Consider the following 144179-nt stretch of genomic DNA (forward strand, 5'->3'; position numbering starts at 1 on the left):
GTAAACGTCTTATTTTGGGGAATAACTGTGGACCAATATACCAGAGCCCCACTCTTCTGTCTTGAAGCTGGAAGATTTATCTTCCAAGATGGCGGCGACCATGTTTTAAGTGTGCGAGTGATGAGTTTTACTAGAGAACGATTTATGACACATACATGCACGTGTTTGTGTCATAGTGTTTGAGAAGACTTAAAAACTTGTTTATTTTGGGCTATATTCTTTTGATTTACTCAATTTACATATAACGGAATGCGATCTTCTTAGAAGGCTTCTCTTCCGAGAAGAGTGCAAATCGAGTGGGGCTCAGGTAAGGAAAATAACTCCAAAACTGGGGCTCAGGTAAGGAAAATAACTCCAAAACATTTAAGATATGTATATATATATTTATTAATTTTCTTATTTTAAATACCAAACATGTTATTTTGTTGCATTATTAATGAAGTGTTAGTAGATAAAGATGGCAGATTTCCAAAATGAAATTGGAAAGCATGAATTGAATGTGTACATAGAAATGGATGTATCGGAGATACCAATTGATCAAAATTAGCCTCTCAGTATTCCTCATGATAGAATCATACATCCAGATACGAATCGTCCTTCTATAAGTGCTCAGTAATGTTTCTAAATCAAATTTAGAAAAACAAACAATCCCAACAAAATTATCACATATCTGTAAGTTGAATCTGAAAAGGACACATTCAATTATCACTTCTCTTATATAATCTCATCTCCAAAACTAAAATGAGAAATTCATCAAAAATAAAATCAAGGTTAATGAACAAAATCTTCATAAACATATACGGTACCAGGAACAAACAAGCTGCATATACATATACCAGGTATATATACATATAATGTATATATAATATTGAAGACAACTTTGTATCACTAATGACCAAAAGAGAAATAAGAGGTCCAATGGGCCTGAATCACTCTACTACTACTCGCTTCATTATGTTGGCTACCATCGAGACCCAATGTAAAATTGATTTTAAATACATCAAACATCAGCGGTGTTTTCTTCACAGTACAGTACGGGACTTTTGATAATCTGGACATTGATAGTCCGGAAAACTCACAATCCGGATGGAAATGTCCGGGAATGGATATCCGTAACAATTTTTGAGTAAAATTCACGCAGTAATCTGGACGTTTTTCTCACCAGGTGGAGAAATAAAGTCTGGGTAAATCATCCGTGTCAACAGGTATACGTCTGCTGGAACAATTTGTAAACACTCTACTTATCGTGAATCCTCATTGAAAGATTATAACATAATTATCTCTCTGAACCTTTAAAAATAGTCATTGGATACCCATGCTTATACCATATTATATTATTCAGAAATTGTTTGATTCTGAATATATTTAATCCAATGACCAAAAAAATAAAACAGATGACATTTATTCCTTTAAACAACCTTGTTATCCCTTCATGCCAGCATGCTATTGCCTAAGGATCGTGTGCCACTTGGATCATTCCAACTTCGCTAGCCAAGGATTTCAATACTATACTCTACTTCTCAAAAGAGGAGAATATCATATTGAATACCCTTGGCTTGTGAAGTTGTGATAATTCTGAATGAGATTTTTTAATTTTCGCTGTTTTCTTTCACATGTTGCTTTTTTCTCAAGCGACACAAGAAATACAAAAAGGGTAAAATGACCTTTTTATCCACCATATCAAATATGTAGGCTCTATATTTGTTAAAAGTTGTCGTTTACAAAGATTCTATTTCCAAGAAAAGAATATGAACATGTATTAAGTATTATCAATTAAAATATGGATCCAACCTAATCTTACAGGATTATTATTACATTCAACATCTTGTCATTGTATTCGTTTAACGCCTGTTTCAACAATGCTCCAGTCAATTTCACCGCCAACTTCCTCCGCTTTAACAAAAGCCTCCAAAATGGCCAATAATGTCGCAGCTCTACCCGTCTTGTTTCTCCACTTGATCAACATGGACTGATTGTGGTTAAGTGTACCACCGTATTGATTAGATAACTGAATTTGTTGTACCTCCATCTGACTGATATTTAATCCAGCTGCGACAGACATAATCGCTGTCGAAAACGATTTGGAAAAGAAGAGGAGATCCAGCTCTGTCAGTCGATGTGCCTTCTGATGGTCTGTGAGCTCATCTTTCAATATTTCTGCAGAAGAAAGAAGAATAAATTTCATTTCATTAAATTATAATTGTACAAGAAGAGTCATGTGTAATACATAATAGATCTAGCAGCAACTGTAGGCTTGTTTGCTTGGCTTATTGCCCCGTGAACAACCAGGTTCAATTTGAGGCAGGGTTTTCTTGTAGTAGTTGGTGACTACCTCACTGAACAATAAAAGGGAGGCCAGTCGTATGCCATCCAGATCAATTAGGGTAGTGTCTTGCCCAAGGACAGAACTGTGACAACACAGGCCATCTGAGCTGTCATGGTTGTACAGATAAAGGCAGTTGATTGATTCTAGGTACCTATTCCAAACATTTCATTACTTCTCTGTACTTTTCTACTCTTTCCTTTTAATAATCTGTTATATGGACATTTGGTATTCACAAAATATAATTACTTTTTTTTTTGACCATCCCTTTGGTTTGGTTTATTTTGTTTAATTAACGTCAAATTAGTTTTAACAGCCAGGGTCTTTTAAAGACATGCCTGGTTTTGGAGGTGGAGGAAAGCCGGAGTACTCCGAGTAAAGCCACCAGCTTACGGTCATTACCAGGTAAGTGCCCCATGTGGGTTTCAAACTCGCAACCCAGAGGTGGAGCAATTACATAAATTCATATTTGACACAAAGTTATTTTCCTACATCATGGTAATTCAGTTGCAGAACTTCCTTAATGAGACCTTTTGATGGCAGTGTGAAATTAATGAATACTCACGTCCTTGACTTCTATTATCTTTAGTAACAAGTTCAGTATCATCAAGTTTTTGTACAATAAAAGCACTGTCTTTCTTTAATATATCCCTGAACACACCATATGCTGCTGGTCCAGAATTGTACAGAATATCCAACAGTGTCCTGTTTCTGTCATTAGTTGTTGGCTTACTTCTGATAATTTCACTGTCCGTTATATCGAAAATTCCACGATCAATTAAAAGGTCCATCATATATGTTGCATCCAGATTGCCTAACAGAAATGAGTAATTTTGGTCCAGTCTTGACTGGTCACACTTATCTAGCTTGCCTTTGGTTACTGGCATTTTTTCTGCTCCAATGACTGCAAAAATAGAACAAGATTTATACAACATTATTGCAATTTATTTAGATAATCATTTTACATATACATTTTTTGAATGTAGACTAGGGTTGCCATTTGGTCAATTTTTTCACATGACAAAAACTTAGACTTTGGAGTTCCTCAGGGTTCCGTACTGGGACCAAGAAAATACTATCTTTATTCTAAACTAATCGGGGAGACTTAATTGTCATCGCCATAGTCTTCAGTACCATTGTTATGCCAACCACACACAAATCTACATGGTTATCGGGCCAGGCCACAGAACAATTGGGACAACAACAAAGAAAAGTCCAGAAGCCTATCTAAATGGCATCAGCACCTGGATGAACTCAAATATGCTCAAGCTTAATCAGGAAAATACAGAACTACAGGACCTTTCCCATAGGTATTGGCACATAATAGATCTCCAGCTAAAGACCTGTTTCTCCATGTTTAAAGACCTATCAAAGTGTACTCCAAGGTTTCTCACAGCCTGGACTGCCTGAATAGTTGGTGCCCAAACTACCAAGGCAGTCCAAGCTGTGAGAAACCTTGGAGTACACTTTGATAGGTCTTTGAACATGGAGAAACAGGTCAACATTATCACAAATTCTATTATCACCAGATCAAAAACAATAGGTATATCGGATAGTTCACCACCACAGATGCATGCAAGACGTTGGTACATTTGTTCGTAAATTCTTGATTAGACTATGATAATGCTTAGCTCTTTGGTGAATCTGATACACTGATTAGCCACCTACAGAGGGTCCAGAACACTACATACCTGGTTACCTGTATTTGAATATTCATTGCATTGGATACCTGTATGTTGCAGGTCACAGTACAATTTTGTTGTACACACACAAAAGGCAATAAATAAAATAGCTCTGGAGTATTTACAGGGACTTGCCATCACTCTCTACCAGTTGTAACGATACACTACGACCAGAGAAAGAATCCTTGTTATGCATTCCAGTTTCTCGCTTTGTAACTTGTGTTTGGAAAAGTAGCAGCCACTTTGTGGAACAATTTACCATGTGCTACCAGGTACAAATGTAGTTGAAAAATCCTTGGTCAGATTCAAGATGGAGGTTAAAACACACCTGTTTATGTATATTATCTAGAGTATCTTGCAGACATCCTGTACACATTTTCAACTTTAATTATTGCTTAATATCAAATCTTCAACTCTAAGACAAGTCCTTGCAAAGGGAGTATCATTGTTAATATTAATCTATTTAATCAATAGGCATTTCACCTCTTATTGTGACTTATAAACCGATATACTGTGATCAATATCAAAGTTCAACTATATTGATCAATACATGTATATCTGGAGAAGTTTTTCAGATATCGATGAGTGGTAAATGATACTGCCATCTGCAAAGACAAAGACTAGCCTGTGGCCAGTGTGGGACTGCTGATATATTACTGGGTCTGTATTGGAAGATACAATGTACTAGATCTGTAACAGGAGAAAGAGAAAATGTATAGCAGTCAGATGAGGGTTCGAACCCATCAGATGAGGGTTCGAACTCATGACCTTTCAGACACTCTATCAACTGAGCTACCTGGTCGTCAATGATCCAGTCCAGGTCCGCTACATATCAATGGCTAGTGTCAAGTGATTGGGAGTGGTTTTGTAGGAAGCGGAAATGCAGTAAACAGAGTGATCAATATACTTTAGTCTTGGCAAAGAGGGTATCAGACCATTAGTTTCTGCTGTAGCTAAATTTGCACTACACTACTGACGTAATTTTAACCATCAATGACAGATGGAGACACGCCATCATAGAAAGTCAGCAGGAACGTGTTGGGAAGGGGAAGGGGGTTGGTGGGGGCTATGACTAGGACCTTACACAAAGTGAAAGTAGAACATTGTTCCTTTATATTTTTTATGATACTTACGATGTGTGCTGTAAGCCGCGGAACAACTGCAAGTCCCTTAAGCTGTTTCCTTATTCCTCTCTAGCACAGTTTTCAGGATTTAGACATCGGACTAAATATCTAAAACTAAGTATGGAACATCAACAGTGCCACACTTTTGACTCTTTAGCCTAACACGAACGAATTATTCAGGTTACTTTTTCCGGTTCTTTTTCGTAAACTAAATATACGCGCACAAGAAATATGTTCTTGCGCGAATTGTATAACTTGCGATTTTATGTCAGTTAAGAACTGTGTAAAGAATATTTCTTCTGTTCCTTACGAAAAACTGCACCCGCATCTCTAGGCCTAGAGTATTGGATGGTCAGGGTCTTTTAAGTGCTTTAAATTGAGGTAGCACTGTCTGAAACTCTCCAAACATGTAATTTACGCTGATCAGTCAACCGGCACGACGGACTTTGCCCTGATAGGAACCAAACATGTTTTCTAAAATCAGTGTACAGTTGGCAAGAGCATCGCCGAAATGCCATTCTCTTAAAACATATCGACCTTACGTTGCACTACAACGATGTGCGTCCTCAGTTACTTCTCAAACAGAATCTTCCGTATCCGGCTCGGAGACCGACAGCCGACCTGTCACTAACATCCCGTTTGCTAAAAATCTGTTCTCGGGAAAGTTGGATAAGGTCAGAAAAAAATAATTGCAACAATCTTTTTTTTTTGTGGAAAAATGTTCAAATATTTTTCTTCAAATAATTGATAATACTCGCTACATGTATTTAGAAAACGTATTGGAGATGCCCTGCTTATGACAAAAGGGAGAAAGTTTCTAACGATAAACAATTTCAACAAATTAAAGGTTATGTAATTATAATTTGGAAGTCGTTGAGGCTGGCTATGTTGCTCTTATTGGGCTAGACCAAAGGCAAGTTAATTTTTATTCGGGAGAAAAAAATGTTGAAGGTATGAAATAAGAATATTTCATTTTATAATTCTTGTGATTCTTGTATTATACAGACATTCCTGGCCTACCCCACTATCAGTGAAGATGAACTGAATGATTTAAACCAAATGGTTCAACCGATAGAAAAATACTTCGAGGAAGGATGTAAGTTTCTGAATTGAGCATTTTTCTGTCAGTTGTGTAAAATCAGCAACGAGAAAACCAGTCTTATATATTCATCTTAGCTGACAATCATATATTGATATGTTATTGGTTTAGATGTATTCACTTATTGAGTTTGTTGTTCAAAGTTGTTTTCAGAGTTTAGAAAAATCTGTCAAAGTTGTTGATTGAATTATGGTTTTTCTGATGCATATTTTGGCATATTCTTATAACATAAAGAGGCTGCTGGTCGGCCATTTATTATCTGATGTTAATGTGCCAACTGCACCTGTCATGAATTTCTCGCAGTGTCAAACTGTTACGTTGTTGGAGTAAATTTCGCAAAGGACATAGACCGAAGTCTCATTTCCAAAATTTCTTTTCAAACTCCTATTCATATATAACAAAAAGATTTAAACTTATTTTGGACAATGTCTCTTGAAGAATATCCAAATTATTTCATTCTTTCAGATAGATCACATCCACAATATTTGCCATTGAAGAATGATATATATTTCAACTGATGTATTCTGAAAATTGATATACATTTTTCAAGTACATAATATGTTCAGGTTTGAATCCTATTTTTATTTCATAATTGTATTCTATTGTAATACTCATGCTCAACACAATCTTTTTACATACGGCAGTGGATTCCAAATCGATTGATGTAAACGCAAAAATATCGGAGGAAACACTCCAAGAAATTAAGGACCTGGGTTTATTTGGCCAGCAGATCCCAGAGGAACATGGTAAGTGTAGATTTCATTCAATAGCAATGTCACATGGTATATTTGAATAAATAATTATTCTACAGCCTGTGATGCAGTTAGACTACCCACTTTTCATGTCATTTGAATAGAAATAATATACATTTTTCTATGTTGGTAATTATGTCGATTGTTGTAAGGTACAAATATGGTATCCCAAAACTGAATTAATTCTACTTGCAGGTGGTCTTGGTTTAAATGCGACTAAGTTCGCTCGTCTGGCAGAGATAACGGCATTGGATGGATCTGTGGCTGTCACATTGGCAGCCCATCAATCAATTGGACTCAAGGTACTTACCCGTGCTCCTAAATTTATTGGGCTGTAGGTTTGTGCTACAACTATAAAAGATATACATAATACGTACTTTCTGATGTTTTTAGACAATAGAAAATTTCTAAAACTTACTTTCCGATTTTGTGAAAGTTATATTGTAATTCTCAATAACACTTTGTCATATGGGAGATTATCTTTCCTGTTGCAGTTATGACTGTACGGCGTACCAACAGTTTTATATTCTAATGGGGAACAAAACAGAATTAATACCTGGTAAACTTAGTTTTTCTAGAATGACCCATTGATAAATCCTTAAAAAAAACGTACTCAATTGTGCATGTCTTTGTACAATTAGATTTATACTGAAAAAAAGATTGCTGGTAATATATTTTCCTATGATTGAAGGCAAAAAAATTATAGATCTTTTTAAAATCTTTCAGAATACAATGTGTAGCAGGCCGGGTTTTAATTGTAAATAGTTGTATGGTCGCCTTCTAGCTTCCGGCTAGGGGGAATTTCCCTTAAGCTCAGTCGGTAGAGCGGCGGACCAGTAAGCCGAGGGTCGCGGGTTCGATCCTGGCTGGCTGCACATTACTACTCCTTGAACTTTTACATTGGTGCGCAGACTACTCCAAGTGAAAGCAAGATGCTTCCTTGGAGATAGAACCTGGGTTGGTGTGTTCGGAGGCGAACATGTTTGAAGGAGGGAGTAGTGTAGCAGGCCGGGTTTTAATTGTAAATAATTGTATGGTCGCCTTCTAGCTTCCGGCTAGGAGGAATTTCCCTTAAGCTCAGTCAGTAGAGCGGCGGACCAGTAAGCCGAGGGTCGCGGGTTTGATCCCAGCTAGCTGCACACTACTACTCCCTGAACTTGTACACAATGTACTAGCAAAAATATGTGGTTATCTCCCTTACATACATGGAGATGCATTATAATCTGAATATATGATTTTATCAAGATTTCTGATTATGTCTGTTCCACCAGCCCTAAAGTTTGCTTATCATAATCACCCAGATTTAGCAATATAGTACAGAATGTATACCGGTATTTACATACTTATACATCAGAATATATTTCAATGATTGTATATGAATGTTAGAATGATGATATTGAAATTTAAAGAGTGTTATTTTTTTCTTTCTTTATCAGGGAATATTGATCGCTGGAAATGACCAACAGAAAGAAAAATATCTTCCTAAGCTTGCAACAGGAGAACACGTAGCAGCCTTCTGTCTCACAGAACCATCTAGGTAACTAGAGCAAAATCTCTGATTATCAAGTACCTGTATAAAATATTTTAAAACTTGAGAATTTTCAAGAGAAGTCATATTGTAGCATTTAAAGAATCTGTTCAAAACAGGTTTTTATTATATTTTTTATAAAAGCAGACATTAAAACAGTGTTTATTATATTTTTTGTATAATTTTAAGTGCTATAGGGTCAGGAGTAATATTTGATAGGTAACTTTCTGATTTAAAGTGCTATCATAATGCCTTCAAATTTTAAAATTCTACAAAGCGAAATTGACTGTATGCTATTTAATTTTAATGCCAATCAAATGTGTTTTTGCTTTAGTGGAAGTGATGCTGCCTCCATACAAACGAAAGCTACCCTTTCAGAGGATGGTAAAACGTTTCACCTAAATGGTGGCAAGATTTGGATCTCCAATGGAGGCATAGCCGAGATCTTCACTGTATTTGCCAAAACAGAAGTGGAAAAGGAGGTGAGAATAGACTTATTGTATTGTCTTTAATGACAGCCCAAAATTAGTGTTGTCACTTTTTAATAAGTTATAAATAGATGCTTTATTGCTGTCATTGTAGAGTAATGAAAATATGATTTGTGAAACAAGACATCAGGTACCCTACATGCCTACTCCTATACGTATATGAGGTCTTTTTCCACCTGATTACATTGGTGGATATTGCGACCTCATATCCCATCAGTGTTTTTTTCTTGTAGCTGCCAGCGCCCTGATTCTGGGGCGCGACAAAAAAAGTGTTATAAACCATCTAAAACAATAATTCATGTCAACAACTATCTGTACGCTTACTTGTTGATAAAGTATTAATCCATTTATGTACAAACTGTTGATGGATACCTCTTAAATATAATTAAATCCACAATGATTCACTTGCAACCTACTGTGTTCAAATACTGGGTCACTAAAAAGCGTTTCGTTTGTTTCGTCTATTTCAACTCCAAATTTTGATAAACCGGAAATAACCCTGAGAGGTCACAGTCAAAACAAGTATGGCAGTATATACAAATGGGACCTATGCTTAAATGACAGGAGAGGCTAATAATCACTGATTTTGGATATAGATATGGACACAATATTTTAACTGTGTTTATTTATCATAGCTTAATAGAATTATGTAAGTCACATTGTATAAAATGTGAGTTATTATAACTTTTAAGCGATTTTAATGAGAGGTGTCACTGCAACAGGTTCTGCGTGCGATGGAGATTAGAGGTTACATGAAAGCCTGTCAAAAGTTTCTTGTCGTGTAAACCTCTAATATTATTGGAGTACCTACATGCCATGCTTTCCAGTATTAAGAAGTTTTGAGGGAAAATTTAGTTGTTAAAGTATGTTATAGAATTCCTCATAAAAGTTTTTGTTTGAATTCAATTATAAACAGTTAATTTCTCACAAAATCTATTGAGTATATATATCAATTTTGTATAAGTTGAATCAAACATGCTGTAACGTCATGATTTTGGACAAGGGTTGCTATTTTGGACAAAGGTTGAATTTATCACCAGTTTTTAGCTCACCTGGCCCGAAGGGCCGGTGAGCTTATGCCATGGTGCAGCGTCCGTCGTCCGTCAACTTTTTCTTTAAATCGCTACTAGTCATAAAGTATTGAATGGATTTTCACCAAATTTGGTCAGGAACATCCTTGGGGGAAGGGGAACAGAGTTTGTATACAGTTTTACTCTGAACCCCCAGGGGCCTGAGGGGCGGGGCCAAATAGGGGAAATAGGGTTAATCCTTTAAATCGCTACTTGTCATGAAGTTATGAATGAATTTGAACCAAATTTGGTCAGGAACATCCTTGGCAGAAGGTGAACAGAGTTGTATAAATTTTTACTCTGAACCCCCAGGGGCCTGAGGGGCGGGGCCAAATAGGGAAATAGGGTTACTCCTTTAAATCGCTACTAGTCATAAAGTTATGAATGAATTTGAACCAAATTTGGTCAGGAACATCCTTGGCAGAAGGGGAACAGAGTTTGTATAAATTTTTACTCTGAACCCCCAGGGGCCTGAGGGGCGGGGCCAAATAGGGGAAATAGGGTTACTCCTTTAAATCGCTACTAATCATAAAGTTATGAATGAATTTGAACCAAATTTGGCCAGGAACATCCTTGGCAGAAGGGGAACAGAGTTTGTATAAATTTTTACTCTGAACCCCTAGGGACCTGAGGGGCGGGGCCAAATAGGGGAAATAGGGTTACTCCTTTAAATCGCTACTAGTCATGAAGTTATGAATGAATTTGAACCAAATTTGGTCAGTGACATCCTTGGCAGAAGGGGAACAGAGTTTGTATAAATTTTTACTCTGAACCCCCAGGGGCCTGAGGGGCGGGGCCAAATAGGGGAAATAGGGTTACTCCTTTAAATCGCTACTAGTCATAAAGTTATTAATGAATTTGAACCAAATTTGGTCAGGAACATTCTTGGCAGAAGGTGAACAGAGTTTGTATAAAATTTTACTCTGAACCCCAATTGGCCTGAGGGGCGGGGCCAAATAGGGAAATAGGGGTTTATCCTTTAAATCGCTATTATTCATAAAGTTATTAATGGATTTGAACCAAATTTGGTCTGGAATATTCTTAGGGGAAGGGGGAAAGAGAGTTTATATAAATATTGACTCTGACCACCAAGGGGCCTGAAGGGAGGGGCCAAATAGGGGAAATAGAGATTTGAGTTTTAAATGGATTTGAACCCAATTTGGTCAGAAACATCCGTGGTGATGGGGGAACAGATTTTGCATAAATGGTTACTGTGACCCTCAATCCCATAACTATGTATAGTAACGCTGGGCATTAAGGGATAAACACAATTCTTATGTAAACATAGGCCAAAGGGTTTTCCCCACCCTAAGGGACTTAGTTTCTTTAAACACCATTATGTTGTAAAAAATAATCCATATGGTCTTTCAGAGAGTACATTTTTGTATAATGTATTAACAAATTGAACATGAACATTATTTTGACATTTGGTCAAATCCAACCAGGTGAGCGATACAGGCCCCATGGGCCTCTTGTTTTCTCAAGAAATAAAAACTGACCACCTGGGCAAGTCTCCTTATTAACGATTGTAAAACTGTCATTAGGAGTGATATATTGATTTTAATCTCGTTAAATGTTCACTGAATTGTCCCTTTGAAATTGACTTTAAAGAACTGTGAATGAAGAGTTCCGTAAATCATTACTGGTGTATGTTTTTGTATGATATACGAGGGCTGATTGATAAGTTGTGAGCCTGATATTGAAGGATTTGAATTTTGCCGGACATATTGTATTATTTTTCAACATAATCCCCTTCAGTATCTATACACTTTTGCCAGCGGTGTTTAGGGGCCTCAATGCCACTTTTATAGAACTCCTTTCTTGGCTGTTCAGAAAGTCATCTACTGTATGTTAGGGTTAGGGTTAGGGTGCCTGATATAGCTGTTTTGAGTTTTAGAAATACATTGTAGATGAAAGTCTGATGGAGCGAGATCAGGTGAATAAGGTGGATGCTCAATCAATTTAAAGCCACAATCATGAATGGTAGCCATGGCAATGACAGACTCTTTCACCCTAACCCTAACTCTATCCGATTTTGTCCATTTTGCAAAAGCCACCTGTCTTGTTTAGTTTAGAGTGCTACCTCGTCGATATAAACTATCCAAATGAGACTAGTCCTTGGGTACACAGCCCTATATAGTCAGAGAATAGTAGGACTCAAAAAGAACATCCTTGAGTACCTCCTTTAATACGAGACTCACAACATATCAATAAACCCTTGGCTCGTATATTGATAAAGAGTGAGAAAGGTACCCATTTATGACATTAATGGCAGCAACTGTTCATGATATAATGATAATTATCCTTACTACTGTTGTAAAGGTTTTAACTGGTTGAATTTATTGTTGTTTTTACAAAAGTTTGATAAGAAAACATGTGTTTTTCGAGGAAATTTTGAAATGAACCGTAAGTTTCTTGATTTATTTTATTTTCAAGATATCAGTAATTTTTTTTAACAAATTCGTTCTTTATTCGAAATAGATATTAATACACTGTATTCTATTTGAAAATAACTTTTTATGGTATATGTTCTTATTTGATAGATCAGTATTATAAAGCATTGCAGCACAGGATTTACAATGCAGTTGTTCGGAGCTACAACGAAGCATGAAATACCTGTGGTTTAATTAGTCGTTACACTATTGGAATATATCTTGTTGGTTTTTCTCAGGGAAAGAAGGTTGATAAAGTAACGGCTTTTATTGTGGAGAGAAGTTTTGGTGGCATTACCAGTGGCAAGCCAGAAGACAAGCTAGGCATCCGCGGCTCCAACAGTGAGTATTACAATATATATATCCCGTAATAAGCCCAGTCTGGGTCAAGAGTTTAACTTCAAATCAAAGTAGGGGTGGGCTTATTGCAGGACAATGAAATAACATGTGTAACAGGAGAGGGAAAAGGAAACGACCAGACTGGGACTCGAACCCAGGACCTTCAAACTCTAGATGGACGTTCTGACCATTTGAGCTACATGGCCACCGGTGTTCAGCCCAGTCCAGTTCTGCTACACATGTATTAGCATTTTCACTGAACTGCAATTAACTTAGGTGGGCTTATTACCAGACATAGGCTTATGCCTGGATAATTACGTACTTCAAGCCTCTTGTTGGATAAATATGTAAGAATTATAACATACAACATGACATAAATACAGAGAAATGAAGATGCATTTTACAAGAATGATATGTGATATTACCCTGTTTGATCCAAGTTGGTTCAAATGTCATATTAACTCATTGCTATGTTTAATAAAATCTATTACCTGTAAGTGATCGAGATCAGGTTATCTCGGTCGAGGGCTAAGATTCTGTAACATAATCCCAACCGAGGTGTTAGCCGAGGTTGGGATGTTACAGAATCTTAGCCCGAGACTGAGATAACCCGATCTCGATCACTTACAGGTAATAGATTTTTTTTCTCGCACCTCTTACATATATCTAGTTGTATAATAACAACCCATCTATATATGCGTTTAGAGTGTAAGAGTATCCCGTCTGGGGCCTCCCGGTTCATAGCCGATTAACCACTTCATCTGCGCTTCGAATTCAGTCCTTTCGCGTGAAAATATAGTTCGGTTATATCAAAGAAGAAAAACAATGATCAATCGGTACATATTATTTTAATAATAAACAACAACCAACCAAACAATGCATAGTAATTAAATACATGACAAAAACAGTTTGAATGCACATATTTCTAATAATATTGGTTAACTTGCGCGGATGAATACATGAATGGGTTAAAATTCCGCCAAAACTCACGTAAAGGTACCAGACAGATCGGACGAGATAGAAAAATCTAGCACTGGGTATCACGTGAGATTTCCCTGTCCGAAGTGCGAGAAAAGATCATCACAAAAGGCAAGAGAGGCTCAAAATTGGTCTGTTGTCATCCACCAACTCAACTTCAGTTGAATATCTGAGGTGTGTGGTTCAATACATACTAGCTAATTGGGCAGATTGGGTTTCTGATGGGGCTGCAGTGGCCAAGGTTAAGGTGTCACAAATGTTGCGAGTTCGAATGGGGCAGTTGCCTGGTACTGCTCATTGGTCAATGGTTTTTCTCCGGGTACTCCAGCTTTCCTCCACCTCCAAAACCTGGTAATCCTTAAATGACCCTGGCTGTTAATAGGACGTTAAACAAAATAAACCAAATAGATTTCTGAGAAAGCTGAGATCACGGACCATTCTGTGCTTACGTGGTTGTGTCGTTTATTAAGACATATTATCCATATTCCTCTGAATAGAATGCACTAAGCCCCCTGTATGATGTTCAATGAGGTAGCCACCAGCTACTATAAGGAGGCCCTGCCTCAAAAGTCCCTTGGCTGTTGACAGGGTGATATTTCCATTAAACAAGCAAAAAAGGCAAGGTTTCATGGACACCAGTGTGAATTAATTCAAATATCTGAATAGATTTAATAACTCATTCTAGATTTGCAATTTAAGCAACTCTCTTGAAAATACTATTACATTGTTTAATTTCTGTTTGTAGCATGCGAGGTTCACTTTGACAACACTCCAGTCCCTGTTGAAAATGTCCTAGGAGAGGTCGGCGGGGGATTCAAGGTATTTAATATGACTATTGCAAAAGAAATTGTCTTTTCATAAGTAAAAATCCTATTTGGCAATAACCTCTCAAGCATATTCAAAACCATTGTTTTTTCTAAGTGAAGAATATTAATTATAAGAGAGGGGGGACTTAAAGTTCTCCCTGTCCATTTGTCCACTCAGTATTCCACATTTTTCTCAGCCATACTTCAAGGTATATTGATGAATGTTGGTATGTAACTTCAGTATGAGTAGCTACAGATCAAGGTCGAGTTGCGTTTTTGGTCAAGGTCAAGGTCACTTACTGCTTTTAGCAGGTGCTGGTAGGGGACATGTATTGCTGTAGCAATACCCAGCATGTTTGTTTATCTGGTGTTGCTACGGTTATATGAAGGTAAGTATTGTTTGCAGGGTATATGCTCTCCAGGCAGATTTCTTTTGGGCTTGATATTGTTTCCAAGGAGATATAAGATATCTAGTGAAAATTTCATTACGTAATCATATTTATCTATATCATTCTATTTTCATTCCTTTTGTCTCAGGTTGCCATGAACATATTGAACAGTGGACGATTCAGTATGGGGAGCTCAGGAGCTGGTATTCTTAAAAAGTTGATTGGTGAGCACATGAAATTTCGTCAAATTTCTATTATGAATTTTAAAGATCCTTAATACAAAGAAAGATTAATTACAGGCAGTTATCTAAAAAGAAATTGCTTTATGTGCAAAGGTTTAAAATCAGTGAAACTCGAAGTTACAAGCTATAATTTCAGAAATGGAGAACGGAGAATTTTCTCTAGTTTGTTTTATGTATTGTTTAGATCCCTCCAAACTCGTTAGATTTGTTTTGTGTTGTAGCCATGACAGCAGAACATGCGATAAGCAGGAAGCAGTTTGGGAAGCACCTTTCAGAATTCCGACTGATAAAGGTGAAATTCAAAATTATGCTATATTTCTCATGATACACCAAATTTTAACCCATCAACACATTCTTGTGTAGTGAAAATATGAAATTGTACCTAGTGAAAGCTGGTCATTTAAAACCTTATTCTTAAAAAGTATGTGTGCATGCTCTTACAATGGTGTTTGAAAGAAGCAGACAGTTTAATTGTATATTCATAGTTGATTTTTAATATTTTTTTATGATATACATATTAAAGTTGTATATTTGTAAAATGTTGAAATATGGCTGAAACTTATTTTGTTTTTTATAAGACTGCTTTTTGTGCAAAACTGCAGTTTAATTTAATGAGCAAAATAAATGTGAAATGACTTCATGTTTTCATTATACAGGCAAAAAAGAGCTATGAAACAAACAAGCATGAGTTTTTAAATAGAGGATGCATAGGAACATATAACTATAAATGTTGTTGCACCCTTTCAACAGTATGCAATATTAAGCTGAAAATTGTGCAAAAAATTGTATTGTCCATTAACTCTGGTGTAGGGAACCAAACATGAAGGTCTTTTTTATAAATGTCTTCAGGAAAAATTTGCAAAGATGGCCGTCACAACATATGCTATGGAAAGTATGGCCTACTGGACAGCAGGTATCATTGACCAGTATCAACAACCTGACTGCTCGTTAGAGGCAGCAATGGTCAAGGTAAGGCTAATGCCATATGGCCTGATGATGAGAGTTATGTCCCTTTCAAAGCTGCAATTTCATGTGATTTATGTCCCTTTTAAGGCTGTGATTTCATGTGATTTATGTCCCTTTTAAGGCTGTGATTTCATAAGATTTATGTCCCTTTTAAGACTGTGATTTCTTGTGATTTATGTTCCTTTTAAGGCTGCGATTTCATGTGAGATATGTCCCTTTAAGGCTGCAATTTCATGTGATTTATGTCCCTTTTAAGGCTGTGATTTCGTGTGAGTTATGTCCCTTTTAAGGCTGCGATTTCATGTGATTTATGTCCCTTTTAAGGCTGTGATTTCAAGTAAGCTATGTCCCTTTTAAGGCTGCAATTTCATGTAGCCTGGTTGAAATGGCCCAGGTAGCACCTAACTATTTTTTGCAATATATGAACATTTACCTGATATGGGGAGTGTAACAGGTTGCATACAAAATTGCAGAGTTTTGGAGTTTTCTGTTGTAAACAATTATGTAAACATGTTTATATTTCATGAATATCATATACTGAACATTTCTTGGAAGACAGATCAACTTGTTTTGTGTAGAACTTCAGATAACTACTGACAGTCAGCCATTTAGTTTTGGACTTGTGAAGCTTGACTCATATATCTACATTATTGTCCAAGGACCAGCATTCGTCCAGATCTGTGTACCTTAACCTTTCTGGTATGACTGCTTCAACTGGCAGAGCAAAATCAACTTGAATTTTAATCCTTAGCACTCATACTTTCATTCTGGATTAAAACTTTCTACACATAATCTGTCCTCAGGATAATATTGCAATTTGATAGGAGTTTTGCCCCAGCTTTGCTGTATTTGTGTTAAATAGTTCCTTATTTTGTAGATTTTCAGCTCAGAAGGATGCTGGGTTTGTGTAAACGAGTGCCTACAGATCTTAGGAGGCCTTGGTTACATGAAGGATTATCCATATGAGAGATATCTTCGAGATGGACGAATTTTGATGATATTTGAGGTAAGTTATCAAGAATTTGATAGCAATGAAGTCATTCAACAAATATACATTTGGTGTTACATTGATGGCTTTGTGAATTTAGGAGGCATTTTTCACTGACACATTGAATCTTTTTGAGACATAATACACCCTACTGGACTCCGACAATTAATTTGGAATTTCTTAGATTATTTTCAAACAGTGTAGCGAACTATTTTGGGGATGTCATTAACACAATTTTGTGTATATTACAATATTTATCTACAAATAAGCATAATGCTCACAAATAAGCCCCTTCTTCATGTTTGCAAAACCATCAATTTTAAAATAATAAGCTACAGTTCACAACTAAGCCCTTGCCTAAGTTTAAAGGGGCATTCCTTCGTTTTAAGTAAAATGTAGGTCACCAAAATGAAACTAAATGAGAAAAGTATATTTTATCCCAAGTAGTAAAATTCTCAATTTGACCCAGAGTATCACTAATTACCTCAAAGGCAGACATTTTTTGTGTACGAAACATCATTTTTCTGTACATTTCGACATTACTTTCATTATTAGCAGGCATAAACTCATATAATCCTCATTCGGGCATAGATTTTATCAATAGAAATTTTGCAAGTTTCTGATGTCCAAATGAAGGAATGTCCCTTTAATACTATGGAATGTTCTATAGAAAGGAGCTTATTTGAGGATAAATTTATGAAAAGATTGTTGTGTTTTAAGTGCCAGAATGTCTTTATTTCACAGGGAACAAATGAGATTTTGAGAATGTTTGTTGCTCTGAATGGACTACAAAGTGCTGGCAAGGACCTCAAAGAACAAATGTAAGTAAACAACAGTTTCTTTTTAACTTTCTTACAATGTGGCATCATTCTTAAAACGTCCAATAATCTTACAAGTTCCTATTTTTAGGGTGCTATGACCTTGGTGAAGGGTAACAATAGAAAATCTTAAGAGGTATGAGTAAACTTAGATGAGGTAATGGCAGTCAACAGTCAAATTTATTGTCTTCTTTGAATTGCAGAAAACTCTCAAACATTCTCACCAATCCTTCAGCCTTGGTGGGAATGTACTTCCAGACCGAGCCAAAATTGACAATGAGGTTGCATGAGGGTATCCACCCGACCCTGAAGGTAAGATGTTACAAAGTGCTCTGTTTATCATATACATGTATCATTGTATTGAATAAAAAATACAAGTTACGAAAAAAAAAAGAAAAAAAAATCACGCCTACACTTCTGTTAAACTGATAAACTTCTTGGTGGTCGGGGGATGCAGTGGTAACACTGAAGCCTGTCACCTAGGCAACCCTAGTTCAAATCTCCATTCCAACGCAAAAAGTTATAAGATCACTCGCCCGACCATGTGAGATCTCTCAATGAACTCGGGTTATCTCTTACTGTAAGATCCCTCACACCCTTCCATCAGGGCCAACAACAGTGATTGATATAAGTTGATAAAGCTTGTTATGCAATAATTGTAAAATAAATGAAGTTTAAATTTTTCAATTGAAACAAGTATTATTGAAATTTAGACACAGACCAAATTTTAAACATATGTCTTTGTGTCTCATCCACAACTGTCTGAAAGTACAAATGTCTACAGAATCCAATGTCTATTTGACAGATCCCTTCATTTACACTATGCAAAGTTTATTCAGCTTCGCAACAAATTTGATACAATAAACTTAATTGTTCACTTAATTAATCATGTATTTAATACAATTTTTTTAGCGTGTTGTGCAATATACACTGTATATGTATCTGATTTACGAGGTAATTATCAAGTTTTTTTCAAAAAATGTGGAATACTGTAATTTAGATTTATTTGTGTTTCAGCCTCAAGCGGACATGTTGGAAAAATATACTCTACATTTACAGAGGGTGGTGGTGAAGATACTGTCCAAATACAAAAAGGTTTGTCAGAAAAATCCATAGTTACAAATCAGTATTGGTTGTCTTGTACTGTTGGGTGTTGTGGTGATATTGCTCCGATATTTGTGAGGGTAAAAAGAACAATGATTGATAGTATTGCAACAGCAATACAAAGTCCCCTGCCTGACCTAGGAGTGCACCTGTTCATTTCCCATTTTTAGCTCACCTGGCCCGAAGGGCCAGTGAGCTTATGGCATGGCGCAGCGTCCGTCGTCCGTCGGTCGTCCGTCGTCCGTCCGTCAACTTTTCCTTTAAATCGCTACTAGTCCTAAACTACTCAGTGGATTTCGACCAAATTTGGTCTGAAGCATCCTTGGGTGAAGGGGAACCAATTTTGTATAAACGGTGGGTCTGGCCCCCCAGGGGCCTTAGGGGCGGGGCCCAATAGGGGAAATATAGCAAATTCTTTAAAATCCTTCTTCTTCTGTAGAAATGAAGGGATTTGATTCATATTTGGTCTGAAGCATCCTTGGGTGAAGGGGAACCAATTTTGTATAAACGGTGGGTCTGGCCCCCCAGGGGCCTTAGGGGCGGGGCCCGATAGGAGAAATATAGCAAATTCTTTAAAATCCTTCTTCTTCTGTAGAAATGAAGGGATTTGATTCATATTTGGTTTTAAGCATCCTTGGGTGAAGGGGAACCAATTTTGTATAAACGGTGGGTCTGGCCCCCCAGGGGCCTTAGGGGCGGGGCCCAATAGGGGAAATATAGCAAATTCTTTAAAATCCTTCTTCTTCTGTAGAAATGAAGGGATTTGATTCATATTTGGTCTGAAGCATCCTTGGGTGAAGGGGAACCAATTTTGTATAAACGGTGGGTCTGGCCCCCCAGGGGCCTTAGGGGCGGGGCCCGATAGGAGAAATATAGCAAATTCTTTAAAATCCTTCTTCTTCTGTAGAAATGAAGGGATTTGATTCATATTTGGTTTGAAGCATCCTTGGGTGAAGGGGAACCAATTTTGTATAAACGGTGGGTCTGGCCCCCCAGGGGCCTTAGGGGCGGGGCCCGATAGGAGAAATATAGCAAATTCTTTAAAATCCTTCTTCTTCTGTAGAAATGAAGGGATTTGATTCATATTTGGTTTGAAGCATCCTTGGGTGAAGGGGAACCAATTTTGTATAAACGGTGGGTCTGGCCCCCCAGGGGTCTTAGGGGCGGGACCCAATAGGGGAAATATAGCAAATTCTTTAAAATCCTTCATCTTCTGTAGAAATGAAGGGATTTGATTCATATTTGGTCTGAAGCATCCTTGGGTGAAGGGGAACCAATTTTGTATAAACGGTGGGTCTGGCCCCCCAGGGGCCTTAGGGGCGGGGCCCAATAGGGGAAATATAGCAAATTCTTTAAAATCCTTCTTCTTCTGTAGAAATGAAGGGATTTGATTCATATTTGGTCTGAAGCATCTTGGGTGAAGGGGAACCAATTTTGTATAAACGGTGGGTCTGGCCCCCCAGGGGCCTTAGGGGCGGGGCCCGATAGGAGAAATATAGCAAATTCTTTAAAATCCTTCTTCTTCTGTAGAAATGAAGGGATTTGATTCATATTTGGTTTGAAGCATCCTTGGGTGAAGGGGAACTAATTTTGTATAAACGGTGGGTCTGGCCCCCCAGGGGCCTTAGGGGCGGGGCCCAATAGGGGAAATATAGCAAATTCTTTAAAATCCTTCTTCTTCTGTAGAAATGAAGGGATTTGATTCATATTTGGTCTGAAGCATCCTTGGGTGAAGGGGAACCAATTTTGTATAAACGGTGGGTCTGGCCCCCCAGGGGTCTTAGAGGCGGGACCCAATAGGGGAAATATAGCAAATTCTTTAAAATCCTTCATCTTCTGTAGAAATGAAGGGATTTGATTCATATTTGGTCTGAAGCATCCTTGGGTGAAGAGGAACCAATTTTGTATAAACGGTGGGTCTGGCCCCCCAGGGGCCTTAGGGGCGGGGCCCGATAGGAGAAATATAGCAAATTCTTTAAAATCCTTCTTCTTCTGTAGAAATGAAGGGATTTGATTCATATTTGGTTTGAAGCATCCTTGGGTGAAGGGGAACCAATTTTGTATAAACGGTGGGTCTGGCCCCCCAGGGGTCTTAGGGGCGGGACCCAATAGGGGAAATATAGCAAATTCTTTAAAATCCTTCATCTTCTGTAGAAATGAAGGGATTTGATTCATATTTGGTCTGAAGCATCCTTGGGTGAAGGGGAACCAATTTTGTATAAACGGTGGGTCTGGCCCCCCAGGGGCCTTAGGGGCGGGGCCCAATAGGGGAAATATAGCAAATTCTTTAAAATCCTTCTTCTTCTGTAGAAATGAAGGGATTTGATTCATATTTGGTCTGAAGCATCCTTGGGTGAAGGGGAACCAATTTTGTATAAACGGTGGGTCTGGCCCCCCAGGGGCCTTAGGGGCGGGGCCCAATAGGGGAAATATAGCAAATTCTTTAAAATCCTTCTTCTTCTGTAGAAATGAAGGGATTTGATTCTTATTTGGTCTGAAGCATCCTTGGGTGAAGGGGAACCAATTTTGTATAAACGGTGGGTCTGGCCCCCCAGGGGCCTTAGGGGCGGGGCCCAATAGGAGAAATATAGCAAATTCTTTAAAATCCTTCTTCTTCTGTAGAAATGAAGGGATTTGATTCATATTTGGTTTTAAGCATCCTTGGGTGAAGGGGAACCAATTTTGTATAAACGGTGGGTCTGGCCCCCCAGGGGCCTTAGGGGCGGGGCCCAATAGGGGAAATATAGCAAATTCTTTAAAATCCTTCTTCTTCTGTAGAAATGAAGGGATTTGATTCATATTTGGTCTGAAGCATCCTTGGGTGAAGGGGAACCAATTTTGTATAAACGGTGGGTCTGGCCCCCCAGGGGCCTTAGGGGCGGGGCCCGATAGGAGAAATATAGCAAATTCTTTAAAATCCTTCTTCTTCTGTAGAAATGAAGGGATTTGATTCATATTTGGTTTGAAGCATCCTTGGGTGAAGGGGAACCAATTTTGTATAAACGGTGGGTCTGGCCCCCCAGGGGCCTTAGGGGCGGGGCCCGATAGGAGAAATATAGCAAATTCTTTAAAATCCTTCTTCTGTAGAAATGAAGGGATTTGATTCATATTTGGTTTGAAGCATCCTTGGGTGAAGGGGAACCAATTTTGTATAAACGGTGGGTCTGGCCCCCCAGGGGTCTTAGGGGCGGGACCCAATAGGGGAAATATAGCAAATTCTTTAAAATCCTTCATCTTCTGTAGAAATGAAGGGATTTGATTCATATTTGGTCTGAAGCATCCTTGGGTGAAGGGGAACCAATTTTGTATAAACGGTGGGTCTGGCCCCCCAGGGGCCTTAGGGGCGGGGCCCAATAGGGGAAATATAGCAAATTCTTTAAAATCCTTCTTCTTCTGTAGAAATGAAGGGATTTGATTCATATTTGGTCTGAAGCATCCTTGGGTGAAGGGGAACCAATTTTGTATAAACGGTGGGTCTGGCCCCTCAGGGGCCTTAGGGGCGGGGCCCGATAGGAGAAATATAGCAAATTCTTTAAAATCCTTCTTCTTCTGTAGAAATGAAGGGATTTGATTCATATTTGGTTTGAAGCATCCTTGGGTGAAGGGGAACCAATTTTGTATAAACGGTGGGTCTGGCCCCCCAGGGGCCTGGGGGGTGGGGCCCAATTGGGGAATATTGCATATTCTTTAAAATCCTTCTTCTTCTGCAGGAATAAAGGGATTTGATCCATGTTTGGTCTGAAGCATCTTGGGTGAAGAGGAACCAATTTTGTATAAACGGTGGGTCTGGCCCCCCAGGGGCCTTAGGGGCGGGGCCCGATAGGAGAAATATAGCAAATTCTTTAAAATCCTTCTTCTTCTGTAGAAATGAAGGGATTTGATTCATATTTGGTCTGAAGCATCCTTGGGTGAAGGGGAACCAATTTTGTATAAACGGTGGGTCTGGCCCCCCAGGGGCCTTAGGGGCGGGGCCCAATAGGGGAAATATAGCAAATTCTTTAAAATCCTTCATCTTCTGTAGAAATGAAGGGATTTGATTCATATTTGGTCTGAAGCATCCTTGGGTGAAGGGGAACCAATTTTGTATAAACGGTGGGTCTGGCCCCCCAGGGGCCTTAGGGGCGGGGCCCAATAGGGGAAATATAGCAAATTCTTTAAAATCCTTCTTCTTCTGTAGAAATGAAGGGATTTGATTCATATTTGGTCTGAAGCATCCTTGGGTGAAGGGGAACCAATTTTGTATAAACGGTGGGTCTGGCCCCCCAGGGGCCTTAGGGGCGGGGCCCAATAGGAGAAATATAGCAAATTCTTTAAAATCCTTCTTCTTCTGTAGAAATGAAGGGATTTGATTCATATTTGGTTTTAAGCATCCTTGGGTGAAGGGGAACCAATTTTGTATAAACGGTGGGTCTGGCCCCCCAGGGGCCTTAGGGGCGGGGCCCAATAGGGGAAATATAGCAAATTCTTTAAAATCCTTCTTCTTCTGTAGAAATGAAGGGATTTGATTCATATTTGGTCTGAAGCATCCTTGGGTGAAGGGGAACCAATTTTGTATAAACGGTGGGTCTGGCCCCCCAGGGGCCTTAGGGGCGGGGCCCGATAGGAGAAATATAGCAAATTCTTTAAAATCCTTCTTCTTCTGTAGAAATGAAGGGATTTGATTCATATTTGGTTTGAAGCATCCTTGGGTGAAGGGGAACCAATTTTGTATAAACGGTGGGTCTGGCCCCCCAGGGGCCTTAGGGGCGGGGCCCGATAGGAGAAATATAGCAAATTCTTTAAAATCCTTCTTCTTCTGTAGAAATGAAGGGATTTGATTCATATTTGGTTTGAAGCATCCTTGGGTGAAGGGGAACCAATTTTGTATAAACGGTGGGTCTGGCCCCCCAGGGGTCTTAGGGGCGGGACCCAATAGGGGAAATATAGCAAATTCTTTAAAATCCTTCTTCTTCTGTAGGAATAAAGGGATTTGATCCATATTTGGTCTGAAACATCCTTGGGTGAAGGGGAACCAATTTTGTATAAACGGTGGGTCTGGCCCCCCAGGGGCCTGGGGGGTGGGGCCCAATAGGGGAATATTGCATATTCTTTAAAATCCTTCTTCTTCTGCAGGAATAAAAGGATTTGATCCATGTTTAGTCTGAAACATCCTTGGGTGAAGGGGAACCAATTTTGTATAAACGGTGGGTCCGGCCTCCCAGGGGCCTGGGTGGTGGGGCCCAATAGGGGAATATAGCATATTCTTTAAAATCCTTCTTCTTCTGCAGGAATAAAGGGATTTGATCCATGTTTGGTCTGAAGCATCCTTGGGTGAAGGGGAACCAATTTTGTATAAACGGTGGGTCGGCCTCCCAGGGGCCTTAGGGGCGGGGCCTAATAGGGGAAATAGGGTTAATCCTTTAAATCGATACTAGTCATAAAGTTATAAATGAATTTGAACCAAATTTGGTCAGTAACATTCTTGGGAGAAGGGGAACAGAGTTTGTATACATTTTTACTCTGAACCCCCAGGGGCCTGAGGGGCGGAGCCAAATAGGGGAAATAGATATTAGTCTTTAAATCGCTACTAGTCATAAAGTTTTTAATGGATTTTAACTAGATTTGGTCAGGAACATCCTTGGGGGAAGGTGAACAGAGTTTGTATTAATTTTTACTCTGAACTCCCAGGGGCCTGAGAGGCCGGGCCAAATAGAGGAAATAGGGTTAATCTTTTAAATCACTGCTAGTCATAAAGTTATGAATGAATTAGAACCAAATTTGGTCAGGAACATCCTTGGGAGAAGGGGAACAGAGTTTGTATACATTTTTACTCTGAACCCCCAGGGGCCTGAGGGGTGGAGCCAAATATGGGAAATAGAGATTAGTCTTTAAATCGCTACTGGTCATAAAATTTTTCATGGATTTTAATTAGATTTGGTCAGGAACATCCTTGGGGGAAGGGGAACCAAGTTTGTATAAATTTTTACTCTGAACCCTCAGGGGCCTGAGGGGCGGGGCCAAAGAGGGGAAATAGGGTTAATCCTTTAAATCGCTACTAGTCATAAAGTTATGAATGAATTTGAACCAAATTTGGTCAGGAACATCATTGGGAGAAGGGGAACAGAGTTTGTATAAATTTTTACTCTGAATCCCCAGGGGCCTGAGGGGCGGGGCCAAATAGAGGAAATAGGGTTAATCATTTAAATCGCTACTAGTCATAAAGTTATGGATGAATTTGAACAGGAACATCCTTGGGAGAAGGGGGAACAGAGTTTGTATAAATTTTTACTCTGAACCCCCAGGGGCCTGAGGGGCGGGGCCAAATAGGGGAATAGAGATTAGTCTTTAAATTGCTACAAGTCATAAAGTTATGAATGAATTAGAACCATATTTGGTCAGGAACATCCTTGGGGGGAGGGGAACAGAGTTTGTATAAATTTTACTCTGAACACCCAGGGGCCTGAGGGGCGGAGTCTAAGAGGCCCAAGGGTCTTTCCCCAGCCTAAGGGACTTAGTTTCTTCAAACACAATTAGGTTGTAAAAATAATCCATAGGGTCTTTCAGTCCCTTAGAGAGTATGTGTATGAATAAATTGAACATGAACATTATTTTGACATTTGGTCAAATCCAACCAGGTGAGCGATACAGGCCCCATGGGCCTCTTGTTTAAACTGTTATACTGATCATGTATACCAAGTTTCGTTAAAATCGGAGTAGTACTTTAGGAGGAGTTGCCCGGACAAGCCTCAACCAATGAGAAGCCGGCGGCCATTTTGAAAAATATTTTTTTCAAAAACAAAATAAAGAATGCACAACTACATGTTATACTGATAATGTATACCAAGTTTCGTTAAAATCGGAGTAGTACTTTAGGAGGAGTTGTCCGGACATGCCTCAACCAATGAGAAGCCGGCCATTTTGAAAAATGTTTTTTCGAAAAATAAAATGTGGGATGCACAACTACATGTTATACTGATAAGGCATACCAAGTTTCATTAAAATCGGAGTAGTACTTTAAGAGGAGTTGTCCGGACAAGCCTCAACCAATGAGAAGCCGGTGGCCATTTTGAAAAATGGTTTTTCGGGGGGAAAATGTGGGATGCACAACTACATGTTATACTGATCATGTATACCAAGTTTCGTTAAAATCAGAGTAGTACTTTAGAAGGAGTTGTCCGGACAACTGTTGCGTGACAGACAGACAGACAGACGGACGGAGGGTAAACCTGAAGTCCCCCCGTTTTTCAAACGGCAGGGGACTAAAAACAACACATTATGACATAATTTGCCTGTTAGTCACTTGATTTTGCAATTTTGCATATGGTATGTTACCATGTAATTAGTTAATATACCGGTACCCTGAAGCATTTTTCAATGGCTGCACCTGTCAGAATTAGGTTATGATATCTTATTTATATGGACAATGATGTTACATAATATAATGTCATGAATTGAAAGTGGTACAATAAAATGACTGCATTTGTTTGATTTTGCCCTCCACATCTGACATTCAACACTGCCAAATGTAAGTTTTCTTAGCTATACGATAAAAAGAATCTTAAATTTGCTGTCATTATATATAAGGGATTTTATGAAACTTTTCCAGAAGTTTTGATATTTACTTGCCAAGACCCAGAAAAATAAAACCTTGTACGAGACATCGCTGAAAATTTTAGAGGAACTTGATATGATTGTGCTCTCAAACTCTATCTTAACGAAGGTTTTGGTGGTTAAATCATCTCTGTGAAAGTCGAAGTTTGCTACATGTACTTCCATTACTTCTGTTTTTTGTAGGAGGTTGTAGACCAACAGATCCACCTCAAACGTCTAGCTGACATAGCTATTGACCTCTTTGGAATGACAGCCTGCATAGCACGTACCTCAAGATCTTACAGTATTGGACTGAAAAACGCGGACCATGAGGTAAGCTACCACCATCACTGTGGCCACAGACACCGAGACATTGTGGCCTCCTACAATATACACATTTGATTTTAATCGCAGGAGTTGTATTAAGGATGCACTTGTTGATAGAGATCCAAGTTGTCTAGGTGTACTGTTCCAACATGCTCTCTGATTTTCAGATTAAAAAGAGTTAAATGTCAGGATTTTTTTTTTCTGACTTGGGAGTTGCTTCCCCTTCTACCAGAGCAAAGAGTGAAATATATTCATTAAAAAAAGTATTCAAGTGGTCAATGTAACAACCATGCTACCAATCATAATACTTGTTGCATTTAATTTATTGGGAATCATTTTAAAATGTTTCAACTCCTTTCAAAATGTCTATATCCTAGAATGTCTTCACATGAATACAAGGGGGGATCAGTCCAACAGAAATAGAAATATAATTGAAAGTTTTTACAGGAAAGTGGCGAGTACAACCTCTCAACCTTGTGATTCATAATAGTTTGATTTCGTGAAAATATGTCAGTGAGATTCACCCAGACTTTAACCACAAACCTGCCTATTCTTACTTGAGATTTATTACAACTGTGATATGTTTTAGGTGATGCTGACTAAAGCATTCTGCCATGAAGCTAGTGAAAGGATCGAGAAAAACATGAAAGACCTAAGATCAGGTAAGAGATATGTAAAAGTAGCTTCAGCATGAAATCCATAGGCTAAAGCTCTTTTTTTCCATTTTTAGATCTGATGTTGTAAAAATTAATGTAAACAGTGTTTACAGATGTGTCATCTGTCTACATATCTTATACAATTATTGCCGAGAGGTTGATATTTCGCAAGTGAAAACAAAATATTATCAGTCTGAAATTCTGTTTCTTTTCATCAATAATTTACATGTAGTATCATTGTGATCAAAAGTGGGAAAATGTAACATTTCTTAAATTCTTTCTGCTAGAAACATTCGAGAACAACGATGACACCCTAGATAATATAGCAGACACGATATTCAAGAACCATGGCTATGCCGCGGCCCACCCACTGGAGAAGAATTGGTGATATCCACACACTGGCTGTGTTACAATGACAGGTTGTTATATTGACAATGCAACGTGATGGTATAAAAGCTGAACAAACCAGTAGGGTCGACTTTGATGTCTGTGAACTTATGGAAGCCGAACTTGACTGTTTGAAAGGATTCCACGAGGCTTGAACAACAGAACAACAGATAGGCTGTTTAATGTACTACAACAGATAGGCTGAATAATATACTACAGTACAACAGTTAGGCTGAATAATGTACTACAACAGATAGGCTGTTTAATGTACTACAACAGTTAGGCTGAATCTGTATAGGTTTATATTTTGTAGGGATCGACACGATATCAAAATAAAAAAAAATAATAATAAGGATTTTGTTCTTGCACATTGTATGTGATTATTGGAAATGGTGTTTACCATGAACCTCTCAAATTTGGCATGATGAAGTTATTTATACATTGTTTAATGTTTTTGATTTCATGGTAACTCGGCTAAACCATATATATTTGTGTGTAATCTATATACAATGCATCTTGTTGCTCATTTTCACATATCACTTTCTGTATTGGTTTCACCACCATATGGACATCATCCAGTTGTTGTGCTGACCCAGTAAATGGTCCGTCATAATCTGATTGGAAACAATTTTTGGTTGAATGAAATTTTGATAAAACTTTCAAAATTAATTTCAGAAATTACAATTATTTTCTCTATTTTTACACTGAAACTATACTCCATTTATATCAAAGGAGCTTTTCTTACATTTATTGAAAAATTCATTTAAAAATTTGTACAATTTGTATCAAAATAAGATAATTATACTCGTACTGCTGTTTTGGTGAAGAAACTGACTTGAGCAGTTGTAATCATTTTGAGAGTGGATGTTTGAATTTGTATAATGATGATTTCAAATGTTTGAAAATGTGACGTGCCTCCTAGAGGTAAATTTTGGACCTTATATTGGAGTGACAATGAATCTTCAAACTACGTTTGTGATAATTTTGATTTTGTTTTCAGTAAAATTATTTATTGAAAAATGTGTTGAGTTGAAGTATGTAATGTGCTGTATATATTAGGACAAAACAAGTCCTAGTACTTATCCAGAACTTTTATAATTATGACTTACAACTTAACATCCTCACAAACAACCTTTATCAGCACTTGATATTTAATATTTCAGTTTACAGCTTTACTAAAACAGTCTCTAATGCGCCATAGTGCTGTCTGAATTTATTTGGCCATTGTCAGTAAAATGTGACCAGGTGGGGTGCCTTGCTTGGTGTCTTCGGCAATCTGCTTCAGTGAGGTAGCACTATAAAGTCAGCATCATTCCCCACTATCACAAGGAGACAAACACGAATATTCTGTAGCCTCCGAAAATACTTGCATCTTGCATTCAGGGTAGGCAGCTCATAAATAACCATAGCTGTTCTAGGACTTATCAATGCAAACCAAATCCACAGGTCTGTTTTTTTATGCGGACAAACCAGTTTGTCAGTTTTTAAAAGTAATATTTCAAACATATATCTTGACCTGCAAATGTTAATACAGGCCTTGGAAGTCTTTGTCAAGGCTTGTCTGAAAACAAGATAAAATCACCAGGTCCATCTTTATTAATTTTCATAAACGAACAACACCGGTCCGGCCGTTTGGACCGTAAAAACGGAAACGGCCATAGTCACAAAAGAACTCTCCAAAAACAGTCTTTATTTAATGCTTAATGTATAAAAACTTCTTCAAAACTGTCTTTATTTACTAATTTATAATGTTCCATAGTACAAATTCCAAACAGTGCTGTGTAGTAAGTCTATGTAACAATTATAATTCCATGGCATATTTCTAAGTGTGCTAACTTTTCTAAACATATAAATGAAAACAAATACAGGATATTTTTTCTTTGTAACTTTATTTTTACAATGTAAACAGACATGACAAATGAGTACAAATAGTCATCGAGGATAGAGACCGATGTTAAAAGATACGAGTGGCAGTTGTTTATGGAATCGCTGAAACACAAATTACCTCGGAATTATAGGCTTTGTCGGATATATGCTTGACGAAGGAAGTTGAACCTCTCATCAGAACTCATTAAGGTGCCAACACATATATATATATACATACAAGTTACAACCAAGGTGTAAGCTGAAAGTCGCATGATCTTCGATTTATTAATGAGCTCCAAAGTCACATGACATTTTTTTTTTGACAGTTCCTCGTCACATTACCTGCCTAGTACGGGCCAGGGCAGTCTCTAATGAATCAAGTGACTTTCCTTGTTTTAAGTGTCTAAATTTGGTAGATCATTATATACACATTTATCATAATTCAAAACCAGAATTCGGAACCTAATTTTACTTGTATCAACTTATTGTAGCAACATTGGCTTGATAATTAAATTTCTATAACAGATTTTATTTATACCAGGTAATTATATTTTTCATCTTGAGAAGAGATTTAAATCTACACAGGTCCACTGAGTTTACTTAAAGGGTAATACCAAGGTGTACTTGAATAAGTCTTATACCCCAACACTGGTCAGTTGGGAAACTGACCACCTGCACTGGAATACAGCGGTCAGTGGAAATAGTAGTATTGGAATACACTGGACAGAGTACAACTGACCACCAGAGTAGTGACCTGCACTGATTATATTGGTCATCTGGTCCGAAGGAGAAAGTTTGATGCACTTTTCTAAGAGCTACATCAACATTTGCTTAATATCATAAAACCTACGGAGTGGGTAGACCATTATTGTTGTCATAGTGATATGTGTTGTTTACATCGCAGTAAAATTAAAACGCTGATAGAAATATGTGGGAGATTCAAAATCACTAATATCATCTGGAACTTCTTTACAAGATTGACAGGTGTCAATCAATGTACAAAAGACTGCCACCATTGTGAAAAAAAACTTTGTGTACAACTACAGTATATTGGATTTCCTTTTCTTAATATCAAGTATTAAAACACTTCATACTGAGACCTAGAAGATGAACTTTTTCCTAAACTACACTGAATGGACGTTGGTTCTTGTGGGATTTCCCCACTTTAATTTAAACAAAAAATTATGTTAATTTCACACAGAGTCGGTTCCTAGACTTGCTAAAGTGGAAGTTTCTTGAAAATCTACCGCTTTCTAATGGAACCGGACGATACAAATAAATATGCTAAGGTTGGTTCATTGACGAGAGGTAAAGTGAGGGTAATTAGCAGTACCAGTCTGGTAGCTTAATGAGCTTGAATCTGTGACTCTGATCACAGTAAACATGAGTTCTGTAGCGGTAAGATTAAATACTAATGGAATTTTAAAAAAGGTGGATTTTTTTTTTCACAATGATATACATGACACGGAATACTATCAGCGCTGCTAATACACGTACGATGAAAGCGAATCCCAGGACGTATACATCCCAGTGTATAGTAAACTCGCTAACAGGACTCCTCAGTTTTTACCGAGACATACTTTCTTTCATTCAAATACATTATGAGAGTACACACATTAAATTGTTTTCTTCCTTCTCGATAAAAATAAATATTGCACAAAATAAACAAGGTGACGATACATTTGTAGGTTTCTAGTGTCGCTAGTGATGCATTGTACATAAAATGGAGGTTGTGGTACTCGGTAGGTATTTAGTATTACTGCGAATAGTTTTGGCCGTTTTATCGAGCATTAAAAAGGCATTTTCCAAATCTAATGGTCTTGACCTTCTTTCAAGACAGAACGTGGAACATTTAATAATTTATTGAAATCAATGTACAGGTAAGTTACGTGTTATAGAAATTTCGTCAATCATCAATGTTAGGTCGTCATGTAATTTTGGTCTTTTACCGTTATAAATTTCATAAAAACTGATGTGTAAGTTTACCTTTTGTTTCCTTGATGCATCCTCAAAAAAAAACAAAAAAAACCCTGATGACGCCGATCTTTAACCTTATTAAAGTTGTTTTGAACGTATTTTTACTTTTACGGATAATAAACAAAACCACACCCAAGCTTCCTAGTCACTCAGATCACATATATAAAAATATCAGAGCACACATCATATCTCGCATATTTACACCCATAACGTCATATGACACAAGATTTACATATATTTATTTACGTCAAATTTTGTACAGCAGAGTCTTCATAATAAAAAGAATATCATAACACATGTTCGAGTTGTAAATAGTGGTTACCGCACAAACGTTTTACATTAAAAAAAAACGTACACATATACGACAATTTTATCCCGATGTTGAGGGATTTCTCCGTTTTTCCTTTGTACTAAATAAAAAATGCAAAACATTGAATACTGTAGCTATCAAATGACTAGAATGGAAAAGCTAACTTGGATGGTATACAATATAGTATATATATTGAACATCAATTGGTGTGATCTCTATTATTCTTCACTTCTCGACAGACTACAATGCAACAGGCGTATTTCCCTTTTATTAAAACCGTCGGGTCCTCTTTCCTTGTTTTCAAGAATAGAATAAAAACATGAAAAAATAGATATAATGAACATGAAAATTATATATAAACTATATAAATTATATATTATAAATTATATTACAATTATATATAATTGATAGGTAGCTTTATGAAATCATTATAAATGCAAGTTTTAAACCTACAATTGTTTTGAATTATATTATTATTAAGATGATGAATGACTGGCCTCAATCTTTGGGTTTTTCTGAAGTAAAAATATTTTCTGAATGTATCAAATGAATTCTAGCTATAGGGCCATGCAAAACAGTTCAATCAAAACAGTTGAAATATGAGTTTAAAATTTACCGCAAAAATCTGGATTTTTATTCATGCAAAAACAACGTCTATATATTCTATACAGATAAATGGACACAGAAGAACTATAGCTATATTCTTTTCTGCCAAATGACACAAGATTTTAATAAAGTCTGACAAAAATGGATAATAGACGAGTCAAATGAGTGTTAATCCATTCAATATACTCCATACAGTATACTGTGTGTGCTTAACAACATAGAGAAGTTAATGGTTTGTGTACATGTGTTGAAGTTACGATTTTAAGTTTTACACTTGTTTTATAATTTTTTGTTTTTGTTAAATTTCCTACAATAACTACTGATTTTTTTATATATGTAACTTAATGGTTTTTGATATAGTAATTGAGTTTTTTTTTTGTTTTTTCTTTACAGTAACTGATTGTTTTTAAACAGTAACTTAATTGTTTTTTATACAGTAGTAAATTTGTTTTTGTACAGTTAGTGATTGTGTTTTTAAACAGTAACTTAATTTAACAAAGTCGAAACCCTGTATTACTATATGTTAAACACTAATGTTAAATCTATACTGTGTCCTAAGCTAGTGTGTAACAACAACACTTTTTCACCATGACGAGTGTATTATATACAGTACATAATTTTTGCTTGATCTGTCTTGGTCCCTGGTTGAAATGCTGCATCAGTCTATGCTAAGATATGGAAATGGAATGAGATTTTGGTGAGTATAAAATATCACAAACGCAGATCTTTTTTTCTTTTTGTTCATCAAAATCTAATTCTCCAATGTGAATGTATATATGTGAGCCTTTTGATTGGATAGTCAGTTGAATGTGGACTCATGTTCCCATAATGCATTAGTGGAACTTCTCGGATTGAGGGGAGGCGGGGAGGGGGTCTACAAGCATTACCAACTGGACTAGATATACACACTGTATTGCTTGCTTGAGATTTCACCACCAAATGAATTTACTATTTTGTATTGCCACATAATTCTTCATATCTCAGTAACAAAGAGTTTTCAAACTTAATATTTCACAAAAGAACTTTTGTTCCTCAAAGAAAAAAAAGAAGACTTTCCATTACTCATGGCGTTGGCCATGTTCTCACACAAACATGTACAATTCATCTTTGGCCTAAATGACTCAAACTGTCAATGGGCCGTTCAACAATACAATACAATAACATTCATCTCATTGCCACATTTTTGCTCTTGCATTTCTTTCTCAAACATTTTCAGGTTTTGACTAATCTGAATTTGCTTCCCGATGATTCATCTGTATATTTGTTTACTAACATAGCAGTGCAGAATTTCTGAAGTTTCGAATGTCAACAGAATCGGCTTGGACATGTAAGGCAGCTATGAAATCTCCGACATTACTAGGTGACATTTTAAGCTACCATGGTAACACGTTACCACGGTGACATGGCTTGTGGTTTTTGGTAACAAACATGTCTGGCTTTCAACCTATCACTAAACATTGTAATATACATGTTATAACATCCAAATAATTATTTCATAGGAAATACATGAAGGAATGGAAACTGTATCATCTGCAGCAGTAAATTCTATATTGGTAACAATTCAATAATTCTGACTCACACTCACACCCTCTCATTCTACAATATAAGCACTGTAAATGATCATGGCTTTATAAATACATGGACATACAATTTATGGACAAACTTCATCAAATAATTGATATTATTCAATCTGTGATCAACTACTTGCAGATTAACTCATAAGAATCCACTTCTTGTGGATTACAAGAACCCTCTGCTGGTGGATTACAAGAACCCTCTACTTGTGGATCACTAGTATCCACTTCCTGTGGATTACAAGAACCCTCTACTTGTGGATCACGAGTATCCACTTCCTGTGGATTACAAGAACCCTCTACTTGTGGATCACGAGTATCCGCTTCCTGTGGATTACAAGAACCCTCTACTTGTGGATCACGAGTATCCGATTCCTGTGGATTACAAGAACCCTCTACTTGTGGATCACGAGTATCCACTTCCTGTGGATTACAGGAACCCTCTACTTGTGGATCACGAGTATCCACTTCCTGTGGATTACAGGAGCCCTCTACTTGTGGATCACTAGAATCCACTTCTTGTGGATTACAAGAACCCTCTACTTGTGAATCACCAGAATCCACTTCCTGTGGATCACTAGAATCCACAACATGTGGATCACTGAAATACACTTCTCCTGGAGATTACTTGAATCCACTACTTGTGGATCACCACCAATCCATGTGGAATTCGGATATTATGTATATTGCACTAGAAAAAAAAGGACAGTGTTGCAGGCATTCTCAATGCATGTAAAGCAGTGTTGCAATATCACCAGCCTTTGGTGGTCACACTCACCCATAGAGAAACTATCATCATACTTCGGTCATTAATAAATAAATAAGAAAATTAAATAAAATTCACAGTCAAAGAAATTCTATTGTTCCTATATATATATATATATATAGATCATCATATTGTAGATTCAATGGTACACAAACACGCTGCTGCAGATTGACTCAATCACGTATGTTACTTAACAAATCAACATTTATGCATAAATATTTTTGTAAGCGAAAACATCAATACTGGGACTTTTGTCAGAGAACTTTCCCACAAGACAACACCGATTTGAAGTTCACTCCAGGATTCTGTGACTTTCATTTGTTTAGTAACTTTACGTTATATATATATATAGTACGAGACTTGTCACAAAATCTCTGAGCACTGTATTCAGGACTCCGTGCCAACAGTGACACTAAAGAAGGCTTTGGCTGAAGATGACAAAATGCGAGATGATGCATGTATCCATGGTAACCAGGAATCGTGTGACGAATGACAAAATTGCACGTCAAAAACAGTATCACAAGCAGTCGATATATTCTAGAGAACAACCCATGACCAGAGATTCATGTTTTTCATCGTATTGACTAGACACACTTAAGCGTTTCCAAGTATCCGTGACATCAATATATATTAAGTGTAAGTGAACACAAAAGTATTTTGATACAATGAACTCCACTGTAGTTCATGGCCTTGTAGCTACGACATCACACAGTATTTTATTACTATGAAATTCAGTTGGAATGCTTGGCATTAAATGCTCTGATAAGAGTATTTGCACATGATTTGCTTGGCCTTGTTGCCATGGCGATACAGTATTTGCTATTCCTTGTTGCCATGACAGTGAAATATTTGCTTGTCCTTGTTGCTATGGCAACACATTATTTGCTTTCACCTGTTGCTATGGCAACATTAATTGCTTGGCCTGATTCCTATGACAATACAGTATTTGCTTGTATTTGTTGCTACAAAGCTACGAATCTAAAAGAATCAAACAAATGTGTGCATGGCTGACGGTTGAGTTTCGTCTGCAGTGGAGACATTCTGTGCTCCGTATTGTCCTATGAATGACCCATCCTCATTAAAACGACTAGGGTCAACATCTCCATATTCTTCTAAACTGTCCTGTTCACTGTCAAGGCCAGCTTTCTCAAGGTCAGGGTCAGATCCACCGGCTAGAGGCTGCTTCTCACCGCTGTAACACAGCAAGGCAGAGAATAATTAAAAAATTGCTAAATATTCCATAATTTTTAAAAATTGTATTGATGATGGGTGGCTCAGTAGCTTCATGCTAGTTCAACAAATTCTAATAGGGATATGATAAACACAATGTGTGGAAAATGTACATTTTGGTCTCCTAAATTGTAATGGAAATTATTCTAGATAATAGATGTCTAGGTAGGCAGCATATTAGAGATTATTGATAAAACAATTTTGAAAAAATGAACTTTTGATATTAAATTTTTTAAAATTCAACAGTAAAGAAACTTGTTTGTATTTCTTAAAGCATTTTTTTAGTGAACGATCACATTGATTAAGTTACATAATGATTCTGATACTGACAAAGCTTAAATATATATACATGTACATATAAAAATATACACTCTTAAAACACCCTAGGTCATGTCTAAATATTTCATCACAAAATGCATCATATCAAATCTGGAAACAAATTTCATTAACAGATTTTTTTATTTTTATTTTAAGCTGTTTTTAATCAACTCAAATTTCTGTAAGCAAATAGCAAGCAAGCGAGTCCTGAAAGTCAATACAGAATTACCCAGGCCCCCTTTATAACAGAAAACTATATGTCAGGGTAAAATTGATTCGAAGTAAATATTTTACATTTCAGGAGAGGTTGACATTTTGTTCCATTTCCTGATCAGAGCAATAACTGAACATAAAAATAAACATGGAAAGCCTTGACAAGTTTTAACAAAAAATAATAAAATTGTTATTACAAAACGTCACAACAGAAAAACAGTCCTGACAAACATCGTTACAACACTTCTCGTTAAGTGGATTTATATTTACTCATTAAAGGTTATATACAAATATTAGATATTTCAAGGGTTTAAACTATGAATGATACACAATTCTAATGGTTAAATTTTAATGGTAGATATTTTTAGGAACTTAACTATGAGTGGTAGAAATTTTCAACTATTTACTCTGAATACTAGACAATTTTAAAAGTTGAATTTGAATGGTAGAATTTTTTGATGGTTTTATATGAATGTTAATGACTTAATATGAATATTAATGATTTTATATGAATATTAATGACTTAATATGAATATTAATGATTTTATATATATATGATTTTAATGAGTAACAATGAATGGTAAGACAATGTTTTTGTTTGATTGTGAATGGTAGACTTTTTTATCCATTTACAGATGACCCCAGCAACATAGCCGATTCATGGGCCACTTGAAATAATGAAGAACTTGGGACACGTCCATTTGTATGTCCGTCCGTCTGTTTTTCTATACACACTCTTGTTAGGAGGTTTTGTTTTATCCATTTGATACTAGAAGTCCATCCGTCATCAAAATTTGTAATTGGATAAATATCAGTAAATCAAAAGTAGGTCACTGTCACTTCCATTTTGTGCTTAAATGACACTTGGTCAACTTTTATGTTTGAACTCAATTTTAGTCAGACTCTGCGTTCAGCTCCATTATTTCGAACAAAGCTGGAACGGGGATATTTAGTGCATTTTAAACAATTTCTAGTTTTGACAAAATTTTGCTCTCCCATTTCAGTGGGAAGGGTGAGTATGTAAATAAACAAATCACAATGCACAACTAAACCAACATGACAGGGTGGATATATATACATTGTAGTACCAACATGCTTCTGTTGTGGCTGAAACAATAAAAAATGTCACTTAAATCAACACTTCTAGGGTCAATTTTAATCTCAAACTCGGGAAACCCAGAATCTTCAATTGTTATAGCAAGCCTCTTTAGTTTTGCTGTGGCAGAATGCATTAAAAAAAATTGCACAATTAATCAAATATTAGCAATATAAATCTTAAATGTAGTTTTTAAAGTTAGAAACAATTAATTAATTAATTGATAACAAGTGTTGAATCAGTGTTATATCAACAAAATTAAATTATGTATACCATAAATGCATGCGACTGACAAATATGACAAATAAACTGCAAGGTCAAACAAACGTTTCTCAAGGTCAAAAGGAGTATATATTTTATTACAAGGGTACACTTTTCTATGCTGTTTTTAAGTTTGGCAGGGTTTTGCATGAGGGTGTTTAAATATATTTGACCTTGATCTTCAGATTTGCGACAAACACATGCATGACCTTGCAGATGTAAAAATAATCAAATAACTTAAACAAAATTAAAATTGACGAAGCAATAAGCGAGGAAGATTTTTGGTTTACACACGGAAATCAGGAAAAGAACAAAATGATGACACCTGGTAATCTTACACCTCATCGTAATCCCAGGTTGCTAGCCTTAAAAGGCAAGAAATCAAAATTAGGCAAAATCAATCAAGTTAAAAACATAAATACCATTTATTTTGTCCATTGGATTTTAGCAAAATAGCTCTGGTAAAAGGTTGGAAGGGTAAAAAGGGGGAAATACATAGGCATTTGATGAAGATGACTGTAAGTGAACAATATTAATTTCAAAAATAATATCAAAAAAAAAATCAAAAATAAAAAAGAAAATAAAAAATCTGATAAGACAGAAAGTTCAATTTGATACACCTGTGAAAATGAAACTAATCAAGATTTGTTTTTTAAGTAACCTGCTTCCTGAAAAAGTTGTACCAAAAAAAATTTAACCTTGATCTAAACCAGTTAACCATGACCTTTCAAGGTGATTCAAATTTAGCTGACCTTATAATCAAAACTCGTTCACCTTGATATAAGATAAAGATTTAGTTTTGTATTTACAATTAATAATCCCAATGGCTGTATGAGAGAGGTAAATTTATAAATATGTGTAGTTAAATGTCAGACATAGTGTTTGTATGCTTAGGACAGAGTAATGATTTGCAGCTTCAATGTTTTATTTTTATTCTGATACAAAAATCTGTGAATAATGAGACATGACATTACCAAAATGTGACATGCATGTTGTCATCACTACCAACTTGTATATGGATGGCTAAAGATGTTTAAATGGACACACAGTCTGATCTCGGCTATAGATGTTTACATGGACACAAAACATGTCTGATCTCGGCTATAGATGTTTACATGGACACACATAACATGTCTGATCTCGGCTATAGATGTTTATATGGACATACACAACATGTCTGATCTCGGCTATAGATGTTTACATGGACACACACAAAACTGTTCTCGGCTATAGATGTTTACATGGACACACAGTCTGATCTCGGCTATAGATGTTTACATGGACACACAAAACATGTCTGATCTCGGCTATAGATGTTTACATGGACACACAAAACATGTCTGATCTCGGCTATAGATGTTTACATGGACACACAAAACATGTCTGATCTCGGCTATAAATGTTTACATGGACACACAAAACATGTCTGATCTCGGCTATAGATGTTTACACGTACACACATAACTGTTCTCGGCTATAGATGTTTACATGGACACACAAAACATGTCTGATCTCGGCTATAGATGTTTACATGGACACACAAAACATGTCTGATCTCGGCTATAGATGTTTACATGGACACACAAAACATGTCTGATCTCGGTTATAGATGTTTACATGGACACACAAAACATGTCTGATCTCGGTTATAGATGTTTACATGGACACACAAAACATGTCTGATCTCGGCTATAGATGTTTACATGGACACACAAAACATGTCTGATCTCGGCTATAGATGTTTACATGGACACACAAAACATGTCTGATCTCGGTTATAGATGTTTACATGGACACACAAAACATGTCTGATCTCGGTTATAGATGTTTACATGGACACACATAACATGTCTGATCTCGGTTATAGATGTTTACATGGACACAAACAACATGTCTGATCTCGGCTATAGATGTTTACATGGACACACAAAACATGTCTGATCTCGGCTATAGATGTTTACATGGACACACACAACATGTCTGATCTCAGCTATAGATGTTTACATGGACACACAAAACATGTCTGATCTCGGCTATAGATGTTTACATGGACACAAAACATGTCTGTTCTCGGCTATAGATGTTTACATGGACACACACAACATGTCTGATCTCGGCTATAGATGTTTACATGGACACACACAACATGTCTGATCTCGGCTATAGATGTTTACATGGACACACATAACATGAACAAATTTACACTACTTATATATGTTAATGTATTCTGTATGTAGTAATTGTTTGATAAATAGCATTGTCTTTACTTCAACACTGATCTTATTAACAAACTAATACCAAGCATATTGAATTTTACTTACAGTTCATCTCAAATGACTCAAATTTTTTTTTTATTATAAATTATTCGAAAAGTTTATTTTCTAGAAGATTTATGATGACAATGTTTTGAATTTTAAGTTTAAAACAAAGCATTGCCAAGCTAAATGTTCTTCAGCAAAATTTTCATGAATCCCATGGGAACTGGCAACAAAAGACTTAAGGATGTGTGAAAAAAAATTGTAAGAAAAAAAAAAGTTTTCTTTAACACTATCCAAGTATAGAACATATCTATTTTCAGTCATCTCTATTGTCTTCAAAGTACAATTTGGGTACAATTAGCTAGATATTTTTACATTACATTGCAATAAATATAAAAACAGCATAATTAAGTGCATGAAAACAGTATTGCTGTGATAAATGAAAAAAAAAACTATTACATGAGCTATGATCAAATATGCAAATGCCGTACGAACTGCAACATACACTTTGAGCAAACAGCTTGCACAGTGAATCGGTATAGTAACTGAGTGGGGGGCATTTACAAGGGGACACACAAAAATAATCAAAAAATTTAAAAAGAACAATTGGAATAAAAATCACTTTTAGACAACATTCAAAAGAAATGCAGGATAAAAATTGATAATTCAAAAAATGCTGAAGGGGCTCTTTTTTGAAAATAAAGTGTTAAAAGTTCAAAAAGCCCAAATGAATCATACCCCAGGATAATAATAGAAAAATCCCAATAATTAATGAAATTTACAATTCCTGTTAAAGCACTCAAGTTACATTGAAGTGGAAGAAATTGGAATTTTGATATAGCATTGAAATTAATAGATAGGTCTACCAAATGTCACTAAATCTATAATTATAGTACAATCCATTATCTTTACTTATATAGAATTATGTCATTCTAAATCCAGATTCCCACCTCTGTTATGGAAGGCCAATCAATATACTAGTCCTACAAGCGTAAGCAGATGATTTCTTCAGAAGAAGTAATATGTCTTTAAGATATGAAGAAACCAAATAAACTTCAATAGAGCACGCTAATACCACTACAGAGTGTTTAAGCTTTTGTTAATATAGATCTACATCTAGAAATCCATCATATCGCACGTATACCATTACCAGGGGAGACAACTGCCCTTGACAAGAGGCCACTAGTGTAATCTAACATAGGGACCACACATAACAAGACAATACTCACTTCTCATTAAAATCATTAACATGTGCAGATTTCTTATCCTCTGGTGGTATTCCTTTAAGCCTTTCATTTTCTTGTACTGTTGACAAAAATAGCAAAATTCTCAGTTTAAATTTCTTATGTTAAAAAAAAATTTCTATTATGATTTTAATGTAAACAAAACGAGGTAGTTTATTACAAGAAATTTATATTTTACATGTCGGCCCAAAATTCAGCATCTAAAAACTCTGACACTCACATTAATTGTGAAGAAATCACTACAAACAAGGTTAAAAATATAACTGTGACATATAATCACTAGGTTTGGGAAGGCAGGAATGTTACTATTGAGAAATTGAAAATTCACAGAAGGAAATTGATATCATGTTTACCAAACGATTCTTATTTTCAGAACACTAAGAAATAACATCAGATCAATATTATTCCCTTATGCTGATTGGTGAAAATAGATCACTTCTCCAAACCGAACCCTCTCTAAACCAGCCAAATATTCATGTACCGTGCATGATAAAGAGAAGATCCACAGTACTTCAATTTGACAAAGATCAAAAGAAGCTTTATACCTCTCCTGAAAACCCAGTCTTATTCTTTTACATTTTCAAGGGTTTTCGTGCAAAATTTATCTTTTGTATATATCTGGCCGTTGATATGTTGATTCGAAGTTAGGAATACATTTTCGTGTACATAGCTGCTCTAGTATTCTTTACCTACCATGATATTTGTCCCCTCGGCTCCGTTTGACAAGGCACACAATGATAAAGATGATGATGAGGAGAGCTAAGGCGACCAGCATGATGATAAACCATAGGCTCTCATATACCTTCTCGGTGTAGGCAACTGAAATCGAAAACATGGTAAATATTGATCAATTACGCCAGAAACCATTCTCGTTGTGTAAAACAAAAATATCATTGATTCAGTTTTTAATTGTACACAGCAATACCGTTGTCTTTTAGCTTTGATTAGGTGTAAAATTTCCCTTTTAGTTCAACTGGGAGAATAACAGGCTGGCAAGCTGGGGGTCATGGGTTGGAACCCAAAATTTAGGCACACTACTGGTCTTTCTGTTAAATAAAATGCATTCTGACCTGCGGATGTGCGTCTCTGCCTTCTCACTTATATGTGGCCTGAACTTATCACGTAGTTCTCGATCGCCCAGTACCCCTATCCCCAAACTCCGGGTACTCACCTTGTGCCCCAAGTGTGGCAACAGTGTGGACACTGCTCCGCTTGATTTCCTGTCCACTGGTTGCTACGACTTGGACCTCGTAGGTAACACCAGATGTGAGATTTGGAACCATCTGCCAAGATTTCATCAGTTCTCCCGTCATCTCGCTCCACTTGTGGTTTCCTTGGCGACGGTATTCCACATAGTGATTATAGCCGGCTCGGTCATGGTTTGCATTGATTGTCCATGACACATTGATCGCGTCAAAGTGAGGTGTGATCCTATCAATCTGAGGCATAGCAGGATCTGAAGTAAAACTCAAATTGTAAGCTTTTTCGGAATAGTCGTATAATATTCTTTTCGCCCCGGATATGACGCGACAGGTGGCGTTACTGGTCAAGATGAAGTATGTGATTGGTCAATGTAGCGGTAAATGCAAAATGCAGATGTGCAGTTAAAAACAAAACAAAGTTAAGATTGAATACAAGCTGAATAAGTTGATGTATCTTTTCAAATGACAAATTGATAAAATTATATTCTTAAGTTCAAATGCAGTCTTATTATCACCAAAAATGATTCAAACTGATATAATTTTGTTATCGGGCTGAAACGCATTTAAAGTTCGTTAATTTATTTCACCAGCAGTTTTACATTAAAACCACCACATTAAAACTATGCCGTTTATCTTTTTTTAAAGACAATTCCTGTTCTTCTTAATATTGTACAAAAATGCGTTATCAAAGTTGATATTTTATATGCTTTTAAAAACAATCTTGCTTAATTTAAGAGTAATATGTTTTTTGAAATATACATTAAAAGAATAGATCAAATTAAAAATTAATAAAATTAGCACATAAACCTAACTTCTAGGGTTAGGAAAGAGAGGCCATGGCCATAGGTGCATAAAATTCTTAAAGGTTCATAGAAATTTGAAAGTCTTCAATCAAATTTTTAAAACTGTGGTAATTATAAATAGCCGATACCTGGACTCAACCTTTCTAATCCCTACCACACAAATAAATAGTTGGTCTTTGTGAAACATAGTTACCTCCCTTGCCCTTTAGAAAGTCAACCATTCATTTCTATTTGTTATGACAATGAATGGCATAATTAACTCACCACCAGGAATTGCAGTCATTACGTCAATGAACATGTCTTCCCCAAGACCTGTGCCTGTTTTTGCCTGAACGTGCATTCTGTATTGTGTATTTTCATTTAGTCCATTGACTCGCGTGATAAATCCACCGTTTAACTCGAGGATGGTGTCGTTTGCTATGACAGAATTCCCCACAGTCAGGCCATGTACTGAAACATAAGAAAACTTCAATACAAAAATTCTGCTGAAAGCCGATTATTATTTCAAATCTTTTTAAAAAAATCTTAATAAAATTTGAAGGAGTCAATGTACCAGTATTAGTAAATTGGAAATTAGCAAAACTAAACAGAAACTTATATTTGATGATATTATTCAGCTTCTACAGTAATAAAAAAAAAAAAAAAAAATCATTGAAAGTTATCAAGAATCCAGACCAAGACGAGAAACCATCTTCTGTACGATAATTTCAATTGAACCACAAAGTCAACTTACTTTCTTCATACGAGACTTCGTAGCCTGTGATTTTGCCATTTGGGTGTTCTGGTTCCTCCCAGGAGAGTTTGATGTACACAACACCGCGACTAGTGGCTCGCAGACGTTGGACTTTGTCGGGCACTAAATGTCAAAACAGAGTGGGAACTTCATCTCAAATGTCAACAAAAACAAAGTTAAGGCCCTAAAGATTTTCACTTTTGACCAAATCAATTTTTTATTACAATTTTAAATTTGACATGTTGAAATATAATTTTATTCCAATTAATGACCACCAAATGGTTTGTGCCGAGACAAAAATAAACCTCAAAATTATTTCTTTTTATTTAATATTCCCTATAAGAAGAAAAAAAAAAATAACATACCAGCATATTTAACACAGCTGTCACTCATTTTATACATGGATATAACCAATTTCAAATCAAACTTTCCAAAATATATTGAACAGGACAAATATCGTCCAATGAGATACTTCTTATAAATTTTAAACCTAGATTTCAATCATGTGACCTGATGTTACATACCGCCCTCTGGTGTCGAAAGGTTGAGTACGTTGCTGCTGTTAGACTCAAAGTATGTGTTGATGGCAACAACGTCCAGCTGTAGGGATGTATATGCTGGAAGATTCTTCACTCTCGCTGTTTCTTTGAATGTTGTTCGCCGATTTCGACTCCCATGCAGGAATTCTTTACGGACAATGACCTCAAACATCTTGTCTGGGTTATCAAGTGTCCAGTATCGAATCTACAATGGACAGAATCTGTTTAGAGAAGTTTTCAAGTGGACATAATCTCTGTATAGAGGGACAGAAATCTCTGTATAGAGGGACAGAATCTCTGTATAGAGGGACAGAATCTCTGTATAGAGGGACAGAATCTGTATAGAGGGACAGAATTTCTGTATAGAGAGACAAAATCTCATATAGAGGGACAGAATCTCTGTATAGAGGGACAGAATCTCTGCATACAGGGACAGAATCTGTATAGAGGGACAGAATCTCTGTATAGAGACAGAATCTCTGTATAGAGGGACAGAATCTCTGTATAGAGGGACAGAATCTCTGTATAGAGGGACAGATTCTCTGTATAGAGGGAAATAATCTCTGTATAGAGGGACAGAATCTCTGTATAGAGGGACAGAATCTATGTATAGAGGGACAGAATCTCTATATAGAGGGACAGAATCTGTATAGAGGGACAGAATCTCTGTATAGAGGGACAGAATCTCTGTATAGAGGGACAGAGTCTCTATATAGAGGGACAGAATCTCTGTATAGAGGGACATAATCTCTGTATAGAGGGACAGAGTCTCTATATAGAGGGACAGAATCTCTGTATACAGGGACAGAATCTCTGTATACAGGGACAGAATCTCTGTATAGAGTGACAAAATCTCTGTTGTATAGAGGGACATAATCTCTGTATAGAGGGACAGAATCTCTGTATAGAGGGACAGAATCTGTATAGAAGGACAGAATCTCTGTATAGAGGGACAGAATCTCTGTATAGAGGGACAGAATCTCTGTATACAGGGACAGAATCTTGACAGAATCTTGACAGAACTGTTTATTGAAAAAGCTTTTGGGCTCAGATAGATTTACATTTGCTTCAGTTTCGAGCCATTGACTGAGCTCTGAATATATGTTTACTAACATGTACGTAAGATGTACAGAGTTGAAGCTAAACTTTTATTCAGTGGAGAAGGTATCCATGATTTCATTGCTCACCTTATAGCCTTCGAATTTGCCCTGCATCGCCTCAGGGCTTTCGTCGACTGGATCCCAACGGAATCCTGCCTCTTCATAAGTAATGTTTACGTCAGGATCAACCTCAAAGTTTGCAGGAACCACATTAGGCGCTGTAAGTAATTAACGAAACATTTTAAATGACTTTTTCATTCAGAGTTTATATTGTCCCTTCAGGCAAGACTAGCCAGACTATTCAGATAGTATCTTGTTTTTTTGTCTGCTTAACCAACAACACCTTTAAGTGATATCCTGTTAAGCAATACATTTTTAAAAATTAAGTTCAATGGATTTCATAAAAAAAATTTAAGCATCTGAAATGAAGACTTTATAAAATTCTGAAAGCGATACTTCTCTTTTGACATTTTCACATTGTCACAAAACAATTCCATTAGAATTGTTTCTTTGACCACAATAGGACCCAAATATTGATGTACTCTTTACAATGTTGAATTACCTGACATTCCGGAGTGTCCTATGTTGGTCAGAGGTGGAGTTACTGCCTTGCCTATTTCATTGAAGGCCATCACATAGATTTCATACTCCTCGTAGATGTCATTTGTCTGAATTTCCTTCCTCGTCTCCATATAGTCGTCGATGACAAACGTATGCTGTTTGCCTGTATTTATGTTTCTGGCGGTCAGCTTGTAAAAGAAACCTGGTGCATTGTGAAGGGTTGGCTCCATGGCCTAAAACACAAATGGACTTGTGAGACCCTTCTTGTAGCGTACAGCAAATTTTGTCCCCTACCTTCTTTGAGGTATTCTGATCAAACTTCACACAATGATAAAAGACCATTTCATATCTTAGACAAGTTCAGGTTTCACAGTTGAATAAAAAAAAACTCAGAGTTCAAGGTCAAGGTCACCTTCAATCCAAGTTTCTTTAAAAACCATTACAGTGTAATATCTGGCGGGGGCCAGTAGGGGACATGTATTACTTCAGCAATACTAAGTATTCTTGTTTTCCTTTTCAACAGAGTTGATTTATATATTGTTTATTACCTTGCCCTTTAAATTGTTTTATTGATTTTTACATCAAATTATGTTTTCATTTATATAATGTTAGTCATTGCCTTCTCTTGATGTATTCTTTGGGATATTTGTTGGTTGTTTTTTGTTGCTATACTACCCACACAGAATGTTTTACTTTGAAAGGAGAATTAAAGTGTCTATATTCTTTTGGATGATAAATATTCAAGATTTCAACTGACTTGTCTAACTCAAGACTTCATTTGAATTTCTTGAACCATTGTCACAAATGTTCCTTTATACATGGGAATTCCTCCTAACAGAGTCATGCCAGAGTAAAGGAAAAATCTGAAGGAAGTTTTTCCTTAAATTATGTATAACATGAAAAAATTTATTGGTAAATTAAAAAAAAAATGTCTAAGACATAAATGCCCCCGCTGCCACTTGACACCCAGAAATCATGGCTGTTCCTGAGATTAGCTAGTTACATTGTATCAGGACGGGATAGCATAGACATTGGTAACACTGTATGCAACCCCCCCATGGCAGGGGCATAATTATGAAATATTATGAAATTTTATAACTTGTTCATATACCTGAGTTTTTCCATAATTATAAAATATCATGAAATTTTATAACTTGTTGATATACCTTCTGCCGAAGTTTAAGACAGAATATCGACTATTTGGCTGATACTTACATCCCATTCGATGATGAGGAAGTTCGGTTTGTTGTCGATGATGTTAACATTTTCTGGGTGTTTGTCAGGAGATGCTTTTTGTGTTCTACACACCGTTCCGGTCGGATTAGATGGCAGCCCTTCCCCGAAATCATTGAACGCCTTCACCCTGAATGTGTAATTCACCCAGGCAGAAAGTTCAGCTTCTACCTCTGTCACAGTTCCTTCAGTTTCAGCCAGAAAAGCCCATTGGCCTGGGTTGAATCCGTTGTGTTTTTCGACCACATAGCGTTGTATTGGAGAGAAGTTGTCCCTAGACTTTTCCCAGCGCAGTGATACACTCCGGGCGTCGCAGTTAAGAATGTAGATTTCGCTGGATGGATCTGGAGGAGCTGTAATATAAAATTGTTATTAGTTGTAAAACTATGCTAAAATAAATTCATTAGTCATTAATTTTGCTAATTATTGATAATTAAATTTACACATATACATTAGCATTCTCGCTTGAGAGATACCCCAAAGTATATCACATATTTGGCTATGACTTAAAATTTTCTAGGCCTTAAGTGAACAAGGTCATCCTATTTCACAGTTGCGTTATTTATTGTGTCAAGTCAGTCAGGTAGGATTACTGCCCAGTATAGTACAGACTTGTGAAATTCTGATTTGCTATGATCCATAAAACAATTGGAGTTACTTCCCCTTAGTCATGGACGATAATTGTATGATCTCTATACACAGGTGTCTGCTTCTGGTCAGTATCAATAGAAACAATTATTAGCCCCTACTCATACTATATCCACAAGGTGTAACACTTGAAGACTCATCACCTGGGGAACGGAAGTAGACTTGATCGGTCGACAAATATAGTTGGTATTGTTTATAGAGCTGTCGACCAATCTTTGTTTGTTTTTGTTTAACGTCCTATTAACAGCCAGGGTCATTTAAGGACGTGCCAGGTTTTGGAGGTGGAAGAAAGCCGGAGTACCCAGAGAAAAACCACCGGCCTACGGTCAGTACCTGGCAACTGCCCCACGTAGGTTTCGAACTCGCAACCCAGAGGTGGAGGGCTAGTGATAAAGTGTCGGGACACCTTAACCACTCGGCCACCGTGGCCCCTGTCGACCAATCAGGTCTACTTCCGTTCAACAGCCGCTGCATCGTCGAGCATCAAGTGTTACACCTTGTTGATATAGTAGGAGTACTTAAATATTTTTTTCTATTAATACCAACCAGAAACAGACACCTGTGGTCTGTATTTGTGTAAAATATGATGTGCTTTTGGTGTACTGGTTTCTTATCATGGAAAATTGTCAAGATTTCGATTTTAAAAGTAACAAATTAGCATTCAACAAGTTGCACCACTTGTTAACATCTTGCTAGAAACTATTTCATTTAAAAAAATTTTTTTTTTTAGATTAAAAATAATTTCCGATGCTGAGAATGACCTTGACTCTATACTGACCTCGGACTTTGAGTTCTGCCACAGCCTTGGCCTCGTCTATGCCATTATGTGCCCAGCAGGTGTAGTTAGCGGTATAAGCACTAGAAGTTTTTTTGATTTTGAATCCATCCGACATCATTTCAATGTTCGGGTCATTTGTGTCCAAAGGAACACCGTCTTTCAGCCAATTGATTTTAAGATTATCGGTCTCGGCGCTGTCTGTGATGGCATTGCACTTGAAGATCACCGGACTTGGATAGGTGACATTTTTATCCTGAGGTGATGACATGATACGTGTTCTCTCTAGATTAAAATACAACAACCAAGATTCATTATGCAGGCTTAAGCATAATAGAATAACCTTCTAAAAAAGAATCAAAGATATGTCCCCATGTAAATTATCAGTTAAAATCACTAGGGCCCAGTTGTTCAAAAGGTGATTAGCTTAATCACTTGATTAGTGAAAATCTCATTTCTCCTTTACTTCAAAACCTGAGTGTGTGTATTCCTTAAAATTGTCAGGTAGGAAGAGACAGATGAGTGATATAATTTCATAAAATTTTGTCAAGTTAGTTTTTCCAGAAATTATTTTATCTGGATTTTAAAAGTGTTTTTAAACTGTGATTAGCCTAACTGCCTTTTAAACAACAGGGCCCAGAAGTTTAATACTTCCCGGATGATTAATATAAACTTGTTCTATGAATTTTCATTAAAAATATGACAATCCAGTAAATTATCTCCCTTTGCTCCCTCAAATTATGATCCCCAATCCCTTCAGGTACTCACTTCGCACGGTCAGAGAGCCTGTGCTAGATTTTTTGTCGTACACGTTGGAAGCTGTACAGGTGTAGGTGCCACCGTCAGCACTCAAAACATCCTGAAACAACAACAACATTTTATAAAAGCCCAACCATGCTATACTGAAAACTGAAAATTCATATATATGTGACCTTGACTTTTGACCTTTCAACCCAAATTAAAACCAATCAAATCTAATATAACATTATTACTTTGAGACAGTATTATGATGTAACAGTGTGTGTTTTTAGGTCAATGCTATTTTGTTGTTTTTTGTATGCTTTGATCACATCATGTCATACAAAATCTAAACCCCATTGTTTATCAAACTGCAGAAATAAAGTTATATAGTTATAGCATTTCGACCTCATTAAACTTTTTTTGAAACTGAAAATATATTGATAGTACTTATGTCATTAATCTTGAACTTTGAAAGGACAATGAATGGGCAAGATGCATTCAAAGGACAATGAATGTATGGGTGACAAACAAAGGCATCACATTGTGTGAGCTGACATGTAATTTTAAGAAAATGCAAGTTCATCCTTTTTTTCATGACAGATTCTTACTGCGATGGTGATGGATGACCCAGTCTGTGTGTACCGGCTCCCCCGTAAAATTTGTGCACCCTTTTTCCAAGTTAACTCAGGTTGTGGCTTTCCATCATTTTCACACGTTAGCGTCACAGACTGGCGTTCAGCGACGGTCAGCTGACCAGGGCCACTGGTGATTTCTGGTCCATATGCTGGAATAGCAGCGAATCAATAGTCAAACAAATTGTTATTGAAATCAAAGCACTCAAAAATGATAAATCAAAGTGCTGAGAGTACTGATAAATCAAAGTGCTGAGAGTACTGATAAATCAAAACGCTAAGAGTACTGATAAATCAAAGTGCTGAAAGTACTGATAAATTGAGTGAATACTTAAAGTCAATGAGACAATATTTCTGACCTATGTCCTTAATTTCATTTCAAAGCTCATCATTCTGGAATTTATTTAGGATTCAAATCAATCCTGAAGGAAAGAAGTTATATTACAGAATTTACATAGTCCCATTTCAGTCATTATCTGATTGACATAGAAACCATAACCATAATTAACATGATGCAGTGTTTCAAAGGTTTTCTACGAAACTTATCAGGAAAAAGTACAATAAAAATCGTATCAATCAGGTAAAGTTATGTACAGATTGTAAGTACAGGACCAGTAAATGTTTTTATAGATATTAATAATGATGACATATTGATTTGTTTACCGAGGACATTAAGGTAAACATCTGCCCATAAAGTGCCATGTTTGTTGGTTGCTAGGCACTGTATGACCTGGGAATCTTGTTTTTCTAGATTTTGGAATGTCAGTACGTCGTTAGCTAGAGTCCGCCGAGTGGCTGGTACTTCTGAAAAATGAGGAAATAGTATGTAATAATGCATGTGATGACATAAACAAACATCTTAAACACAAAACAAACAAACAATCAAACACTGAACAATTGATGAAAACCCTGATAACGGGTAGACAAGACAAGGAAGGCTTGGGAAGTTGGTGGAAACCCAATAATGTACAGCTATAGACATTACAATATTAGATTTTATACGGGGGGTCAGATGGCACAGTGGAAACACATTTGCCTTTCACCTAGCCAGCTGGGGTTTGATTCCTCGATCGGACATGAACAAGTATTTGGTCACCTTCCCAACCACTTCAGTTTTCCCTGGGAACTCTGCGTTCCTCCAACAGTAAAACCCCTCGTGTGTTTAGATCCAGGCCAACAAGAGTGATTAATAAAAGCTGATATAACTTGTTTTACAATTGTTGTAAAAAAAAAGGAAGTCTATATTAGATTTCACAAGAATTTGTGAAAATGGTGGGGACAATTTAAACAAGAGGCCCATGGGCCTTAACGGTCATCTGACAAACACTTACACTTGATTTATTGATTGATTTAAACATATTTTATTTGTCATTTACAATTTGTTACAAAGGGATTGGGCACAAGTTTTCCAACTTATATTAAGCCCTCTCCCGATACAATTTTACATTGAGAAAAAATTCACATGATGGTAGTTTTATTTACATATTTACAATCTAATTTTATAAGAAATAGAGAGAAAGAGAGAGAGAGAGAGAAGGGGAGGGAGACGGAGAGAAAGGGGAAGAGAGGGGGAGTTGGAGGGGGGAAGGAAGAGAGAGACAGAAAGAGATTTTATAAGACATTGATACAAATAATCTTATATATATGGGATATACATGTATATCTAAATACTTCAAAAAGACAAATAGTTTTGTGGTAGACCTAAGCGGACTCGGGCAACAATCACTTTGGTACACAATTCGACTTTCCTTTCGTTCAAACTTGTCTAATGTCTATGATAATCCATGCCAGTGGTGTCTTCCTCCTTTTCTTTTCTGGTCCTTCATTTATAACATTTCACACACACCCGAATGTCACCCGAGTCCGCAAAGACAAAAATACAATGTACATTAATTTCCAATTAAGATATTTTTAAAATCTATTTGTATTTTTAATAAATAGTTGGGTTGATTGGCATATAGTTACATTTTCTTGATGAAAAAGTTCATTTTTTCCGAATAGCAGAAGTTTAGAGGTCTAGTGGGATGAAATAATTTAGATCACGAAACAGTTGCAAACGCTGAACAGAGTAATTATTACATTCAAAAAAGAAATGATATGCATCTTCAACAGGGTGTCCACTTACACTTACAGCAGGGACACACACCCCAATCCAGCATTATTACCATAAATTATTTATCGCAGCCAGTTATGTTTTAGATCAAATTTGGTTTTTATCCATTTAGCTTGTCCAGGAAGAGCAGCACCATAAAGCAAAATTTTAGCCAAGTTCCCATTTTTGGGGCATGCCCCTCTGTCCCAATGGGTCAGACAAGACTCATTTATATCAATTAGGATTGCCTTTCCCCAATGATGTTTCATACTAAATATGGTTGTAATCAATTCAGGCATTAAGGAGGAATTGCATTTTTAAGAAATGTTTAACCTAAGCGCTCCTTTTGCCCCATCTTTTTTTCCCCAGGGGTCAAACCTGTCTCATTAAAAAATATGATTGCCGTCACCTTATGTTTCACATCAAATTTGGTTGTAATCCACCAAAAGGTTAGGGAGGATTAGGATTTAACAGCAAATATTCACCAAAGTTCCCCTTTTGGGGCCCTGCCCCTCAGGCCCCAGGGGTCACACTAGCCTCGTTTATATAAAATATGACCACCCTTCCCAAAGGATGTTTCACACCATATTTCGTATTAATCCACCCAAGGGTTAGAGAGAAGTAGGATTTATAGCAAAATTTCATCAAAGTTCCCCTTTTGGGGCCCCGCCCCTTTGGCCCCAGGGGCCACACCAGCCTCATTTATATAAATATGACCACCCTCCACCAATGATGTTTCACACAATATCTGGTTGAAATCCACCAAAGGGTTAAGGACGAGTAGGATTTTATAGCAAAATTTCATCAAAGTTCCCTTTTTTGGGCCCGTCACTCTGGCCCCAGGGCTCACACCAGCCTCATTTATATAAAATATGACCACCCTCCCCCAATGATGTTTCACAACATATCTGGTTGAAATCTACTAAAGGGTTAAGGAGGAGTAGGATTTTATAGCAAAATTTCATCAAAGTTCCCCATTTGGGGCCCCACCCCTCAGGCCCCAGGGGTCACACTAGCCTCATTTATATAAAATATGACCGCCCTCCCCAAATGATGTTTCACAACATATCTGGTTGAAATCCACTAAAGGGTTAAGGAGGAGTAGGATTTTATAGCAAAATTTCATCAAAGTTCCCCATTTGGGGCCCCGCCCCTCAGGCCCTAGTGGTCACACCAGCCTCATTTATATAAAATATGACCGCCCTCCCCAAATGATGTTTCACAACATATCTGGTTGAAATCCACTAAAGGGTTAAGGAGGAGTAGGATTTTATAGCAAAATTTCATCAAAGTTCCCCTTTTGGGGCCCTGCCCCTCAGGCCCCAGGGGTCACACCAACTTCATTTATATAAAATATGATCGCCCTCCCCCAATGATGTTTCACACCAAATTTAGTTGTAATCCACCCAAGGGTAAAGGAGGAGTAGGATTTTATAGCAATATTCACCTAAGTTCCCTTTTTGGGGCCCCGCCCTTCTGGCCCCAGGGGTCAGACCAGCCTCATTTATATAAAATATGATTGCCCTCCCCCAATGATGCTTCAAACCAAATTTGGAAGTAATCCACCCAAGCGTTAAGGAGGAGTAGCGTTTTGAAAGAAAAAGTTTACGGACGGCGCACGGCGCACGGCGGACGGCGGACGGCGGACGACGACGGACGAAGCACGATGACTATAGGTCATCCTGACCCTTTGGGTCAGATGACCTAAAAAGTCTTGTACTAGAAAACATGAAAAAGATACGATTTACACATGCATCCTGAATAATTTCAACAGCTTAATTAACATCTATAAAAGGTATGGTGCAACTTCTCATTAGTTTCAGGACAGTCACACACATGGCTACTAATAAATTAATGTCATCAATATTGGATGACTGACCGCTTATAGGTTTGCCGTTGATGAACCACTGGACAGTAGGTTTGGGTAGACCCTGGGGTATACACTGGAATGTTGCATCTTCAGTCACTCCAACATCCTGATTCACTGGAGCTGTTGCCCACGATGGCTTGGCTGTAAAATAGAAACAAAATTATCTCAACTTATTAAAACATATTCATGCTTCTGTATATAAAGGACTTTTTTCTGTATATGTTAAATCGTTCCAATACAAATCCGCTGCAACTAAAATGAAAATGTATAAAAATTTATATATCCAATAGGTCATCTAATGTACAAATATTTAAAGTTTATTCTGGTTCTCTAATTTTGAGTTTACTGTCAAAATTTTAACAGATAAGCATATCGATGAATTGGTCCGTCTTCTCTACTTGCTGCAGAAAATCATAGCATACATATGACAATTATTGTTTGCAGAATTTAGTGTCTTTTTTCCCTTCATAGCCAAATAAAAGCTGAAAAAAGGTTTCCACTAAAATTTTTGCACTTACAGGTAATTTCTGTAAGTCCTGTAACTGGAATAGTACCAGTCAAGCTATTACGTCATCATATTGATTTGCTTATAATCCACAGATAAGTCACCACATTTTGTCTGAATTTCAAAATCTGAAGGCTGTGAATAAAAGTATTGGTACGGATGCTGGATATGCTATTTAGACAGTGACTGACAACTTACACTGGACCGTAAGGGAAAACGTGACTGTGATGCCCTTGGAGAGTTTGTTCTGTCCTTTACACTCGTAGTCCCCCTGGTCGCTATATTTGAGGTTTTTGATGACAAGCTCATGTCCAGTCTTAGCTAGAGGGATGCCTCTGTGTTTCCAGGTAATGTTTGGAGTGGGACTGTAAAACAAGCCATATTTATATACAGCAGTTATAACCTTCCCCAGGGTATTACTTCAACATCAACAGTATCTTTTAAAGAGTACCTACAGGTGTACCTACAGGTGTTTATTCACAAGTGTATATCATATCTATTTCAATGATTTTATGGAGACTTTCATCTTGTCAATCAATATTCAGTAAGAACCTCTTTGATGTGAACTACTTACCTGCCACTTACATTTCTGGTGATTGGGTGAAAACAACTAGTTTAATATTTCAAATAAATGCAGCAAAATCTCAATTCAAGATGACAAGTATTAAATTACTTGAATGTAAAAGGGGTTGTAAAAAAAAAGTGGCCTCTTCGCAAAGGTGACCTCTCTATACAGATTGGTCTTTAACAAAAGTGGTTTTTAATAATATGGTCTCATAACAAAAGTGGCCTATTCACAAAGGTAACCTCTCTTTACAGATTGGTCTTTAACAAAAGTGGTCTTTAACAATGTGGTCTCATAACAGAAGTGGCCTATTCACAAAGGTGACCTCTTTACACAGGTTGGTCTTTAACAAAGGTGACCTCTTTACACAGGTTGGTTTTTAATATAGGTGACCTCTTTACACAGGTTGGTCTTTAACAAAGGTGACCTCTTTACACAAGTTGGTTTTTAACAAAGGTGGTCACTTTACACAAGTTGGTCGTTAATATAGGTGACCTCTTTACACAAGTTGGTCGTTAATATAGGTGACCTCTTTACACAAGTTGGTTTTTAACAAAGGTGACCTCTTTACACAAGTTGGTTTTTAACAAATATGGTCACTTTACACATGGTTGTTTCATAGAGATGGTCTTGATACAAGATCAGTTAGAGATTGAAATAACTGCAATGGAGAGTTTTAACAATGGACTGCTAGTGCATATCCGGCCTCTTAATAGCGGTGGTGTTTTAAGCAGGTTTGACATCAGGTAACAGCATACTTACTTTCCAGCAAATATACACATGAACTTTGCTGTTTCACCGAGGAGACCAGTCACTGTTTTGTTGGAATTCCACATCACACTCACAGGAAATTTGCCCATGGCTGCAAGGATAATAAATCACATTCATACCACCGAAGTAAATTATGGACTCAGCAGAATACCCTTAGAATTCATCAGAATTCTTAATATTTGTAATTTCAGGAAAAGTGACCTTGACCTTTGGGGAATTTTGTCTAGAATTCATTTGGGCCATTCCTCTTATCTATGTAGCCCATGCATTTAGTAAATACTTTATGCTATCTTTTTCAAAAAGTCTATTTTCAGCAATTTCTTCTTAAGTTAAAGGGGTATTCCATACAAATTTGGGAAACCATAAATGAAGGGTCACAGGATTATAGATTTTATGTAAAGTATTGGATGTAGGCTGTTCACTTAAAATATCTACTAAGATCACAATTTTATTGCTTCTTTAGGCTAATTTCAAGTAGATTTTACCATGTACACACAGATTTTATACTGCAATGCTGATACAATGCAAACCCTGATATATCATGAAGCGATCGGTTGTGCAAACTTTTTATATTGACACCATTGGGGCTGCCGAACGTTTGTAAATTGATATTGCTAGATCTATAAATAATTTCCACAAATTAAATATTATATTTGGTTATATGGTAAATTGAGGAAAACCTGAGAAGCTGCTTTTGTACAATATTTAGAAAAAGCATATGATGGATTCCTAATATAACTTGTGTGAAATATAAGACAAGAGATACAAAGAGAAGAACAGCCATTCCATACAGGATTCATGTTTGTGTTTTACTTTCATCAATTTGATAATTTTATTAATTCATCATTTCCCTTGTTTAATCACTTTTTTTTTTATTTTACTTTTATTTTTATCAATTAAGCCATTTTACTACTTCATTGGATTTTATATGTAATCAATTTTACTATTTCATCAAGTTAATTATGCATGAACAGAACTTTATCATGATTATGATTTGATTAAGGAATCATTAAATCGGCCAGAGGAAACCAACTGTTAGGGCGAAACCAGTAGACATCTCCAAATTAAGATAATTATTAAACTTGTCACGAGAAGGTTTTGTCTGATTCCTAGTTTTGATAAACAGAGCCTTATCACAGAAAACTCCAATTATGATTTGCTGTATCTTTAAATCAAATAGATACGAAAGACAGTGATGGAGAACCTACATCCTTTGGTCTGTATGATTTTGTCGTCTCCCTGAAGGAAGGATCGGAATACACTTTTCTGCCAGGCGTTACACACATAGGGTTCGCCACTCCTGTTGTCTGATGGTATCACATTGGCAAAGTGTAGATTCCCTACAAATCAAACGACGCATGAAATCATTAATACATATTATATATAGGTATTTCTTTTTTTTTCTTCCTAAAAAAATTCTCAAAAATAAAATATGATTATCAAATTGATATTGATTATTTATAGAAATGAAAAGATTTCTCATTAAACATATATACTGCCAACTTGAGTTATCAACAATTTGATTTAATGAATAAGATATGTAATCACAGAATTATGAACCAACTACATTATTCACAAATTTTTTTATTCTTTGTTTTCAAGAATTTGAAAAAAATTGTAGATCAAAACAAATTCTGTCAATACCTTGTCAGGAGGCGATTATTTACGACAATTTTACTAAATATATTCTATAAAGAGTAAAACTTGTAGGTACTTCGTGTATCAATTAAATAGTTAACAAATATAAATTTGTGTTTCGCTAGCGTTTTTCTTTTGTTTTTTTTCGGCATAGCTGTATAATTTTCTTTTGGCCCCGGAAATGACGCGAAAGATGGCGTAACTGGTCAAGATGAAGTATGTGATTGGTCAATGTAGCGGTAAATGCAAAATGCAGAAATGCAGTTAAAGGCGAAACAAAATTAGGATTGAATGCAAGCTATATATAATTTTGTTGTCCGTGCTGAAACTGCGCATTTATTAATTAGTTCGTTAATTTATTTAGTTTTACATTATAACCACCAACATTAAAACTAGGCCGTTTATCTTTTTTATGGATATTTCTTGTTATTATTATTTTGTAACATTTTGTAACTATTTAAACTTACCAGAATAGTCCATGACCACACGATCATCCAGTTTAATCCTCGATCCTGCACTCGATGGATCATTGGTGTCAGTCCAGTACACAATAGCTTTAGGTATACTAAGAGGGGGATTGCAAGTTAATGTTACAGAGTTTCCGATGACCACATTTACTCTTTTCGGAACTGTCACTGATGGAAATGGTTCGTTGATCGCTTTGATCATTTGAACTTTTTTAGACAGAGATCTACCCAACTTGTTATGTGCTGAGCACTGGTATATTCCAACATCGTAATCAGATGTTTCTTCAATTGTTAATGAACCACCGAAAACTTCAGCTACTATCCGAGTGATGTTTGTAACAGGTGATATATATTCTACAGCATCAAAATCAATTTCTTTTCCATTTTTTGTCCATGTGTATCTGCAGAATGAGAAACAGAACATTTCAGTTTTAATTAGGAGGTTAATATACATACAATGTAAAGTATTGTACTACATATGTGTACAATAGGTTTGTTTTCTTGCTTACATTAAACAACCAGGGCCATTTTGAGGAAACCAACCATAAATTTGGTGAGGTAGCCACCAGCTACTACATGGATTTCCATGTAGTAACTGGTGGCTACCTCACCAAATTTATGGTTGGTTTGTTGTAAGGTACACATATAAGGGTAAAATGTCAAATCGCAGAACAGTCTATGATCTTAGCTTCCTGAGAAACACAAATTGCTATACGGTATAAGAAGTTTAAGGAATCCTCTGCACACCTTGGACTTTTCAAATGAGGATGAATTTCCTTGATGCTCTACGTAATGTGCTACCATGAATAGACATTTAATACTTACTCTGGAATAGGCAGGCCATTGGCCTGACAAAATAGGGTGATTGTATCGCCCTCTTTAAAATACACCAGGACGCGATCACCCTGGACACATTCGGCACAGTCCCTGTATGGTATGGGGCTCGGCTGCTGGATCACATGAGGTGGTCGGTTAACTTGAAAAACATGAACAATCAAAAGTCAGGAGGTTTCCTGGGGAAATCATAAGTTAGCAAATTCCTTTAGAGACTGACAAACTAAGGCCAGATAATATCTGCTGAAAAGATAACAGGTTACTATGGACAGTAGCAATACTAGGAGGAGGATCATAAGGAGGTTTTTTGTCAATATTGTTTTCAGCTGTCAAGAGTTTCAATGCAAATATTACACATAAGTTATAAATGTAATCATTTTGAAATTTCTATGATATTTGGCATTATTGTTTTATTAAACAAAGAAAAATTTTGTTCATTATCCAGTTTCATCAAAATTTACAATATGTTGTTCTTGTGCAGGAGGGCTTTATGATGTTTTTACCCCAGACTAAATTTAAATTATACTTATATTTGACATTGATATGACATTCTGATGATGTTTCAAAACATTCTGATGACATTGCTATTTCTAGTGCATTCTGATGACATTTCTATGATTTTCTAAAGCATTCTGATGACATTCTTATGATATTTCTATGAAATTCTGATGACATTCTTATGATATTTCTATGACATTCTGGTGACATTTCTATGACATTCTGATGACATTATGACATTCCTATGAAATTTCTGATATTCTGATGACATTCTTATGAAATTCTTTGACATTCTGATGACATTCTTATGATATTTCAATGACATTCTGATGACATTCCTATGAAATTTCTGTGACATTCTAATATTTCTATGATATTCTGATGACATTCCTATGATATTTCTATGACATTCTTACGATATTATGACATTCCTATGGCATTCTGATGACATTCTGATGACATTCTTATGACATTCCATTATTCCTACCCAATTCCTACATACACATGGTGAACAGACTAGTGTGTCTGGTATATCCACTCACCTATTCTCTCCAGGAGAGATGAAGGAATATTGATGAAAAGCAGTAATGTGGTGATGAGGTTTTGGAATGCAGCCATCTTGTTCATTTTGCCAAGAACAACTGATGAAGGAATGGTGATGTGGGGCTGAAAGAAATACGGAATATCTTTGAAAGCTGCGATATTTTAAATCAGACTATGAAAATAATTTCATGATTGGTAAAAAACTGAACTTCAAAACTATACTATTCAAAATATAATTCTTTCGTTGACTTAAATTGTAAATATTCATGTTTATTTCATTCTACGTAAGAATTGTCTGTAATGACCTTAAGATGTGATGGTAACAGTTAGAGGGTGACAGAATTGTGACATTGACTATAGGGGTGGTAGAAATGTGACAGTTAGAGGGTGACAGAATTGTGACATTGACTATAGGGGTGGTAGAAATGTGACAGTAACAGTTAGAGGGTGACAGAATTGTGACATTGACTATAGGGGTGGTAGAAATGTGACAGTTAGAGGGTGACAGAATTGTGACATTGACTATAGAGGTATAATTGAGATAAAATGGCTATAGTCAGTCAATTAAACAGAGAAAAAGACACTTACTTATGACATGGTATAACACTGTAACTGACCGCTATAGGTCCAGTATGGAATGTCGTCGTTTTGTCCTCTTGTGAAACATCCTACCTGAAATTATAGGAAATGAAAGGAAATAAGGAAACTGGTATTTACAGATAAGGAAATGCATGAATATTTACAAGTTGTCATTGTGGTCTGCTCATAAAACATCCGGTTATAAATTGAAGAGCATTGCAGAGGTTAATCTAAACCAATTCACAATTTTACTACTTAGTATTCCCCACTGATGGTGTTTTCCCCTTTGAAAAAAAAAAAAATTCCCCATCAAGAAAAAATCCCATAAAACAGGTGAAAATTCTCCAAAACAGGGGAAATCCCCTAGATTTTGATGAAATATGTAAGACTGACAGCAAAGAATAGCTGTAAAAATTTTAAAGAATAATTCAATACACTGCGGCCCTTTCATTTCCCTTAAATATTATTTATTAACCACAATATGGTTATAGTTGAAGATTTTTGAAGATTTAAGAAAGGGCTTTTTTGTGGATAGGGGCTTATTTACAGATAAATGTGGTAACTCCTATCTGGACAGAGATGTCTCAACAGGACTAGGTGTAGGGTACATCACCAATACTCTTAGCTTGCATTGTCAGATTTAATGATCATAAAAACCTTTGACCTGTGACTGACCTTGAGATCTGATTGACCTTGAGAAAATCCAAGTGACATGGAGATGGACTGACAGTACCGCACTTGTCAGACATTTAGACAAATGTTGTTTACAATATGGCAGCAGTCGACTTGTACAGAGGAATCCCCGTATACAACATTAAGTATAGCATCTCATGTATAATTTACGAAAACCAGCCATTACCGCTATTGATTCTGTTCGCTGCTATGAGACTCTAGAGTGTTCCGATTCCAACTGCTATCCTATATACAACTATAACTGACATTATGCAACCAAAGTCATTTATCACTTCCACATAAACATTTTTACAAATGCTACACAATAATTTATACTGAAAATTTTAAACCATTTTCTGTTTCTACGGAAACTGGAAGATTTATAGAAAAGGTATTCAATGTCTTTTTCCATAGAAAACTTGATTCTAGAATGTTCCTTCCTGGAAAACGAATACTGAAATCAGTAAACATCCTCATTTCTAGAGGGGAAATATTCCATATCATATATTGAACATTTACAAGAAAAACATCCTTATTTCTATCAGGTTATCATTCTATAATTACTGAATATTTACAAGAAAAACATCCTCATTTCTATCAGGTTATCATTCTATAATTACTGAATATTTACAAGAAAAACATCCTCATTTCTATCAGGTTATCATTCTATAATTACTGAATATTTACAAGAAAAACATCCTCATTTCTATCAGGTTATCATTCTATAATTACTGAATATTTACAAGAAACACATCCTCGTTTCAAGAGCAGTAAAATTCTGTACCAATCAATGAATACTAGCTGACAAGATACCAACAAATCCTCATTTTGTGTACGATTCCGTTGTCAGAAACTGAATATTGATGAGGAATAGATTTTTATTTCTGGAGTGGTTATGAGCTGTATATATGATAATTTCAAACAACAAATTGTAAGTATTCCATCATATTGGTAAAGACAAATCTATTAAGTGGTCACCATTTAGACTTCAACAAACTTTTAACGAACGAAGATATTTTTGCCAGCTAAACACAGAAACTATACCTGAATATGATGTTGTTTTTTATCATATTAAAACATCACAAGTATGACCATACATGAATAAACTTAGTAGTAGTTTAATGACTAAACTTGAATAACACGGACATAATTAGAGAATGTATACATAATAATAAATCAAACTTTAATGCAGGCCAAAGAGCAGAATCGATCAACTACAATTACCCATGTGAACAAGCTATTTTTACCAGACAGGGAAATATTTTTAATTTGATAACACAGACCATTAATAGCTGGGATGACAACATTACAATGTACTTCTCCTTGTTATCATGTAACCAGTTTATAGTGGGTACACAATCTCCGACCAAGCGTAATTGAGACGTAATTATCTCCCCTTGGGACACATTACTCAGTAATGGGGTAATTATGACAGACCAGGAGTACATCTGTTGAAGTAGAAAACAAAGGCCTATGAAATCCTTGAGGGATCCCGAGGGAGCTAGGGAGGAATGTGATGGTATCACCCACTCTCAGCTCCCTACTAAACTATTCTGATCAATTACAGGCATATATAACTAGATCTTAGCGCTCCACCATTACATGGGAATGTCTCCCATATGTTGCTGACCAGACAATCGTTCAATTATTTATGATTTGAAATATTCAACAATGATGACAGAAGTATTCATGTGGGCAAGTAATATATAGTGTATATGCATACTGATGTACATTTCATATACTTTTGTTTATACATTTCCTTCCAATCTCATGGCATAACAAATATGGCATATATATATACATCTCATATAGCAGATACAAATCAAATATGGCACATAACCCTCTCATATAGCACATACCCATTTAATATAGCACATATACCCATCTCATACAGCAGATATGCATATCTAAAATAATTTGAAGGTTTGCTGGGTTTATTTCCAAACCACAACCAGGGTCATTTTGAGACAGATTCTAATTGTAGTAGCTGGTGACTACCTCACTGAACAATATACCACATAGACTATCCAGAATAATTGGAGTATAATGCATTACCCAAGAAAATAACTATGATAAAATGGGATGGTCCATGATCTTAGCTTCCTGAGAAACATATACATGAATAGGAATTGAACCACAAACCTCAGACTTTCACCAACATCAACTAGTAAATAAAAAACCTGTTTGACAGACTAGATATGTTAACCCCTAAATTAAAACCAATATCCTTATCATATAAAAAGATGTAATTCCAACTCCCTTTTGATTTTATTTACTTTTACCAAATAATCCTGAAATGCTCAAGATAATCAAGAGACATATGTAACTAAAACCAAGCATTTATCAGTAAAAAGAAATATACAACCTGGCTGTCAAATTATCACACATGGCTGTCAAAACATTACACAACCTGGCTGACAAATTATCAAACAACCTGGCTGTCAAAACATCATACAACATGGCTGTCAAAACATCATACAACCTGGCTGTCAAAACATCACACAACCTGGCTGTCAAATTATACAACCTGGCTGTCAAAACATCACACAACCTGGCTGTCAAAACACCACACAACCTGGCTGTCAAAACATCATACAACATGGCTGTCAAATTATACAACCTGGCTGTCAAAACATCAAACAACCTGGATGTCAAATCATCATACAACATGGCTGTCAAAACATCACACAACCTGGCTGACAAATTATCAAACAACCTGGCTATCAAAACATCATACAACATGGCTGTCAAAACATCATACAACCTGGCTGTCAAAACATCATACAACCTGGCTGTCAAAACATCATACAACATGGCTGTCAAATTATACAACCTGGCTGTCAAAACATCAAACAACATGGCTGTCAAATCATCATACAACATGGCTGTCAAAACATCACACAACCTGGCTGACAAATTATCAAACAACCTGGCTATCAAAACATCATACAACATGGCTGTCAAAACATCACACAACCTGACTGTCAAAACATCACACAACCTGGTGGCTGTCAAATCATCAAACAACCTCACTGTCAAAACAACACACAATCTGGCTGACAAAACATTACACCACCTGCCTGTCAATCTGGCTGACAAAACATTACACAACCTGGCTGACAAAACACCACATTGTAACTCTCCCAAGTCAAAATAATGTTATGAATTTTTTTTTCTGAACTTCAGATCCATCAGGTTGTAAAATGTTACATGATGACTCATATTTCAAAGCAATTTGATAGAGATTGGAGTCCAATATCGATTTTAAAGCTTAGGCATTATTATTCAATCTAAAAGTAGAAATATTGATTCCACAGAGCTCAGCAGAAAACTTCATCTAAATCAAATTGAAGCTTGGTAAAGTGACATTTAAATAAATCAACATACGTTTTAGAATGACTAAGAATGCCAATATTTGTTATAAGGCAGCTAGGAAACAGAATGAGATGAAGTTTCTGGGCCATAAGTCAACATTCTTTCAGAGCATACAACTGACAGTAATGGGTCAGGAATTAGAGAAGGAAGGATTATGGGTGATTTACCCTTAATCCCGGCCCTCCTCCTTCCCATACCATACAACACCACCACCAACAGATATATGTCACCAGATCTTTGTCTGTTTAACTACTTCACCCCTCCCCCTACCCAATGTTAACTACTTCACCCCTCCCTCCCTCTCTCTCTAACTCATGTTAACTACTTCACCCCTCCCTCCCCCTACCCCCTCTCCCTAACTCATGTTAACTACTTCACCCCTCCCTCCCCCTACCCAATGTAATATTCAACCCCCCTCCCCAAAACCCCCCCTCTCCCTAATCATGTTAACACTTCACCCCCCCTTCCCCCCTCCCCCTTCCCCCTCCCCCCCCCTAACTCATGTTAACTACTTCACCCCTCCCCCCCCCTACCCCATGTTAACTACTTCACCCCTCCACCCCCTACCCCATGTTAACTACTTCACCCCTCCCCCCTACCCCTCCCCTACCCCATGTTAACTACTTACCCCCCCGCCCGACCCAGTAACAAGCCCCTCCCTCCCACTAACCCCTCCTCTAACTCAGGGAACGAACACCCGCCCCCCATAAACCCCCCAAACGCCACCCCGCCCCCCCACCCCCCCCGAAAACACCACCCTCCTCCCCTACCCCCTCTCCCATAACTACTTCACCCCTCCCTCCCCCTACCCCCTCTCCCTATAACTACTTCACCCCTCCCTCCCCCTACCCCCTCTCTCTAACTCATGTTAACTTCTTCTCCCCTCCCTCCCCCTACCCCCTCTCCCTATAACTACTTCACCCCTCCCTCCCCCTACCCCCTCTCCCTATAACTACTTCACCCCTCCCTCCCCCTACCCCCTCTCTCTAACTCATGTTAACTTCTTCTCCCCTCCCTCCCCTACCCCCTCTCCCTATAACTACTTCACCCTCCCTCCCCCTACCCCCTCTCCCGTTAACTACTTCACCCCTCCCTCCCCCTACCCCCTCTCTCCTAACTCATGTTAACTTTCCCCTCCTCCCCCTACCCCCTTCCCTATAACAAACTTCACCCCTCCCTCCCCCTACCCCCTCTCCCTATAACTACTTCACCCCTCCCCTCCCCCTACTTTAATTTTTAAATCTTAACCCCCCCCCCCCCCCATCACCACCCCCCCTCCCCCACCCTCCCTATAACTTTCACCCCTCCCTCCCCCTAACCCCCTCTCTCTAACCTTTTAACTTTTTCCCTCCCTCCCCCTACCCCCTCCCTACCCCATGTTAACTACTTCACCCCTCCCTCCCCTCCCCCCCTTCTCTAACTACTTTTAAAACTTCTTCCTCCCCTCCCTCCCCCTACCCCTCTCTCTACTCTGTTAAACTTCTTCTCCCCTCCCTCCCCCTACCCCCTCTCCCTATAACTACTTCACCCCTCCCTCCCCCTACCCCCTCTCCCTATAACTACTTCACCCCCCCCCCCCCCCCCCCCCCCCCCCTCTCCCTATAACTACTTCACCCCTCCACCCCCCTACCCCATGTTAACTACTTCACCCCTCCCCCTCTCTCTACTCATGTTAACTACTTCACCCCTCCCTCCCCCTACCCCCCCTCTCCCTATAACTACTTCTCCCCTCCCTCCCCCCTACCCCCTCTCCCTATAACTACTTCACCCCTCCCTCCCCCTACCCCCTCTCTCTAACTCATGTTAACTACTTCTCCCCTCCCTCCCCCTACCCCCTCTCCCTAACTCATGTTAACTACTTCTCCCCTCCCTCCCCCTACCCCCTCTCTCTAACTCATGTTAACTACTTCACCCCTCCCTCCCCCTCTCCCCTCTCTCTTACTCATATCAATAGCCTATAATATTGCCTCTCTGTATCATTCATCAAATACAGAACAAAGCAAGTATTCAACAAATACAGCACAAGATGGCCTTAATACTGCCTCCCTTCAATAAACATGTATTCAACAAATATAGTGCAAGATCATCGCCATTTCGATCGGCATAAAGAAGTGATCAGTATTGAGAAGGATAAGTTTTCGGAAGTTCCACTGTACTATATAAGTTAATTGTAGTTCCAAACCATTTGTAACATCCTATCAACAGCTAGGGTCATTCCAGGAAGGCTTCCCCTGTGTGCAAGATGCATGTGTATGATTCTGTGTGCTTGTGATAGAGCAAAACTGATGCTGACTTTATAGTGCTACCTCACTGAAATATACTGCCAAGACACCCAGCAGGACACCCCACCTGGACACATTATACCGACAATGGGCCAACCAGTCATCAACTCCTAAACTACTGAGGGTTAAGCAGCCTCCGAGTAGCAACTACCATTTTTAGAGACTGGTATGTCTCGGTCAGGGGGCAAAACCAAAAGCCTTCCTCACAGGGGTGAAAGCTTGAAATAATGGAATAATCCATGATTGTGTATTTATATATACCTAATGAAAGACAAAAAGTTAACGAATACAAATCAGCATGTTCGTGCACTTTTAGAAATGTAGACAGACGTAAATAACAGAAAAAACACCCCATAGGTTAATTACTTCATGTCAGTTGTATATAAACAGTTTGAAAATCAAAACCACATCAAGATAACTCTACTTCACATGACCCCTTTGGGAGAGAGGCAAAATATTCAATTATTATTTTCCGTTGTTGAATTCCTTTTCCCCGCGGATATTCTTTACTGTGTTGTGTCAAAACTCTTCATTATAATTCATTTAAAGAGTAGTTTTTGAAGATTTTCTTCCCATGAAGCTCTATTTAAAATTATCTTCGCCTATGAGTCAATTCCAAATTATGTCAAAAATTGTTCTGGCATAGAAGAGTTTTAATGAAATAGCTGGTAGTAGATCGTTGACAGAGTCCTGTAATAGTGTCACTAGGTCTGCAGATATCCAAAAGCTTCAGTTATACTAGGCTTTTAATGGCATTGATAGCAGCGATTGCTAACTAGGTCAAATTTCCTTCGTTTGGTTTAGTTGTTTTTTTTGTTTATTTTGTTTAACGTCCTATTAACAGCCAGGGTCATTTAAGGACATGCCTGGTTTTGAGGTGAAGGAAAGTTGGAGTACCCGGAGAAAAACCACCGGCCTACGGTCAGTACCTGGTAACTGCCCCACATGGGTTTCGAACCTACAACCCAAAGGTGGAGGGCTAGTGATAAAGTGTCGGGACACCTTAACCACTCGGCCACCGCGGCCCCAATTTCCTTCCTATCTGGCACACTAGGTAAGGCCTTCTTCTATAGCCTAACTAGGCTAGATGTTGAGATAAAAAATAACTAGGTCAAAAAATTACTACAGAACTATTACAAACGATCTACTTTAATTATCTCAAGGTATTTCATGTAAGCCATAGGTGTGTATTGGTACATCAGTTACAAGGCTATGAACATCAATACCTACCTGACAGGGGGTGGCCTTATCTACCACTATCAGCGATTCAAATGTAATGCCTACCGGAACATCCTTTTATGCTTTCTACCACAGCGCAAGTTCACAAGATACCATCTAACACCTAGATAAACCGTTTAAATGAGTTGATAAGACACAAAAAGTGCTACGATTCAGAGAGTACAAAATTGGAAACTCAAGTGTAGGAAATCATCCATCGTTTGTAAAACATTTAAAACCACTATTTTGCAATAAATCATTTCTTTATAGGAACTGCTATGCTTCATTAAAATTTCATGTGGCTCCCGATGTAAACACAAAATGATAAGTTATTTGTTATTTAAAGCTTCAAATATTGCTGTATTACAGAACTCGGTGAACTACAGATTACTCTAGGAATGCATTCCATCATATATATCACGGGGTTACATCTAGAACAAAATCATCAACTATCACAAACCTCAAGATGGCTACAATTTTCAGCTAAAAGTAATAGCGTCTACGATATTCAGTTTTCAGGGAAACAAATTTCAAGTTGAATTTATAAACAAATTTTTAAAGAAATACCTTACATTGTTTTACATTTTTTTACTTTCACTGTCATAATCATAATTAAGGAAACAATGCTTTCTGCTGACTCATTATTAATGTACCGATAATAATTATCTACCGATTTTCGGCATTCAAAAATCTCATTTCTTTCTATTGTTTGCAGTAAAAGAAATTTGACATATGTTTTCTCATTACACATTACTAAGTATATAATTATTTCAATTAAAACAGACAATATTTTTGTAGCATCTCAGATCCTATGTGTTTTAAAACATTCACTCCATGCATTTTTCTTCCTGAAATTACCACATCCATAGGTGACACAGTACATAATCATCAAATTTGCTATAATGTCAGGATTTAAAACACATTAGCAGTAAATGTTGATATGAATATGTTAATGAAATTTGCATAATACAGTATTTATCTGGTAATAATCCAATTGGGGCAATTCCCGAACTTTGACTCATTAAGTAGGTTGGCTGAAGCACAGAGGCTTGGATTTCATGTTTCGGGTTTCGGGGTTTTGATTAACATATATAACTTCAACCACAACACTATAAACTCTGTATCTATGTACATTTTATTTATATGGATATATAACCCTGATTTTTATAAGGTTTCAGAATGTATACTAGTACTGAATTTATAGTGTTGTGCTTGCTAACTTATGTCATATGTTATTGAAAATTCGAAACCTGAGCCCCAGATGGCTGAAGGATAATGTAATAGACATAGGTGGCCTGGTTTGATATAGGTATGGGCTTAATGCCAGATGATTCTGGTAATATCTAATTCAAGACACAATGGAATATCATTGACCGTATATACCCAATCGTTCTATGAAAGACAAAATAATGAAATCTATTTAGTCAGCAATTTCATACACCTTTAAAATGCAGATAGATGTGAACGGCAGACAAAACACTTACCGAATGTTATAAAACTCTGCGATAAGTTGACAGCTTCGTTTCCCGATCCAGGTAACCATCCACAGAAATTAACACTGATAAACTAACAGACACTCTTAAAGTACTACTCCAAAATCACCAAGTGATTCACATATCCGTATAGAATCTGAGAGATGGACAGTTCACAGCCGATGGAGAATTCAGCATCTGTAACAATAAATGGTATAGTTGTACACATCAATTTTATCAGATATGGCCTGAAATCAAGTGGATTATTAGAAAACAGGCTGACAATATGCAGTACACTATATAAGAACCCCCTCAATCAACAATCTATATCATAAAAGTTGTTATATTTATGGAATTTAAGGATAAAATCTGAAAATGAAAATTTTTTTTATAAAAAAACAAAAATCAAAATGAGAAAATTTTCTGTGAAAAATACTTCAATTTTTCAACATTTTGGTAAAATAATGTAAAACTGATCCATTGAAAAACCTAAATCTAAAGTCATATATGTACTCGCACATATAATAAATTTGTGTATGTAAGCACCTTTTGAATGACCAGTTACACACACTACGGTTGTACTACGACATTGTACATCTTTAAATCCAGTTTAAGCTGTTGAATATTTGACAAAATGTCAAGCACCGATCAATTCATATAAAACATGAAAGCATTTATCCTTTAACTGTGGAAACACAGTTATTTGTAGTTGAAGTAGTACTTATATAACAGGTCTGTGACCTTCACCCCATCTATAAACACAAAATGGAGACCTCTCCGATGACAGATCTCCGATCTACACAGGGTTCAGCAGTCCCAATCAGTACTTGACTTTGGTAGAAAGCCCTAAGTGGCCGTCTGGCCAATATTGCAGACAACAAGAGAGAGGTTAAGTAGATGGTCAAGTGCTTATTGATAAACATAACTTCCCTACTTACATGTCAATGTGAAACAGGGTTCTATTGCATTTAAGCTATATTCTGAGAACCACGGTAAGTATTAATAAATAACTGTCCAGATTTCAAACATTTTTTCTTTTAATATATATTCTGGGAACCACGGTAAGAATTAATATAATAAATAACTGCCCAGATTTCATATTTTTTTTTTTTTAAACATTTTTAAAAATTCTTTTAAGAATTTCACGCATTGTTTCTGGACAATGTTAATCTGACCTGATTAATTTACAAGTTCTCATTTCAAATATGTTTTAGTGGCAATAGACTCACCTATTTAGTGACATTTTCTTTAAATGTGACAGATGTTTCTGTGATTTTGTTAGTTCTGTGAAATAACAGGGAAAAATTATAACATTCCAGCCGAAGATTGACCTGGCAGGAATCAAAATCGTGGTCTGTCTGGTGAGATAATCCCCGGCTCTTCCAACTAAGCAAAGTATAACACTAACTTACTCCCTGATATTACCTCAGTGGGATTTTAGACGATATTACCTCAGTGGGATTTTAGAAGGACGATATTACCTCAGTGGGATTTTAGACGATATTACCTTAGTGGGATTTTAGAAGGACGATATTACCTTGGTGGGATTTTAGAAGGACGATATTACCTTGGTGGGATTTTAGAAGGACGATATTACCTTGGTGGGATTTTAGAAGGACGATATTACCTTGGTGGGATTTTAGAAGGATGATATTACCTCAGTGGGATTTTAGAAGGACGATATTACCTCGGTGGGATTTTAGAAGGACGATATTACCTCGGTGGGATTTTAGAAGGATGATATTACCTTGGTGGGATTTTAGAAGGACGATATTACCTGGGTGGGATTTTAGAAGGACGACATTACCTGGGTGGGATTTTAGAAGGACGATATTACCTCGGTGGGATTTTAGAAGGACGATATTACCTCGGTGGGATTTTAGAAGTACGATATTACCTCGGTGGGATTTTAGAAGGACAACATTACCTCAGTGGGATTTTAGAAGGACGATATTACCTGGGTGGGATTTTAGAAGGACGACATTACCTCGGTGGGATTTTAGAAGGACGATATTACCTCGGTGGGATTTTAGAAGGACGATATTACCTCAGTGGGATTTTAGAAGGACGATATTACCTCGGTTGGATTTTAGAAGGACGATATTACCTCGGTGGGATTTTAGAAGGACGATATTATCTTGGTGGGATTTTAGAAGGACGATATTACCTCAGTGGGATTTTAGAAGGACGATATTATCTTGGTGGGATTTTAGATGGACGATATTACCTCGGTGGGATTTTAGACGGATGCCATTAATGTGAAAGAAGAAGGAACTGAACCCAGGTCTCCATCAAGATATTCCAAAGCCTTCCCAACTGAGCCTATAGTTTGTATACATTGTCAGTTGAATCACAGGGGCTTGACACATTTTATGACCCAGAATAAAATATAAGCCCCAGGGTCTGTCCTCCACATCACTTATTGTCAATAACAAGTGATTTTGGGGACAATATCCATGGTTATATTTCATTCTGGGTCATAGGAATGTGTCCAGAATAAGTGATCTTGGGGATAAAGAACCTGGACAATATTTCATTTACGTGTCAGAGTAACATGTCAAGACCCTATAATAAATATTTCATTCTGGGTCATAGGAATGTGTCAAGCCCCTGTGTAGCAGTATTTGATACTTATATGTACAATCCACACCACCAACCTATTCCTTTTACAATGCTACTCTTAGAAACTTGGTGATCATCCATTATCATAATTAATTGATGTGTCAATTATAATACGGAATTATTTAAAGATAACAAATTACGCTTACTATTATATATTGTGTTACCTATAAAACTGCTGATGTAGCCATTTCTGTTAAGGGAGAGAAAAAAAGGAAGGGGGGCAATTAGACAGCTTTTAAACTGTAATTTGGAAGGTAGGGGTTGACGTGGAGGGGGAGGACATTTAATTAGTCTTTAAATTGCTAATAAACAAATTCATGAATCGGTTTTCACAGATACATAACATCACCCACATAATTCCCAGGATTTCAGTCTGTTATAGGAGCCAGAACTGGCATGGAAACAAGCAGGCACCAATTAATGAACAGACTTATTTTTACACCAACGTGCATCAATTCTTTTCTGACAATCTTGCGTAATTATGCACGAAGTTATCGTTGGACTATGATAAGATGTACTGGCGCCAGGTCTCCCTGTGGCCTCAGAGTGAGATCTTCCACGTTATACTGGAGTAGGTTGACACCTCCAGCATTAATGACCATCTCGACATTTTATATTTTGTTTTAATCTCGCCTCATTTGCCACCGGCTATATAGGGATCTACAGCAGTCATAAATCTGCAGTTAACCAATAATGTGGGTCATTAATAATAGACAAAAAAATTGAGACACTTGAAAATCGGGATATCTTTTACCAATAAATTGTTTGAAATTGCGGAATAATCTCAAACATCTCTGAAATAAAATGTTGCCACTGTAAAATTATCGCAGTATCTGAACGGCGGTCATCAGAGAGAAGTGCCCTGCCATCTGGTGGTGAACAGATCAACTATTTCAATTCCATTTTTTTTGTGGTATGAGGGAGTTGTGGTTCCAAATACAAAGCCTACATCTGCCCTCTGTGGCAAGATCAGCCACTGTGTATTTTCAGCAGATATATTTTCTGCTGCCTCTGACATTTTCGTTCCCTATCATAACCATTGTATCTCGATTAGGCGATACTATGGAACCTCCAGTCTTCAGATTCTGTCAGCTTACCAAGTAGGCTGAAAACAGCTGTGTGTAAAATACCGCAACCTCTCATCCCAGGTTTATCTTTAATACGGGGAAAACGTACCAGTGTATCAAACCACTACAAATTAATCACCATTTATGAAAGACATTTTTACTCATAGTGGGTGCTGGGTTTCATCCAAAACATTTCACAACATTTATTCCCTTGGAGCATGCATTATAGTAAAATCTCTATACAGCATGATGTTGATCTAGTTAACCAATATTTGAATAAATCAGATTCATTTTTCATTTTCATTTAATTTTCGTTTTTAGAAAATGTCACTTATCAAAATCGGATGTTACTGAATTCATCCCTTCTTTTGGTGGAGATTCTGCAGTGGCCAAGTGGTTAAGGTGTCCTGACACTTTATCATTAGCCCTCCACCTCTGGGTCACGAGTTCGAAACCCAAGTGGGGTAGTTGCCTGGTATACTGACCCTAAGCCAATGGTTTTTCTCCAGGCACTCCGGCTTTCCTCCACCTCCAAAACCTGGCACATCCTTAAATGACCCTGGCTGTTAATAGGAAGTTAAACAAAATAAACCAAACCAAACCAAATCTCTTGGTGGGGCCTTTGGAACCTAACTCTGGGGTGGAAATTTCACCAGCACACAGAACTCTGAAGAATGTTTTTTCCAAACAAACATATGTATTTGACACCAAGTGCCAGTGTGTGAAAGAGATGACTACACAAACATCTCATTACTGACCAAGCCTGGCAGTAACTCAAGTGTTTGTAGTGGAACATATTCCCTGACAGTCGACAGGCCTACTGACTACCATCTCCTTTATACCCAGCCACTGTCTGTAATACATATCTACCTTGTTATACAGCAGCTGGACCACACGCTTCCTAAAGAACTACAGTCCCACAAAGTTGCACATTTCCCAGGTCAATTGAGAATGTTGTGTAACAGACATATCAGAATTATATCAATATATATACCATATATATGCAGCAATGTGCCCATGATTGGTAATAAGCCAGTTTCATTTATTGCAATTCAGTAAAATTCTAACCAAATGTTGTTTGATGTTTCGTACAAATTAAGCCTATTAGGTCATCCCTAGACTCGCCCCAACGGAAAAAAAAAAAAAAAATTTGTTAAGAATTGCCAAGCTAAATTCAAACACTAGATTATCTCCCCCTAGTTGGAAACTTAGGAATCAGACATGTCCTCAAGACCAAAATCATGAAGCTCAATTTTATTTACAGCTTAAATATTCTAGAGACAATGAGTCAGTCTAGGTCATATTTCCCTGCTTGAAGTCAAAATGTTTGCCACTGGGCTTTTTACAGAACAAATAGGGTAGTTTTATTGAACAAGACTGTGAGACAGGTGCTAGTCTGTGACAGTTGTATGACAAATATATCACAATTATATCAATATGCTATTCAGCAGTATTATATATATACTGTATGTTACATTAACTCCTGCTCCTTGCATTGTTCTCACTGAATTACACAGTTCTGTGACTGCCCAACAGTAGAGTTTAATTTTTAACTGACAAAAAAAAAAATTATTGCAAGGCCCAAAGAAAAGATTAAGTTTAAAGATGCAATTCTACAGGAAATAAAAGTATTGAGAAATCAACACACCAGCAGCTATATATAAATAATTAAACATACCAACCCAAGCCTCCTATTGGTGTCTTTTCTACCTCCAGGACATAAGAGTTACACACAATACCATGAGAACATCTGTTATACAATACTGTACTCTTAAGGGTCCGTGATACCCAAATCACAACAATAACTTGGCAGGCCATAATCAGATTTAACACTAAATGTTTAACTTCTGACAAAATTCTTTTTTTGTGGTATCGGCCAAAACATCACCATTTCAAACAGATTCATTTAATTAGACAATACAAACTCTATAAATGTCAAAACAATCTGATATCTCTGTTTTATACAATTAAAGGGACGGTCCATTCATCTGTATAGATAAGAAATAATTCCGCATCCTGTCTCCGCCTCCGATAAACATTGACGATTTAACTCACATCTGTGCTCCATAACATTTGGTTGTGGGCGTACATCTATTTTCACTTAAGTTATGGAGACTGACGGTACACAAAGAAATTAGAATGAATTATATTAACAGCTAGAAAACTTTGTTTTTATAACTGGGTTCATCCTCCTCATTATGTATTCATCACCAGTAACATAATTGCAAATATTTAGGAATTTCCCTTGGGGGAAGTTGAGCACATTTAATAATTTAACACTCAGCAGAGTACATTTGCATACCTACTTTTGGCTAATTTATACCTAACTAGTTAACACACTTCAATCCATTTTTCTGTAAAGACTAATTGGATTTTTTCTCTCGAAATGATCAATACTGAGGAAATTTAACAGATGATATATATAAAAAATAAATTGATATATCCTGCTAAAAGAGTTGTCAATCATTTTTGTTAATTATATTCCACATACATACATAAATACAGGCTATTACTTTCAATGATTTTTATAAAATGGCTTTTGAAATAGGATTGCCGTATGTAGAACACTTTATTTCTATTAAACTTAAAGATCAGCAACTGATAGCAATATGATGTTACGACAATTTTATGCCCTGACTTAAAATTGAGTACATTCCATGCCGGAGGACAAAATAGCTTTTACAGTTTTACAAATGTATTCCCTGGACATTTCATTCGCTGTCAGCTGAAAAATATATCCCGAAAATTCATCATCATAAAAGTATTAAAAGCATTTAAAAAATTCTTTTTCTAACCTGGAGTAGCATTACAATATTGTAATGTATATTATCGTAAGTACTCGAGCATACGTTACATTTACAAAATGTCAGACTCTCGAGTTCAACGTCCTCAAGAGAAACTAAATAGATCTAATACCATATAAGGTCTAGTGATTTACATAAGTAGTAAAGATTTAGAGATTATCTCCGTTAATGAGTCGTAATGACAATTGTTCATCCTACGAGGGCACAGCTGCCATTAGCGATATCCCGAAGTCCTTACCACTACCATTAATATTGAGATATAGTCATGAACCTGTAATGAATGTCAGATTTAATTAAATCTGCTTAGATATCTTCTATGAATGAAGGTGACCTGTATCTTTAAGTAACCATTTTTTTTTATCGTAAATAAAAAATACCTATCAATTCTTGTTTAACTTTTTTCTGTGATGTTAAACTAAGTATGTGTTGTAAATATGGTTTCAAAAAATGTATAAAAAAAATGCCTCCTGATTGCAATTAACCGATAACATGACCAGTCAGTGGGTAAACCCCCAATTAGCCCATGCCTGATATTAAGCCCACTCATATCTATTTTTAGTTCACTAAAATACAATTTTACTCCCCTGCTATAGCCTCACTTTGAGATAGGGTGTAATACTTTGAACCCCTGGGCTATTTATAGGATAAATACAGTAAGTACCTCTGAGACCCTTGGATCTGCGCTTGCAATAAAGTCCTAAAGTTGTACACATCCCTCTAACAATCGCCCTAGGCTGCCATGATAAGTTTAAAGACATACTTTTTCACACAGCAGATGAAGTGAGCATAGACAGGCCTTGTTGAAGTACTATTAACCTCATATAAGTTAAATAATTTCTGATTTAAAATTCTTCAACATCTTAAGGCGGAAACAAACAAGTCTTTCTCCTTCAAGGTAAAATGGCAGAGTGAAGTGTAAAATAAAATTTAATAATAGATAAGGTTTTTCTGGTCCCTTTAAAGAGATGATTATCTGTAGGAGTTGTGGCCTGTGTAGTAGGATAATCATCATCACTTTTCTTTTGATGTTGGGAATTTTTCAGAAACACGTCTGTAAGATAACGTTGATCATCAATTAGATGTTAATCCATTTATAACAACAAAGAACTTTTAACGGAGAATAGCACTGCTTTATAGTCTAAGATTTTACAGTCACTGAGGACAATTTTTAACAAAATCAAAATTTGATTTCAACAGAAATCCAGAGTTAGGAATGATAGTGTTCTGTGTTGTATCTTAATTAAAAACCTGAATTTCTGCAGCAATCACTAATTTTTATTCTTTTATTATTATTTTTTTACATAAAAACATGCTAATTTTTTCGTATTGTCTAATGTTCTTTAATAAAAGTCAAAAGATCTTTCTTAGAAGTCTAAAAATTGTTCAAAAGACACAAGATATTTAGCATCTTTCAAAACACATTGAGAGTTATAGATACAGTAGAGAGCCAAAATGAATTATACAGCGCTGTACAGCTGTATTCTATAGGCCGTAAGTGTTGATGATAGGAGTCGACCAAAACAAAACTTGAAACAGATGAAAGAAACGCCGAAATCTGGATGGGTAGGTGTAAAAGATTTATAAGTCAATGAATTTGATAATTTTGAATGAATTTCATGGTTTTCAATATTTCATTTCAAAAGAACATTAAGTATAACTAAAAGATCTTTCATGAAAATCAAAGATCTGTCATTAAAGTAAAAAAATCTTTTTACAAATTGTAAAGGTTTTGTCATCAAAATGGAAGAAGATTCCATAAAAAGACTTAATTAAAATGACCAGTTGTCATTAGATGTAAAATGATCTGTGAAGACAGGAAAGGATCTAGCCACCTGGAGAGGCTAAAACAGGCTTCAGTAGTTCTACCTAGTCAGATCATTATAGGGAAAACGTGCCGATTACCTGTAGTGAGTGTATTGATGAAGATAAACCAGTAACTATGTAAATTATATAACCTTAATCTCCATACACCTACTTGGCTGTGTATTCTGTAGCTATGACCAGCCTTCTCACTCCAGCGGTCAATCAACATATTGTGTCCATTATTGACCAGCTGTGGTCAAACAGAACTTAAGTGACTGTATGGCCACCAGCTATCTCTCATTGATTGTAACTGAAACTCGTTCAGACAATTAGATGTCCTCTCTAGATCAAACAGTTGATCGGTTAGACAGCGGTCAACACTCGCTCAATTAAGGACAGCTAAAGAGGACATCATATTGACCTGGAGGCCGTACATACCCAGCTCGATTACTAACATAAAATTTCTTCTAAATAACAGAAGCTACAAATTCTTTGGGCAAATAATGCATATTCTTTGTTACATGTTTGATTTTATCTTCTTTTTTATATTTTTTTATTTTTCATAGAAGCGTTTTAATGAGTTATTTAGGAAGGGATCATATTTTGATTGATTTAACTATGATTATTTCTTGAAAATTGTACAAAAATGTTTTAAGACTGATATTTGTCAATACACATATTCGAGAATATTTCTGGATGAAGTTAAATTAAGCAATATTGAAACAATGTTTCTGTAATGGATATAAATGCCATTATATGTGGTCGCTCTTACAAATATCTACAAGGTCAAATACTGACCATGAGTGAGTGACCGATAGTTTATGACTGACTGACCAATATAGTTCTAGCCAATTACCATATCATTTTATCTATAATTAGCTCTGACTTTCCATAGTGACCACAATCAGGGAGTCAATGTGTGGACTATTGTCAGTTCTGATAAACTTGTTAATTATCACTAGACTACAATAATACAGCATTTGTCTGGATGGACAATGATACATAAATACTCTTACAACATTAACAAATTAACTTGTCATATTTGTGGTGTTCATAGCACAGACACGGACATATAGACCATCATGTAACAACGTCAATGAAGAGTCGGACTTGAACATGAACGGAGCGAGGGGCAGCGTCATGTAGGTGGTAAACTAGCTAATGAACGCCTACAGAACACTGACTATAGTTGGTGAGAGAAACCTAGCGATGGGCAGCGTTATGTAGGTGGTAAACCAGTAACTACTCGCCTACAGAACGCTGACTATAGTTGGTGAAATGAAACCTTGCAATGGGCAGCGTTTTAAGCAGTAAACCAGTAACTAACTAAAATAGCCTCCCTTCTCCAGCAATATGACCATATCTGGTAATAAATCCACCCACTTCTAAAGCAGTCCAGTAAAGATACTGTATGATTGTTCTAAAATAAGTCCACCCTCTATAATGAATCAAAGTTTAGGTACTGGACCCCTGGGCTTATTACAGGATTACTATACAAATCCATTGTCACTCACCAGGCCCTGAAGCCATTTAAATGCTCAATCCAACCAAATTGATGGTTTTCCTGCTGAAAGCATCCGAAGCAGTGTCCAAGGCATTCGTAGTTCTCCAGAATACACATGCGTCCAACAGACAAATGTCAAGTAGCCTGCACTTGTAAAACACTTAAGTTAAAACCATGTTAAATTCCCATTTTTCCTCTCGCCATTTACCTATTTATGCGGAGACTTGGCTAAAAACAAATCTCATCACCTTCCTCTGGTGCTAGCAGAATCACCATTCCAATAGGGAAAAAATACACAGTATCCCTGGGAACATGCCACCACACTGAGAGGGCAGGCCGTCCCACTTACTGCTCAGGATCCCTGTGGAAGCCTGCTGTGAGAAAATCAATTTGCAGATTTCTTCCAAAGAGAAAAGGCAGTGAGTCTGCCAGTGTTCAATAGGTCATGAAAAACCTGATCAATCACAGTGGCACAGTATTTTCAGCTCTGGCAATACCGAACCTGTGATATTCCTTTAAATATTGATATACCATCCATTTTAGGTTCACAATATTACCATTTACATACCGTATTCAGATTTCATAATAATATTTTTTAAATCAAATCTTCCTTACTATATTTTCTAATTCTACAATAATTTACCACCGATGCATTTAGTTTCTTTTAACAGTATTTTTAAAAAAAAGTTTCCAAAATATATAATCTTAATTATACAGTATCCTAAGTACAATAAACCATTATAGCTACCGTATGTCATAAGGTAATAATATTAAGTCATCCATATGTCATAAGTCATATCTATGAATCAAAAGTTGTGTCGTAATGATTCAAGCACAGGTACATGGTATGATCTATGGTGGAGTCTTATTGGGTATTAATGGATGGGTGTGGGTGTGTGTGTGTGTGTGTGTGGGGGGGGGGGGGGGGGGGGGGGGGAGGACTCATATCTATTCAATAATACCCTTCCATACATCAATGTACCAAGTGCCTGTGATTCGATCAGAGATTTTACAAATTTGTCATGTGTCATAACAAGAGTTGTGTCAGAAGACAACACAGCTTGCCAAGTGGGTTGAAATTCAGAATAAGTATTTTAAAAGTAGGTCAAAGGTCATGGTCAAGATCAGCAGCTGGTTCACAAATACAGTGTCAATTGAAAGGTCTTGTGACGAGGAACACATATGTCAAATATGAAAGCCCTATCTCACATGGTTAATACTGTGGCCTTGGTTAAAAATTTTTTTAAAGTAGGTCAAAGGTCAAGGTCAACACAATTACAGTGCAAATGGAAAGGTCTTGTGACAAGGAACATATATGTCAAATATGAAAACACTATCTCACATGGTTAATACTATGGCCATGGTTAAATTCTTTAAAAAAAAGATGATCAAAGGTCGCTGCCAAGGTCAGCATGTCCACAAATGAGGTCCCAATGTAAAAGTCTTGTCACAAGGAACGCACATGTGATATACCCAAGCTGTAACCTCATTAGTACTGACACAGCACAGTGTTTTATAAAAAAAAACTTTAACTTAGATCACAATCTACAACAAAGCCAAAGCCAGAAGGTATATCGATATCTCTCCTGGACTTTATAGTCCGACCCAGCTAAAAAAATCTACCAGCCATTTCATAAGAATTTAGGAAGCACATGTCTTCAAAGAATTTACACAGCTAAGCAACACCCATCACATGACGCATCATTAGGTACATTATCTCGTACATTCATGCTACTGTGTAAGACTCCTTCTGTTACGCGGCGGGTTTTTACTGACGCACATGTCCCATCTTTATATATCTCTCCAACTGTCGTACACACTTACACGGCCTCGTAAAACATAAAGGTATCGCTGCAAATGCACCGGAGATGATACTGGGTATAATTTGATATAATGTGCTTTAACATGTGCAGTTAGACAAATAAAATTATCACTGTCGCTGACAGAGCTGTTACCCCATTAGAGGTGTACTTGATGGTTCCAGGCAAGATTTTTTTTAACCTTATTGAATTATTATAAAAAATAAGCTGATATCAATTCTACAGTTGGACCATCTACCTATATTCTACAGTTGATGGCAGACCATATCAACCTTGTCAGTATTTTTCTTCACTGGGCGGAGGTACTTCAGAAAAACAGCTAAAATTGTATATATATACAAAACATGGCCGTGTTATATGTAACTGTACAATAGAATGAACAAATTCTTTAGTTTGACTTCTCCATGTCTATCGTTCAACTCACAAAAAAAAAACCTACCTCAACAAAAACGGTATTATTGTAAGCTTATTTTTTATCGTGTAATTACACACACTGCTGAGCGATAACTGATGGTTTCTGTCAGATTTGTGATTAAAAAAAAAAGAACTGAAAAAAATGCCTACCATGCAATTTTACAGCCATTAATGTTATGTGTTGTAGGTAGCCGTGAATCGACAGGTAAGGGAGGTAACTCATGTTTACGCAGGTTAAAGGTCTTACCATCAAAGGATTGCAAATTACACCACAAGATACAAATGTTGCCTCTCGTACTGCCACTAATTACGGGACCAGATGGTTAAGTATTCGTTAGCTATAGGTATGTTTTACGAACATTACACCCAACAAGAATACCCATGATGCATCTCTGTACAGTCATAGACAAAAAGTTTTATGTAACACAAAAAAAAAATCAAAGATTTCTTGTTAGGTATTATCTGTAATCAAAACTATCCGAGAAGTGATCTGGAAAAATTGGTCTGTTAAAATCATGTCTTCAGTCATAAACAAGAGTGAAGAATGGTCTGTTTCCCACACAAAATGTCATTGTACACTCAGTCGAAATTACCAGATACGAACAGAACACAGCATTGTAGCCATCATCAAATGTAAGCCGAATCTTCTGGCCTGATGACACAGGCACCATTCATAAAGATGTAGCTAAATTCTTATCTGGTCTCATTTGAATCAAGTTTAGGTTTATATGCTGTTTAACGGATTAGGATTTTCCAGCATGGCACCTAAAAATATCTTAAGTTTATCTACAAAGTCATGCATGCCATTAATTCAGCATCTATACAAACATCACAGAAAGAATTAAGTTACTAGCTTCCTGTTAAGGTTTTATGAAGTTTTTAAATATTTTTTATTCATATTGATATAAAAGACATTTTTCTGACCTTTTCTTTGAAATTATTCTTGATTAGCTTTCTCGCTATTTATAATTTTCAGTACTTCATTCAATTTTTTTCGGTTGTATTTCAGAAATCATGGAGAAGCTCTGTACGGTGTGTAAAGAAAAACTTTGCCAGAAAAAGAGACTAGATCAAATAAGTAAAAAAAAAAGTTTTCTTGTAAGGGACAATGAATGACCAACAACTGTCCATCAAACAAATGACCGTTACAATTTTAAGAGGCACTAAGGACACTGACCCTGAAGTACAGTGACAGAGATGGACGTTTTATGGTTGTCAGTAAAGGTCTGATGTACAGCACACAGGGGGCGGTCAACATAATGAGCTATAAATGCCATTGTTGAGTTAACTGTTCCCTCCACAGCTATGGCCAATAACCTTTGTCAATATTTTAGTGGCAGAAATTGTTTCTCCGCTAATTAGTGACATAAATGATTAAAAACAGAATGTTTATTATCAATAATGAATGTTGTTTGTTTTGCTAAAATGTTTTAGATGCTGCTGGTGTTGAAATACCAAAACATGGTGATGAACTTTTTCAAATATTCACATAATTACACAATAGATCTGGGATCTCATCCATCTTGTGTGAAGTATTAGCATCACCCCCTTCGCCCCATTTTTAAAAAAGTAACAAAATTTACCGGATTGGTATCAATCAAACAGAACTAATATGACTTTGACCCTGTCAACACAATAACTTAATTGTCTGTCCTTGACCTGGTCACACAAGAAATTTGCTGTTCTGTGACTGTTAGGTTCAGATTCTGCCCTACATCTTACTGTCTGCAGTGTAAAGTGACATTGAGAGCATAGCACTAATTATATATCATGTCTACCATTCCTAAAATAAGTCTGCAGTATACAGTGCAGTACCTTCGCTATACATACTGTTAGTACACCAGTGCGATAGATGTTCGTAAAATGTAATTAGTAATGCAGCTATGGTAGATGTCTTTAGATTCCTCGTTAGCACAGTCAGTACATGTTCAGAATTCACTTTGTGCAAATTACGGTAGATGTTCTTAAATTCGCTAATTACAATATTAAGTTAAGTGTCCTTAAATTCAATCTAGAAATCGGTTCAGTAGATGTTCTTAAAATTCTCCTTAGCACAGTCAGTACATGTCCAGATGGCCAGAATTCACTTAGTACAAATTACGGTAGATGTTCTTAAATTCACTATTTACAACATTAAGATAGATGTCCTTTAATTCATCTTATAAAGCAGCACAATAGATAGTATTAAAATTCACTAAGTTCACCATTAAGATAGATGTCTTTTTATTCATTTTATACACAGTACGGTAGAAGAAGTCTTGAAATCCACAGTACAAGTACAACATTAATTATGATAGATGTTCTTAAATTTACTACATAAACCATTATACAGACGTCATTAGATTCATTTTTTATATAGTACAATAGATGTTCTTCAATTCAGTAAGTACACCATTTGAATTAATTTCATATACATTACGGTAGATCTTCTTAAATTCAATAAGTACACCATTTGAATTCATTTTATACACAGCAGAGTAGATGTTTATTTGACAGGTGAGGTACCCTTAAATTTGTCTAGTTCATCAGCTATAAGCTATGGCAGGCGTTGATCCTTTATTAAATATTATTCCAGTTGCGGCATGTTAAACTGAAGTTTCTGAAATCTATATTCTGTGTGTGTCTTTATTTCTTAACCTCAATTATAGTTAAGCTCACGCATGTAACATTTTAGCTCGTAAAATATTGGTTGCTACAGATCCCCTCACACAAGGAAATAGTGTGTAGAGTGGAAATAATGCTATTGATTAAGGCAGGCACTTTCGGAAATAACGATTACATCTCCCAGAACAACATGCTCATTCGAAAACCAAAATGATTGGAAATTGAAGTATTTGGCAGAAAAGTCATTCCCTCCGAGACCACAGAAAGCGGGAGGAACACAGGCCAGGTTTCATTGAAAGATCTTTGTCGCCAATAGTCGAAAGCTCTTAATAACATCATTCCGAGCCATTCTGTACAACATAGGTCTAGTATCATGAGCCCCAAATTACACTTGTTCGAATATACAGAGAAATATTTTCTGATCAAATAAAAGATTAATAAATCAATAAATAAACTTCTTTTGTTCAGAGAAATGGCGGATAGTCCGTTTTGGATAAGTGATTGGATGTTATGATAGATTTCCTTATCAACTGTGAGACCCTGAGGAAGCCAACATGAGAGGTTGTGTATGGGGATGGGTGTGAATTTTTTAATGTAGAACTGTTTTATTACAGTTTTTGACAAAGTAACATTTTCTGTAAAGCATGATTCAACTATCCATGAACATATAAAGTGAATTCTGACACCATATGGATTATTGGACCCCCAGAAGGTTAAACACATGAGCCAAAGGTCCTAGACACTTTCCGACCCCACTATCTGAAAAAACCCAATATATCGACAGGTCCTGAAACTGGAGTAAAAAACAAAGAAATATTATCCACTTTGAACGAAAATAACAGCCATTGTCATGTCTGGTGATAAGGTTGTCATGACAACCGTGACGAACATGAACACTTGTCAACAGAAAAAATACTTGAGTAAAAGGCCACGGAGACCAAAGTTTGCAGACAAGTCTATTCACGTTGCAGGAATAATTGCCTGACACTTGTCTGCTTCAGGACCAGACTTCATCTCTACTTATCGTGTTGTACAATATCCGATTAATCTGCATAAAAATCCCACATTAATTAAACTGCAGATCGAGACCGATGCTTATGGTTATCTGTCGTCTCTATCAGAGTCGATATTAAAACGCGACGCCAGACTGCAATACATGAGGATACACCAGGAAGCAATACTCTGATCAATCTTCGTGATAAATTTGAATCTCAATTTCAAAAAAAAATATCTTGATTTATTTTAGAAATAAAAGAACGGAAGAAATCCTTAGAGAAAATTTGTTGTGTAATTAATTGACAAAGGTATTGTGATATTGACTAAAAACACTATCATGTAAAAAAAAAATGGAAAAAATTGTCTTCCTCAAATGTAGAACATGTCAACATCTGGTGACAAATGATACAATGCTGTTAATGCTATCAAACTGTTGTATGGCTGACATCCCAGAAAATTTCAGCGAAAAAAATCTAAACCAGTTTGTGCCACGATGAGATCGATATTCTGAAATGGCTGTTTGTGTGTCTAGAGCCTAGATTTCCTGGAAGCACTGCAGCCTGATCGATGGAAATCAATATTGGTAAATGTCAAAGTATTACGTTTTCCCTGCAAAAGTTTGAATCTAGGGGCCTGTAAAACAGAGGATAGCATATCATTAGGATACGAGTAGATTCAGCGATAAATTCTTGAATCTTGTAAAAAAAATCTGAGAACATAACTATAGCAAGTTACCATAGCTGAAAGGGTTCTGCAAAATTGTTTTTAATTATTCAATCAATTTTAGGATATGGATTTTTTAATATGTTATGATTCTAGTCATTGATCACAGAGTTCACCCAGACAAAGGTCAAATCCATCCCCTATTGTGGTTTACAGGGGTCACCCACACAAAGGTCAAATCCATCCCCTATTGTGGTTTACAGGGGTCACCCACACAAAGGTCAAATCCATCCCTTTTTGTAGTTTACAGGGGTCACCCAGACAAAGGTCAAATCCATCCCCTATTGTGGTTTACAGGGGTCACCCACACAAAGGTCAAATCCATCCCCTATTGAGAATCGTTAACATTTAGTTCATCATTTTACCACAAGTTTCCTCCTCCTCTTGAGTGTGAGCCAGGATTCCATGGCACTACTGACCCTGTAGCCTCCATTCTATCATCTCCTCATAATTACATTGTTCTAAGTGTATATTTGGTATCATTGATCTGCCAAGACCTAAAACGTACCTAATGAACTGACTGACCTTCAGCTCCACCTAGTGGCAAGTATTTGAGTGACACGATTATAAGTAAAATCCTTCATTCTCATATGTTAAGAAGCACATGGTGCCACCAATTGGTGAGTCTATATATAGCTATCTAGGCCATTTAAGGGTTGTTTCGTGTACAGTACATATAGCCAGAATTGATAATTAAAATTATTGTATGATGGTTACTACATATGTAACATTATTATTCTGCAATTATTATATAAATCTGTCATCAGCAATCTAGACTTTACATTGAAATCCCACACTAAAAACACACTACATCATATTTTTATATATATATATATCCGAATACCTAAATCTCAAGGCAGGGGACACAAGTACATATCTCCTGGTAGAGTTTTGATATTTTTGGCTTAAAACCTGTCGTAGGTGATAAATAACATCCAGTACTAGTCACTGGAACATATGACTTTCACTGGTTGTGATATTGATCTGTATCTTCAAGCACTAGTTTTGGTCCCCTTCATGTGTTATCATTTGGAAAATCAAACATATTTGAAATTCTGGTTTAAAATATTGGAAATATGATGGTTTTAAAAAATTCTAACTATTTTTCTTTGTTTTTTTTACAGGAAGACTTAAAATCATGCTGTCTGTTTTTTAAATGATTTTGGTGTTGTTCAAGGAGATCCTCTTTGGCCTCCACTGATCACTGATGTTTTAATTGTTTAACTGGAACAAAAGGCAGGATAACTTCAACCTGTGACAGTTGCACTTTCACAGGTTTTCTGACAATGCAAAATTCAGACATTTTGAAGCAATTATCTTTTTGATACTAGCTTGACATGATGGTGACATCATCAGAGACACACTTTCAAATAAAATTATAACAAAACATCATAACTGGATTTCTAATCTAATCTTCTCTTTTTGAATCATACATCAGGGATACATTGCGTCTAATTAGACAGAGCAACACCGTCATAGTTGAACGGTTCAGCTACCAACATAAGGGCAGTTCGGATGAAGCTGCAGTCATGGCAGAGTGATCATGAAGTGCGGTTGATGATCAAACAGATTTTATTATCTAATTTCCTGCATTAAAACCTCACTTACAGCCGTTACAATGTAAATTTGCTGTAAACCAACTCACTTCATATGAATATGTAATGAGTTTGCTAATTTTACAGTACATGATGTGCAACTACGAGCAGACATTTGGCATCAAACAATCCCAAAAAGCAGACCAAATCCTGCATAATTTATGTCATAAAAGTTTTTCTTGATAACGGTTTTATTTGAGAATTCTCCATCAGAGAGAACAAGACTTTTTCGATGAGATTTCTGTATCCAATCTCTGAGCATCATTTCATTGACATGAGTCAATGTCACTGATAATAAAATTAAAAACTTAATCCCAGTGGTCAAGATCTAACATAAAATGTTTTGTTGAAAACTTTCATTTCACAAAATTCAAAATTTTGATAATACAGATCTGATCACCTGAACTTGACAACATCTGAAACCCTGGAAATAATCATGCATTTTTAACCCTAATCAATGCTGGTCATATTTCACTGATGTGACTTGTTGCCATTTTAAAAGTACACAAATAAACCCTTGTCTGGTAATAAGTCCACCCATGTCTACAATGATGTATTTATCTGACAGTAAGCCCATGTCTGGTAATAAGCCCACCCATGTCTACACTGATATAAGTACTGTATTTATCTGACAATAAGCCAATGTCTGGTAATAAGCCCACACATGTCTACACTGATATAAGTACTGTATTTATCTGACAATAAGCCAATGTCTGGTAATAAGCCCACCCATGTCTACACTGATATAAGTACTGTATTTATCTAACAATAAGCCCATGTCTGGTAATAAGCCCACCCATGTCTACACTGATGTAAGTACTGTATTTATCTGACAATAAGCCCATGTCTGGTAATAAGCCCACCCATGTCTACACTGATATAAGTACTGTATTTATCTGACAATAAGCCCATGTCTGGTAATAAGCCCACACATGTCTACACTGATGTATCTATCTGACAGTAAGCCCATGTCTGGTAATAAGCCAACCCATGTCTACACTGATATAAGTACGGTGTTTATCTGACAGTAAGCCCATGTCTGGTAATAAGCCCACCCATGTCTACACTGATGTAAGTACTGTATTTATCTGACAATAAGCCCATGTCTGGTAATAAACCCACCCATGTCTACAATGATGTATTTATCTGACAATAAGCCAATGTCTGGTAATAAGCCCACCAATGTCTACACTGATATAAGTACTGTATTTATCTGACAATAAGCCCATGTCTGGTAATAAGCCCACCCATGTCTACACTGATATAAGTACTGTATTTATCTGACAATAAGCCAGTTTCTGGTAATAAGCCCACCCATGTCTACACTGATATAAGTACTGTATTTATCTGACAATAAGCCCATGTCTGGTAATAAGCCCAACCATGTCTACACTGATATAAGTACTGTATTTATCTGACAATAAGCCCGTCTCTGGTAATAAACCCATCCATGTCTACACTGATATAAGTACTGTATTTATTTGACAATAAGCCCATGTCTGGTAATAAGCCCACCCATGTCTACACTGATATAAGTACTGTATTTATCTGACAGTAAGCCCATGTCTGGTAATAAGCCCAACCATGTCTACACTGATATAAGTACTGTATTTATCTGACAATAAGCCCATGTCTGGTAATAAGCCCAACTTATGTCTACACTGACGTAAGTACTGTATATATCTGACAATAAGCCCATGTCTGGTAATAAGCCCATCCATGTCTACACTGATGTAATACTGTACATTTAACCAATAACACATTATCGTATATGGATAAAATTAATTGGCTTTCTCAGCGAATGCTTGCCTTCAATTCCACTGAATAAAACATCCGATACAAAAAACACACCGGATATTCAGATTTTATGCATGGTATGCAAAATTAGACCACATAATTGGACCAAATAGTCGCATCAAATAATCGGTTTTGTCCACAACAATCTGGCAGCCAATATGGTGGCCAATCCTTTGGGATGCTTCTGGTGATCGAATGACACATATCCCGGATGCCATTGTCGGCAGTCAATTTCTAATTCATTATTATCCAGTGTCATCCAGAAAATGTCCTCGATTTAAAATAAGTTACGGACAGCGGGATCAATATGTAGATACGATAATCAAACTGGGAATGACAAGGCTCTAGAACCTTCTTTGTTTGTCCACCGATACAGCTATAGAGCACTGCATATGGCTGACAATTTACAGTACGCCATATAATCAATAATTTTTTATGACGACCTTTCCTGAATAATTGGTCAGAACAATTAATGGTCGATTGGCAGGAACAGAATATAAAAGAAAAAAAAAAATTTTTGCAAAAATGTGTTTACATAATATTTGCAAAACATGTATGTACATAATATACCAAAAGAATTAGGTATATTGATTAAGTGTCAACGGCATTCACTGCATGATGAACTCATTATAAACACTCCCTATAGCATTGCATAACAATTATACAACATTGTATGTTCCAATTATGTATGAACATGTATTTGCATTAATATATTGAAATGCTCTGAGGGTAAATTTCTATCAAATATTGATGAAACTGTAAATTGATATATTGAATATTTTATGGTATGCAATAAAGCTTTATATGAAAAAAAAAATATTATGCAATTTCAGAGTTGCTGTGAAAGGTCGATCATTAAAGTACTTATGGTAATCGCAGTGACCAGCTATTTCTATCATTGTCACGAAGCAGCGCATGCCATGTCATTTGACTTGCTGTCAGCTGGACGTTGATAATTAGAAAGTGTTAGGTCTACTTTACAGCTTGTAATTATCTGCCACTCAAACTGAGAAAATGTGTTGAACTTTTCTCAAAAAATTCCAAAATAAATCTTCAAGTGGCATCCATCTCAATTAACCTGTATCAATTCTGGTACAGTAAAACTCTTTATTTCAGTTCATGATACAGAGTAAAAACATTTGACAGGCATATAAATGTTGACATCTACAAATTAAAACAAGTTGTTTAAAGTATCATCTTTTATGTACTGAATCAGGAAAAGAGTATGAGTACATAATGTTTGATATCCTGCACATGGCCGAAACAATCACCAAAAATATTCTCCTAAAAACAGATAAAACATTGTAAATTATCTCAAATACCGAGAAGGAAATGAAAGGGCAATGTTAAAAGATATGTCTGACATATGAGAACTGATTTCTGGAGTTCCGACACAAAAAAGTGTGAAACATTATCAGTCACTAAGGTCACCGTGACAACCAGGTTAAAAGTTTATCACACAACAGCATCTACTAGACACTCCTGTCCAGGCCCCACCCACCACTTGAGTTCCAGACCCCAAAATCCTTCAAGTCAGAAATCCAGCCCTTTATATCACCGCCCCTGCAAAGGAAACAGTTGTCTTGCTAAGCTATTAAACATGGATCTAAAAAGTTCTAGCCCTGATAATAATGACTATGAGACCAGAGGTTTTCCTGTACCAACTGGTTTGTCAGATCATATTCAGATAAATGTTTGAAAGGCTTCTGTTTCAACTCATCTAATTTGAACCATGTTTAATACAGACCTTGCCACATAAAACAGTATTTTACAGTTTTTTTTTTCATTTATGTTCATTTTTATTGAAGAAAAGAACTCTAACAGTACAAGCTCAGGTATTTGGGAGAAATCAAAAATGTTAATTAGCATCAGTTTTCACCGTTCACTAATCAATCTATGCTAGTTTTCTCTTTTAAAGCCTTATTTAATTACTCTTCCAGATGGAAGTGTGCCAAGGGTCTTACTGTTGGTGGAAGCCATGAATACCTGGAGAAAACTCCATGTGGTCGGGCGTCATAATGACCCCAAAACCTTTTTACGTCATCCAATCATTGAGAAATCGTGTATATATATTGTTCAGAAAACATGGGAAATAGTTTTAGATTTTTTTCGTCACTAATTGATATAAAAAAGGGTAGAACAAAATTGAAATCGCCTGAGAATATCATGACTATGGATTATGAGAATGTGGATGGAAAACAATATACTTTAAGAGAACATTGCTGAGTCCAATAATACTACTAGCCACATACGTGACATTTCCGTGACATTTCTGTCTGAGGTAAAAGCACACACCTATAAGTAGGTGACAATTTAAGAGAAACACGGAATGCTTGCTCCAATAAATGTGTTGATACCCAACATAGCAGAGGTCACCAAATCCAATCCCTCCCTAATCTTCGTGCCAACTGATCCCCCTGTAGCTGCATAAATCTTCAATGATTAAACAGAATCTCATGTTAAAGCTGTCATCATAAGGACGTATTTTGTGGAAAGTTAAAATTTAACCTCATTCTCACTATTCTGCGGTCCATCACATCTACCATATGGCGGGGTTTAAATTGTAATTCTAACAATCCTTTGCCAACTAGATTTCCACTGCAACATATTTGTGGTGTGAGCTACCTTAAACCCTGACAAAATTATTTTTTTCTTCAATCCACATCCGATATTTTTTACATTCCTACAATCCCACGATATATATTGAGGATGATGTATGGAGTTATCTCCCCTACATGTCCCCCAGTATCTGGGTATGGTAGATATATGTCTTGCGATCTGATGTTACAACAATTGTCTGTATGATTACTCATACATCCAGCTACAATTGAGCTCGACATTGCTACACTAGTGAAATATACAACACTACCACTCCCTACTACCCTGAGTCAGGTCCTTCCGCCTCCGAAGCAGCGGAGGTTGTCTCCGATCAATATTCCATTCTCCTGTCATACCATTACTCATAGAAAACCTGTAGGGAAAAAACAACCAACAAACGCACGTCAAACGCACACACACTCTCCACTCTACTCGTCCATTGATCATTCTCCCTGGTAATGAGTACAACACGAAAACACATTTCCTTTTCTTTCTACTCACAAGCATTTATTATTTAACTGGTGATGCATAAACCATTCCCAGTGTTTAACTCAAAAGACAAATTATTCCACCAAAGTGCAGCAGTGTTCTGTAGACTTGCTCAGTTGTGGGTGTGAAATTTGATAAATTATCATTCAATTATCAGAATATAAGAGTGTTTTATCATAAAGTAACGAGAGGATATATGTTCGTATTGATTATACTGACGGACTGTTGAAGTTTGATACAGGTGTTACACATCAATATACAGTGCTAACTAACATCGGCTTTTAATGAAAGGCCAAATATCAATATTTACAGAAAATCAATATATTCAGAAAGGCTATTATTATTGACACAAGTCCTATCTATGTAGAATATTCATGTTGAATATCTGTGAGTCATTACGAGTCCAACATCCTCCAGAGCACACGGCAGCTTCGGGGTGTCATTACCTGAATAGAGTACCAAAATCTGTAAGAAATACTCATGCAATACATGTCGTTTAAGACCTACCTGTTATACAGGGATATCCAAGCTGACGAACGCAGTCTGTAAGCTTTCTAGTATTAAACAGCAAAATAATCAATCCTACATTTAAATCCACTCTTCAACTCCACACTGTTTTAAATCAGATACAAATTTTCCAAGAAAGTACTGTCACCGAGTATGATGATTTTCTAATAAATATAAATGTAAATCCAACACTACACACCTCACTAGTGCCTGGACTGCTGCAAGATAGTATGTACTGGTCGTCCTCCTCTGACTCCAGCCTCTGTACCATGTATACACAGTCAGCAGCGCCAACTGAGCATGCCCAGCATTACATTATATTCTCTGTGGCAAGGCAACTAGTGCTAATACTGTGACAGTTTCTATGTGGAGGGATGCTTGTGCTATTGTCCGACTCTGTTATGTGTGGGTGAAATTTTTTTATATGCATTCATCCGTAAGATGATTTTGACTCCCTATGTATCTTGCAGATGCTTAAAAAATTTTTTTGATTATGAACAAAATTATAGAATTATTAAATTTATTTAGGGTTTTCAGATACTGCCAAACCTGCCTATAAATGCCACTCAAGGGAGAAAAGTGGTCTCTATAACAAAGTAGCCTTTATACACATAAATTGATTTTGTTACATTGTTACACAGGCAGACATTATAGACAGGGTTTGCTATTGACAGGTGGCCTTTATAAACAGGTTCATTTACAATGGATTTTATAGACAGGAAGTCTTTTTATACAGGGTTTGCTATTTACAGGTGTCCTTTATATACAGGGTTTGCTAGTTACAGGTGTCCTTTATATACAGGGTTTGCTATTTACAGGTGACCTTTATATACAGGGTTTGCTAGTTACAGGTGACCTTTATATACAGGATTTGTTATTTACAGATGGTCTTTATATACAGGTTTGCTATTTACAGGTGACCTTTATATACAGGTTTGCTATTTACAGGTGACCTTTATATACAGGTTTGCTATTTACAGGTGACCTTTATATACAGGTTTACTATTTACAGGTGACCTTTATATACAGGGTTTGTTATTTACATGTGACCTTTATGTACAGGGTTTGCTATTTACAGGTGACCTTTATATACAGGTTTACTATTTACAGGTGACTTTTATATACAGGGTTTGTTATTTACAGGTGTCCTTTATATACAGGATTTGCTATTTACAGGTGACCTTTATATACAGGATTTGCTATTTACAGGTGACCTTTATATACAGGGTTTGCTATTTACAGGTGACCTTTATATACAGGGTTTGCTATTTACAGATGGCTTTTATAGAGGGTTTGCTATTTACAGGTGGCTTTTATATACAGGGTTTGTTATTTACATGTGACCTTTATATACAGGGTTTGTTATTTACAGGTGACCTTTATATACAGGGTTTGCTATTTACAGATGGCCTTTATAGAGGGTTTGCTATTTACAGGTGGCCTTTATATACAGGGTTTGCTTTTTACAATTGGCCTGTAAAGCAGGTTTGACTGTACTTTTGTAAGAGTATAATAACAGTAACTATTTTAATACAGATTAGCATAGTGAATTAGAGATTTATCCAATGGTCTATATTAAAGGGGCATTCCTTCGTTCAGATAATGAAACATGTACAATTTCTATTGATGAAATCTGTCTGAACGATGATTATATGAGTGTCTGTGCCTACATGTAATGCAATCAACACCAAAATGTACAGGAACAAGACAAATCTTATACAAATATCGTATTTCTCTGTGGTAATTAGTGATACTTTGGGTCGAATTAAGAATTTTCAGGATTTAATACTCCAAGAACTTTGGTTTATCTTGAGAGTAAAACTGCCATATTAATGTAAAGATTATAACTTTTACTGCTTGGAAAAAATACATATTTTCCAGTGAGTTTAATTATGACGACCTAAACTTTATTCAAACGAAGGAATGCCCCTTTAAAAGACAAACAAATCAAGCAATTATTATCACAAACTTGCATCTGCTCAATTTGAAATCTTATGAAAAGAATCAATATATTTCAAATTTGCTGTTGTAACAGGCACAATTGCAATATTACCAGATACATGTTAACCCCATGTAGCCCGACTGGTCATTAGCATCTTTTCAGATCCTCTCAACAGAACATCTTATTATTCCACATGAGGGTCTCAAGTCAACACAAATTAATCCAAACTCTGCTTTAGGGGAAAGAACGAAAATGGAAAAACATCCACAAGTTGTTTTTTTTATCTTATCATGTATGTTGACTAGTTTTATTCCCAACACTTTAAATTTGGAGTTATTTAGTTCAAAGGTGCTGGTGTCTTAACAATGCTAATTAGGGTATTGACCAGTTTAGCACAGAAAGCACAAACAGTACAGACTTCAGAAACCTTGTGTTGATGTCAACAAATGACAAAATCAGGAACAGCATAAAGGGTTTATACCCGAGGTTGCTGCCCCTAATGAGACATGTTATGACATAATATGACGTCATTTTCAACGTGCCATCTTTCCAGTCATACTGGGTGTTACGGAGGCTGGTGTCTCCCTCCAACCATATGTGACATGGCAGTGATTCAAATATAATAGAACATAAGATTTACTGATATACCTATACTTCACATTAGTCAATGTTTAATGACCAACTTCAACAAGCACTGTACATGCACTCAGGTTAGACTGCTGAGGAACTGATGCCAAGGGCTGGTCAGTTATGTCAGACTGACCACAGGGGTCAGCAACATAATATAGGATTGGTCAGTTGAGACTCAATACCAACATATTATGTAAGTCCTAAATTAAGTTAATATTGATGTCCAAATAATATCAACAGTCACCTAATCATGACCTTGAACTTTCACCTTCAGTTTTCTCTTTTATTTCTTAACATTTCAACAATTTAAGTTAAGCTATAATATCTTAATAACATTTTTTTTCCTTTTTTTGGAAATTTTTGGAAACTTTAAAACTGCAATTGATTTAGAAAGTGCAAAGTATGCAATATTTTCTATAGTGATATAATACTACATGGAATTTTAATTCAACATCTTGTAGTTTAAGAGCTCGGAACTGATTAGCCAAGATAGAATTTAGTAGTCCATTATATGACAATGTTATGCAAAAATTACACCCCTTAGCACCTGTGTTCAATTATGTTGGTGTTTAGCCCATCATTAGATGTTTTCTTCAGATTTTTTTTCCATATTTTCTCACCCCTGAAGTTAATGGTTTGTTCCACTTTTTACAATCTGGTTAAGACCACTGATGAACTAAAGGGTTGACAGACATACTTTGGGTTTGTGTGTGCATCATTTCAAGACCATTAAAAAACAAATTATTAAGAATCTGAGAAATCATGTCAAACACATGGAATCTGGAAGTCATTTCTGTTGATTACTGAGAGAGGCAATCCCTAAATTAAAGCCACATTATCATTTTTTTTCTTTCAGACAGGGGCCCCGTGATTGTACAGGTGTATTTGTATGACTAAGAAATGGACATCTTTTATAGGATGCCATCATGTGAGCCAACATTATTGGAACAGTTTGTTTGGACACATTTTGTAGATTAGACTTTTCCTCTTCATGTGATGCTTCACTTCCTCATAACCTTTAAATGTTTCTCCCTCCCAAATGCAACTTATCCCCTCTGCAATTTCTCTCTCCCTCCCCCACAACCATTCAAATTATCCTCTCTATCCCCTCCATATCTCTCTTTCTCCCTCTTTTCTTCCCTCCCTCTCTCCACAACCATACAACCTTTCCTCCCCTATCCCCTTCATATCTCTTTTCCCCTCCTTCCTTCCACAACCATACAACTCATATCCTCTTTGTCACCCCATCTTTCTTTCTCCTTCCGTCATTCCCTCCACAATTATATAACTTGTCCCCTAGCTACCCCATCTCCTTTCCTCTTTCCCTCCCAACCCTGCAAATTGCCCTCTTCCATCTCCTCCACATCTTTCTCTTTCTTTTCCTCAGTCCCTCCCTCCACAACCATACAACTCATCCCTCATCACATTCATGTCTCTCTCCCTTCTTTTCTCCCTCCTTCCACTGCCATGCATCTCAACAAATTCTATCATAGCTCTGTCTCTATAATGGGTATGTCACTTTCAATCTCATAAGGGAAAATTTTCAGAATGCGGTTGAAATATTATTTTTCAAATTTGTTGGTACTGATTAGATATGTTTCGATATGATGGATGTCACTTCATACATTTTTGTGACAAGCAGTATAAGCATTACTGGCGATATATATATATATACATTTCGCAATTTATCCTGAAAAATTTGTTGATTTCAACTGAATCTCCGAACCTAGAACATCAACAACATTACAGGATTACCGCGACAAAAATCCTCTTAGATCCGATATTACGGGACAGAACACAACATGTGGCTTGGGCCTGTGTTTCGACATTCCTCTGATGCAACATTGCAGATCAAAACTGCCATGTCTGTGACAGCTGTCAAGAGCTCATAGTTCCGAGCCAGGACCCTCTGTCTATACATTCTCCACATATATATGTTTGTGATGCATCTTTCACGTAACTTATATATTGTGAAAGATCTACCGCGGCTGTTTCTACTACAAGTCGTGATTGGGGATTCCAACACACTTCATAGTATATGTTATGCATGCGTTTATCTACATGCACTTGTGGTGTGGAGAGTCACGTGTCTTTGAGTATAAAGACCTTCACAAGAAAATTTTAAATGGCCATGAAGATTTTTATCACATGTCTATAATGTGATAATGAAGTTGGTTAGCGACATCCTTGGGTTATTAACGTATAGTAATTAAGAAAAGTTGATTACCTACCTGAACCCTTGTGTGTATGGCCTGGGGTCTGTGTGACAATTGCAGCTCTCCCCGCTCCTGTACTACAGATTGCTCCTCATCTCTAGATCCTCATACATCTCCTGTAAAAAGATAGAAATAGATAGAGCACATCTTGTTCTTCCAATATTCCAAACACACACAAAGACTCCTCTGACATCAAATCTTGTCAGAATTATGGGCTCTTCATCCCAGAGTAGGACAGGAAATTTAACCAGTTTATAGCTATCAATTTGGGTGGTGAAGTATTAACACGCTCGCCTTTCACCTAAGGGACGTTGGTTCAATTCCACAATCGGAGGCGAAAAGGTAATGGGAGTCAGTCACATGTTCGACTACATGGGTTTTCTCCAGGTACTCCAGTTTCTTCCTAAAGTAAGACCCCTCGTGCAGAACAATGGTTATAAGTTGTTACAATTGTGTTGCAATTGTTGTGAAATAAATAAAGATTACAGTTTTATAGAGCTTTTGATCACACCTGTCAAATGTTCAAATTTGAGAGAGAGGATATAATGTACGTTAAAATTTTATGTATTAAAATGCCTCTGCTAGGGATCGAACCATGACCTCTAGCTTGCTGGTCTTATATGCTCAACCAATCAAGCTAAGGAGAAGTTTATTCAAGCCCAACAGTATATTGGGGCTAGTATTCACCAGGGATATATTATCATCATCTTCAAAACCTCTAGCCATCTATTTGATAATCAATTTAAAGTATTTCTTAATAGAGATGTCCAATGTCCAATGCTTAGGACTTATTCAACTTTGATATGGGTGCAAGGATTAAGAAGTATGAAAAATTCAAATGTAAGAATTTGTTGTTGTGAAAATGATGGGACACTCCCAACAAACCTCCACCCCTTCCCCACCCCATTCCACCCCAAAATAGGAAGGATTGCAGGGCACTCCCCCCCCCCCCCCCCCCCCCCCCCCCCCCCCCCCCCCCCCCCCCCCCCCCCCCCCAAATAGGGAGGACAGTAGGACATTCGCCCCTAACCCCAACCCCCAAATTGGGAGGATTGCAGGACACTCCCCCCCGAACCCCACCCCCCAAATAGGGAGGACAGTAGGACATTCCCCCCTAACCCCACTCCCCAAATAGGGAGGATTGCAGGACACTCCCCCCCCCCAAATAGGGAGGATTTGCAGGACACTCCCCCAAACCCCAAATAGGGAGGATAGCAGGACACTTCCCCCTTCCTTAACCACAAACTCCCAAAATAGGGCTGACTACAGGTAAAGGAATTCATTCAGTCAATGTTTAGTTACTAAGGGAACAGAATTTTCTGTCAAACATAATATTGTGTGATGAGAGTCTCACATTCACAAATGGTTTATAAGTGGTTCTACTTGTGTCCATGTAGTCCTATATTGGCCAATTTTTATTTCAATATTTTAATATCTGAACCAAAGTCAACTGTATGTAACTATTCAGAAGATGAAAGCGAAAGATGGTGCTGTAAAGTGGCTGAAGGTCTGTCCTCGACTGACATTTAAAGTTCATCAAAGTATTGCCAGTACTCTTCACTGCCTCCGACAGCTGGTGGAATTAGCCTGGAATGTTCCAGTGATGATAAAGGTTGTGAGGGGTATTGGATTCCAGAACTGGTTTGCTCCCCCAAATACACAACATTTTGTCACCCTCAGACAGCCAGCAGACTTTTTCTGTCCCTCAGTATTTACAATGATGGGGGCGTTTAGCAGACAGCCAGTGCTGGTACAATACTTCTCTAGCTCTAGTTTACTCTGTACCTTAAAACCCAGACTAAACATATTTTCTCTAGCTTCGAGTCCTTTGCCAATAATCTGCACTATTCATCACCAATGTGAATTGCAAAAATAATCACTGTTAATTTTTTTTTAATTTTTTTTTAAAAATTTTGTGGTTTTATAAAAATAATTTAGAAGAAAAAGAATGGAATTTTCGTCGATATTCTTAGATAAATGCTAATTTGTTCAACTGTTACTCTTGAAAAAAAATGGGAAAGTGGTGCCCTTGAAAATAAGAATCTTTGCAGTTCATGCCTGGCCTCTTACTTCTCACTAAAATTAGACAATATCTCCGGTTTGGTCTTTAATATCAATACCAACATTACGACCATGTAGCCTTTGGTCCACTAACCAGTGTATTTTCTGCTGAAAAACCTACTGTACAGGACCTTATAAAAGTACAATTCACCTGTCAAACACAAAAAAGAAGTCACCAAGCCACAAAAGTCACCCTTTGTTGCTTTAAACATTGAATTCTGTCTTGGTTAGGATGAAAATATCATAGATGGAACTTCTTCAGGTTTTACAAACAGAACCAGTCAGTTGGCATTGAGATAGATTACTTCCCACTGATGCACTACCAATTTATTACAGCTAGGTTAACTGGAGCAGCCAGGGTTAAGTATCTAGTTCCATGACACGAAAACAGGACATTCCTACAGAGAAATGAGAAGCAGTTTAAACACTTGACTCCGTAGACAGTAGTAGCAAACCACATTCCCTCACAATCCTCTCAGATAGGAGTACTTGACAAAACATCTACTTATAGGTTAAAAATACACTTCTCCCAGGCTTCATTCCACTTGTATTGTACATAGCCTCTGTCACACAGCTGATGACAGGGCATGCTTCTTACAGAGCTCAGTTGGTAGAGCCGGACATTATCATGCTGGGGACACGGATGTGATTCCAGTGTTCCGAGCCATGGCAGGAACATGTTTTCTATTTTCTAGGGGAGAAAAAAACAACAACAACCAGACAAGAACTCAATTCTTGAATATATAAACAGTAGACTAAACCCACAACTCTCTGGATAACCCACGAGGGTATTGGAACAGGAAACCTGGGAATTCAAACTCTCCACCCTGGATTTTTTCCCATATATTCCCAGATATCCTGTTCCAATACCGTCGCAGGTTATCAGGAGATCTTGTGAAATCCAGAGAAATCCTTAAGGATATCTATGGATATCACAAGACTTAAACAATGGATTACTGTGGATTATCCAGAGATATCCTTGCATATTTTCGCAGGGGAAGCCCCTTGTCTCTTGAATATTAAAACTATAAATGAAATTGAGCTTTATAATTTGGTCTCTAGGACATGTCGGATTCCTAAGTTTCAAACTAGGGGGAGATAATCTAGTATTAGAATTTAGAATTGCGATTCTTAACAAACGACTTGGTCGCTGCATGGCCAGTCTACATTTTGACCTACGTACCTGACCATGTTCATTCAGCTCAGTCTACTTCTTTGTTCTATTCTAACTTTATCAATTAAAATTAGTCCTGAACAGAACAAATTTACATCAACCTACAGTAGCTGAGGAACAAAAGATTCATTAGTAACATTTTCTCACTGAATCCACTGGAACATCGGTGACTTATCTCTTGTAGGTTACCTTGAACCTCTTCAGGAGATTACAGTAAATTGTGACCCAGCAGGCTATGGAATAAGATTCCCCAACAGCAGTGCCTTACAAACACACATCTGACTTTGACTAATTTACTGCTTGTAAATTTGGTTACTAATTGCTTCCAATTAGCACAGTTCTCCCTCCAATGATAGGGAGAGTGCACGTGATGTATATTCACACGGGTTTGTTAAATGTCATTAGTGAATTCGGCCATCAATAATTCACACCAACATAGATGTCACCGTTAATGATTATTAACTATCTTGCTTATTTGTTAAATATTCAAATTCAGTCAAACATTCGTTTGTCACAAGTTAAAGTGTACAATGTAATTTTTAAAATGAGTGTCAATAATAATCATCCGTCAAGAGTCCAGGAAGTAGTTAATTCTAACCGATTTAATTCGGAACCAAGTAATGTAGTCCAATTAATTTAATTACAACTTAATAAATGAAGTACCAATGATATAATCACGATCTATAGAAGGAATCGAGGTAGAAGAAGGCGACATTAATGAAACAAAAGGCCCCAAAGGCCTGCATTTTTTCCATTGTTTTAAAGATTTTTAAGATAAAGTCAAATACGTCCTTCAAGTTGAGTTCAACTGTGAATTGAACGTAACTAAATAGCACAGCATCATATCACTGTATAGTTGTAAAATTTCATGGGGCTGATACTTCCCAGTAAAAACTATTTTGCAGGTATCATTTTTCGTGGAACACTGACTTGTTAATTGTGTGTATATACAAACATTCACTGGGTATTTATTTTCATGCTATACTCAATGACCATGAATATAGCGAAATTAAATCGCCAAAAAATATTAACAACTATACAGAAATGACATCCTCTTTAATGCATTTAGATTCTAGATTCATGATGGCTGAAGATATATTTTACATCCCTTGTTCCGAAAGACCATTCAATTTAAATACAATATGCTCTTAAACAGTTGGAAAATATGCTTATATTCTGCAAACGACTCATTATAAACGGAATATTCTTTTGTGAAAAACTGAACATGATGCCTGCTTGTTTGCCATAGCACTTAAACTGCACTGTTCAGAATACTGATCGTCTCAATTCTGCTGTCTGTATGTCGAGTGGTACAGCCATAAACGTCACTAGAGTTAAATTTCGTACTTGCCATGTTGGAACCCACATTAGCATATATAAACGATGTCGTAATGGTGTATTGTACATTTACTGTCGTAATTGTTTGGTAACTATCTCAATTTTATATTGTATTTAAATGAAGCTAGTCACACATGTTCATAACAACATTATTGTCTAAATGTCAGGGATCAAAGCTCAACTGATCAAGTACTGTGAGAGCTCTGGAGTTTACTGGAACGAGCTTGGCAGTTTACATGAATGAGCTTGGCAGTTTACATGAATGAGCTTGGCAGTTTACTAGAATGAGCTTGGCAGTTTACTAGAATGAGCTGTGCAGTTTATTAGAATCAATTTGGACAGTTTACTAGAATGAGCTTGGCAGTTTATTAGAATGAGCTTGACAGTTTATTAGAATGAGCTTGGCAGTTTATTAGAATGAGCTTTGCAGTTTATTAGAATCAATTTGGACAGTTTACTGGAATGAGCTTGGCAGTTTATTAGAATGAGCTTGACAGTTTACTGGAATGAGCTGTGCAGTTTACTAGGATGAACTGGGACACATTAAAATGAGCAGGGTAGTTCACTAGAATGAGTTTGACAGTTTAATAGATTGAGCTGGAGAGTTAACTAGGATGAGTTTGACAGTTTACAAAAATGAGCTGGAGAGTTTATTAGGTTGAGCTGGATAGTTCACTAGGACGAGCTGGACAGTTCACTAAGGATGAGCTGGATAGTTCACTAGGATAAACTGGACAGTTCACTAGGATAAGCTGGACAGTTCACTAGGATGAGCTGGATAGTTCACTAGGACGAGCTGGATAGTTCACTAGGATGAGCTGGATAGTTCACTAGGATAAACTGGACAGTTCACTAGGATGAGCTGGACAGTTCACTAGGATAAGGTTGACAGTTCACTAGGATGAGCTGGACAGTTCACTAGGATGAGCTGGACAGTTCATTAGGATGAGCTGGATAGTTCGCTAGGATAAGCTGGACAGTTCGCTAGGATGAGCTGGACAGTTCACCAGGATGAGCTGGACAGTTCACTAGGATGAGCTGGACAGTTCACTAGGATGAGCTGGATAGTTCACTAGGATGAGCTGGATAGTTCACTAGGATGAGCTGAACAGTTAGCTAGAATATGCTTGAATGTTTTTGAGAATAACTTGGACAGTTTACTTGAGTGAATTTAGACAGTTTATTGGGATCAGCTGGACTACTTGGATAAGCTTTGCAGTTCATTAGAATGAGCTGGAGAGTTTATTAAGATAAGCCAGATGTTTAACCAGGAAGAACTGAAGCGTTTACACAAACCCTGATCATGAAACCATATGCACATTATCTGTATTAAACAGACTGATACATTGATTATGCATTCCGGTTTTTTTATTGATTCTTGCATCACTATAATAATGGCCGAGCACAGAATATTTACATAATGTGGACAATTGCTCAATAAAACTGGCCTAAACAATGGACCGACTATAATATAGATAATCTGCTTTGCCGACCAATAAAGACTGGCCCTCTAATACACTGGAGAGTGACCCTATAACTATATGATATGGGGCGATTCAATTTACAAGTTGGTTCAAATCCGATCGGTCTCGCACAAATAGCTCTGCAATATTCATGATCACGTATAAATGAAATTTCCCTGGTCGTGCAACCCTGTAAATATTTCATAAAACCTTCCCTCCATTCGTGAACGTTTTGCTGATTCGTAAGTAAACACACAATGAACCATTACTGATGAAGCCATTTAATTACGGCTTTACTATACAATATGGTGCACTTAGGACAACTTCATTTCTCCGGCCAAATTACGTGGATTCTGCAACCAAAGATCGCTATTGATTTCTATGTGGTACAGACTTTGAGGCCTGCTGGGTAATGCTAGCTACAACGATCTTTGGAGTTTAGAATCACCTACATAGCCGAGGTCGGCCAATATTGTCATTTGTCACATGATTGATCAATTCCGACTAAACATTAACTAGTCCCAGTCCCTGTTTTATGTACTGGAGCTTTGTCAGTTATACAGATACATACACTTACGGAATATAGATCCATTACTGTTTTGTAGGATGAAGCCCTACAAAGATAAATCGACTTCGTTGTTCTACACTTACTAATACGCAGAGATATCTAGGCCCTGATTTAGCATATCACAGATTAGACTATAACTGTGCCATTTATATGTAAATATATACAGGATTTAGTCAATATATCAGTAGATACAACAAGCTATAAAATGCCTCATTGAAGACAAGCTGGGGCACTGATATAAGCATTTCTCTTCATGAATAGATATCACACACATTGATAATTACTAATATTTATATCGAGTTCTCCTTCGAGTTGACATATATATAAACACTAGTAAACAAAATGAGTTCATAAGGGTTTATTGATGCAAATAGGATCAGTGTCATTTTTATGCTTTTTCTCCTGCCTCAAAGTATCATAAGAAGCAAACATTCAGGTGATTCAACTGTTTCTCGGAAATATCTTTTGCACTGATAAAACAGGCACCAGAATGACTGTACAAAAGATACAGAGGAGTGAACAGCACCTTAACACGATTCCAAATGTTTGTTTATTGCTGAAATTGAGATAATAAATCAAATATCGCATACATTAGAGAGAGACAGCATCCGTAGCTAACCTGGGATGCCAGTGACATGACTTTGTGTACATGTACTTTAAAACATCTTTGTTTTATTATAAAACCCTTGATAAAATTGCAAAAACTTGAACCATCGGGAACTTTCTCCTCCTTCCCCACCCCGGAAAAACCAACCTATATATATACATGTAATGTTATGATGAAATAGAAGTATACTGACAGATGATATATGTCACAACTAAATTAAAGATGGCTCCATCTAAAACTATCACTGAGTACATATAAAAAGATCTCCATCTTTCATCTACATTAACTTGTACAACTGTAAGGTTACATCAGTCGTTTGAGAAAACTTTCATCTCAAAGAATAATTACTTCATGTTTTCTCCCCCAAGTACAAAATGTCAGGCCCAAGGTTATTTTGAAGTAGAATCAGTATTGGCCTATTGGGACAGTTCAGCGAGTGTCTGGTAAAACTCTGCGTCATAATCTTCACCACTCCATCACAATTAGAACTTGCTGCTCGGGAAATACTTTAGGAAGCATGCGTGTCTCTAAGAAAACAATGAAACATTTGAAATATTGGGTACAGATTTTTGAATTTTGAAATTATCTTTGAACTTAAACCATAGCACAAACCCATTAAGTTCCACTTTTGAAAATCCCTTAACTATCATGTCTACTTTATCAAAGGAATTTATCAGTATCATTAGCAATGCAATAGGACACAGGAAAATCAGAATCCTTTTAGATAAGATCTTTTGTATAAAGAGAATTCAATAACATCGAGATCCCATTGTCTCCTTTTACTTTAGAAGTTATCTTTGTTTCATTTCCATTAAGAAGAGATTATTCTGTTTTCCATTGAAATCAAAAATTTCCTGCATGCACTCAAGTTGCAACATATGACTTTTCTGCACTATAACAGTATTGTGTACAATCGTCAATACACATAACAGAACAGTACAGTCAGCCACTGAATCAGCTAGCAGCTACACTCCCAAGGTCAGTCACACTTCAATGAAAGTCAGTCAAGCATAATCAATTTTACTTAACAGGCAAAGTAAACATGAAAGAGCCATGTTGATACCATACTACTGTACTAAATGTGTAAAAGATGGCACCTTAGTATTTATTTATGACTTAGGGGGTTAAATTTAGTGTTGTAATAGGAAAAAGTCAGGTCTTCATTATTTACAGTATCTGCCAATTATTATCCCCAATATTATCCTGACTTTAATGATGGGTATAGCAGTATATGTCACACAATAAGTTCAATCAGCAAATCACATGACCGGATCACAGGTTTGAAGATCACATGACCATGCAGATCACAGGTTAGCAGATCACATGACAATGCAGATCACAGGTCAGAAGATCACATGACCAGATCACAGGTCAGCAGATCACATGACCAGGTTACAGGTCAGCAGATCACATGACCAGATCACAGGTCAGAAGATCACATGACCAGATCAAAGGTCAGTAGATCACATGACCAGATCAAAGGTCAGTAGATCACATGACCAGATCACAGGTCAGCAGATCACATGATCTCAGGCATAAGTGATTTAACAAATCATAGCATTTATTGTTCCTTAGAATTTGTACTTGATGACTCTTAAAATAAAATTTGACCCCTCTTCTGAATGTTGTGTTTTGTCATGTCTAGATGCTCTCAGTTAATCAGGCCTTCAAATTTTCAAAAGTTATTTATGTCATTTCATTTATCAAATATTTTTCTTAATTACTTTTGATCAATATTTAATTAGTTTTGATCAATGTTATAAAGCTCTTTTAAGTGAGCTTGCCAAGCCTCTATACAATATGTTTATTGAGTTAGTCATATAGATATTCCTTTTACTATGAATAGCCTTACTCCTTTCAGATTTGATAGAATTCATTTGTTTGTCCGATAAATCATTACAGTTGAAGTATAATGTAAAGCTTAATTGTAAATATTTACCTGCTTTTATACTTTCAGAATAAATTCATTTATTTAATACAAAAATATTTGTGCATGAAAATTAATTTAAATATAAAATTAAAAGTAAACATTATGATTGCCTATACCCCTGCACCAATATATAGATTAGAGGTAATCTGATGGTGCTATAGGGGGCATGTAAGTCTAGAATACACAGACTGACAAGGTTCTACTGTACACAGACCACAGTGTCCAGACTGACAAGGTTCTACTGTACACAGACCACAGTGTCCAGACTGACAAGGTTCTACTGTACAGACCAGTGTCCAGACTGACAAGGTTCTACTGTACACAGACCACAGTGTCCAGACTAACAAGGTTCTACTGTACACACAGACCAAAGTGTCCAGACTAACAAGGTTCTAGTGTAGAGACCAGTGTCCAGACTAACAAGGTTCTACTGTACACAGGTCACAGTGTCCAGACTGACAAGGTTCTACTGTAGAGACCAGTGTCCAGACTAACAAGGTTCTACTGTACACACAGACCAAAGTGTCCAGACTAACAAGGTTCTACTGTACACACAAACCAAAGTGTCCAGACTAACAAGGTTCTACTGTACACACAAACCAAAGTGTCCAGACTGACAAGGTTCTACTGTACACAGACCACAGTGTCCAGACTAACAAGGTTCTACTGTACACACAGACCAAAGTGTCCAGACTAACAAGGTTCTACTGTACACACAAACCAAAGTGTCCATGCAGACTAACAAGGTTCTACTGTACACACAAACCAAAGTGTCCAGACGAACAAGGTTCTACTGTACACACAAACCAAAGTGTCCAGACTAAAAAGGTTCTACTGTAAACACAAACCAAAGTGTCCAGACTAACAAGGTTCTACTGTACACACAAACCAAAGTGTCCAGACTAACAAGGTTCTACTGTACACACAAACCAAAGTGTCCAGACTAACAAGGTTCTACTGTACACACAAACCAAAGTGTCCAGACTAACAAGGTTCTACTGTACACACAAACCAAAGTGTCCAGACTAACAAGGTTCTACTGTACACACAAACCAAAGTGTCCAGACTAACAAGGTTCTACTGTACACACAAACCAAAGTGTCAAGACTAACAAGGTTCTACTGTACACACAAACCAAGGTGTCCAGACTAACAAGGTTCTACTATACACACAAACCAAAATCTCCAGTCAGACACAAAAAGAGTAATTCTAGATGAAAACAAGAAACATTAGTTGTGTGATGAAAACACAAAACCCAAGTAAATACCAGCAATCTATATAGGACAAATGTATTAAATTTTACCTTGACAAAGTAACCTTCAATTGGATGGCTTCCTGGCCTACCTGAATTTTTACCTGCACTCGTCCAGGTGCACATATATTGACTCAGGTAGCATGCACAGGTACAATGTATGATAAATCAAATCCTTCCCATTCCACAAACAAATCCTGCTTGCTTATTTCCGTTAGATTTAACAAAATTACCCATGGTGGCAGCTGAACCCATGTAGATTTGCTCTATAATGAACAGCTGACAATGCTCATAATCTGTTTCTGAATGAATGACCAGGAAGGCAAATGGAAGAATTGTTAATGATGTCATCAAAAGAGTTGCCTGTCAATTCAGTTTTCTTTAATTTCTTACAATTTTATAACGAGTTACTCTAAAAATCAATGGTCCCCAGGTAAACAGCCTGCAGATGGTGGCCCGAGGCCGACTCCATTTCTGTGTTAGCACAACACTCGGGAGATTGTGTAAGTTTGATTTTTATAGAGCTAGATTACAGATTGGGTTTCTAAATACAATGTATATATATATAAGTGTCAAATGGTATTTTTCTCAAAAAAACAAACATCATGGATTGTTGCCCTCATACAAATATACAAGTGGTCACTTAACAGAGGTTCTACATATTGGGCCAAAAATAAAGGGAGAGCAACACAGTAAGCCGTATAAGGTAATTTGGCCCAGCATTAGCACCTTACATGGACAAACAGATGAAGTGTTATAACCAACCCTCAAATTACTACAGATCTGATCTGGTAAAATTGATCACAGAATCTCAGCTTCTGTTGTGAATATTAAAAATAACTTCATGATTTGAAAACATGAATAATTCACTTCAAATCTTGATTTCACACATTCTGCTTCAGAAATTCTTCAAATGGTTGATCAAAATTCTATAAATCAAGCAGAAATTTAAGCTCACTGATGTGTAACCTAAACATCATTATATATATATAATTAAGGTGGCCTAGCTAACACACTTGTATAACGCCCCGCAGGCAGTTTGAACAACTGTCGTCTGCTTCTGTGGCAATTAATGCTACATCTTGGTTTCCATTCCACAAAAATCCAATAATTTCACTGGTAGCGGATGAGTTTTGCTCGATGTACATCTTCATACATTAATAATTATCCATCGTAAAATGACTCACCTATAACAGTATCGACATACCTAGCTGTTCGACATCTCTTGTTCGCAATGATTCAATCAGCACTAGAGAGGGAATCGATGTCCTTACAGCCCCTGTGCGCCCTTAACATGACTGGTTTACTCGTACAAAAATACAATTACCTTGAGTCAATTTGACAACTGAGTTGACAAAGTGTTCAATAATGCATGCAGAGGATCTCAGTTATATGGTCAATTTAATCTTTGGTATTCACTTGGACCCTAATTATATATTTTTACGTTATTCATGAATTTTCAGACCAGCTTTTAAAAAAAAATTGTACATGCATACTCGCTAGTCTACAGTATATTTCTGGTGGAGAATTCTATACACAGTAGAATATAATGCTATTGATCTATCTAATACATCTATCAACACAGAGTTTCAGGATACTCGCCCAAACCTCATACACAGCAACTATTTACATAATGACATCACCTGTTTTGGACATTTAAAAGACTACAATAGAATAAATCAAATACATAAATTCAATAATAATATTGAAAATGCATTCTTTGAGAGTGTTAAATTTCAATCATATTGACATTCAGTTTGGAATTGAGAATTTTGTATACGGTTTTCAGAAAGTGAAATTCAATTACATTAGAATTCCATTTCAAGTTGAGGATTTTGTATGTTTGATTTTCAGTCAAAAGTTTGTTGAATTGAAAATAGAAGCATGAATCGCTAAAGCTCTCATGCTATAGCATTAGGAGATAAGTTAAATAACACAAGATATATACATAGCATGTGTCCAGGTGGCGGCATATTACTAGAATGACAAGTCAACAAACTTTGAAAGGAGAGGTACAAAATATTTTAAATACAAGCAAATTGAATTTTTTGAAAGCCTGACTATTATATCTCTCAGCTTTAATTTCTCATTCACAGTGATAATTTATACACGATAATAGTTTTGAAAAGTGTTGGATTTCCACCTCTCAGGTAAATATCAGTAAAGGAATTGTACAAACAATCGTGACCTTTTGACAGGTTGACTTAACACACAAATTCAACGTTGTCTCCTCCCTGCAGATAAAAGTCAAAAATCAAAGATTCCCTCTAACTTCTCACAAAGGGCATTTTATTTAAAAGTCAAGTGTTCGATACCATAATAAAGGATTATATTGACCAGAGAAAAGGCAGAGGGACTGGTGTTTTGATGTGACGTGTGCCACACAAGACTTAACGAGGTATAAGTGAAGGTTATTGCCGAGAGTTTGTTCTTAATTACATAGACAAGGTCGTCAATATATCACCGACACTGGCACCTGGGTGATACCGACCTTAAAAGTAACGTACATTTCCTGTCTAATTAAGCGTCTCTACCTCGCTAGCTTTAGCTAAACTACCTTCCAGGTGTAGCTGTTAAAGGTTTAGTTACCTTGCTAGCTTTATAGCTACCTAGCTACCTGTCAGGTGTAGCTTTATAGCTACCTAGCTACCTGTCAGGTGTAGCTTTATAGCTACCTAGCTATATATCAGGTGTAGCTTTATAGCTACCTAGCTATATATCAGGTGTAGCATTATAGCTACCTAGCTAAATATCAGGTGTAGCTTTATAGCTACCTAGCTATATATCAGGTGTAGCATTATAGCTACCTAGCTATATATCAGGTGTAGCTTTATAGCTACCTAGCTAAATATCAGGTGTAGCTTTATAGCTACCTAGCTATATATCAGGTGTAGCTTTATAGCTACCTAGCTATATATCAGGTGTAGCTTTATAGCTACCTAGCTATATATCAGGTGTAGCATTATAGCTACCTAGCTATATATCAGGTGTAGCATTATAGCTACCTAGCTATATATAAGGTGTAGCTTCATAGCTACCTAGCAACTTCTTAGGTTTAGCTTTATAGCTACCTAGCATCTTCTTAGGTGTAGCTTTATAGCTACCTAGCTACATATCAGGTGAAGCTTTATAGCTACCTAGCTATATATCAGGTGTAGCTTTATAGCTACCTAGCTATATATCAGGTGTAGCTTTATAGCTACCTAGCTATATATCAGGTGAAGCTTTATAGCTACCTAGCTATATATCAGGTGTAGCTTTACAGGCCGACAAAAGACTTGACACAAACTGGACATAGAGTGGACTAAAACTGAATACAGACAGGGCAAAATTTAACTCAGATCGGGCTAAGAAAGGAAATTGACTATGTATAGACTGAACAATGACTGAACACAGATCAGACTGAAGACTGGGCCTAGACTATAGACAACGTCTGAACACAGACTGGACAAACACAGACCAGACTAAGACTGGAAACAGACCGAACACAGACTGGACACAGAGTGGACACAGACTGGACACAGACTGGACACAGACCGGACACAGACTGGAAACAGACCGGACACAGACTGGACACAGACTGGAAACAGACCGGACACAGACTGGAAACAGACCGAACACAGACTGGAAACAGAGTGGACACAGACTGGACACAGACTGGAAACAGAGTGGACACAGACTGGACACAGACTGGACACAGACCGGACACAGACTGGAAACAGACCGGACACAGACTGGACACAGACTGGAAACAGAGTGGACACAGACTGGAAACAGACCGAACACAGACTGGAAACAGAACGGACACAAACTGGAAACAGATTGGACTAAGACTGGACTAAGACTGGACTAAGACTGGACTAAGACTGGATTCAGATAGAATTAATCCTAGACACAAGACAGATTTCACAAATGGAAACTGAAATAGTGAAATATAACGGTTTAAAACTGAACACAGATCAGACTTTGAACTGGGCACAGACTGAATTACATCAGAAAGGCAGGACTAATTAAGACAGGACTAAGGCAGGACTAAGACAGGACTAAGACAGGACCTGGAGAGACTAACAGTACAGATGGGACTTGGAATGCACTCTTCTGTTGACATTACTCATACTCTGGAGGGTCCCCATGTCTTCACTACTGTATTAACCCATGCAATAGATGTATGCATATCTACATATTACCAAACCAACCTATTGGATGTTGAATTATTGAATACAGACAAATGAATCAACCAAGGCGAGCTCTAAAGTTACCAACTCCTTCTCAACTACAGACAGCTTCAGTACCAATCTATAACTAAAACAAATCGCCACGGCAGGATACACAGACAAGGCACCACACGAAGCCATTACTCCATCACTGTCATCCGAACATTCTTTTTCAAAAGGCCCATGGGGCATGCTTGTGTCTTTCTTCTGTGAATGAATTTCCGTTACTTTTATGACAAAAAATATTTAACAAGCATCATAAAAGTCAGATGGAATTAGACTTTATGTTCTTTTGATCATAGCATTTGTTGGGAAAGATGGGATAATGTCCGAGAACTATGTGCCCTGTGATCTCATCCTAAAATCACAACCTCATTGCAACGTTTCTTGTGACATCGGAATGAATGTCATTATAGACATCACATCATTAATGTAATACTGTTTTTATGGCATTAAACATCAGCAAGTCTAGGATACAGATAAACCTTAAACTAGTACAATCATAGTTTAGTTTAACTATTTTACCACTTAATGCACTCATAACAAGCATGCTGGGTGTGTTGCTAAAGCAATACATTCCCCTACCGGGCCCCCGCTAAAAAAAGTAACAGTGACCTTGACCTTGACCCAAAAATCTGAAAACTCGAACTTGATCTGTAGCTACTCATATTGAAATTACAGAACAGCTTTCACCAACATACCTTGAAGCATAGCTGATAATAGTGCTGAAAACTGAGTGGACGGACGGACAGACGGACGGACAGACGGACGGGGGGGGAAAGCTAAGTCCCCCTGGTTTCCATATGTATGCTACCAGTACATGGCATGCATTATATTTTCGACCACTATTTGGACTACTAGTATCTTGTAACCATTTCAATCTAACTTCAATGAAAGATTTCAGGGGATATACAAGGTTAATATACTGTTGCCTCGACAACAGATATTTCTCTATCAATATAAAGTTCCAAACAAGTTAGCTATTTTTGTGGTTGTATAATATAGGCCCCGATTAAATGTTGAGTTATAGACTGCATTTCTGACAGGTATAACAATATGCCAACATGTTGACTGCACAACAAATGTCAAACACCGCTTTTGAACAGTATGTTATTTCTAAGCCTGAATCAATATTTCATTAATTTCCTTTTCTACGAAGACTTCCTCAGATTCTACAGGATTATTTAGAGATTGCTAGTGAACATGTAATTATCAGCCTGATTTCGAACCTCTCCACGTATTATTACCAATGGTTCTGACAGCAGGCTGTTTGCAGATAATAACAATGCAGTTTCTAAAGAGCAGCTCTGGTAACTGGAGAAGATCTTCCAACTCTTAATGTGTTGACTTTCATATAATTATAGTACAACACCAATTCAAATTGGTTCGAAGTTAAATACTACACACTTCAACATGAAATGAAATATGTCAAAGCAAACTCGTCAAGACAAAGTCAATAAGGAAAGACAAACTGAAGACACCATGGAAACCATTGAATGAAAAACTAAAAGTGAAGAGACATAGAAACAAAAGAAAGGCAACATTAGGAACTGAGTAGACACCAAAACTAAAGGAAAGACGACATGAACTGAGGAGACACCAACATTAAAGGAAAGACAACATTAGGAACTGAAGAGACAACAAAACTAAAGGAAAGGCAGCAACAAGAACTGATGAGACACCAAAACTAAAGGAAAGGCACCATGAACTGAAGAGACACCAAAACTAAAGGAAAGGCAACATGAACTGAGGAGACACCAAAACTAAAGGAAAGGCAACATGAACTGAGGAGACACCAAAACTAAAGGAAAGGCAACATGAACTGAGGTGACACCAAAACTAAAGGAAAGGCAACATGAACTGAAGAGACACTAACATTAAAGGAAATTAAGAGAATAAAGGAAAGAGAACCTGGGAGGACACAAACGACAGATGTTTTTTACTGCCACTTTCTGGTTGTAGGGAGAAATCAAATTAATTGTGGTTCTTCACTTGTGTAATGAAAAGTAACCTGCCCACACCAAAGCTTGAACTATCGACCTCTCCTCTTCAAAATACACCTTGGCACTAGCCAGAACTAGTGAGGTGACCTTATACTCTCCACTATTACAATACTCCCTCCTTTACTTAAAGTCTCCGCCCCAGAACACACACAGCCACAAGTCCCAACTACAAGGAAGCATCTCAATCTTCTAGACTTCAATTACACTTGCAATGGACAATGGCACCAAATCTGTTATATAATATAAAGAAGTTCTGAACTTATGAAATATGTCTTGTCCATGTCAGGGGCTCGAACCAGCGACCTCTTGTGTTCTCTGAAGATACACCCTGCCCGATGCATTTCATTTTAGAGTTAGTTAATATAATAGCTAATATTGTTTGGAAAATAAAGGTTTGACTCATGTGAGCATAACAGCTGATAGTCACGTTCAATTTTATCTTTATATATAGCACTCGTATTTTACTATCAAATAAAAATCCTGATTACATCAAAAAGACCTCATTTAAAGAAAATAAAAAGAATGAATTGACAAAAGACTAATCTGGATAAAACGCTATACAATATATTACCTGCCATGGGAGGTCACTCTCTTTTACATTATGTCAGCTCAAGTAATCGCTAGATTGTGAAGTTTTCATAAAAATGGCTATAATACCTTCCACAATTACACTATACCGACAGCTGTGACACAGGTCTCAATGTGCATTTTATCCTTACTCGATGACAGCTTGTTCACCATGCAAATCTTGTGATATCTACCATTACGCGGGCTGCCTGCTCACGACACATGGTACAATAACGGTACAGTGAGAGGCAAATATCTGTAGGCCATCTTCACACTCGATTATACCCCGACAATCGTCAACAGATGAACCAACGTTATTTTTTGTTTATGATTAAACATTGCATGCTGTTAACAGTCCGAAATAAATGCCAAAAAAATACACTGAACAATTTAAATAATGCAAGGAAATGTCTAATTTAAATCTCTAAAGCAGTCGGGCAGAAAGGTAGATTAAAGTATGCCACACCTTTTGAATGACTGTTCTTTTAAAATCATTAGGTGTCAACGGTTTGTAATGAACACCAAAATGACAAACGGTCAGGGGTATTGCATTTAAATATCTTTATTCAGGAAGTATTTCAGTTTCTTCAAGGGCCATTTCAGGCAAATTTATCAAAAAATCTGCTAAAAGTATTCATAGCAAGGTTGATATGTGTAAAATGTTATCTATCATCAATGTAAAAAATATCATAAATTCTTCAGAAACAAACTCCTTGGAATCACGAAACCAACTGCTTTAGCAGGCTTTAAACTTGTAATCCAGTATGCTGAAGATGTGCAAATAAAATAAATTTAGTTAAAGAAACGGTTACAAGGAAATTTTAATTTTTTTTTTTTTTTTTTTTGTGGATTTTTTTTTTCTATTTAATGTTTATTTGTCTGTAATTTTCATCTATATATTAAGAGTTGTTGGTGAAATAAAGATTTTACACCAAATATATCTAGGTTATCTTCAACAATTACTTTGAAGAACCACTGTGATAAAAATAACTAGGAAAGTACAAATGTAACCCTTATGAATTTGCAGCATGATCACAGCATAGATGCAGTATGAATGCAGCATGGAATTGCAGCATGAATGAAGCATGGCTGCAGCATGGTGCCTAATTTACCTCACTATATATTCTTACTAGTTAAAGCATGATTGCAGCATGTTTCAATTATGCAAATTATGCTGGGATCATGCTGCATTTATGCTTTAAGGAAGCATGGCCGCAGCATGATCCCAGCATGGTCTGTGAAGCATGATCCCAGCATGGTCTGCAGCATGATGCCAGCATGGTCTGCAGCATGATCCCAGCATGGTCTGCAGCATGATGCCAGCATGGTCTGCAGCATGATGCCAGCATGGTTTGCAGCATGATCCCAGCATGGTCTGCAGCATGATCCCAGCATGTTTCAATTATGCAAATTATGCTGGGATCATGCTTCAATCATGCTTCATGGCAGCATGGTTTACAAAATCAATTAAAATCATGCAACAAAAACTTGAAGAATACTTTTGTATTACATTTTATTTGGTAATTAACATGTTATAAAACTTTTCATACAGGCTGTTTTTTCTAGTTCAAACATTTAAAACTTATCAATGAAATGAGAATGTGACAAAACAAATTTTAATTCTAATTAACCCATGGTACTTATTTTATTTGCCTCTTATATTCTTTTTCTCAAAACTTCCATCACATACACAACACAGCTATCTTTTTCTAGTACAATTTTCAGATACAACTAATATCAATTCATCCTAGCTAGAAGTGGTTTGTTTCAACAAAAATAGTCAGCAAGATATACAAGTTCAATGTCAGTACATACTACAGTACAAGATGCAGTAATTAACTGTCCTGAGCTGCATAATGAAATAAATTTCTATTCAAATCAAAATATATATAGTTATAAATGTTGAAATAAATGACAGGAAGGAAAATTAATCTGATCAGTATCAACATTTTGGCAATAAATATCTCCAAAAAGATAGGAAGCAGAATTCACGGAAAAGCCCTTTCTGGGTGGACACCTTTTAATCAGATACTGCTATAAAATCGGGGAAACATGACTTTAGACCAGTTATCGAAATCAGACTTTGATACGTAAAACCTGACTAGGCCGTGGGGGTATATGTACTGCATGAGTGTTATCAGGTCATCCAAATACACAGGAATAACCACGTGTAGGAAAAGTTGATTGGGGCAGGAACGCATTTCTTTTAACCCCATCGTAATGCATATAAGTATCTTGACAGAAAGACCCTTAAAGAAAGTGACGAGGCAAAAACATAAACCGCATGTAGACATGGTAAATTGCGCGTAAAACCGCAAGATAATATTGTGATAATTAAAAATCTACACCCACTTAAGATTTGAGAGCAATAGATTCTATCAACCCTGTGTGATATAGGCAGAGAAATTTTAACCCCAGTGGTAAAATTTTTAAGGTTCAGATAAATTTTGTTCTCTAATGCTCTCCTACCAAAAACATATACTCCAAGGCGTTAAAATAAAGATAGTGCAATATGATTAATGTAAGCATGTGTGTTTTTGAAGCAATCATATTTATTTTAGTGCTTTTTTCATTGACAAGAGTTGTCAGAAGACAATATACCTCCCCAATAGTGTTGAAATTCAGCATTAGTTCATTAAAAGTAGGTCAAAGGTCACAGTCAAGGTCAGACAGGTCTGCAAATGTAGTACGAATGGAAAGGTCTCAGCAAAAGGAACATACATGTACAGGTCAAATAAATTGAAAGCCCTATCTTGCATGGTTAACATATATTGGTCAAGATTAATGCTTTTTAGAAGTAGGTCAAAGGTCACGGTCAAGGTCAGCAGGTTTGCTTATGGTAATATCAATGGACATGCCTTGTCACAAAGATCACATATGTCAAATACCTAACCCTTTCAACCCTAAGAAACTTTAGTGGACTCTGCCATTCATTCATCATTTGAAGCCCAATATGGTCAGTAGGAGTGAAAAGGTTAAGATGTATCCAAATTAGTATTGACACAACACTGTTTTATAAAAACTTTAACCTAGCTGTCTACGGACACCAATGACGCTGACATCTGGGGGTATAGCAGTAGCTCCCCTGCACTGAACCCGAGATTCCTCTGGCCCTAGCTAACACCATGTCTGGTGGTGTCAGGGCCAGAGGAAACTCGAGGTACCCTGCACTTTGTCCTAACGAGCTAAAACCTTCCACAAAATTATGATTGTGCTAATAATAGTTTTTCTAAGTTATCTTATATGTCCAGCATTATTTTAGTGTACCAAGTCATCATTGCACTAATCTGTTTTAATTCAATTATATGCGCTAAAATTATGTACGCCAAAATAAACACATTTACAGAATGGAGTAATAAGTGCTATGCTTGATGATATTATCCTATTTCTTAGGGGTGACTTCAGTAATTACCAAACTGTACGTGAATGTTCTATACTTAAGAGGCAGATTTATCTGTATCCTGGCAATAGCTAATTTGCACCTATGACGTGAAGAAATCATTAATCATAGTATTTAACGAAACAACATTTTATCAACTTGAAGAGTGTTAAAAAGATGTTAAATGCATGTATATATACCTAAAACATTGCGTTGGATTCTAAATAAATTTGTAACTCCTTCCAAAATGATCCCAGATCAGGAGGCATGGGAAATGTTGGAAAGAAAATTTTTGAAATCTGTATAAAGATTTAAGATGGTCCTAGGAAATACTTCAAGAAAACTACATTTTGTATGACACTATAAATAGTCGCAACCTAAAAGCATTGTACTGCTTATGATCTAATTTTACAAATGAATGAGAAGATGAGCAATTTTCTGCAAAGCAGAATATATGAAATATACATATAATGTTTGGAAACCTGGCTTCAGGAATTGCTCTTCTTAAAAATTTTAACTTAATTTATTTTACAATTGTGATATAAATTAAACCATCTTATATTAATCAGTCTTGTTGGCCCAGATGGAAATGAGTGAAGGGTTTTCTATGGGAGAAAGCCAGACTACCCGCAGAAAACCTAGGTAGTCGGTCAGGCGGCCCCATACGTTTTTCCATTTGTTTACTACTTTATTTTCGAGGAATTTGTATACCAATAGGTTTCCTTCTTTTGTTTGTTTGTTTTTGTTTAACCTCCTATTAACAGCCAGGGTCATTTAAGGACGTGCCAGGTTTTGGAGGTGGAGGAAAGCCGGAGTACCCGGAGAAAAACCACCGGCCTACGGTCAGTACCTGGCAACTGCCCCACGTAGGTTTCGAACTCGCAACCCAGAGGTGGAGGGCTAGTGTTAAAGTGTCGGGACACCTTAACCACTTGGCCACCGCGGCCCCTTGGTTTCCTTCTGAAGCCTAGTAAAGAACCACACATATGAACTTGGCAGGATGTTGGTTCTTGGAGAATCTCCCCAAAAAGAGAGATTTCTCTACCAGTCTTATACCATTTAAACCTGGAAGGAGATTTGTTCTCAAAATTGAAATCATCTCTGAATATCAATCTCTAATGATAGAATATTGTATCCTTACGATTATAAATTTTGAAGAAAAAAAAAGAAGAAATGTATCGCTGGTTTATGAAAGTAAGTTGACATACTAAATGAAGTTGCGTTCATCATCAGTCAGACATTTTTCATCATCAAACGATAAGAGACAACTTGGTAAGATACAATTACTACCATTGTAAGTAACATTTCCAGTGAAATCTCGGATTAAGATGTTTTTTGCTCCACCAAAACCTTTATAACTATTATACTTTAAAATGTTTTCTTAGATTTTTGACAAAATTTAAATACTTAGTTCTTATATATATACTTTTCTCTCCAATGATATAAAGCTGAGGAAATGATCTCTCTCTCTGAGAAAAAGACAAGTCTGATAAAATTGATGTTATGGACCGATAAAACTGTAATAACTCACGCCTGTGTCTTTCTATGGTGAAAGTATATTTAATAATCTGTTTTTGAACTGATAACACTTTAAAAATTGTTTTTGATGAAACATTAGAATTCCAGTCTGCCGAAATATCCTATCGCACTATGAAACAATACACCTCGTATATTTCTGTGATGTAGAGAATCCTAAATTTCTTTTTCCCTTATCTAACTCAGGAAATTTTATTGGACATTTTTATTCCGAATGAAAAAGAATCTTGACATGTGTTGTCTTCAACTCTTTTGATTTCTTATCTTATGTGGAATTTTGATATTGAAATATGTGATGTGTTGTCTTTTCTTGATTTCTTATCTAACATGAGCCTTTTATATTAGAAATATGTTGGCTTTAATTCCCTTAAATTCTCTAGACTTTTCATCAATCCAAACCTTTTCAGTTTTTTTTTTTTTTTTATTGAAATATGTTGTCTTCAATGGTATTAAATTCTCTAGATGTCTTAACAAACACAGGCTTTTTTAATATTGAAATATGTCGTTTTAAATGGTCTTTAATTTGTGTCAGATATATATATACATATACATCTATAAACAATTACAAAAAAAAACATAAACCATTGAAGCTTACAGAACAAGATCAGTGAACGTTTTATTAAAAACAAAACCTTGCAAAAAATTATGAAAATTCAGCCAGGATCAGGAGATACATGATATTGGAGTCCTGGGATCGGCCGTCCTGATGTATTATTCGTTTGTGCTATCTCCAGTTCCGAGGTTACAGTGATATAAATGCTGTGTAAAACACATTTTACTGCCTTATATATAATGCACACTGCAATGATCTGCATACTATCAATATTGTGGGTCGGATAGAGTAGACTCTCCCGCCTGGTGTTTACGATCCGGTATCCACGGAACAGGAAACCGGATCAATACAAATGGCAGACTTGGTGAAACGTAAGAGTCACATTTAGCCTCGGAATAAAATCTGTACATAATAATGATGATGATTGGATCTCGATTTGCGACAAACAAATGGAAACAAGACGCTGTCCTACGTACGACATTGTAAATCTCAAAAACAGTATCATTGTGAGAAACTGATTTATTCCCCTCTCTGATATTCCAGAGACTGAGCTCCTGACATTAAGACAAGGTATCTGAGCAGAAACCCTTGGATTTTAGAGGTGTATTTGGTGAACATTGAATCATTTCCTTACCAAATTATAAACATTTTCTTTCAGAATCAAACACTGATTGGAAAGACAGTTTTCTAGTACAAAAGTATAAATTAAAAGAATCCATTGAATGGCTGAATTGTTTTACAGCAGACACCAGTATAACTGTAATATGGACACAATTTTTCAATATGAATCGTCTGATCAGTTCATATACAGTCCATATTATACAGGTTGACAGTGACCTAATGACCTGCAATAACTGGGGTTCGGAGGTCAAAATAAAGGTCACACTGACCTACTTTTGGTATGAAATGTATCTTGACAAAATAGGTAATAGATATTGTTCTATAAAGAAAACCTGTATATGAGCAATATGGGAATCATTCCTTAAAGAAGATCTGATTGAGCAATGATGAAAATTTTTATAGAAGTGTGTATTTTGTAGATGACATTTACGAGGAATATTTAAAGATTCATGAGCTCCAATTCTCTTTCATCTAAATATAAATAATCATTCATGTCAGAGAAGACATTAGGTGTACTACCAGACACAAAGATACAGCTCTCATAATGTATTGATTGTATTTAATCCGAGCTAACGCAGATTTCTGAATTATATCAAAGGGCTAAAAACATGCATGTTCTCACGCGCAGGCTGTGTACGTATGGAGAAGATAAAAGGATATTGTTCTGAGTTCCAACAGGATATTTCCATGGCACTTTTTTACTAGAGCAGATAAAAAATTTAAGCCAAATGCTAACACAAAGAAGCTTTAAGGCTTGATTATGGACCAACTTGAGCAACTCTTGACAACTTCTTGAGATCTCTTTGAATCAGGATCTTATTAGATTATATTTTTATTGATAAGTAGCCTATAGGTGGTTTATATGGGTATAAGGAAGTAATGTATTATAGATATCAAAATAAACTAGTTTCCTTTGATCTAGAACAATCCGAGTTGTTCTTAATAAAAGACAAGGAGTACGTGTCTACATCAATTTAATGTATACATGAATGTGGATCTGTTCTACATCAATTTAATGTATACATGAATGTGGATCTGTTCTACATCAATTTAATGTATACATGAATGTGGATCTGTTCTACATCAATTTAATGTATACGTGAATGTGGATCTGTTCTACATCAATTTAATGTATACGTGAAGGTCGATCTGTTCTACATCAATTTGATGTATACATGTTGTCGATCTGTTCTACATCAATTTAATGTATACATGTTGTCGATCTGTTCTACATCAATTTAATGTATACATGAATGTCAATCTGTTCTACATCAATATAATGTATACATGCTGTCGATCTGTTCTACATCAATTTAATGTATACGTGAAGGTCAATCTGTTCTACATCAATTTAATGTATACATGCTGTCGATCTGTTAACATTATGATTTATGACCAGTTAACAGGATCAAATCCTCTTAAAGCAATGAAGAATTGTGAATCAGTATGAGCTCTGTAGACTGGTACCATAATGTACCAAGCAGTAAACTGATACCTGGTAATAAAACCATGCTTGGTAATAAGCCCATGTCTGGTAATAAGCCCATGTCTGGTAATAAGCCCATGTCTGGTAATAAAACCATGTCTGGTAATAAGCCCATGTCTGGTAATAACCCCATATCTGGTAATAAGCCCATGTCTGGTAATAAGTCTTAACCTGGTAATAAGGCCATGTCTGGTAATAAAACCATGTCTGGTAATAAGCCCATGTCTGGTAATAATTAAGCCCATGTCTAGTAATAAAACCATGTCTGGTAATAAGCCCATGGCCGGTAATAAGCCCATGTCTTGTAATAAGACTGTGTCAGGTAATAAGTCTATGTCAGGTAATTAGTCCGTGTCAGGTAATAAGTCTATGTCAGGTAATAAGTCTATGTCTCAGGTAATTAGTCCGTGTCAGGTAATAAGTCTATGTCAGGTAATAAGTCTATGTCAGGTAATAAGTCTATATGTCAGGTAATAAGTCTATGTCAGGTAATAAGTCTATGTCAGGTAATAAGTCTATGTCTGGTAATAAGTCTATGTCAGGTAATTAGTCCGTGTCAGGTAATTAGTCCATGTCAGGTAATTAGTCCATGTCAGGTAATAAGTCTATGTCTGGTAATAAGTCTATGTCAGGTAATAAGTCCGTGTCAGGTAATAAGTCTATGTGTCAGGTAATAAGCCCATGTCTGGTAATAAGCCCATGTCTAGTAATAAAACCATGTCTGGTAATAAGCCCATGGACGGTAATAAGCCTATGCCTGTAATAAGCCCATGTCTTGTAATAAGCCCATGTCTTGTAATAAGACTGTGTCAGGTAATAAGTCTATGTCAGGTAATAAGTCTATGTCTCAGGTAATTAGTCCGTGTCAGGTAATAAGTCTATGTCAGGTAATAAGTCTATGTCAGGTAATAAGTCTATATGTCAGGTAATAAGTCTATGTCAGGTAATAAGTCTATGTCAGGTAATAAGTCTATGTCAGGTAATTAGTCCGTGTCAGGTAATTAGTCTATGTCAGGTAATTAGTCCATGTCAGGTAATAAGTCTATGTCTGGTAATAAGTCTATGTCAGGTAATTAGTCCGTGTCAGGTAATAAGTCTATGTGTCAGGTAATAAGTCTATGTGTCAGGTAATAAGTCCATGTCTGGTAATAAGTCTATGTCTCAGGTAATAAGTCTATGCCTAGTAATAAGCCTGCCCATCAAATGCTATTTCATTATCAGTGTCTACTGCAATATAAGCCTACCTCTTAATTTATTTGAGTTAAAGTTGATGTATTGGCTTGCACTGGGCTTATTACAGGAAAAAAGGACAACAATCTATTTCTATCTGAATTTTTTTTTTCACAATTCGGTAATTTTGTAAAAAAAAAAATTTAGCACAGTGTTGACAAAACAAGACAATAAAAACAATGTTATAGATATTTTTAAATACAGGTACCAGGAAATTATTTCGCCAGCAAAAAATATTATTTGTCAATTTACCTTTCCAGTGATGAAACGTCAACACATCTAAAAATAGGTTCTAGATTTCTACCTAACAACATTATAACATTCTATAGTTCAACGTTATTATGAAAATACAGTATATTTTGTATATCTGATATATAGGCATCCCACAGCTCTCTAGATTAGAAGGTAGACGTTAAAATCAATCGTTTCTCTCGTCTCCCAATACCAACCTTCCAATCAATTAAATCCCCATAGCATCCTTGTTGATATGACAACAAATGTAATTGCATTTTTTAAATATCTTGTTAAAAATAGGAAGCATTGTACTAATCTGTCATACAAGACTCCTATTTATTACCAAGGCAATCCATCACTCTGACAGTCGGAGATCTCCACAAATCAGTTTTATATAGAGATATATTGCCTTTGAAGTACTGGTTTTGTTTACAGTTAGTAGCCAGACTCTCATCATAATTCCCCATGTGACAGTCCAAGGTTTTATCTACACAAACAGTACATCCTAATGATAAAATCTACTGTCTTATCTTCACGATCGTTTAACTGTTAATTATGCTGATTCACCATCTGCCGAATGTTATTTACCTCAAAGAGATCTATAAATGATAAACAACATCCAATCTTGTTGTTATTGACTCAAAAAACTATACATGGCCTTTATAGACAGGTTACAATGTAAATATATATACATGTGGGCTTTATAGACAGATCAAGTATATATATACATGTGACCTTTATAGACAGGTTTAGTAGATACATGTGACCTTTATAGACATGTTAAGTTTTATATACACGTGGCCATTTTAGACGGGTTCAGTATATATGTGGCCTTTATAGACAGGTCTAGTAGATATATGTCGTCGTTATAGACAGGTTAAGTATATATACATGTGACCTTTATAGAAAGGTTATACAAGTATATACAGGTGGCCTTTATAGACAAGTTTAGTTATATACAAGTGACTTTTATAGACAGGTTTAGTATATAACTGTGGCCTTTATAGACAGGTTTAGTATATATGTAACCTTTATAGACAGACAGGATTTTGATATAAACTGTTACCATCTATTGAATGATTTTGTTATATTGACAGGTTTAGTTTTATATACATGTGGTATTTATAGACAGGTTTAGTTTTATATACATGTGGTATTTATAGACAAGTTTTAGTTATATATATATGGGCTTTATAGACAGGTTTAGTAATATACAGGTGACTTTTATAGACAGGTTTAGTATATAACTGTGGCCTTTATAGACAGGTTTAGTATATAGCTGTGGCCTTTATAGACAGGTTTAGTATATAGCTGTGGCCTTTATAGACAGGTTTAGTATATATATGTGGCCTTTATAGAAAGGTTTAGTATATACAAGTGACTTTTATAGAAAGGTTTAGTATATATGTGACCTTTATAGACAGGTTTAGTAATATAGCTGTGGCCTTTATAGACAGGTTTAGTATATAGCTGTGGCCTTTATAGACAGGTTTAGTATATACATGTGGTATTTATAGACAGGTTTAGTGTATATTTGGCCTTTATAGACAGGTTTAGTAGATATGTGACTTTTATAGACAGGTTTAGTAATATAGCTGTGGCCTTTATAGACAGGTTTAGTATATATGTAACCTTTATAGACAGACAGGATTTTGATATAAACTGTTACCATCTATTGAATGATTTTGTTATATACAGGTGACCTTTATAGACAGGTTTTGATTAGATACAATAGACATACATAGACAGTAATTTTTTGTTACAGGGGTTCCTCTAGGCAGGTTTTTATGTGGTATAAAGACAGGTTTAACCGTATATAGTTCGGTTGACTTTTCTAACATTGATCTTCAGCTATTGTACCATCACTTTCACATGTTATACAGTACAGAGGATGTGGAAGAGTCTAACATACTAAACAAGTCATAGGTTTATGGATCTTCCAATATCTCACATTTCCATCCTAATAGCTCACGATTTCCATTACAAGACATATATCCATGACAACAGGATCATTGAAAGGTTCTCTCTGGGGAATCAACCTTACGTAACTGAAAAAAATTTTTCTGTTGATAACTACAAAACAGCACTTCCTTTAACCATTCTAAAACCCGAGAACAATTCAGTAGTTGTTTCTGTAGTCAATTATTATGAAACTTACTGATATTACATTTAAAACAGATTTATTTTCCTTACTGACTATACAGCTACTGTGTTACAGATACAAATTGGGGACAAAGAGGTCATTTGATGAATTATGAGGATTTGTAATATATCACAAACTGCTGTGTGATTTGAGAATATTTATGTTGAGACTCCATTAACCAGCCAAATTACTCCAGTTGTTAATCCCCCCCCCCCCCCCCTCCCCCTCCCCCTCCCCTTAATCTTCCCATTTCAGTTATCGTTTCATGGACATAGATTATTATATCCTAAACGATAAATGAAAGTGTCCCCATGATTCAGGCATCTCACAATCCAACCAACCTTCCGGTAAATCAATCTGGCTAAAGACAATTACAGTATAGATATATGGAGCTATAAACAGAAAAAAAAATTCAGAACTACAAATGTATACAGGGTTTCCAATCAGTCATATCTCCCTCGAGTGGAATACTGATTTCTAGATAAACAATTGTTTCTGTATACATTCTTGTATTTCTTTGGTCGTAGTGCATAAAATCATAATTTACCACCCCACATTTATACTTTGACAAGTGCATAAGGATACCACCAGATATGGATTCACAAGCCTAATCATTGTGTGTAATTATTGAAAATTAATAACCCTTGGCTTGGTAAGCTTCGCATCTAGTGACAATGCAACGCAATTGTAAATATATACCATAAACAGATAAGGGATTACATTTCATAAGTCTATAACTGAATTACACAGATATATAAGTGGTTTATAAAGTCTATAAGTGGATTATATCAGTCTATAAGTGGATTATGTCAGCCTATAAGTGGATTACATAAGGTCCTTTTACAAGGAAATCAGCAAAATATACCATAGATCTGCATTATATGGATAATAAGATTACATATACATAAAAATAATTTGTATGTAACATTAACCTGGTATATGTAATTTTCCGCATTACATAGACACAAGTGTAAGATTCTGTTTATCAGAAAACTCGAATTCTTGTAAAACTAACTTAAACTAAGTAAAACTCTACTATATGTTGTGATCACATTTGTTAAAATACTGTCAGTCATGCAGTGAAGTAGATCTGAGATATACGTTTTTTGGATTCCCAATCAGGGAGTTCATGCTATTTCTAAGGACATTTTAACATCTGGAAAGCATACAACATGTCTCACATATGTTATAAAGTGTGGTAGCCACCAGCTACTACAAGGAGATCCTGCCACAAAATTACCCTTGCTGAAGGGGTGAAAACCCTGCAATATAATATTTGTTCCATCTGGGTATATGACTTGGATGAACAGGCTGATTTATATATAAAATGTTTTTTCATTTGTGCATTATTTATAATTCACATACCCAGGTAATTTGAATCGTTAATTTATCATATATATCAGATATCAAGATACATCAAATATATTTCATGTCAAATCTCAGTCCAACTCTTATCTAAATCTAAAACAAATCATACTTCTTTGGGTTAATTATCCTGTGAACAGTCAGGGTCGTTGTAGTAGTTGTAGGATAGCTCACTGAATAACATAAAGGAGGCCAGTCAAATGCCATCCAGAGCAATTAGGGTAAAGTGTCTTGCCCAAAGACACAACCAGACAGCACAAATCCTAGACTAACCACCAGACCCCAAGTTATTTTGTTAAGAATTCCAAGCTAAATTCTAATACTAGATTATCTCCCCCTAGTTTGAAACTAAGGATCAGACATATCCTAGGGACCAAAATCATAAAAGTCAATTTTATTTATAATTTCAATATTCTAGAGACAGGGGGCCAGTCTACACAAAACAGACACCTTGTATCCTCCTCCCCTGAAGTTATGTAAGCCAACTCACTAACTGACTGAGCTATCATGGCCTCCTTAATCATTTTTTGCTTCAGTCAGTATTGAACAATATACCAAAACACATACACAAAACATTCTAAAGACATTAAAAAGTGATGTACGAATGTTAACACTTACAAACCTGTTGAAATTCAGTATCACATAATCCAACTTAACATCCCAAAAATCTACAAAATCGGGGTCACCTCCACAGGAACCACCAGTAGACCCGCAGCTGTGTAATGACCTTGTGGGTACCCTCCCTCATTAACTGGTAAAAAGGAAACAAGAAAGGCCTATGTGATTGTCATTTCCTTGCCTGTGTTTGTCCTGTAATGGTTCAGAATGGCTACAGATTGTCTGCACACTCTCCAATAAATGTAATCATCACTGCACTCAGATAGCAAGTTCTCTACTGTCACTCAAATACTACGGTAAGTTACAGCGAATTTGTAGCATTGATATAGTGTGTGGGGCACTTGACTTATACATGTACTGCTACACTTGTTGTTAAATTCTTTTGGAAAAGCCACAACAAATTTGCACCAACGGAACAATCAATATTATGAGTATTTTACGATATATTCCATATGTCATACACATACCTATAAACTTTACTCATTTTGTAATCGTGGCGACGAAATTTTTAATCATGCTTGCTGGTCCTGATGGAAATGTGCTTCAGGTCTTGCTGTGGGAGAAAACTGGAGTACCAAGGAAAACATGGTCAGCCACTAGGTGATTCCCTTAATTTGTCATATCTGAATCGACTCCTGGCAACCTATGAACGGCAAATGTACATGTGCTGCCACTGTGCCAATATAAGGCCAACCAAACAATTATGTAGAGTACATCATGTCGATTCTGTCTTTGACTGACAGAATTACCTAACCTATCATTTTACCAGTAATCAAACTTTTGGAATGTTTACCATAGAGTACATTTTGTCGTTCTGTCTTTGACTGACAGAATGACCTAACCTATCATTTTACCAGTAATCAAACTTTTGGAATGTTTACCATAGAGTACATTTTGTCTTCTGCCTTTGACTGACAGAATTACCTAACCGATCATTTTACCAGTAATCAAACTTTTGGAATATTTACCATGGAGTACATTTTGTCTTCTGCCTTTGACTGACAGAATTACCTAACCTATCATTTTACCAGTTATCAAATTTTTGGAATGTTTAACGTACATTACATTTTGTCATTTTGTCTTTGACAGAATGACCTAACCTATCCTCTTACCAGTAATCAAACTTTTGGAATGTTTACCATAGAGTACATTCTGTCGTTCTGTCTTTGACAGACAGAATGACCTACCCTATCCTCGTACCAGTAATCAAACTTTTGGAATATTTACGGTACACTTGTGTATTGGCTTATGTAAGTGATGAGGCTGTGACAGAGAAAGTGGTTCCCCTCAGATGTACAGGTGACATGCTATAGTGACACATTATACTTGACACCCATCCTGTCGGCGGGGATCATCTTACCATACCTATTCCCCACACAGGATGTGCCACAGTTTTACACACCTTAATTCATTCCTGTCTCATAGCTGCCCTTCCATACCTGCTTTAAATTAATTCATAATGCAGAAACAATTTAGTGACGTAATTCACGATGATATCACTTCAATTCAAACTCTACAAGCGCCCATTAGGTTAAAGACGTCCTGGATGACCTATTATACTAAATGTAACATTAGTACAAAGATGCCATTTTATTGGGGAATATTTTCGTTTTCTTGTTCACTTTTTCCTTGCTTTCTTTTCATTCTTAAATTGCTCCAGCTTCAAAAAAAAAAAAAAATCTCTTGTTAACTAGTTCAGATTACAGCTAATTTTTGGGACCTGGATATTTGAGTCCTTATGTAAACTGTATACGTGTTTTTCCTCTGAGACATAAATTTTAACAATATTTTATTGATTTCTTGGTATTGGAACTCATCAAAATTTAGGAAATGTATAATTCTGCTGACTCGACTGAAAAAAATCCTACCAAATTTCTGGATCCAAGTGAATTTCCTTCCATGCAGTATCCAGTCACGTTTGAACATTTAAGTGACTTTCTTCGTAATCATGCAACATCACCGACTAAATTAGGGCACAGCTACGGAGAAAATATATGTTCTGTGTTCGGCTTACAATATCTACGATATTTACTTAATGTACAACCACCTGTATTCAATTATTAGCATATTACACCCAACCCACCTAAACATTTGATTACAAAGCAAACAATTAATTTGCAGGTAAAAATAAGCCGTACCGATTCAACTTGTCACATGAAGTTGACATCTACATACTGACGTACGTTTGACGGGACATATACACTCGTTGAAAAACCCTTTGTTTGATGGCGTTTAATGTTCTTTTGTAATACATTGTTATAATCAAGTTGTGTAAAATAACTGGGCAGACATCAGACTGACGGATCAGATAAGGCTAAATGTCCTTTACCTGCACATTGTTTGGGGTGTACCTGTTGAAGTGTTTACCTGGACGTACCTGAGATTTAATCAATTATGACCTTACATGGTACTAGTCTTATAATTCAGGATTTAAGTGTAACCTGCTGCGATCAGCTCGACTTCGTATGTAGTGTTGACGTTTGTAAGCTTGTCCTGGGGGCTTCAAATTAATCCAGTGCTCAATTCTGATATACTCCAGTCAACAGTGTTAATTTAGAGCAGTTTTGACGAGTTATAAATGAAAAACATATAGATATAGCAAATATTAATTAAAAATAGAAAAATATGGCTGACTTCTTACTCCAAACTAGAGAGAATTTCTCTTGAATGTCAGAATGGGAAGCCAAGGGATCTGGGTACGATCCCTGCAGAGGTATGCACACTCATGCTCACCTCTCTGACCTAAGATTCTTCCTCATTCATGAACTTAATTAGGTCATGAACTGAAAATTTTCCAGAGGAAAGCGTTACAGAAATTAAGGAAAGTTTAATTCCTCGAATTTCAAGTTCAGAAATTTACTACATGTAACACTGATGAAAATTCAGCCTATGCATGTAAGACTTCAAGATTTCTATATTAAATTAATTACAACTATGTCCATCCAAGGCATAATTTCTAAAAATTTCAGAGAGAGAGAGAGAGAGGAGGGGTGGGGTTAGGGTTATTCCTTTTTCATATCATGATGGAAATACAACCTGAATCAAACTTTATTGAGACTAAGATCAACAATTTACAGAAGTTGACTGCAAAGTGCTTTTGTATGGAAAATTTAAAGTTCAGAAATTTCCTAAATGTAACACTGATGAAAATCCAACCTAAAACAATGCATATATCATATCACGACAGATTACAACTTGAATCAAACTTTTTTGAGACTAAGATTGACAATTAACATCTTACTAGAATAGGTACATGTATATTTATATAGGTAATACAGTATATATTTGACACAGTGAAGTGTTCATTGACACACTGTACACATGGGAAAAACAACCTATATCAGAGCTATAATTTTAATGCTATAATTCTGTCAAGTGACAAAATATATATGCTGAAAGGAAACATAAATCTTCACTCACCTTTTACTTCAGTACATCCTATTACGAGGGATCCTTCGTATTATGACAGTATCGGTACTGACATTAAAATACAATAAAACTCATCCCTAGAGCATCACATACATCCGTCAAGTCCGGCCTGTACACAAGTTTTACCTAAAGTACACAAATATCTCCCACATGGAGCTTCTTTCGTGCAGAATCCTCGAGATTTCCTACCGTCTCGTTATTACAATCCCACGTCCATGTGTCAATACTTACTCAATCCCCTACATGATATATATACACGGGGAAATTGTTGGTATAGTTTATCACAGTGAGGCCTTGCGTTTTTGCCACCTGAGTAACCCCAAAGTTTAAATGTACTAATTTAATTCCTTCTCTCCTTACTTGACCTGGCGCCCTAACATTATTACCTGACAGAGCCGGACTAACACCTGTAATCGGTAACTTACAGGTATTTCCCTCGACTACCTGGACATGCAACAAGGCTGGGCACCTACGTTACCTGTACATCATTTAAGTATTTGTCAAAAATGTCACTTCTATTCACACTTCCTAAACTTCAGGAAATTCACTCCCCACAATGTCAAAGTAACAGTGCAGAGTTAAATAATGAGTTTCCCAGCGATCAAATAATTTACTTATTCAAATCCATGAGATGTAATACATGGTAGAACATTTGAATTGTTAGAATACTTGAAATTTTCAACAACTGGACTGAGATTTGTATATATACAGAGCAACCCGCTTATTTGCATAGCTCTTTTTCCATGACAAAATAGGCAAATAACCGGAGTATTCGTATAGGCGGAGTTGGGTTTTGGCCCCTCTTATACACATGTAGATCGTCAGGTAGGTACTCAAAATGGGCGCTATATGATTGTTTACGTTATTTGCATTAAAAATATATTTAAAAAAATACATTATTTAAAATATAAGAGTAAATACGAAATACATGGGTTGTTATTCTTTGTAAATGTACAAATATTTGCATACACTTCATCGTTTACTACTTGTCACTCCGAGTCTCTGGGTCCGATATCGGTCATACACGCGTGGGTTGGCACTACGAGTACAATGTCATCGTTTCAATTAACATTCATTATCGTCTCGAGATGCGTTGTGTTCCTGCTATGAGTATATTAGTTGTTTGATCATAGATGATGAACTGCTGAAGCAATAGACTGTCTTTAATGACCGTGACATGTGTATTGTCGTTTGGGTTTGTTTTGGAAAATGGCGCACACACAGAAAGAGTTGTCGTTCATTACACATATGCCCCCACAATGCAACGCGCCTAGAAAACAATCATGGCGATCGCAACCTGCCTCAGCGAGTGTTCAAGTGTGAACCATTGATAAGATAACGTTGTACATCGTGTCGAATCAATATGTAAGTTAAAACACATTTCATAAAACTTTTATTACCGGAAAATCACAAAAATACCCTAAAATCAATTAAAATTTTTCGATTTTTTGGAATTTTTATATGCATATAAGCGGGAGTCGGTGTTTTAGTCGATGCAAATACACAGGATTGAAATACAAAGATAAAGAAGAAAAAAATCGGGACCTGAGAATTTTATGCAAATAAGCGGGATATTCAAATAACCGATATGCAAATAAGTGGGCTCCTCTGTAATTGACTTTTCCTGTACTGCAGAAAATTCATCAGTGTCGATATAGCAATGTTACTTGGTCATATCTGTTTCAGAATGTACAGGATTCTGTTTAGAGGATAGTTCATGACATCATACCTCCATGTCAGAATGTACAGGAACCTGTTTAGAGGATAGTTCATGACATCATACCTCCATGTCAGAATGTACAGGATCCTGTTTACAAGGTAGTTAATGACATCAGATTTCTGTGTCAGAATGTACAGGGTTCCATTTACAAGGTAGATAGTTCATGACATCATACCTCCATGTCAGAATGAACAGGAACCTGTTTAGAGGATAGTTCATGACATCAGACCTCCATGTCAGAATGTACAGGGTCCTGTTTACAAGGTAGTTCATGACATCAAACCTACATATCAGAATGTACAGGGTTCTGTTTAGAGGATAGTTCATGACCATATCTGTGTTACTATATACAGTTTACAAGGTACATCATTTAACTATGTATCAGAAAGTCCATTAAAATACTTTTTAAGATTATGGAGAAGGCTGATTACCTGCTTAGAAACAGAAAGATAAGATACAAGATTTGCTGATGTCATCTGAGAGTATAAATATGAGAACAAGATCGAGTGACATCTAAATTGGTGTTGTTGATTGATGACATTTTACTGCAGAAATATTTAAGTCATTTTAGAAACTGTGTTTTGTTAATAGTGATGGATGAAAATGGATCTTTTGGCTCTATAAATCCTCTCTCACCGAAATAAATATAAATCTTCAAAATTCTTCTGAAATATTTGTAATAAAGATTGTTTTTATTTCTCCTGATACAAAATAAATTCTGAAAAGTACCATCAGTATCAGAATTCAACCATTTAATACATTGATAACATTTTTTCTTTTCAATCATCTCTACTTTATCTTCCCGATCTAATTGACTTTTGGGAAAAATACACCCCCAATATTCACAGTTGAAAACACATAACCTTTCCAGAGTTCACAAAATCCATTTTTCACACCAATAAATTCCTTTTAATATGAGGTTATCTCGAGATCCAAGACCGTTTTACAGTTAAACTACTTAGCCATTTAAACTATATATCAGATATACATATCAAACTCAACATATTAGTTTGGATTTATCATACAAATAAGAAAAAAATAAAATATCGTTGCTTTAAAAATGTCAGAGATCAAGTATTATGGGGTGCTTGATATGCGGGGTTTAAATAAGGGAGGCATCAAGAGCCTGCCTTGTGTGACACCCTCTCCTCTATCTAACACCACCTCACCCTTCATTAAGTACGGCAGATATTTGATCTATCTACCTCTATACTATACAAATACCTTATACAGATACCTGAAGTAATTCATCCATGAAGACGAACCTACCGTGAAAAATTGGAGGGAGAAATGGATACTAATGGACTGTAACATCTCCGTAGCCCAATTTAGGTAGCCATTACTCTGATTGCAATGATACATCTAGGCCCAGTTGTTTAAATTTGGTTTGGTTTGTTTTTGTTTAACGTCCTATTAACAGCCAGATTCATTTAAGGACGTGCCAGGTTTTGGAGGTGGAGGAAAGCCGGAGTACCCGGAGAAAAACCACCGGCCTACGGTCAGTACCTGGCAACTGCCCCACGTAGGTTTCGAACTTGCAACCCAGAGGTGGAAGGCTAGTGATAAAGTGTCGGTACACCTTAACCACTCGACCACCGCTGCCCTAGTTGTTTAAAAGGTGATTAGCTTAATCACTTGATTTCTGAAAACCTCAGTTCTTAATTTCTTTATATAAAAACCTGTGTTTGTATATTTTTTATATAATCAGGCAGGAAGAGACTGAAGAGTTTTCACCAAAAGTCAAGTTAGTTTTACCAGAAATGATTTTATCAGTACTTTAAAATTGTTTTTCAAAAATTTTCTTAATTTTATCAATATAATCTTTGTATACCTGTCAAATTCCATGATTGTCCAATATTCTGTTGATGCTTTTTTATTTACAAAGTATTTTCAAGCACATTTGCCAGAGACTGATAACAAGTAACTATAACCCAAATCTTTAAATGCAAATATGAGCAGGAAGTTACACAACTATACTGTAGATTTCTACTCAGTAAGAGATTCAAACTTGTCTTCTTGTAGAATTAATATTGCCTTGAGAAATCAAGGGGAGACAACCCCTCAAGGGAAGAAAGTTATGAAGGAATTAAAAAAAAAAAAAAATTATGAAGAATTTTAACTCAATTATTGTTGATTAATACCAGCATTCTATAGGACTATGTTGCCATCATGCTTTTTCCATTACTTTGATATTTTACCTCAGAAAACACTCAAAATCATAAAAACTGACAACATAACCCCCCTCCCTCCTTTCCTTTTTAAACTTTTATGTAATCTAATTATAATCTTTTATATTTGGGATATTACTCTGCAGGAGGCAACTCAACCAATAACCACAGAGTGTTCAATCTACATACAAGCCTTTGTATAATTCTACTGCAGACATTAAAATGTGTAAAAAGCAAACATACCTGTTCACTAACCACTTGTCCTGTTAGTTTTGAATGGGTTCATCTTCCCCGTCAATCGTCCTTGAATGGGTAAATGTTTACACTCTATAATATTACACCTTTTTAAATGCAGATCCACCTCAATATAAATTAGGTAACAGTAATAGCACAGCATGTACTACAACCCAACAACAGAATGATATCCTGTCACCAAAACCTCTTACAAAAAGGCCCACTAGACCTGTATCACATCACTGTATTGTATGTATAACATTTATCTAGTAAAAATGATGAATTGTTAATTAATAAACAGGTGTCAACAAACATCAGATTGTGAAAGAAAAGAAAAACACTTCTTTGCAGAATGCCACTTACAGGAATCAAACCTAGGAATGCCACTCACAGGAATTAAACCTTGAAATGCCACTAACAGGAATCAAACCTTGGAATGTCACTTACAGAAATCAAACCTTAGAATGCCACTTACAGAAATCAAACCTAGGAATGCCACTTACAGGAATCAAACATTGGAATACCACTTACAGGAATCAAACCTAGGAATGTCACTTACAGGAATCAAACCTTGGAATGTCACTTACAGAAATCAAACCTTAGAATGTCACTTACAGGAATCAAACCTAGGAATGCCACTTACAGGAATCAAACATTGGAATACCACTTACAGGAATCAAACCTAGGAATGTCACTTACAGGAATCAAACCGTGGAATGCCACTCACAGGAATCAAACCTTGGAATGTCACTTACAGAAATCAAACCTTGGAATGTCACATACAGGAATCAAACCTAGGAATGTCACTTACAGAAATCAAACCTTAGAATTCCACTTACAGAAATCAAACCTAGGAATGCCACTTACAGGAATCAAACCTTGGAATGTCACTTACAGAAATCAAACATTGGAATGCCACTAACAGGAATCAAACCTTGGAATATCACTTACAGGGATCAAACCATGGAATACCACTTACAGGAATCAAACCTAGGAATGTCACTTACAGGAATCAAACCTAGGAATGTCACTTACAGGAATCAAACCTAAGAATATCACTTACAGGAATCAAACCTACGAATGTCACTTACAGGAATCAAACCTTGGAATGTCACATACAGAAATCAAACCTTAGAATGCCACTTACAGGAATCAAACCTTGGAATGTCACTTACAGGAATCAAACCTTGGAATGTCACTTACAGGAATCAAACCTTGGAATGTCACTTACAGAAATCAAACCTTAGAATGCCACTTACAGGAATCAAACCTTGGAATGTCACTTACAGGAATCAAACCTTGGAATGTCACTTACAGGAATCAAACCTTGGAATGTCACTTACAGGAATCAAACCTTGGAATGTCACTTACAGGAATCAAACCTAGGAATGTCACTTACAGGAATCAAACCTAAGAATGTCACTTACAGGAATCAAACCTTGGAATGTCACTTACAGGAATCAAACCTTGGAATGTCACTTACAGAAATCAAACCTTGGAATGTCACTTACAGAAATCAAACCTAGGAATGTCACTTACAGGAATCAAACATTGGAATGCCACTAACAGGAATCAAACCTTGGAATGTCACTTACATGAATCAAACCTTGGAATGTCACTTACAGGAATCAAACCTAAGAAAGCCACTTACAGGAATCAAACCTACGAATGCCACTTACAGGAATCAAACATTGGAATGCCACTAACAGGAATCAAACCTTGGAATGTCACTTACAGGAATCAAACCGTGGAATGTCACTTACATGAATCAAACCTTGGAATGTCACTTACAGGAATCAAACCTAAGAAAGCCACTTACAGAAATCAAACCTACGAATGCCACTTACAGGAATCAAACCTTGGAATGTCACTTACAGGAATCAAACATTGGAATGCCACTTACAGGAATCAAACCTTGGAATGTCACTTACAGGAATCAAACCTAGGAATGCCACTTACAGGAATCAAACCTTAGAATGTCACTTACAGGAATCAAACCTTGGAATGTCACTTACAGGAATCAAACCTAAGAAAGCCACTTACAGAAATCAAACCTACGAATGCCACTAACAGGAATCAAACCATGGAATGTCACTTACAGGAATCAAACCTAAGAAAGCCACTTACAGGAATCAAACATTGGAATGCCACTTACAGGAATCAAACCTAAGAAAGCCACTTACAGGAATCAAACATTGGAATGCCACTTACAGGAATCAAACCTTGGAATGTCACTTACAGGAATCAAACCTTGGAATGTCACTTACAGGAATCAAACCTAAGAAAGCCACTTACAGGAATCAAACCTACGAATGCCACTTACAGGAATCAAAATTTGGAATGTCACTTACAGGAATCAAACCTAGGAATACCACTCACAGAAATCAAACCTTGGAATACCACTTACAGGAATCAAACCTACGAATGCCACTTACAGGAATCAAACCTACGAATGCCACTTACAGGAATCAAACCTACGAATGCCACTTACAGGAATCAAACCTTGGAATACCACTTACAGGAATCAAACCTTGGAATACCACTTACAGGAATCAAACCTATGATTACAGTGAGATATTCCATAGACTTACCAACTGAGGCAATGATGTATGCTATGCCAGCTAAGTGACAGTTAGAAGCCCCATTTAACACTGTATACAAGCCTCACTGATCTACCGCTTTTACACCATGAATATAGTGTCACAAGTCCTGAGATTCCAAACTATCCAAGCTTTTGGTCACAAGATGTCAACCTGTAAATTAGGTACCTCCCCTAATAAGACTTTAATCCGTCTATTCCCCCCCATCAATTTAACACAAGGACCACTAAGTAGTTCTCACATCTGTCTGAATATCTAACAAATCATTTCCTTTACTGCCTGACAAAACAGGACACCATCAATCCTCCACCCCTGTCACATTCAACATCCATTATTTGTGGTCACCATTGTAACAGAAATGTCCTCTGGCTGCAAAACAAACATGGCCTGCTGGGATCATTCAAAAGACACTGGTCAATGGTTTATTTCTGCTTCCATTATTTGAGTATCGTTTAGCTATTAACTAACCCAAAACATGGTCTGCAAAATGTCCTGTTTTAATAGCAGGTTAAATTTATTTTGAGTTTGAGTAAGGTCTGAAGCATATAATTTAGAACATATACTTATACTCACCCAGCCCAGGAGTCCGAGTAAAGTTTGAAAGATGTGAATTAAGTTTGAAAGATATGAATTAATTTAGAACGTTACTGTACTTATACTCACCCAGCCCAAGAATTGGAGTAAAGTTTGAAAGATGTGAATTAATTAAGAAAATATACTCACCCAGGAGTCAAAGAAGGTGGTCAAAATAAAAATCCATGTTATTACTAGAATTCAGTGGAAACTCTATACATATTGTATACATTGTGTCACCGTGATGTAACGCCAGATTTTTTTATGTAAGTAATAGACATCCTATCTGTATACATTAGATAAAAATACTGCCACTGTATACTCCACATCTATCTTTGGATTTTTGTATACAAACAAACATGAGAAACTCATAAAGTTATCAGAGCGTATATAACTGCATGCACATCTACTTAATACATGTATATAATGTTGACGGAAACACCTGTCAAGTTTAAAAGTAGCTGATTTGTCGAGATCATTCACCAGGAAATTTTAGAAGGGATTTGTTTATTCTAAATTTTAGTTTGAAATCTGCACTGGCAACTTAGGAGAAGATGTGTTTTTAAACATAATGAATCAATCAGTTTGATTTAACCCTTATCACCAGGAGAGTCACAAGCCTGATTATATACAGCTGGTGAGAAAATGAATCCAATGTCAGATTTAGCCATTAACACGTTCAGAAAAGGACCAGGATTTTGATATTGTTAATCTGGAAAGGTATGTAATCTATATAGTTATTGATATGAATTTTAAGTGGATAATATTAAATCTAGCTTTAACATATACAACACTTATACTTTAAAATCAAAAAGCCATAAAGTGTATGCTATAATTTTTGTAAAATGTACACTGCACTTTTTGTGATGTATACACTACAATTTTTGTGAAGTATACACTTCATTTTTTTTTTAGTTTATTAAAAAAAATTAAGAGGTAAAAAATGTGTTAAGGTATGTAAATTCTTTTGCTAATAATATTTCAATGAAGGTTTATATAAAAGGATGATCTGAACTTTTACATTGCCTCCTTTGAACTTATATAACACATTATATTTGACTTAATAATCACACTATCCACTTACAAATCAAAAATGGGTGGGTTTGATAAAACAGGGCTTTTTCTCACTGGGATCAGGAAAGAAACTGTTTGTCTCCTTTTGGAAAGAAAATTGGTAAATTTGGATCGATTTTTTTCAAGGAATAAACTGCAAATTTGGGGAAGTTGGCTAAATATGAAATAATTCATAATGGGAATGGGGCCCATTAACGGCCCCAAAAAGCCTGCAGAAAAAGCCCTGTAAAACTGTGTACAAGGAGGAACATTTCCATGTGAAATCTGAGAAGAAGAAAATCCCAATTTTTTCCATTTACTTACACCTGAATGTGGAAAAAAAGTTAAAATTTGCCGATCAGTGCAGTAAGGAACTTTATATATGGCTGAATTAAGGTGAGGTGTGCTTATAGGGCAGACATACTTATTTGGTCAAATATGCTAAAATGTTCAGGTAGGGACAAGAAATCTGGATTGGTAGGGAAACAGGAAACAAAAAAAAGGATGAATTGTCAAACGGAAAACTTTGAACTTATGTGAATCAAGAAAATATACAGTTTGTAGACTGTTGATGATCTGTTAAACAAATCATGGTTTGTTATTCTTCGTCCTATAACAGCCTGGGTCATTTAAGGACATGCCAGGTTTTGGAGGTGGAGGAAAGCCGGAGTACCCGGAGAAAAACAACCGGTCTACTGGTCAGTACCTGGCAACTGCCCCATGTAGGTTTCGAACTCGCAACCCAGAGGTGGAGGGCTAGTGTTAACGTGTCGGGACACCTTAACCGAGCTCGGCTACCTGGGGCCCCTTAATTATCATGGACAATGTCCTAATTTTCCCTTTAATTCAAATGTTACAAATAAGTAGTTTGCACCAGACACAAAAACATTAACAACTCAATGACATACCGTATGTGGGATATGAATGGGAGTCCACATGCATGTAAACACCACACTATGCATTCATTTTTTATGTATGTATAAGCATGTCATTTTGAAATTGTGTGTCACATAATATCGCTCCTAGACCTCTAACGGATGTATAAACCAAATAAGAAGGGTGTGGACTTTCAAGCTTTTCAAAACTAACCCCCAAAATCTTTAAAGTGAGTTTTTGTGTCAAAAAAAGGTAAGTCCACTAAATAGTAAAATGCCAAAATGCCAATTTTTTTTCTGCATGATTTGCCACAGCATCACTCCTGGATCTCTAATGAATGTATAAACCAAATTAGAAGGGTGGTAGGTGTATACTTTTGGACTTGGCCCCAAAACTTTAAAGGAAAGTGAGTTTTAAATTGGTGCAAAAAAAGTTAAGTCCACAAAATGGTAAAATGCGAAAAAATCACAATTTTTTCCTGCATGATTTTGCCATAACATCACTCCTAGACCTCTAATGAATGTATTTTAACCAACTTAGAAGGACATGAGGTGTATACTTTTGGACTTACAAGCTCTCAAAAAACTTACTCCAAAAACTTTAAAGTGGGTTTTGCTGCCAAAAAAGTTAAGTCCAAAAAATGGTAAAATGCAAAAAAATCACAATTTTTTTTCTGCACATTAACGTAACCTTTTGTTTGCCAAGCTTTGTGACAAAAATCTTCACTTGATATACTGCCAATTGATGTTACAACGAATACTGATTCGGCCTAATGTATACGTAACCTCAAATAAAGATCTGTCAGGTCTGTGGTTGATTAATATTCTAACCTGGGGCAGTCTGTGTTTTTCATGAAGCCGAGGATGATCGGGTGCTGAAGTGAAAACACACTTGTCTTTCTTATAAGCAACCATTGGTTCAATTTCCCAAATGGACATGAAAAGTTTTAAGTTCATCTGCTAGGGATTTCTCTGAGGACTGATTTTCCTCGACAGTAGGACCCCTCACATGCTTTCACTTATAGGGCTAACATAAATGATAAATATAAATTGATATATATTTGTTTCCCAACTGATGTTTAATAAAATAAAGTTGATATTTATATTTATAGCCAATATCACAGATAGTGTGCCATGATGTTTTTGTTATTGGGCGAGACATTTCACCCCAATTACTCTGGATAGCACCGACGGCCTCTTGTATGATGTTCAGTAATGAAGCTAGCTACCAGCTGCTACATGAAACTCGCAACTCAAAATTACCTTAGTTCCTGTACATCAGTTGAAAAACCTAGCAAGTATGTTAATTTTTCTTATAATGCCAGTACAGAGGAGCCCACTTATTTGCATATCGCTTATTTGAATAACCCGCTTATTTGCATAAAATTCTCAGGTCCCGATTTTTTTCTTCTTTATCTTTGTATTTTAATCCCGTGTATTTGCATCGACTAAAACACCGACTCCTGCTTATATGCATAGGGTATTTTTATGATTTTCCCGTAATAAAAGTTTTATGAAATGTGTTTTGACTTACATATTGATTTGACACGATGTACAACGTTATCTAATCATTGGTTCACGCTTTGTCATTACTGGTTATGTTCGATGCATCGATATCAACATTTAGTTATTATCCAGACCATATCAGTAGCATTGTGCAGAAGAATTACTGAATAAAATATGTATATGCCTCATCTTTTGTTGAGATTTGTTTATTTATTGTATCATCGATCCAAACCTCTGTTCTGTGCACTTGAACACTCGCTGAGACAGGTTGCAATCGCCATGATTGTTTACTAGGCGCGTTGCATTGTGGGGGCATATGTGTAATGAACGACAACTCTTTTTGTGTGTGCGCTATTTTCCAAAACAAACCAAAACAACAATACACATGTCATGGTCATTTAAGACAGTCTATTGCTTCAGCAGTTCATCATCTATGATCAAACAACTAATATACTCATAGCAGGAACACAACGCATCTCGAGGCGATAATGAATGTTAATTGAAACGATGACATTGTACATCGTAGTGCCAATCCACGTGTGTCGGACCCAGCGTGACAAGTACTGTAGTAAACAATGAATTGTATGCAAATATTTTTATTTGTACATTTACAAGAATAACAACCCATGTATTTCGTATTTACTCTTATATTTTATATATTTTTTAAGTATATTTTTAATGCAAATGACGTAAACAATCATATAGCGCCCATTTTGAGTACCTACAAAGCTGTACCTGACGATCTACATGTGTATAAGAGGGGCCAAAACCCAACTCCGGTTATTTGCATATTTTGTCATGGAAAAAGGGCTATGCAAATAAGCGGGTTGCTCTGTATTTCAACAAACATTCACGGTTACTATGGATTTTACTATTAACTATGAACATACATTACATGTTCTAAACACTACTTCTATTATGGAGAATAATACTGATCACTCATTTATCATTGTTCTGATCTGTTCCATTTTTTAACAAGCTAAAATTTGAGTGGGCCATAATTAGTATGTTTGCAGTATAACTACAGAAGTCACTAATAAAGATATAAAAAGATTTTCAGCTCACATTCATTATGATATCAAAAATCACAGCAGGTACTTGTTATGATATCGATAATTACAACACTCAATTGTTAAGATATCAATAATTACAGCACTCATTCTTTACGATATCAATAATTACAGCACTCACTCATTACGATATCAATAATTATAGCACTCACTCGTTACAATATCAATAATTACAGCACTCACTCGTTACAATATCAATAATTACAGCACTCACTCGTTACATTATCTGCCAAATTCTATGACATCACTCATCACTCCAAGCCTAATCACTTAGCTCAAATCCATCACAATTTTATTCATTTCAAAGTAAAATCAATATCCTTGGAAATGCTTTTCAATCAAAC

General features: G+C 36.5%; 3 protein-coding genes across 4 annotated transcripts; 1 reads left to right on the plus strand and 2 right to left on the minus strand.

Moving 5' to 3' along the window:
- Positions 1-484: 484 nt before the first annotated feature.
- Positions 485-5524, minus strand: LOC117330812. Of its 2 annotated transcripts, none has more exons than XM_033889312.1 (3): positions 5139-5524; positions 2889-3227; positions 485-2157 (listed from the first exon to the last, which is right to left on the minus strand). In XM_033889312.1, exons 2-3 carry the CDS (start codon positions 3208-3210, stop codon positions 1829-1831), a joined length of 651 nt encoding a protein of 216 aa, XP_033745203.1. In that variant the 5' UTR covers positions 3211-3227; positions 5139-5524; the 3' UTR covers positions 485-1828. The 2 variants fall into 2 exon arrangements, with proteins under 2 accessions (XP_033745203.1, XP_033745204.1); XM_033889313.1 differs by lacking the exon at positions 5139-5524 and adding an exon at positions 4802-4853.
- An 8-nt stretch (positions 5525-5532) lies between these two features.
- LOC117330811 (complex I assembly factor ACAD9, mitochondrial-like) lies at positions 5533-29087 on the plus strand. The gene is made up of 18 exons (XM_033889311.1): positions 5533-5803; positions 6135-6225; positions 6873-6974; positions 7176-7282; positions 8417-8517; positions 8843-8990; positions 12738-12840; positions 14561-14634; positions 15159-15234; positions 15474-15544; positions 16102-16221; positions 17096-17224; positions 17951-18027; positions 18228-18336; positions 19042-19119; positions 26902-27030; positions 27614-27686; positions 27968-29087. Exons 1-18 carry the CDS (start codon positions 5597-5599, stop codon positions 28066-28068), a joined length of 1896 nt encoding a protein of 631 aa, XP_033745202.1. The 5' UTR covers positions 5533-5596; the 3' UTR covers positions 28069-29087.
- An 850-nt stretch (positions 29088-29937) lies between these two features.
- LOC117331214 (neuroglian-like) lies at positions 29938-93746 on the minus strand. The gene is made up of 24 exons (XM_033889811.1): positions 93478-93746; positions 70147-70332; positions 61125-61208; positions 60536-60659; positions 59487-59637; positions 58662-59062; positions 57765-57896; positions 56548-56647; positions 55419-55585; positions 54725-54856; positions 51417-51557; positions 50730-50905; positions 50149-50239; positions 49384-49665; positions 47940-48310; positions 46726-46957; positions 46251-46381; positions 45049-45268; positions 44525-44647; positions 44056-44241; positions 42958-43242; positions 42480-42605; positions 41772-41847; positions 29938-36358 (listed from the first exon to the last, which is right to left on the minus strand). Exons 4-24 carry the CDS (start codon positions 60618-60620, stop codon positions 36154-36156), a joined length of 3813 nt encoding a protein of 1270 aa, XP_033745702.1. The 5' UTR covers positions 60621-60659; positions 61125-61208; positions 70147-70332; positions 93478-93746; the 3' UTR covers positions 29938-36153.
- Positions 93747-144179: the final 50433 nt, after the last annotated feature.

The sequence above is a fragment of the Pecten maximus genome, chromosome 7 (genome assembly GCF_902652985.1).
Source record: "Pecten maximus chromosome 7, xPecMax1.1, whole genome shotgun sequence".
Classification (NCBI taxonomy): domain Eukaryota; kingdom Metazoa; phylum Mollusca; class Bivalvia; order Pectinida; family Pectinidae; genus Pecten; species Pecten maximus.

Bases quoted from the DNA above. Each gene is read 5' to 3' on its own strand.
- LOC117330812 (XM_033889312.1), bottom strand. From the start codon at position 3,210: ATGCCAGTAACCAAAGGCAAGCTAGATAAGTGTGACCAGTCAAGACTG. The intron at 2,158-2,888 runs GTGAGTATTCAT...TTTCTTCTGCAG, and splicing joins AGATAATAGAAGTCAAGGAC to AAATATTGAAAGATGAGCTC.
- LOC117331214 (XM_033889811.1), bottom strand. From the start codon at position 60,620: ATGAACAAGATGGCTGCATTCCAAAACCTCATCACCACATTACTGCTT. The intron at 59,638-60,535 runs GTGAGTGGATAT...ATGTTTTTCAAG, and splicing joins ATCTCTCCTGGAGAGAATAG to TTAACCGACCACCTCATGTG. The intron at 41,848-42,479 runs GTAGGTAAAGAA...TTTTGTCAACAG, and splicing joins CCGAGGGGACAAATATCATG to TACAAGAAAATGAAAGGCTT.
- LOC117330811 (XM_033889311.1), top strand. From the start codon at position 5,597: ATGTTTTCTAAAATCAGTGTACAGTTGGCAAGAGCATCGCCGAAATGC. The intron at 6,226-6,872 runs GTAAGTTTCTGA...TACATACGGCAG, and splicing joins AAAATACTTCGAGGAAGGAT to TGGATTCCAAATCGATTGAT. The intron at 6,975-7,175 runs GTAAGTGTAGAT...TTCTACTTGCAG, and splicing joins GCAGATCCCAGAGGAACATG to GTGGTCTTGGTTTAAATGCG.